The 144179-nt window shown below is 41.1% G+C and overlaps 1 protein-coding gene across 1 annotated transcript; it reads right to left on the bottom strand.

The window, feature by feature from the left end:
- Positions 1–28038: 28038 nt before the first annotated feature.
- On the bottom strand, positions 28039–132658 carry DAPK1 (death associated protein kinase 1). The gene is made up of 25 exons (XM_056847926.1): positions 132487–132658; positions 83276–83497; positions 76942–77080; positions 74852–74981; positions 70807–70855; positions 70681–70707; positions 68616–68768; positions 68308–68353; positions 66837–66926; positions 65091–65183; positions 60214–60333; positions 58911–59009; positions 58702–58800; positions 57266–57364; positions 55799–55996; positions 53322–53519; positions 52384–52482; positions 43882–43959; positions 42787–43009; positions 37558–37746; positions 34427–34624; positions 33037–33175; positions 32370–32490; positions 30908–31096; positions 28039–29625 (listed from the first exon to the last, which is right to left on the bottom strand). The coding sequence occupies exons 1-25, from the start codon at positions 132546–132548 to the stop codon at positions 28393–28395; spliced, it is 4293 nt and encodes a 1430-aa protein (XP_056703904.1). The 5' UTR covers positions 132549–132658; the 3' UTR covers positions 28039–28392.
- Positions 132659–144179: the final 11521 nt, after the last annotated feature.

Genomic DNA, 144179 nt, shown 5'->3' with positions numbered 1-144179 from the left:
CCGGTGTCGATTGGGGAGGGGGGCAGAGAAGCATCGCTGCTCCTGCTTGGCTGGAGCGGACGAAGCAAAGGTCGGCCGCAGACTCCCTCGGGCCAAAACTAACCAATGTTGTTTTTAAAACGGGGGGGGGGGCGGGCACAGAGAAAAAACTGCAGCGCTGGGATGGTGAAAAAGCGGCCGGCTTTTGTGGGAGAATGGGAGGCACGGACAACATACTGTGTCAATGAATTTAATTTGGGAAACGTTAAGGGACAGCTTTTGATCGAATTCAATTTTTTTTGAAGTAATTAAGATAACAAAGTTAAAGAGTAGATTTCAAGAGAATGATAAATGTGGTTTATTCTAATGAATCAGACATCAAATACAAAAGGGCAAGAGAGTCCAGGAGCACCTTCAAGACTAACAGAAATATTTTCTGGTAGGGTAGGAGCTTTCGTGAGCCACAGCTCACCTCTTCATATACTGTGGCTCACGAAAGCTCCTACCCTGCCAGAAAATATTTCTGTTAAGTCTTGAAAGTGCTCCTGGACTCTTGCCCTTTTCTACTACTGCAGACGGACACGGCGACCCACTGGGAATTATCAAATACAAAGAGACACATAATATCATATATCATAATATCAAACGGACAGAGGGGGGAGAGGGGAAGACAACTATATATATTTGTTTAGTGATAAGGTAGAAATTGTTTATAGTATATACTATAGGAATGGAATGATACAATAGAATGTGAACCAGTTTGAAAAATAATAATAATAATAATTAAAAAAAAACGGCCGGCTTGAGGATCAACCCAATTGCAAAACGGCAGGGAAAAGGAAAACAAAAACAAAACATCTCAGGCGAGGAACTGCCACCGGCCGGCACTGAGCCTCTCAGAAACAGAATCATCCCCCCCCCTCCACGAAAAGCAAAGCAAATAACGAACCCAGCGCCTAAACACCGACGGCAAAGCGTCGCCCCGCCTCAGGCTCTGCATGGCTCAGACCCCCACTCCCGAGTGGGGGTCTGCGCCATGCAGAGCCTGAGGCGGGACGACCCTTTGCCGTCGGTGTTTAGGCGCTGGGTTCGTTATTTGCTGTCCAGACGCTCGGCGGAGAGGCTTCTTCGACCAGAGGGGCTCAAGGAGGCCACACGACGGGCGGAGGCGCCCCCAATCCCAAGCGGGGAGGGGAAGAGAAAAAAACCCGCCCCAGCACGCCACGACCCTCCCTCCGCCCGTGCTGGCCACTGCAGAACGACCGGCGGGGCCCCGGCCCCGTCCCGGCCCCGTCCCCTCGAGCCCTTGACTCACCTTCCCGCAGCGCTCCCTCGACCTGGCTCCTGCCCTGGGGCTTTGCTATAAATCAGCCCGGGTTGCCGGGCTCGGCCCCTCCCTCCCGCGCTGGGATTGGCTGGAGGGCGCCGAGGCGGGGCGAGGGCTAATCCCGCCAAGAGGTCGTGACTGGCGGTCCCGTGATTCTGGCGATGCCCGGGGAGGGGTCGGGGTCGCGTGGCGTGGGGTGCAAAACGCCATGTTGCATACTGGGACGGGGGGTGGGGGGCAGCCGGGGACGAGGATGCTGCCCTGGCTTGCACGTCGCTTCTTCGAAACCAGATACGAGGGCAAGCTTTCAAGCACGCCCGCACCTCAGCATCCAGGAGAGTGGCAGAACGAACAAGCAAGGCCTCCTGGAAGTATTAGGGTTTCCTTACAGCTCAGTTCATCAGCCACAAATATTTCAGATCGACCGTTTATAGCCGCCTCCAGCCTCTGGGCCCCAGTCACGATGAAAGCAGCCATCCTCCCTGCTCTGAAAACAAATCACTGCTGCTATGCTTCAACATGTCTTGCTGCTTTCACGGAAACGCACATTTTCAGCGCTACTGTCGCACCCTTGGATTTCCCACAGTGAAAATGGGGAAGCGATGTAAAGGAAGTCAAAATGACAACCGTGTTTCACTTTCTGGAATTTCTCCTCTATCCTGTTGAAGTTAATCATGACTGAATTTATACTTGCTCTGCAAGGGTTTCCACTCTTGGCCAGGCAGCCCAAGGCTATGCATCTTTATTCAGATATAAATCACATTTATGCCAATGGGATTTGCTTCCAAGTAAACATGCATAGGAATGCAACCTGACATTACTCCAGATTTAGTTCCAACAGATGTTAGTTGTGACCACTCTGTCTATGAGGGAAAGAGACATATTTTCTCCCTAAATTATTCTCTTAGATAAGTTATAAGCACATCACGACATTATTCTTTCTCTTTCTTTCTTTCTTTCTTTCTGGTTTTCAAGGAGGGAAGGCAGCATGGTACAGCCCGATCTCGGAAGCTAAGCATGGTCAGCCCTGGTTAGTATTTGGATGGGAGACCACCAAGGAGTACCAGGGTTGCTGTGCAGAGGAGGGCATTGGCAAACCACCTCTGTTAGTCCCTTGCCATGAAAACCCCTTAAGGGGTTGCCATAAGTCAGCTGCGACTTGACGGCACTTTACACACACACATAGGGTTTTCAAGGCAAGAGACCTTGGGAGGTGGTTTGCCATTGCCTGCCTCCGGGTCATGTCCCTGGTATTCATCCAAATACTAGCCAGGGTTAGGGCTGAGTGTGTGTTACTGGCCCAGGGTCCCCCAGCAAGCTTCCATGGCGCGAGTGAGGATTTCAACAACCTTATATATGGCTTTATTTCATTTGAAAATATGAAACTACCTTATATGAAACCTCTGTAGAATCAGGACCATTTACAGGGTTCCAGACTATATACAGTTTATATAGCGATAGATTGCATATGCGCATCATCACTACCCTTGTTTTCTGAACATTCTGGACTTTAAAATTGCAAAGAATGTGCTCTGCCACTAAGCTACAGCCTCTCCCTTCTCTTGTGAATGGTACTGCCTTCCTTCCTGATGACTTTATGTTCCTGAGAGCAAAAGATACTTTCATTTGGTTGGTAGCTTTTGAAACATTAGCTTGTGAAACATAGCTTGTGAAACATTAAAGCAGCCAAATAATGCTTTAAAATATCCTTCATTACTAGTAACCTGCCCTTCCTCCAAGGAGCTCATAGAATTTTAGCTTCACCCTAGGTCTGTGGGGCCAGGATGTTCCCTCCTTCCGTGGTGGCCCCAAGCTGCATAGATGGTCACTGCAGAGAGATCTGAATGTGACTTTCTTCCTTAGCCACAACATGTACTTCAGTTACCATATAATTTCAAAGTTATTTGTAGCATTTAAATCTTCAGTACATAAAAGATGCTTAAAAGAATCTGCTTTGAATTCAACAGCAGTGAATTATCTGATTGATAGTCTAATGCTGCAGTCCTATGCTCACTTATTTGGGGAGCAAATCTTATTGAATCCAGAGGGACTTCATTATGAGTAAACATGTATATGATTGGGATACATGGCTATGCATACTTACTCCCTAGTCAGTATGCTAAAATGACCCCTCTTGATTCATACATTTGTTGTGAAGCAATTTCTGTGTACGACCATGAGACTTACTTCCAAATAATCTTGAGAAACAAGACACCCATCATAATCACATGCACACATAAATTCAGCACCAGTCCTTAGCATGCTTTCGTGGACTTTAGCACCACTAAAACAGCATAGTGTTATAGTGTAAGTCCCAGTAAATTCAAGGATACTTTGTCATTATGGGTAGAAGCACATAAGAATATAGCAGAGATTTTATATTAAGTATGCAGCTTTAATAGTTACTGCAAATTCAGTGATAAAAGCAATGGAATGGTTAAAAAAGTGCATTATTTTTAAAGCCAGTAGTGCTAAATTAGTGTATAAGCTTTCTGACCTACCGTTCTTCTTTGCTTACAAAATCTAAGAATACCAATTCAAAAGTTTAAAAAACACACACCAAATTCTTTGCCCTTTATTCAAACAGATCAAACAAATGATTGACTGAACAGTCTTAAATTCAGGTTCACAAAGTGTCTGGGCTAGGCAGGGATACTTTCCTACCATTTCCCAGTCACCTTAAGTTTTGTCAATCTTCAATCAGTATGCTCTTTAAAAAAACAACACATGATTCCTGAGTCATGTGAGGATTTCAGCTTTCCTTTCAAGTCATTGAATTTCAAGTCTGAAAACCAAACTGGAGGATTTAACAGCAAGGTTTACTCAACAGAAGTTAAAGAATACCATGACTGCTTGATAGTTAATCTTCATGGTAAAGGGACAGATATCATTTGAAACCTCTAAGCGTTCTTGCTTTCTTGATTTTCAGAAGCAAAAGTAATTTGATGGACATTTCCACAGTACATGCGGTAAAATGGACTGAGTTTGAATAACCTAATGTTTTCCACATGGGGACGGGCTTGCACAGTTTTCCCTATTCTAGCTACAGCTGCTGATACAGTGGCCAATGGGGCTCCCACGTGGCAGGTTTCCCTGTACTTTCCTGCTCCAGTCCCCTGCAGGGGCCATCCCCACCCCATGACTGATCATCTTCAGCTACTAAGACTGTTCTACTATGTGCACTTCTTTGGAAGGAGTCCCACTAAACCCACTGGCAATGACTTCCAAATGAGCATACATAAAATTGCGCTGCAGTTAGTATTATGGAGCAAGTCGCTTGGAGAGAAGGGGGTTAATGGGAGACATGAAAGAGGTCTATAAAATTATGCATGGTATAGAGAGAGTGGACAGGGAGAAGTTTTTCTTCCTCTCTCTTAGTACTAGAACACGGGGTCATCTGCTGAAGCTGGAGGGTGAGAGATTAAAAACTGATAAAAGGAAGTATTTCTTCACACAACGCATAGTTAAATGGTGGAACTCCCTGCCCCAGGATGTGGTGATGGCTGCTAACTTGGAAGGCTTTAAGAGAGGAGTGGACATGTTCATGGAGGAGAGGGGTATTAATGGCTACTAGTTGAAATGGATGCTAGTCATGATGCATACCTGTTATCTCCAGGATCACAGGAGTAGGCCTATTATAGGAGGTACTGTGAAACACAGGCAGGATGGTGCTGCTGCAGTTGTCTTGTTTGTGGGCTTCCTAGAGGTACCTGGTTGGCCACTGTGTGAACAGACTGCTGGACTTGATGGACCTTGGTCTGATCCAGCAGGGCTTTTCTTATGTTCTTATGTAAGTCCTACTAAACCAAATGGAACTTTATTCCAAGTTAGTGGGTTAGATCAAACAAACTTTTCTGTTGATGAAAAAGAAATGTTATCCTCTTTTATCATCTGAAAAGGCCATGTTGAGAATCAAGAGATCTATAAGTGCAAAAGTCACGTGGAATGGCTGCTGTAGCATGGAGGGGAACAAAAAAAAACACTGGCCTGATCCAACTCAATATGCAAAAGTCGTAATGTTTCTATCCTAAGCATATTTACCATGAAATAACTTCCACTGAACCTATTGGGACTTACTTAGGAAATCTACTTAGGAGTGGGTCAGGTCAAGCACTTAAAATCAATCCAGCTGTTCTGAAGAACCTTGTTTGTAATTTAGGTATTTCAGCAGTCCTGGAAAACATTGACCTTGCTGTATTTTAATATAAATGCAAAATGCACACAGCCCTTCTTGTTATAATGTCACATTTTGCTGGAGGTTTTCAGGCAGAGGCAGAGCAGATGTCTGTCAAGAATGGTCTAGTTAGGCACTTTATAGTAAGAAGATATTTTATATTTTAATAGAAATTGAAATAGACAAGTAATGAGTAATTTTAAGTGTCTAACAGAGAAACAAGATGTGATGTTGATTAGATGGTAGAAATAAAAATTGTCTATTTAGCACGAAGGAAAATGTTGTAATATGTAGTATGTTAAGTGTTGTGTGTTACATAGTGTGTATGTGGTGGAGGATGTATGTTTTATTTTGTATAATGTATGTTGTGTATGTGTAAGTGGTAATTTTAAAATATTTTTTTTTTCATACAAAGAATTGTCTAGCTTTGGATGTCCTGCACTGAGCAATGTGTTGAACTGGATGACTTATCAAGCCCCTTCCAAATCCATGATTCTAAGGAAGAGTTTGAATGGAATTCATGTGCCATGGTTACCCCAGACTGGTCCTTTGCCTGCCCATGACATGTGCATGAGAGATAGGTGGAATATGGGATCTACATATGGGGTGGGGATAGAGTTGCCGAGTCTGGCTTGGAAAATTTCTGGAGATTAAGGGGTAGCGCATGGGGAGGACAGACTTTGGGGAGAATGTGATGCCATTCTACGAATGTGATGCCTCCTTGAATCTATGGAGGGGAGGAGGGGGGATCCAAAACAGCACTGGAAAAGAGTCCATCTGCTGGCCCTGACAGGGAGGAGGGATGGTGCAGACTCTCTGCAGCTCCCGCCTGCCTGTCTTGTGTCGGGGTAGGCCACCAAGGTGGGGGCTGCCAGCTTGCACCCACAGCTCCTGCTTGTTACCTCATAGTAGCCCCTGCCCACCTTGCATGGGGCAGGGGGACAGTGGGGGGCACCCCAGCCATTGGCCCACTGGGGCTTTTCCTGGTGGCCTTATTGGCCAATGGGCCCCTAATGGTAATGGTGCAAAAGAAAGAGACCATTTCCCCCCCTGATAAGTCAGCAACCTTGTAATGAGTAATAAAATTAGAGGAGAGAGTGTAGTCCAATACTGTTGCCTCAAGAAGTATGAGATAAAGTTCTGTGGGAGCACCAGGAACTTGGAAGTCTCTCTTTGTCTTTTTTGAGCCTCATTGCGCATATGTAAACAATGGGAAGGACAATGAAGTGGATAACAGAACAACCAAGATAAGATGAATAGGTGTGCTATGCATTAAAACCAAGGATGTTATACAGATGCTAAAAATAATGTAATCAGAGAGACTGGAGGCAGATGGAGCAATAAAACAACATGCGCATCTGCCTCTCCCTTCCCTCAGGGATAGAAGCCTGGGGGGGGGGGACCTTTTGCCTTATCTCACAGCAGAGCTCATAGGAGATGCAGTTTGCTGAATGAGAGTGTCTGTCAACCTTTGCTTTATGCAGATTCTTCTGAAGTTGGCTTTAGATCTGTGAACAAGAAAAAGAGGGGGAACTGGGATGAACTTCTTGGGCTTGTATGTCTCAATATTTCAACAACTCATCTGTCACGTGGTATTGTTCATCACATGGTTTACCAAGAATGCTATGAAGAGGACACAGATTTATTACACTGAAAAAAGTTATCAGTCCTCCACATAGTGAGTCATACTGGAAAAATTATAAAATTGAGTTTTGCTGTCTCAGCAAAGGGCCAAGACTTGTTTCAGTAGTGATTCACAACAGAACATTTAATGTAGGTGGTCAAATGGTGCCAACCTGGATAGAAGCCAGTGCAAGTTTATGTAAATCAGATAAGACTAAGATCACAGTTAAATAAAACGATGATTTTAAAACATAGTTTTAGAAGTTAGCCATGTTGGTCTGCAGTAGAACTGTTAGATTTGAGTCCAGTAGCACCTTAGAGACCAACATGATTTTCAGGGTGTGAGCTTTTGAGAGTCAGAGCTCCCTTCGCTACTGGAGTCGAATCTAACAATTTTAAACACTTAAATATCAAACACTTGTCAAAGATACTCTAGGCTGATCCTACATTAAGCAGGGGGTTGGACTAGATGGCCTGTATGCCCCCTTCCACCTCTATGATTCTATAAAATGTCACTGTTAAATTTGCAATCCTGACTCAGTTTACTAGGCCGAAAAAAACACAGAACTCAGTGAAACTTCCCTCTGAACAAACATAATGATTGGGATAGAAAACAGCTACAGAATTGATGAAAGTCTACGAGACCACTCCATAGTTTACAACAAGACACTTGAAAGATTCACATGGGTGCCCTTCCGGTCTCTCCGTGTGTAGTGTCACCACACCACTGTTTGTTTAGAAATGCAATTGTTCTTAAAACCTGCCTTCTCATTTTGGAAGAGATTACCAGTCCTTAGAATGGAACCACAGGCAACAATCCAATGTGTTTGCCAAGCAAAAGAAACGCTTACCTTTTTTTGCATTTCTATAGCCTGTCTGGTCACAAGTCTGAAATCTCAGACAAACAGAACAGGAAGGTGATGTAATGAAATGCTTGGCTTGCATGCATGGGGGGGGGGGGGGCGTGGGGAGGTATTATTTCCACTGAAGCATATTTTCAACCTGAAAAAAAACCATGCCTTTCTTTCAGTATGCTTGAGCATCCTGTTCAATTTAATCCAATCTCTTATTTTAAACTGTTCTGTCCACCAATATGTGCTGATAGGAATCAAATCAGTAAATCTGATGGAAACAGGCATTCCCAAGGGTTCATAAAAGATCAATAGGGCTGACGTCTCTGTGAAGAGCTTCTTGGTAGAGTATGAATCAAGGCATAAAAACAAGCTAAGTCACTGTAGACATTATAACTCTACCAGAGCTGTGGATTCTTTCAGACTAAGAAGATTTGGGAATTCAAATACACCTCAGACTACATTGTAAAATCATATTTTAAAAAAAGAAACTACATTTACAAAAATTACATACAGACACTGCCACTTGAACATTTATTAATGCATAGTTATTAATGCATAGTCATACTCATGGAATAAGGTGGTACCTAAGCTTGTGCGGGGGCAAACACGCTGGCATGTAGGTGCTACTGCCAGTGCCACCAAGCCAGCAGGGCTTTCTGGGAAGGGTAAGCCTGCGCCAGCGTGGGGGGGCATTCCTGGGGGCAGAGTTGCCTTTAGGCAGCTTCCACAGGCCTTTTGCCCTGGGAATGCCCCCTTGAGTGGCAGTGGGGCTGCTCCACCTTTGTGGTGGTGCAGCCTTGCTGTTTTCAAATGGGCATTTTCCCCCTTTTCCCTTTATTTTATTTTTTTAAATGCCTTTTTAGGCTCCATGGCAGCTGGAAAGCCTCTGAGGAGGTGGCACGGCTCTGCTGCTCCTGGCTGCCATGGATCTACCTCCCTTCAGGATTGTGCTAATAAATAATATTATTAACAGCAACCAAAGTGGAGGAAGAGGAGATAGAAAAAATAACAGATTGCATTGTTACCAAAAACCCATAAAGTATCATGGTGTAAATGTAACAGGACAAAACGACAACATATTCAAAGATAACTATCAAAAAGTTTGGACAAGAATTAATGAAGATATACAAAGATGGGAAAAGTTAAGAATTTCGTGGTTGAGACGAATCTCTACAGTCAAAATGAATCTATTACCAAAATTGATTTTTCTATCCCAAATTTTGCCAATTTATATAGAGGAAAGGACTTTTTTAAAAATGGCAAAAATAAATAAATAACTTCATATGGAGTGGGAAGAGGCCAAAAGTAAGATTTAAAGTATTAAAAGATGAGAAGATAAGAGGAGGGCTAGCTGTACCAAATACCAAATTGTATCATCAAGCAGAAGCCCTAGTTTGGATAACAGATAGGATTATTGATCCAAAATGGAGAAATTTAAATAATTGACATTAAAGAAGGAATACATAATTATTTGCGGAGTAAGGAATCATTAAAAACAATTCAAAGACAAGATGGAAGATGGCCTGAGAGACGGGTTGCTTGGAATATGGTGGCTCCATGTGGAGGAGTGGGGAAACAAACCCATTTCTCCAGATTAGAGTCCACCTCTCTTAACCACTACACCATGCTAAAATAATGAAATAAATAAAAATAAATAAAAAGCATCATATATATATAATTTATTGGATTCATGGAAAAAATATATAACCTCTAAGCAAGAGCAAACTGTTTGGAACGTGATTACTTTCATTTCCTGTTGTGAAAAGCTGCAGACTCAGCTGTGCTAACATCAGCCTGGTTACAGAAGATCTATTTTTTTTATTGCAGCAAACATCTAGACCTGAGGAGCACCACTGCGTAGCTATTCTCTGATTTGCTTGGAATTTAAATGTCTGTTTATGGTTTAGAATTATACCAATATATTTGGCCTGCATCTACAAGATGTCTTTATGAGAGTGAGGGCATATCTGCTTGCATAAAGACAGGTTCAGCAATTTCTGCGGATTTCCCATTTGAGATGCAACCCACACTTTGAAGAATCAAAGAGAACCATCATTGACTCATGTTTTCCTTCATACGCTCTACTTCCACAGCTATCTTTCTTGTTCAGGTTTCTCAGTAAGTTTTTAATGATCTAAGTGGGCTGCTGGGCTAGTGTGTGTGTGTGTGTGTGTGTGTGTGTGTAAGAGAGAGATTATTATTGTTGCTGTAATATTATTGATTTGTTAAGAAAAGCAGAAAAGCTATATTAAAAAATGCATAACTTCGCCCCCCAAAAAGACACTTTATGCAGAAGAGTACTGAAAACCCATGCAAAGCAGCAGGTTACTTAAGAAAGTGAGCCAAATTGCAGACCAAATCCATAGCACAGAGAATTCATGTAGGCACATGTGCATGTGTGCACACACATAGAGTCTCCCCCCCTTCCCTTGACCCTCTGACAGTTTCACAGTGCAGTCCTTAACAGAGTTAAACTCTTTAGCAAAGGTAAGATAAAATTACTTCTAACCACAGTACATTTTTAAAAGCTTGCAGTATTATTTTACAGTTCAGCCCCTTCTGCATGTGGAAAGCTTTTTATCTTTCCTTGTATGCCCTCTATTGCTATTGCAGAATGTCTGCTAATAAATATTAAGAAGTTCCTGCTCGCCTGAGCTGCTTCTGGTCAACACGAAATGACAGCCTGGTTTTGCACGACTCCCATTGCCATAGATAGTGTAGCTGAGACACTATACAAGCACCATGTTTATGGCAAAAGCAGAATGGCTTAGTATGTGAATTGTTAGCCAAGAACCTCTAATTAATTGTGAACTTGCTGGATGACCTTAAGTAAGCCACTATTTCCACTAGGCTTGTCAACTGCAAGTTGGGAAATTCCTGGAAATTTGGGGGTGGAGCCTAGGGAGGGTGGAGTTTTGTGAGGGGAGAAACCTAGGGTTGCCAACCTCCAGGTACTAGCTGGAGATCTCCTGCTATTACAACTGATCTCCGGCCAATAGAGATCAGTTCACCTGGAGAAAATGGCTGCTTTGGCAATTGGACTCTATGGCATTGAAGTCCCTCGCCAAATCCCACCCTCCTCAGGCTCCAACCCAAAAACCTCCCGCCGATGGCAAAGAGAGACCTGGCAACCCTAGAGGAACCACCCTCCAAAGCAGCCATTTTCTCCAAGGGAACTGCTCTTTGTAGACTGGAGATCTGTTGTAATTCTGGGAGATCTTCAGGGCCCACCTGGAAGTTAAACAACCTGAATTTCCACCTTAGCACCACTATTCTTCCCCGCCAACAAGGGGATAATGATATTACAGGGTTGTGCTAAGGAATACTAACAATATTATGTAATGTGGACACTGTAAGAGAGCCAGCATGGTGTAGTGGTTAAAGTGTCAGACTAGGATCTAGGAAACCTGGATTCAAATCCCCCCTCTGCTATGGAAACTTGCTGGGTGTCCTTGGGGTCAGTCACATACCCTCCTCCTCAATCCTGGCAGGTATTTAGATTGGAGACCTCCAAGGAATACCAGGGCCATGACGTGGAGGCAGGCAATGGCAAACCACTTCTGAACATTTATTGCTTTGAAAACCCTATGGGGTCGCCATAAGTCAGCTGTGACTTGACAGCAAAAAAAAAAAAAAAAAAGCTCTAAAATGCTAATATCATCACAATCGTTATATTGGCCTCTCAAAGATGCCAAGTCTCTGTTATGAAAATGTTCTCTGCATCTATACTGTTGGTATTTTGCTCAGTTGTTAGCATTCTGAACATGGTGTTTCTTGAAGGCCTTGTGTTTGGGCCTTGTTTTATCCCTATGAAATTTCCCCCTCAAAAATACAATGCCCAAACTGTTTCTAGCTCAGTTTCTGCTTACTTTGAAAGAACTATTACATTCTATCGGAAGCTTGTTTAAACTTGTCTTGAGGTATATGTGGCTAGAGAATGTGATCCCCTCAATATAAACTGCTGAGCCACTGGAAACCTAATGCTCATGGATCACTGTTACCTTATCCAAGAATTTCAGCCTGGCCCCTTCTCACAGATGCCCCCCCTGAGCGTTCACACACCATACCCCCACTAAATAAAAGGAATGTTTCTTTAGATACTCTCCCCATCTCCTTCTCCCCGGATATTGCGTGGGATGGGATAGGGTAGTATTGCCAGCCTCCAGGTGTGGCCCGGAGATCTCCTGGAATTACAACTGAGCCCCAGACTATAAAGTTCCTGTGGAGAAAATGGCAACTTCAGAAGGCTAACTCTGTGGTATATCATTGATTCTGGGTGGAATCTCTCCCCAAATTCTACCCTCTATAGGCCCCCAAGTCTATAGGAATTTATCAAGCCAAGTTTTTCAACCCAGAGACAGTCTTTCTTTCTACATCTCATAAGATCTGAGTGTGCTTGTCTGTGGTCCCTGCCCTATTTAAACAGTGATTATTGCTCACGTATGCCAGGGTCCAGGGAGGCAGTCATGTAGCAAAAATAAAAACTTTTATATTCTTGTAGCACTTTAACGGCTGACAAAAAAAAGAAAAAGGTTGCCGGTGGGAGGCGGGGCCATCAAGGGGGGGAGGACTGGGTGAACGAAATTCTCGGGGTCCAAATCAGCTGGAGGGCCCCCGAAACTAGCGCTATGCTGGCTTCAGTTTCTAAAGCAGTTTTGGACTGCAGCCACTAGTGGCTCAGGGAAGGCAGAGCACAGTCAGCAGCAGTTGCTCTGCTTTCTTCTTAGGCAGCCTTTCTATACACTTTACTGCAAGGAGGCAAACAGTTGCATGTCCTGCTAAACCCATCAACCAAGCCAGCACGGGAGCAAGGCAAGACCAGCCAGTGAGCCAGCTCAGTTCATGGTCGCTGCAGTCATTGTTGGGCTGCAGCCTCCTAACAAGGCTGTTGTTTCCCTCTTCCTTTCGTTCCACCCGACTCATGGTTTGGTCTGCTTACCCAGATCTTCCTGATTAGCATGGTGTAGAAAATAAAACAACCTCTCCTCTTTTCTTAATTTCTCTTCCTCTTTCCCACACTTTTCTCCATTTTGCTTTCTTCCTTTCATGATATGCCTTCATTTCTCTCATCCCTTTTCTAATTCCACCCCCTTATTTCTCAGTCATGGTCTCAACTCCTCATTCCTAACCTAGTTTGCAATTTAGAAGTGTTTAATAGTATAGCGGCAAGTCCTTGTTAATATTATGAACAGAAGTGGGGGGAATGGGAGTTAATATTTCCCCATTATCTATGAAAGTAGTAAAAGGATACTCTTCCCGCCCCCCTGCTTACATGCGTGGTAATGACTAACAAAATTTCTGGTAGTCTTTGTTAGTCTTTAAGGTGCTACTGGACTCTTGCTCTTTTCTACTGCTATTGACAGACTAACATGGCTACCCTTTGTGATCTATGCATGGTAATGGAATGTTAATCTGACTTAGTGGTTACACATGTGGAAAAGAAATTAGAACTCCCCCCCCCATTAGATTTAATTACATTTTAAACATGTTCAGGGAGTTGGTTGTTGTATTGATATGACATCTAATTTCTTTTGTAAATGCCACTTCGCTATTGTCAACATTAAACTTTGTTATATGACAAATGGAACAATATTTTTAGAAAATATGTCAGCAAAATCAATCCCAATAAACCCAATATTTCTCAACTGGCACCATTACATAATAAATTTGTCCCTGCTTTTGTGCTGGTTAAAGATAAAGGGTAAATTTAAATAGCTTTCTTACTGATTTACTTACTAAGGATTTATTGTGATATGAAGTTTTTGTGAACTACAGTGTGCCCTATGTTGCTAAGCATATGTTAGTATGTACAAATATACAATTACAAAATTAGACATGTGGTTTGGATCAGAGTCATATGGGGGGCAGGTGGAATCTTTATGCAGGGGAAATTTGTGCTGGGTTTGCCACTCAGAAGATGCAGTTTTCTGATCCGAATTTTCAAAACTGTATGCATACAGCCTTTTTGCCCCGAAGATATTCCAGGAGTACCTTGCACTCAAGTATTCATCCCCAGTGAAATACAAAGCTTCTGAGTCCCTCCCCTCTGACAACGCAGCTTTGTAATTGGCTAGAGTGTAATCTTTGGAATACATCATCAGCCACACAGTGGGATTCTTTCGTTTGTAATTATACATTTGGGCATTTTACAGCCAAAGCAGAGACAGGTCAGGAACCCCCACCCCTGTTTCAGGCTGGTTCAATGTAGGGGTCACTCACAAACAGAAAAAAGGGTTTCATGCCTTTAAGAGAATGCATGTGTGGGGGAGGGATCTGTCCGGACGTGTTCACTCCTGATCGCCGTAACCCAATCTCCATTGCAATTCTACGCGTAATGGCCCTGATTGAAGCCTGTGGCATGCAGTCACTCTGCATAGGATCACACTCTTAAAATATCTCATGTTGCTTTCTCAATCCTTGCCTGTTCCAGTTGCTCAAAAAGTATATCATTTGGGGCAGGTGAGGGAGGAGAGATGATCTGTTCCTGCAGCCCTTCCAAAATGCAGTATCCAACGCTCCTAGCCTTGGCGTCAAGCAATAATTGCAGGGAGGGGGGGAGGGGTAGAAAGGGCAAAGCCATAGCAAAACAAGGAACCTCTCAGGGATTCTTTGTTAACTGAGCCAAGTAGCATTTTAACAAACAAAGCAGAGAATCAGACCCAGGACACAAGTCTGTTAATTTTTTTTTGTCTGAATGCTTTATATATATATATATATATATATATATATATATATATATATATATATATATATATATATATATATATATATATATATATATATATATATATATATATAGAAATTAAGACAAGAACAGCAAAGGGGAAAACCACGCGCTCCCCCCCCCCATTCAGGTATCTTGGTGGTTAATTGCTTGAATTGAAGGGGGGGGGGGAAAGGAACATTGTGTCTTTCCCTTGCTAATAAACAAACAAACAAAAAAAGGCAGAAGTGGGCATATGGGGAATGGTGGGGGGCGGGCGGGCATGGAGCACCATTTTACAGCCAAAGCAGAAAAGGAACCCCCTTCCCACCAATTTGTTTCTGGCTGTCTCAAAGCTGGCAAACTTTAAAGAACTCTGGTTGCTGAAACTGACCAGAGAGGACACCTATGAGGTGGGGGGAGGAGAGAAATGCCTAGCTCCATTCCCTGAGATCTTACAACACGCTACCAAAAATCCCTAAAATGACTTCAAGCAGGAATGGGAACGAGGAAAGAAACCTGAAGTTAACACGATTCACAGGAACTGCCTCAATTAGCTTTGCTTTGGGATCGAGGCAAAATTTAAATTTATAGTGAAACAGGTTCCTGAAAATGTGGGACAAGTGCATGGTGGCTACAAAGTGATTTTTGAAGGTAGGAAAAATCATGAATAACTCCAACGAAGCCCCGAAGCTGTCGGGGGAGAATGTGCGGCAAAGTAAATGGCCTTTGTCTGGGAGACCTGACAACCCTAGAAAAGGCCCCTGACTTAACATGAACAGTCCTAATACATGTATGTGTATGATATGTGTATGAAAGGTTGACATTCTTCTGCAGACTCATATCGCATGCTTAGCACAAATTGGTCCAACAGTTCACATTCTTTTCTCTGTGGGTCACATCTTTGTCATTCAGATAGTTGCCACATCCTTTTTTCTTGTTTGTTCCCAGGGGACTATGTCACATGATGATTACCCCACCCTCCAGCTTTTGGTCTTGATCAGTCATCCCAGTTTGCATGAGATTAAATGTGCTGTTTTCCTGCTCAGAATACAGTTTTGTAATTGCTTTTTAAAGTTAGGTTGTCTGCTTCTTATCTCCCCCACCCCACACCTTCACCTTCCTTAATTCTTAAGGCTGTCATTTTTTCCCCTGTAAGCATTTTAGAAGTGGTTTGTATAGTTTTGTAAGTGCTGCACAAAATATTAAACCACTTAGCAAACAACACATGTATGCAGTGCACTGACAAGTTTTAAAGAGTCTGAACAAATATTGGTCAAACTCCAATTTAAATTCAAGTTCTCAAAAGCAGTGGGTATTTAGCATAAGCCAATGAGAATATTTGCCCTCTATTAGAGAATACTGTGAGATTCTTTATTCTTAGGAAGCAGATTTAATATATATACACACACACATGCCTTTATTGGCATATAGAAAAACAGCAGATTTCCAGCTAGTACCTGGAGGTTGGCAACCCGAGGGTGCATGTACCTGGTATGGCTGAATTATGATCCCAGTCTTTTTGATCAGGACGACAGTGATGGATTGGTGATCATTAATATTAAATATGCGGGTTATACCTTACTTGTCTAACTGCACAGCAACAGCGCAGAGCATATATGCTCGCCAGGCTAAATGCACTACCCTCCACCTTGTTATATGAAAGATTTTTTAAAATCCCATTTATGAATAGAATTTGCCCTTGGGGGAATGGTGAAATAGAATCACTCGTTCATGTCTTTTTTAATTGTTCGTTTTATGCTTGTAGCCAATTCCAATTCATTGACCCGCTGTTTGTAAACAGGGAATGGCTTTCTGATGAAATTAGGACATCCTACCTTATGACCACACAAAATCCAAAAATAATTGAAGCAGTTGCAGGGTTTTTATAGTCAGCAAACAGTTATTGTGAATGGTACGTAACATTCCTTAATGGCTGATTTGGGAATGTTTTATTTAATTTTGACTTGGATTTAGCCTAATGTATGTTACAACTAATCTCCAGCTGATAGAGATCAGTTCACCTGGAGAAAATGGCTGCTTTGGCAATTGGAATCTATGGAATTGGAAGTCCTTCCCCTCCCCAAACCCCACCCTCCTCAGGCTCCACCCAAAAAACCTCCCACCTGGCAACCCTAATGCACCCAGAGGTTTCTTTGACATTTTCATCCCATCATTCTGCACTGACCTCTTCCACATCTGCATTGCAGGTGGAGGGGAAGTTATAGAATCATCGAGCCCATATACCTCTAACTCAGGAGAGAAGCAAAAACACCACAGAAAACCTCAGTTCTCATTTTATACTTTTCTGACCTTTAGTAGCAAGAGCAGCAGGATCTAGTCACTGGCCAGCAATCCCAGCAGCAGATTCAGCACATCCCAGCAGCTGCCACTGGATAACCACAGGGCAGACTGTTTATGCACAGGCCACTGGGTTGGTATCTGGGAGCAGAAGTATGTCTATTCTGTGCCATTGGTATACAAACATTTCCTCCGAGCCTTTTCCTTAGTGGGTGGTTAACTGAAGTCTGTTTTGGTGTTACCGGTTGTTGCATGCACTGCCCTGAGAAAATGCTGCCTAGAATGCAAGGTGGCAAGCAAACAGGAAAGAACATTCAGTCTCCACCTGACGTTCGAAAAGATGAAAACAGGGACAATTTTACATACCCAGTGAGAATTGGGTCTGTATTTTAAGGTGCGACAACTATGTTTTTGCTGCAGCTGTAGCTACTTTTCTGTATGTCCTTTCGGTTGTGCTTTTCAGAACAGTTTCTCTGAAGTTATGGCTAATGTCCTTCTCTGTGGCTATGGTATGTAAGAGGCAGAATACAAATATTCAAAATACAGAAATGGTTACACAATCCAGGTCAGAAAGTTGAGGGATTATTAAATAGGCTTGCATTTTTTGAGGTAGTTGGTACCTGTTCTGTACTAATAATTTTTTCCTGTATAAATATTATGGTCAAAAGCATGTTACCTGAGGGAAACAATTTTGTATGTGTATTAAGCATGCTGAGGGTTATGCTATGTGGCTGACTGGAGGTGTGGTTTCTACTGAATCACTAAGGAGCCTGGGTCATGCCTGTATTAATTACTAATCAAATACCTGCATTACTAATCAAATACCTGACACCCAAGGAACAGAACTAGCTTGTCAAACAATTTCATTTCATACATCTTTTTGAGATTAAAAAGTTATCCTTACCTATTGTTATAACCAAAAGTCATGGCTAATTTAAGATCACTCCTCATAGTAGCGAATACCAAGTGGCCAGCCATGTGCATTCAGCATTACATCACATGGAATATCCACATCACTACAAATGGCCATTAAAACAGTTCTCTGGTAGGAATAGAGAAAAATCCTCCTTTTTGCATGCTGAACCACCGTGCATCAGTGATTCACTATGTGAACTGCGATAATGGAGAGTGAGTTAATTATTTATGGTATTGTTATCCCACCCACCCATTTAAAAAGTCCACAGGTATCTACAACTGATGAAATGTAATAAACATCACTAATACCATACAACAGCAGCACGTAACATGGGAACAGTAGTAAGCAGCAGCAGAAAATCTCAACATAAAAACCCAGAGAAAGGTAAAGCCATCCTGACTAAGAACCATCTGTTTAGGGACAATGGAAAATTCAATCATACATAATAACAAGGGCAGCTCAATGAACCAGGCAAAACTACCAAATCTTTACAAAATCTTTCTACAAGTTCTAGCTTAACTAAACAAACCATCAAAACAACATTGATGCCAATTTTACTTTAAAAGTCAGCGAGAGAACACTTCCTCCTCAAGTATGAGTCAAGAAATGTAAGAGAATGCTACAGCCTGCTAGTAATTTGGCACCACACCTAGATAATAGAACATTCTGAGATACTATTCTTATTAAGAAGCATATCCGCACATGCTGATCTGTTGCTACGGCCATCTTGCTGACCCAAACCAGTCATAAAGGTCCATTCCAGCTTAGCCTGAGCTTGATCAGGTTTGGGAGCTAAGCAGGATGGGTCACAGGTAGTACTTGGATGGGCGACTACTAAGACAGACTGGGGTTGCTATGCAGAGGAAGGCAATGGCAAACCACATCTGCTTGTCTCTTGCCTTGAAATCCCCACAAGGGATCACGATGGGTCGGTGTGACAATGGCACGTTTGTGATGATGATGATGATTAGATAAGCTACCTATTATAAGATAGAGATATACAACAAAGCTTCAATGTCTCTTTTTTGTTGCAAATTCCCTTCAGGAAGGAAGGGTTTATATCAGAGAAGTGGTAGTGGTGCTCAGTTAAATTCTCAGCCAATCAGTTTTTCCTTGAAATGGCACCCCCAAAGTGTTTTTACCTCCACCTATGGCATTTATTTGGTGGAATAAATTTCAGTTAAAAAAGCAGCTGGTAGGGAAAGGATTAATATTTATTTTCATTAAAAATCAGCATCTTTTAAGGACACTGACGAAGGGTCCTCCAGGGGCTACAAATGCAACGTCTAGCTTCCACCTATGACAGAAGTCTTTATGAAGAACCTGTGATTAGTGTATTGAAAGAGATTTTTAGAACAACAGGAGTTCAGTGACATCTGAAAGACTAACAAAATCGATTACCGCGAGCTTTGGTGAGTCAGAGCTCCATCAGATGCACTGAAGTGTATATGATTAGGTCAATGCTTTTTAAAATTCACAACAGAAAGTGAGGATGTTACAAAGAAAGGCCAGTTTTAAACAAGATCTAATAAACAGAGTAATCAGGTCACTCAGAGTGAATGAGGACATAATAGGTACTCTGCTGGAGCAGACCAGTGGTTCATGTAGTCCAGTATCTTGTCTAGCCAGTTATCCTGGAAGGCCAACAAACAGGGCACAGAGGCCAAGGGCCTTCCCTTGCTGTTGCCTCTTAGCACTGGTATTCAGAGACTGATTGCCTTTGAATGAGGAAGTTTCCTTTAGCTCATTTGTGACTGGTAGCCACTCCTCCTTTAAAGCTGTCAATGCTTGTGGTCATCATCACTCTGTCTTCTGGCTGTGAATTTTGTAATTTAATTACTCACTAAGTGAAGTGCACCATTTGGTGTGTGTGTCCCCCCACTGCCCCGCTGCCCATTGAAGCCCATCCATGCCCACACCCAACTTCCCCCAATTGATTCTACTCTCTCCTCCCACCTTCTTCCTCCCCTCCACCTGGGGCTTCCTTTCTCTTTTATTTTATTTTTTAAACATGCAGGATTAGCGATTGAACACTGAGGAATCTTCCCTGCGATCTAATCAGTTTCATGGTTGCATGGCTTTCTGATCGGTTTTTGTTTAAATATTACTAGATTGCCGGAACATTAAAGCAATAGTCTCAGTAGGTTCTCTGAATTCCCAGCTTTTATTAAAAGAAGTCTCCATCCCTTCCCTCACAGAGATATAAGGAAAAAGGCATCTTTCCTCAGGGGAAGGGTGTAGAGACATACTTAAAAAAAATGAAACCTTCTAAGACTATTACTTCAGTGCTCCGGTGATCTAGTGATATTTTATTGCCTTTTTAAAAAACAAAAACAAAATAAATCTGTGGGGCGCTGGGGGTGGGGGGAAGACGCTGAGACTTCACTTATTATTTAAAATGGCACCAGTTCATGCTGGCTCAGGAGGCATTTTCTTTAGCATTCTGTTACCCTACTCTTCTACATGTACATTTGCCTTCTCTTCAGCTTTCTACTGCTAAAATTGTTTGTTAAAAACAACAAAACAAATGGTGTGTGTGTGTGGGGGGGGAGCAGCTTGCACCAGCTGTTCTGTAGGGAGTCTGCTTCTGTTAATTGCTACTGTTTGTTGAAAGAGTTGTGCTTCACTTATTATTTAATATGGCTCCGGTGAATGAAGGGTTGGGAACCATTTTGTTGAGCACTCTCTTCTCTGACCCTTCCAAATGTGTGCTGATTGTCCAATCAGTAAACAGAGAATCGAGAGTGAAAACAGTTTCAGTGGAGGAGGAAATGTTTCTACTACTTCTGTGTCCCTTGTATAAACTGCTAATTTAAATTAAATTTCTTATTTACTGTCTAATCACAGATGGCCTAACTTGCTAGGAAGTTGCTTTTTATGAGCCATAATTATGACATGGATTTTAAGCTAATGTAGGCTGTGACATTACTGCAGTGAACATTTGCATATCTGGCATTGTGAAAAGCTATTGCAACCCAGAAAGCTCAATAGGAGATCATGAGCAGGGTAATACACTTTGCTAGATTCAATCGATAGAGTCATAAATGTTGTGAAATCTTAGAGCAGGGTTCAGCAACCTTTTATAATTAAGAAGCCTAGCTAAGTCAAAATTCAGAGCAAGATATTAACAAAGCATTAGTAGAAGAAAGGCCATTTGCTTATCTGAAAATATATATTATTGATAATTTAATAATTAATAATTAAACGCTATTGATAATTTAACATTGTTGATAAGTAAGCCATGAAGCCTCTGTAGCCTAAATACTGGTTGTTGTGAGTCTTTTGTTAGGAAATGGCAAACACAAGGTCTCACAATAAATAATAAGGATACCCTGCAAGATTGTTTTAGTGCATTGGCATATGTTTGCACATGGATCACTGGCAACTTTTCATTTCTCTTTCTGTACAAAAGAAAAAACACTTTCCTTGCTGTTTCCTTCACATACTGGTTATTCTAGCATCCCATCTACTCCCTTCCAATATACTTTAAGATTTCTTTTTCTTTTTTGAAGAGCTGTGCTGAGCCATATTTGGCTCTAGAACCATACATTGCTGGCCTCTGCCTTAGGGTTTCTTTTGTATTATATTTGTGCTGTATACAAAGCTTGGAAAAGACTTTAGACTCAAACATCAACCAAAGTGGCTTCAGAGGATTTTGACTGTATCTTTATAACTGGGGCCACAAATGTTGCCAATTGTAGTGTTATCCATTTATCTCGATTTGCAAGTAATATCAGCTGTTAGTTCCAGTCCGACCTCCCTAAGCATTGTGATAAAATATTTCCAAGATACCTTTGATGGTCTACTGCAAATCGTGGGCACCAAAGGATCACATGAGACAGGTCCTCAATGGACCTATAGTTGCAAGAGCAGACTTGTTCATTATAATGGAGTCTCATTATAATGACCTCTTAACTTTGTCAATTGTAAGTTATCCAGATATGGCTTGGCTCGGTCAGTCCTGGGACTTTCTGTTGCAGCTCTTTGGTAGGCTTATTTCTGTTCTCTTTCACTGAAGGCCTCTCAACATCTCCTACTGGCTGAGCAACTAACTCCTTCTGCTGTCTCAGCAAGGACTACTTATACCTCATATACAGAAGGATATACAGAAGGATTATACTTATACAGAAGGATTTTCATTGATTTTCATTGATTACTTTTAACTGCACTAGAGAGCTAACAAAATTCCTATTTTTTTCCATTCTCCTGCTTGAATGGGTAATTCTATGACCCTTGATAATCCCCCACCAAATATTTAGTAGCTACCTAGTATCTATTTTACTTTACCAGCTCATATACAGGCCTTAGATGTAATTGTATCAATATATCTACAACATGGCCCCATCTGCAGATTCTTAAATTCACTGATTAGAGACATGTTGATAAAAGTTTTTCCTCCAAATGCGGGGACCCCTTCGGTTTGCAGAAAAATTACCTTACACAAAGGGCCCAGAGAAGTCAGACTTGCCACGGGTATGGATGCGCCCTCCTGGCCCACTCCTGTTTGGCCCAGTTCCAATACAGTGAGGAATGAGAGTATATTCCCAGCCACCTCCATCCAGCCTCGCCATGGCAAGTTAGGGCACATGCCTTCCCAGGCCATAGTGAGAGATGCAATGTACCCACCTAGCCTCACCTTGCCTGGCAAGAGGCAGGCTGGTACAGCCTCACCCTGTCTGGCAAGAGGCAGGCTGGTACAGCCTCACCCTGTCTGGCTGTCCAGCTTATCCATGGACTTCCTGTTTGGGCCAGGCAGGTGCTCCCGCCCTCCTTTTGTGGGGTGCACAAGACTGGGCCCAGGTGGTCTGGGGGTAAGTCCCCTTTCCAGAGCCATTTCTCCTCCTGATCAGCCCTGTACTGTCCCCGCCCCCCATCATCTTTTTTCTAAACCTAGAAAGACAAGTTGATCTGTGGGGTCCAAAGGTGCTAAGCAAACGGCAACTTCAGCAAGATCAGTCCAATCTAAATCCCTTGTTTGTGCTTGTTCTCAAGGGACTGTTGGAAAAGCATTCAGATTTCAGTCACATGCCTGACTTATGATCCTTTATGTAGTTTCTGAAAAGGTAGCTTTGGCTAATGAATCTGAGGAATGATCAGCATTATTAATAATGAGAATATTGTAATATGAAACACACATACACATAACACAAATATATCCCAGATAATATTGGACTGCTGCCATCTATGGTGAAGACATCTTGAATGAGACCTCTGAAATCTCCATTAGCACTTTCCCTTCAGCTTTTGGGTTGTTTTTCTGGAATCCTTTTTTAAATTCACCCAGCCTTCTGTGTGTAGCACATATTGATCTATATTATGGACACTGATAGCTGCTGGGTAGTGGAGGAGATGTACTGAGGAAATGACCAGGGTATCTGAAATGTGCAAATTGAAACCCATCTGCTATTTCTGACTTGAAAGATCATGTAACTGTTATGGTTCGCTTACGATAGCTAACAGATTATTAAAGATAGTGCAGGAAACGAGGAAAGAGAAGGAAGACATTAAATCAAATGACAAAACTGGCAAATGAAAGAAAGACTTTATAAGCCCCAGGGCTCTCCAGTGTTGTTGCAGACAGTTGCAGAAAATGATATCTATTATTGCTTTACAATTAAAGGTTTACAAACTTTGGGGACAGAATGAGTTTAGCAGCTGATGGCACCTGCATATCAGAGTGTGATTTAATTTGTACTGGATGGATTTGAGGATTGGAAGTTCTTCTACACATACATGAGACCTAGAGGAAGTGTGGTGTAGTAGCTAGAGTGTTGAACTAGGACCTAAGACCCAGGTTCAGATCCCCACTCTGCCACGAAAGATTGCTGGGTGAGCTTTGGCCATTCACAAACAGTCAGCCTAACCTACCTCACAGGATTGTTGTGAGGATAAAATGGAGGAGAGGAAAATTATGTAAGCCGCTTTGAGTCTGCATTGGGGAGAAAGGCAGGGTATATATCAGGGGTGGGGAACCTCAGGCCTGGGGGCCGTATGCGGCCCCCGAGAACATTTTATGTGGCCCTCCGGAGCTCCCGGGCGCTGCTGCACCCTGGGGCGCAGGGTGGCCCTCCCAGAGGGTGTTCCTGGCTTACAACGGCGCTGCGGCGCCCTTTGGACCTCCTCTCGCCGACTGTTGGCTGTTGAGCAGCGAGAGGGAGGGGGAAAGAGGCTGGCGGCTCCCGGCGGCAGAGCATGCATGCAGGAGCCGATCGGGCTTCGGGGGGGGGGTGCCTTTTGTGGACTCTGGGGAGGAGAGGGCATGGAGACTGGGGCCCGGTCGCACGGGGCCAGCGTGCGCGGGTGTGTGTGTGTGCGGGGGGGGGGGAGGCTTTTCTCTCTTTTCTTCCTCTTTTTCTGTCACTCTTTCTCCTTTCTCTCCCTCTCTTTCTCCCTCTTTTTCTGTCTTTCTTTGTCTCCCTCCATCCTTTTCTTTGTCTCCCTTCGTCCTTTTCTTTCTTTCTCCCTCTCTCTCCATTTCTTTCTCCCTTTCTCCCTCTCTCCCTTTTCCTCTTTCTCTGTTTTCCTTCCTCCCTTGCCGATCGACTGTGGGCTGCGCCCCCCTGGCACCTCGTTTGCTCGGGCCCACTGCTGGCTGCCCTTCCGCCTGGGAGGGGGGAGTGGGGGCACCCTGCAGGCCTTCTCTGTGTGGCCTCCCCTGGGGTTGCCAACCTCCAGGTGGTGGCTGGAGACCTGGCAACCCTAGCCTCTTCCCCCCCCCACCGGGAGATCTACACTTGGTATGGCCCCTGAATGATGTCATAAATGTGCAAATGGCCCTTGGCAGGAAAAAGGTTCCCCACCCCTGGTATATATGAAGAAAATAAACTTCACAAACTTTATTGATCACCATAGTGTGCATAGTTAAGTATTCACATTTTAAAGGACTTTTTGGGCATGATTTTGGATCCCTCCCGCTATTTAAGTCAAATGCTAGGATGTTTATATTTGCACTGTAGTCAGACACATATGATTAGGATAATTAGCAATGTTCACTTCTACAACAGTTAAATAGGTCCCTGCTGATCTCAACAGTATCCTTGACTTGTAACAAGGGCTTGGATTTATAATTTATGTCCAAGCAACACAACACTATCACCTCTCCTTTCCAGTGCCAGCCCCTGGGTGATAGGGGACCTCCAGGAACAGGATTTCAGTGAGCACTTTGGGTGGCTGTAGGAAGGAGGGGTGGGGTGGGGAATAGTGCTCTGTTGGCAAAAAATCCTTGTGTCCACGGAAATGCTAATCTGGTTCCCAGCTGGCAAGCAGAACTTCTATTTGTGTGTTAACAAATTTACAGTGCAATCCCAAGCAGAGTTACACCTGATAAGTCTATTGACTTCAACGGGCTGAGAAAAGTACAACTCTGTTTAGGATTGCACTGTTAGTCCACTTAAGTTTGTAAGAGGCCAGAAGGTATAACTATACCTGCTGCAGTTTGCCTTTACTGGTTACTCTTAGGCAGCAAATCCTATACTTAATGCGCATGCAATGGCATCAAATATATCATAGGTTTAAATCCTTCCTGATCACATGCTCAAGGTACAGCAAGTCTCATCCCCTAAAAATGTTTTAAGAGAGGCATCCATTATAGTTAATGATTGATCACATGCTTTGCAGGAAGATGTACCTAAATTCAATTCCAGCCAAAAAATCTGTAGTTGTAGGAATGGGAAAGATGGACATGTAAATTTCCCTCAAAAAGCAAATACGGACCCCACCTGGAGCCACTTTCAATTCAGAAAAATGGACCATGGGGGAAGGCCCCCTTCTCTCTGTGTGCTGCATTCCTAAACTGAACTGAACCCCCGTGCACCAAGTTTCGAATGCCACTGGGATCTCTGAGCATGGAAAGCCCAATGCACATCTGGGAAGACTTGGAAACAAACCAAACATGTAATTAGGCTGTTAGCCCAAACAAGAGCATTCTGGCAGAGGGAGATTCATCTCCAGCTTCTCAAGGTATGCATAAATGCGAACAACAGATAATTAAATTAAACCAGGATAACTCATTAAAAAGCATCTTAGCAGCCATGTTCAATTATGGACTCATATGATACAAACGAGCAAGTATTACAATAGAGAGTTAAGTTTTGAAAAAGAAGCCACTTAAATTAAACCAACTGAAAATAGAAACCAAGACATTTCATTAAAAAGTCATCTTATCAATAAAAATATACTACTAAATAAAGTAGGAAACAACACAAACTCAGAGGTGCTTATGTCACAGTGACTCTGCCTACTATTGTCTGGTGACTGTGATTAATTTGCATGCTTTCCTGCCTTTTACCATCACTGACACAGAAGTAAGCTGCAAGCAAGCCGCACCCAATGCTACTATCACTGCTATTCCCAAATTCTGCAGAATCATCATTCTCAATGGTGCCCTTAACAGGATATGAACACAGACATTCTCCAGCGTTACTGTTTACTCAGAAAACCATTTCCTTTCCACAGAAGAACAGATTATTCAGCAAATCCAAATGCTGAAAAACATGTTTGCATATATTTTCACCTTTGCATCTCTCTGAGCCCTCCCTCCAATTTTCTACCGTGCACAAGTTCTACCCACACCCACTAAAAAATGTGTTCCTCTTGCTCTGTTTCTTCCAATATCCACATAATTATCAAAAGCGTATTACAGCCTTACAATGCAGTCCTGAGTGGGGAGGATGGTTGGGTTGGGCCTGGAGGCGTCACTGCCGCACCGCCTCCTGAGCGGCTTCCCAGCCTGAAATAACAAGAGAAAAAGGTAAATTTTACAAAACCCTATGAAATTTCTCCATAGGGTTTCACAGGGCTACGCCTGCCTTTTTGCTGGTTCAAGTTTGCACTGGCTAAAGGGAGCTTTTCCGGGGCGAAAGGGCTCTGGGAACTGACTAAAGCCAGCTTTGATGCTGGCGCAAGCCCTTGTACCAGGGTAATACTGCTGTGGTGGCAGCAATGGCGCCCAAACAAGGAAGCAATGCTGCGCTGCTTCCTGTGCTGGCGTAAGTGGCCCTGCGCCAGTTTCTGTGCCAGTTTAGCCAGTGCAAATGGCACTTATGCCAGTGCAGGGGTCATGTTGGCACCTGAGCCGGTTCGACCCCCCACTCAGGATTGCTATGCCCATCCTAATTGTCCCAGTGCCAGTTTGCACATTTCAGTGCCACTGGCTGCCTGGTTGGTATACTGTTTTGCTAAAAGACATGCCATACATAGCCATTCTTGGGTGGAAAACTGCACCATGTAAAATGGGCATTAGAGTGAGAGTTCTTAGCTGCTACTGGAGTCAAGCTGTTCTGATCAGCATCAAGTTTCAGTTCAAAGAATCTTTGTGGGTTAACAATTCAAAAGCAGATGTAAATGAGAAGTGATAAAAAAGAGGCAACAAGCAACCGTTTATTTGTAAAAAAAATCCTTTAAAATTTTACTACGACAAAGATTAAAGAAAAACAGTATTAATATATATACATACAATATATATGTATATACACAATATATCTTGTACCATTAAAATTACATGCTTTTCAGACAGAAAAAATGATCTTGTTCCCTCATACCAATTTTAAAATCCTCTCACTGCAAGAATTTCTTGCTTTCCTTAAAAAAAGGCAAACCTTCAAGTATAAGAAATAAGCACACCAGTATTTGAAAGTGAAAAACCATTTGCTTCATTCCAAATGGATCATTGTTAAATTCAGAATAAAGTCTGTCCAACTAACACTTGTTTGTGTGCGTGTGTGCCGTGGTGAATTCTACGACTGTGTAAAATCTTTTCCTGAGATATGTGGAAATAATGGAAGGTGCAAACTCGTGGGTTTTAAAGTTTTCATTCCACTTCAACTGAAATAAAAACTGATAATGCAATACATGTTTGTACCTTCTCAGTATCCAACATGAGAGCTTTTCGGTAGAACAAATTTCATGTTACCAAATACCTTAAAACAGCAAGAAAACACAAAGGCAAGCACCACTTGTAACAACCAGCATGCAGACAGTGAAACAGAGGTAGCATTGTCTGAAGAGCTTCAGCAGGATCACTTGATTTAACCACATCATCTTCTGCAAAGGCACTCGCTTTTTCATTTCTAAGTATGGTGTTAAAATCCAAATGGACTATCATTGTTTTTTGTTTTTTAAATTAAACAAGCATAATGAAAAAAGTAAGGCTGTAAGAAATGAGCATTAAGCCAAGGTGTAATCTTCTTCTGTTAGGAAAAAATGATTAAAAAAACACAGCTGGCTACTGAAAAGTTGGAGTCCTCCCAGTTAAAAAGACAGTATTTAAGCAGCACAACATAGAATCAGGAGCAGATTGCAAAATACCAGAAACACACCAGCTTTTTTTAAATAAGTAAAATAAGAGAAACAGGTCACAGTTAAAAAAATAGGAAGACTGTCTGCTTACAAAGTGATGCTAGGGAAAGGTGGTGACCTATTCATACAGGAACTTATAAATACATACAAAAGTCTGCCATACTGAATCCTCTTTCACTGTCTGCAGTTAGATCAGAGTGTGCTTTCCGGCATTTGCTTTTACCGGGAGACTACTGAGCTGATTGAATTATAAGATGTTCCACTGTTACAGCTTGAGGCATAGGCCTCGTGGCCATTAGCATCGAAACTGACCCTGAACACAGAGGATGCTTTCAGTAAAAAGTCTGCTGCATCTCTGCGGCCCAACTCCCTCAGCTTAGACATTAAGACCCCCACAGTACTCTCAGGGGCATTTCCCCACTCTTGCAGAAGGGCATGGGATGGGCTTGCGATAAAGTCACTTTGACTACCACTGTTTGTATTATATTTTGCAACAAGATCAGGAAGGCCCAAGTTCATTGCAAGAAGGCACCAATCCTTGCCCATAGGATCTGGCGGATCTAGAAGTCTACTCAATTTCCTCCTTGTAAGCAGATTCAGATCTGATACATGGATATCCATCCCCAAGCTTCCCTGTGAGTAGATATCAAGACATCCAAAGCATAAAATACTGCTAAAACTTTCTTTATAGCCACCCATGGTATTAGTCAATGAAGTCTCTTTTTGACTTTGTGCACGGAAAAAATCTCTTGGCTGATAGATCATTACTGGCTCATGGTGTTCCCTTAGCTGCTGAGGGCTGAGATAATGTTTGACTGTTAATAGTCCCGGCAACGTTGTGGCTATCAAGTTATCAATGGTACTACATACAGAATCCAGCAATAAGCAGCATTTGATCTTCTCCGTTTCCAGTCCTCTAACTTGAACTTCAATACCCTGACCGTTGTTGACAAGAAGCACAAGGAGCTCAGCTCCACGGTTCATGATCTTTGATCCGTTTACCCACAGACGTATATCAGCATCTCCATCTGTGCTCTGCTGATGTATCCACCTGCACAGGTTCACCTGAACTTTATGGAAGATTCCACAAGGAAACGGGGCCAGGTGTTCCACAGGAACAATTCTAACACCACCATAAATCATAATTTCATCCTCCTCGTCAGCCCAAGACCTATGCAGGCTGTCGGTCTTGATCAAGGCAGGAATATCTATCATTGTTCCACTGCTGAGATCTCTAGCACAGATATCCATGGCGTCCAAGATTTGTATAAGTTCTTCTATATCACTGTCTGGTATCAGGCGCTGAACGTCCTCTATGGTGTATCGGCCTCTGTAATGATGGAGGGCTTTGGGGTTCTCCACAGACAGAAGTTTTCCAAGGACATTTGAACATAACCAGCGAGGATCCAAAAGAACAACATCTTGTACTGTCTCACTCTGCATGATATTGATCTGTTCGATAAAAGAAAGTCACAGGTCAAATTCAGATACAAGAAGAAAAACAACACATGAGCTTTCTTCATGACTTGTCATCCTGCTAATCATATTCAAATTCTCAACTGAAAGAGTACTACTAATAACAAATTCTGTGTTTGTGTGGAACGGTGGCATATGCACACTGCCCTGCCTCTTTGAGTCTTCTCAGTGCATTAGAGGGACCAGCATTTTAATGGAAAGAACACATGCTTCTAAGGATTCAAAGAAGATACTCTAGTCTAGAATACAGAAATGATGATTGCTCCTAATAACTGTTAAAAATGAAAGCATTTAGAAAGGCTTTCTTGATTTTAAGAAAAGGATGGGGGCTAATTTTACCATAGTGGACAAAGGTGGGTTTGAATGTAAAGGTAAAGGTCCCCTGTGCAAGCACCGGGTCATTCCTGACCCATGGGGTGACATCACATCCCAACGTTTCCAAGGCAGACTTTGTTTGCGGGGTGGTTTGCCAGTGCCTTCCCCAGTCATCTTCCCTTTACCCCCAGCAAGCTGGGTACTCATTTTACCGACCTCGGAAGGATGGAAGGCTGAGTCAACCTTGAGCCGGCTACCTGAAACCGACTTCCGTCGGGATCGAACTCAGGTCGTGAGCAGAGCTTTTGACTGCAGTACTGCAGCTTAACACTCTGCGCCACGAGGCTCCTGGGTTTGAATGTAGAAGACTGAAATTCTTGCTCTTCTATAGAAGTTCCCTAGATGATCTTGGGCAAGTTAATCTCTGCACTTATACTACCTAATAGCGATCTTTGGAAGACTAACAGCCCATTCCTGAGCTTTCGGCGTGCAGGGACAGAGGGGAGGAGGCGCTGCTGCGGTGCCTCCTAAGAAGTTCCCCGCATGCTGAAAGCACGAAATAAGCCTTTAACTGGCTTTTTTCGTGTAAAATGGGGCAAAAAGCCCCATAGAGAATACTGAGGCTGCCCCTGCAAAAAAGCAGGCACAGCAACGCCATTCTAGGAGCGTCTGGGGCTGAAAAGGGACAGGAGGCTGCCTAATGGCAGCTCCTCCCCCCGGAACACCCCAGGAACGCCTCAATGCCCTGGAATGCTGGCGTATGCCTTTATGTCTTCTGTGGAATGTGCAGAGGATACGGAGAGGTGAGGAGTTAATGGCAGCCACAAGTTCTACTGGCTAGTAAGCAAAGCCAAAAAAACTGTAACTCTGAATATGAATAAACGCCCATAAAGTATGTAGAAGTGACTATCTAGTGAACATTACAAGACTGTAGATTGCTTACTTCTCCTATGCTGTGTAGCTGTTGGGCAATATGTCGCAAATCATCTTCACTCGCCAATGGATTAAGCTGATCCTGCACATCGTATACAAACTGCTGCAATGACATGAGCTGGTTGGGTCCATTCATTTTTCTCCATGATGGTAAGGTGGAGATGATTTTTTCACACAAGTGAGTCATTGGTGGACACGTCTATGAGAAATACCATAGTGGACTCAGAATTTTTACTCAGAAAAATCTAATTAGCCACAAAATTGCATATATATTATTTCCACAGCAGTTGTACCAGAACTGGAAGGTTCTACTGGTCCTGTATGTTCGTTTTGCATGAGGTAAAGGTTTACTGTCTTTTTAAAATGAGTATTCTAGAAAGACATACAGACAGTGAAGATAGTTAACAAAAAGTATGTATAGTATTGTCGAAGGCTTTCATGGTCAGAGTTCATTGGTTCTTGTAGGTTATCAGGGCTGTGTAACCGTGGTCTTGGTATTTTTTAGAATGTCAGGAAAGAAAATACCAAGACCACGGTTACACAGCCCAGATAACCACCAAGAACCAGTATGTATAGTATTCTATTATTTATGCCTCAGGCACTGCATAAATTGTAACAGCCCAACAATAAGGTTTGTTTTTTTAATGAGTGAAATGTCAGTCACAGTGTGGGGGTCTTCCTGACAGATTTAGGAAGGTGTGTCTATTCAAGCAAAAGCCCCATCAGTGCCACCCTGAATTGCTCGGACCAATGGTAGAAAACAACTGTGGTAAAGTGGAAGAGATGACCCACCTACACATGTACTGAATGCTCAGAGGAGGCATACTGCCCCCCCGCCTCCACACACTTGCCTGGATGTCTGCAGGGTGTGGCAGCATGGAGAAAGTGGCCATGCGCATGCCCCCTTCCCATGACCAGCAGCACAGCCACTCCCTCTATGAGTTCACATACTGCAGCCATTCAGGTGACTGTGTAGAGCAGGGAGCTCTCTCATACCCACTCTCCCTCCCCATGTGTTCAGTTAATACATGGTGGCGGCAGGGTCATCTGTACCAGGCTAATGTTACTGATAAATACAGAATGCTCTGGGAACAAGTTGCATAAGAGGGATGCAGCTATCTTTATACTGCAGAGGAATGTTAAAAAACTGTTTTATTGCAATAAACATCACAAAATATTTATGAAGCTCTGATTTTGTAAAATCAGAAAAATACATTTGAAGTCTAATTTTACTCCTGCCCTTCCTACAATAAAGCATTTTCCTATTCCTTTTCATCCAAAAGAGTTTATGATAAATTTTAAACTGCTGTGTAACCACCAGAGGGCAGTAAAGACTGAAATAACTGAATCTGCACAGACGCAGCTTCATCAAATCATATTTCTATTTCTTCCGCACATATGTACACTGTAAGGCAACTTGCATTCAAAATTGGAAAATTCTAAAAAGACTTATCAAGGAGACTTTAACTTACAGAGATAATTTGGCTGCGTAATTCCTGAAGGTGGTTTCGGAGAATCTTCATATCTTTTGAGCCAGATGCGCCAGCATCCAAAATAAATAATCTGTCCAAAATGTGGAGGTCATTGCCAAACCTAAGAGACAAACATGCATTATTTTATAGCATAAGAGCTAACTTTTTCTCTTCCTGTTTTTACACATTTTTAAAAACTGAACATCTGTAGCACAGGACCAGATACACTGCAATACTCTTGCATCCCTATTCCATGCTGGTTTAATAAGAGGTAAGTTTCAAGGGGCTATACTCCAAGATAAACGAGCACACAGATGCAGTCTTAAAACACACAGTAAATGTAACAGTACCCAGCTTGCTGGGGGTAAAGGGAAGATGACGGGGGAAGGCACTGGCAAACCACCCCGTAAACAAAGTCTGCCTTGGAAACGTCGGGATGTGACGTCACCCCATGGGTCAGGAATGACTCGGTGCTTGCACAGGGGACCTTTACCTTAAATGTAACAGCACTATTTCAAGTCACTAGAATTTCTTTATTTATACTTAAGAAAGCAGTCTTTTGTAAAATAAGTAAATTCAGTTCAATTTATTGTCACATACATCAAAATATCCTAATACTTTAATTCATTACATAGTGTTGTATTTTGTACTACATTTCTCATCTCACCTGTTCCTAATTTCTTTTAGAAGTGATGTGTCTTTGTCATACTGAAACTCTCCTCCAGCAGAACGTGGAAGATTGACAATGTCGGCATGGGTAGCAACCAACACCACGTGCAGTGAGGCTTTCAGCCTTCCTCCAAAGGCTTCAAGAAGAAAAAGAATGAACACTTTGGGTGGGGGGAATCTTACTGTGATTGAGTCAGGGATTTATGATGTATTTCTTACAAACATTCTCAGCCTTAAAAGACAAGTTTTCGTTAATTTGGGCACAATCCATAACACAAAGATGGATCTTTATCACAAATAGTCAAAATGTTCCATTTCACAAACAAGGAAAGAGCAATCAGGAACTCATAGTCCATCTATTTTCACTACAAACAGAAGATATATTTGGGAAAGGAGCCATGTAGTTTTTTTTAGGATGGGGGGACAGCCACTTTTTTAAAATCCAAAAAACCAAAACGACTGTAATACCTTTTATGAAGACCAACCAAAATTACATAGAAGTGTGGAAGTATTGTGTCATTTTGGTTGTTTTTCATAAAGGGTACTGCATGGATTTTGTTTTGTTTGGACAAAAGTGGATACTCTGAACTTTTATCCACATTTAAAAATATCCCTCATTTGCTTTGCTGGTCTACAGTACGACAGAGTGACAACTGATATTACATGCAGGAAAAGATGTTCTAAAAATCAATCATATGGTGGTATCAGTGCAACTTTAAGGTGCTTACACAAAGATTTCTCACTTAAGTGAGAGTTAAGTAGGAAAGCCTGGGAAATACCATGAAAAAGAATGAAAGAAACAAAGAGATACAAGTGGCACATGAATGAAGTAACAGAACTGAACAGAAATGTGTACAGCCTGCTTTCTTGTACTTGAAACTATTACCGTACTTTGACAAATCTTATATTTTTGGAAGCAGTGGAAAACCCGATAGTCTCACGGTAATAAGAACCCTTAATGGACGTCTTGGTTGCACACGCACATCACCAACAACAACAACTTAGGCAGAATTTCTGGCTGTTGGAGACAAGCCACACAACTTGACTTTGTTCTTCCAACAGTCATGGTAGATGGAAGAGTGCATCATTGTGATAAAGATAAATGAATGGTGTTGATGACTTTAATCCTTTACAAAATAATTGTTTATTGGTATGTTTTATAAGTACCTCATAGTCATGTGGCCAATTAAAATGTTAGGCCATTGACCACATAAAAGAAATACTGTTAATGGCAAGAAATCCCATTATACATGAAGTTAAATTTGTATCAATAAAATATTAGAAAGCAACAAACAGAACCCACCAAACCATGGAGAAACAAATTGCCCTTTCTTTTCCCATGATGAAGAGCTAGCAGAGACAAAAGTATATATATATATATAGCATACCTACAGGTTCTTCAATGGGAACAAGCGATTTTAGGAAACTAAGCCAAAAGGTCACTTGGTTCAACTGTATTTCATAGGGTTCTTCAAGACTAAAAAGCACAATGTGAACTGAGGTGGGGTCATTGGCAGCAAAATAATCATAGCAGCAGAAATACACAGGATTCCCAGAGAATTCCCATACACTGAAATCACCAATTCCTGCAAAAAGCAAATAAATGTCATCAAGCCAATAAGATGAACAGAATTTCTACATACACCAGGGGACCCCAACCTTTTTTGAGCCTAAACACACCTTTGGCTATTTGAAAGGAGGTAATGAGCACTACTCTAAAATGGCCGCCACAGGAGGTGAAGCCAACCTAAAAATGGCTGCCACAGGAGGTGGAGCCAAACCCAATACCTCCCTCCTCATTTTACAAAAAGAATTGCATTGTAAGCATGCTAACCACATGAAGCTGTCTAATTCAGAGTCCAGCCATTGGTATGCCAAGGTTAGTATTACATGTGAGTTGGCTGGAAGCAGGGTCCAGCCAGATGGAGGACAGCAACCTTGGAGAAGGAGGTGGAGGACTTCTACTCCTTAATACTCATCTTCCCTCATGCAGCACAGTTCCCTGGACTATAAGCATGTTATCATCCCCCTGCCCCCATCTCATTTTATCAGTCTAGGAACATATGAAGCAGATTTATACTAACCCTGTTCACAGGTTACAGTGAATGCATGTAAAATCTCTGTATAGTGTAAACTTGATTGTTCTTTAAACAGTCAATGCATGTACAACTGAATGTATTATACAAACCCCACATTCATCCAGGTCACTGGTTTCATTTGTGAAGAGAATTTACGATGGGCACATTCAGGAGAGATGCACATATATTCACTGTAACATGAACATGGCTAGTGAACAAGACCAGTGGTCTATGAAGGTCAGAATTGTTTCTACTCTGAACAAGAATGCCAAACATTCTTGGTGACATTCTAATTTAGTGACATTCATGTTATTTAAATTTCTCTCAGACTTCTCATATTTACATGGCTTTGGGTGGATGTTTTAAAAAACCTTTTCTTGTAAAACATTTTTTAAAATAAAACTAGTTTTTCAAAGAAGAGAAGAGAAATAAAAAGAAACAAAGGAATACCTTGGGGGGAGGCAGGGAAAGAGAATAAAAACAAATGAAGGAAAGCCTGAAGGAGCGAGAAAGAAAGAAAACAGGTAATAAAATGAAGGAAAGCCCAGGCAATTACCAGTCTCCTGATCCTTCAGTGGCAGTGGCTACTATTGCAGCCCTTGAAAGCCTGTTAATTTGAACAAGAGCAGCCAGTAACAAGTCCTGCTTTACAGTGGCCCCATCTACTTTTTAAAAAGCTCAGCAGAAACAAGGAAAAGTATAGGCAGCTTCCATGGTGGCCATGGGCACCATTTTGGGGACCACTGACCAAGCATTAATTAAAAAAACAACAACCAAAAAACAGAGACAGAACCCATAGGCTATATATTTTTGTTTAGGACACACTGATTTGAAGAGACTTAAACATGTGCAACTAGTTGCAAGACTGCAGTCAAAATGAGATAGGCTCAATCACAACATAATGTCTTTTACATTAGTAGGAAAGGGTTTTGTTTTGGTAGAGCCTTCCTGTAGAAACATGTGACAATAAGCCAAATTGATAAAATTCTCGATCTTGTAGAAATGCAGTATACAAACGTTTATAAAACATACTCTTGTATTCACATGGGCATTATATTTTTTAATTTTGTCTTGCTTGACAGACTCGTAAACATAACACATGAATGTCTTTTTACTGTGCTGTATCATGTCCTCCCCCAAAAATAATGCGAAGGCTTAAAAAATGCACAACTTGTGTTTCTCGTGAGTAATGCTTAAACTGCAAAATCAGAGTGGGATTACAATAGTCACAGCTGGTTACTAATTTTCGTTTTATGGGCACTGATAGTGCTTTTTATCCTGACCAGCTGTGTTTTGCTGGAGATGAAAGAGTGTTTCCTTTTCTCCAGAGAATAATGGGCATTTGTTTATTTTTGTTTAGTAAATTGTAATTAATGTGATTTATAAATCAATATTTCTTGGAGAAAACCAGATAAACCTCTGACATTTGACAATGGAATGGCCACCTCCAGCCACAAAGCTGGAGAAAAACTTGGTCTAGGACATTAGCTACTGTATGTTTTAGCTAGTGGCAGGGATCCAAGTTTTTCTTGCCAATTACCCCTTCTTGCTGCAAACCTGACTCCCTCCCTCATGCTGTACCGACACCAGCAATTCAGGGATCATTTTAGGCAGCAGTGGGAAGGAGAAACAAAGATATCCCATTCTGCTGACAGAAGAGCCTATAGTGAAGATTTACCATGGATCTATAAGGAACATGATTTACTTATTAGCAACAATGACATTTTTAATTCCTAGGCTCGATATATCAGGTTTCACAGTTTGTAATATTTTCTTCCAGATCAAAATGAACATTATGTTCTCTAGCTTGGATTGTAATCAAAGCTGGAGAAAAAAAAATCTTCATCCTTCTCCTTCCATCTGAGTGATGCTGTGGCATGAAAGTAGGAAGGGACTGGGAATATCCTGTCTGGCTGCTTCTCTAGCCTTGAACACTACTCTGGAAGCATTCAAGACATTAGGAGACCTGTATAATATAGCTCCCAGGGCAAGGTAAGAGGAAAAGGAGAGGAGAGAAAAGACGAACGTTTCAGACATTAATACAAAACCATGAAACCAGGATTTTGCTCACAGATGATCATTCAAACTCATTATTTGTCATAGAATTTCATTAATCTAGCTTCAATTAATCCTTTACAGACAATTTTTTTAAATATTTACATCACATCTATTCAGATTATCATGTAGAATATCATGGGAATTATCGTCTCTTTCACTGGTGATTCATTTCCCACATCCAAACCCAGAAGTAAAGCTGATGCCACTATCTCATTTTAAGCATTTGTTATGGTGGTGTAACTAGTTTAAAAAATCCAATCCCACTGAGCTACTGCAAATGGTCAATGTAACACTTGTGGAGATTTCAATGGGGAATATTTTTGCACTGAGGACATGCCAGTTGCATTACAAGTAAATAATCATGCTATGAATTCATATTTTACCGTTCAGATAAGCATTCTGCACATCAATGGCCTTTGTAGACTGATCATCTGTTGAACAGTGGGAATGGTGAGCAGGTGAAACAAATACTTCCAACATCCCTTTGGTCAGGCCTGGCTCAAACATCATGCTCCGGCTTCTCACACTAACGTTCTCACAGCCAGGGTAGAGATTCGTAATACTTACAGAAACTGGATCATAGGGGAAGGGGGGAAAATTACAAACCTTGAAAAATTTACAACCACATTATTTCAAAATCATATAGAATTAAGCCAAGAGAGAACAGATTAAAAAATAAGAAGAAAACAAGCTCCTAGTCCTAGTCCTATCAGCGGCTGCCAGGAATATTCTCTTAGGATTTACAAGTGCGTGTTAATCAATCACAACAAAAGCACTCCATGGTCCTTGGAGATGATTCAGATGTTTGGAATAGCCCTTTGGAGACAAGGGAGGTCTTTTCTAACATACCTAATTAGGCACAAATGGGGGGAAAAAACCAAGAGAGGCTGGGTTCTCAGTAGGGTGGTTTTATTATGCTTAGGTTGTATTTATTTTTAATAGCCTACTTGTAAGGCTGTGGTTTAAAAGCACTTTATTTCCCCCATGTTATTATAGCATGGATTAAAATTAACAGATCTACACAGTGATTTGAACCAGAATGTTATTCTCTAGCATTAAGGAGACTAACCACAGTATTTAGTTGAAAACAAGACAATTTTTTAAAAGTTTTTTTTTTAAATGGGGGGTTGTCTTCAACTAGCATGCATATTTACTGATATATAAAGTTGCCCCCATTCCATTACTGGTGAGCACTGCTGGGGTAGGGGTACCACTCCCACAGCCTGCAGAGATAGGCAAGAGGGTATGCCTTCCATTAGCTGGGTCCTGCAGTTTAGAAGTGCTGCCAAGTGTGGTTGTTCCCTCTGTGCTTTGTGGCCAGGTAAGAAGGCATTTAGGAAGAGAGGCCAGCTACTCCATCAGCTGGGGAGGACAGAAGCAGCCAACATGACCCAGTTCCCCTGAATACAGAGAAGCCTTCTATGGACTGGGTGGCCAGGAAGGAAGGGAAGAAAGGCTGTGTGGAGAAGAGCAGAGGCGAGGGAAAGGCCCACATGGGCTACGAGCACAGATGGAGTAGGTGAAAGGAACAGCAAAGCGGCTCCACTTCATACCCACTAAGGTAGCGCTATGAGTGTCAGCAGCCCCAGGAAGCTCTTAGCTCCACAAAGGCTACCACAGTGTCCACCAAGTTGAGAAAGCGCATTCAGCTAATTATTTGGTGGAGGCATTGACGCAGCTGACAAGGGTCACTGTTCTCAGGGCTGCATGGTGAATTGCAAGTGGTGAGATGAGGAGGCGGCAGTGGGTGGCGGGGCTCGAGGGTGGGGAGGGAGCTGGAAGATGAAGGCGAGAAGCTGGTGGGAGGAGGACACCTTATGCCAGCTGGCTGATGGGCTCATCTCCTTTGGGGAGAGATCATCTAAAAAGCAGGGAAACCTGCTTTTGTGTATAGGTATCTCTTTTTTTTTAAGGGGTTGTCTTACATACATCTTCCTTTCAAGTACATATGGTACTGTGAATTTAGATACATTACTGCAGGAGGAAAGTGGAGCAAAACCAGGGAGCAAGAAGGGAGAAGTAGAGAATGACAGAAGGATTGCTTGAGAAGGGAGTATTTATTCAGGAATTTTTACTTCAAAGAAATGCCTGAAGTGGTATATGTGTAAAAAAAATCCAAAATCAGTTTAACACAACTGGAATACATAGTTCGACAAAACAAAAATTAAAAGCCAACATACACAGAAGAAAAGTAGTTAAAATCAAATAAAAGCCAAACAAAGTGACTAGCACAAATTTTCATCTGAGAATTTAAAATAGAGTCTCAGTCAGGATAGAAGCACTTCACAGGCTTGTTTGGAAAGAGTGTTCAGAAGAGATGGCACCACTAAACTAGACTTTCTGCTCAACACTTGGCCCTTAAGTGTACTGCCAAACATATGGCCCCCCAAAGTACAGCAGCCTCTGAATGAACATGAGAAATTATATCTTGAAAACAAGATAGAAGTGAAAAAATCCTATTAAATACATGGTGGTTTGCCATGGGAACTTACAACTATACTGTAGCTGCTAGTTGCTGGTGGCAACTCATGCGTAAATGTACACCAAGGCCCGATACTGATTGGGACTGCTGTGCTGGAGAAGGAGGAATTCCTACCTTCTCTCCTGTGCTGTTTTTAGCAACTGAAACAGCTCAGGGGCTTTTGGTGGTGGGGGGAGTTATTTGCTCTTTTGGGAGCCAGTACATACACTGGTTGGCCACGGAGCAACTAACACTCTATGCCTCCCAGGCTGTTTCAGCTGCCAAAAACAACACGGAAAAAGGCAGGACTGTCCCCTTCTCCTGCACAGTAGTCCTGATCAGAATCAGGCCCTACTGCACATTTACTCACAAGTTGCCACTGGGAACTCACCCCCACTGTGAACTTGTGCCGTTTGTAATGCCTAGTTAGGCTCAAAGTACATATAGAAGTGTACCCTGAAATATAATGCATATAGCTACGAAAACTGTTATAGATGATAGATAAATCTGATGTTCTAAAATTATATGGCACAGCCATTTCTTTTCCAGATGGAAAAATAAGCAACAGATTGAATTATCTCATAACATTTAAGAGTTTAAAACAAGAAAACAAATATTTTATTGTTTTAGATTTGGAGTGGGCCAATACAACTGTTTTTCTAATTTAAGAGATTCAGAGAAACTCAACAAGTACTAGGTCATAGAACAATCTCTGCATTCAACTAGCCTCCTCTAGTGGTTAGAAGAAGTAATTCTTCTGTACTGATATTTCTGAAAGCAGAGATAAATGCAGATTTTAATAATTATTATTACATGTAATTAAAACTATAAACATTCTCATGAATTCAAGTTGATGGGCTCAACTTTTTTATGTGAATGAACTATGCAAGAAGCAAGGATTGTAGTATTTATCAAGGAATACCTTTTGTCCTTCCTTGGTTATGTACACAGTCTTATCTAACAGAATATGCTTCCTTCTTTGGAATGAAGGCAGAGGAACATCTTTATACTCAGGATGCAAAGGATTCCCTAGTTTGTTCACATAATTTGGAAACAGGAACAATATGTAACAACAGGAATGTCTGAGATGTCCCTTGTATCTGGACATTTTTTTGCCGTCAAGTCACAGCTGATGTACGGTCTCCCATCCACATACTATCCAGAGTCAGGGCTGAGATTGTGTGACTGCCCCAAGGTCATCCAGCACGCGTGAGTGGGGATTTGAGCCTGGCTTTCCCAGGTCCTAGTCTGACACCATTACCACTACACCATGCTGACTCTCATCCTGGACATTAGGGAGTTTATTATTTATTTATTTAGAAAAAATAATTTATGCCAACTTTGCAGGGAATCTGTCCAATATGACTTACTAAGTAAAACATAATGAAAACATAAAACATTAAAAGCTAGTAATTAAAATCCAGCATTAAAAAAACAAGCACGGAAACAGACCACTAAATAGCTAGAAATATCAGTTTCAGACTGAAAGCACACTAAAATGGTGTTAAGCAATCAACCCCTTCATTAAAAGCTTGGGTCAACAGAAATGTTTATTCCTGGCTTCTAAAAGAGAGCAATGTAGGTGGCCAGGTGAGCCTTAAGGGGAGGGAGGTGCCACTGCTGAAAAAACCTCTCTGGTTGCCACCCACCTCACCTCTGAAGGCATGGAGAACAGGGCTTGTGAGGCAGATTTCAACAAGCTCAGCTAGACAATACGGAAGGAGGCAATCCTTCAGGTACCTGGGCCCCAAGCCATTTAGGGTTCTAAACCATCTCTTTGAATTGGGCCTGGAAACAAATGGGCAGCCAGCACAGACCTTTCAGTGCTACGGTGATATGATTGATCCCTGTATCCAGCCCCTGAAAGTAGCCTGGCTGCTGCCTTTCGGATGAATTGAGGTTTCTAGACTGTTTTCAAAGGACACTTTTCAAGGAATGGCCATAACTGGCATATCAGCAGAAGCTGAAAAAAGGTAATATGTGCCACAGAGAAGACCATGGCCTGCAACTGTAGGTGAAACCAGGTAACTATTTAGTTTGCAGGTTTGCTTGCCCTGACCTGGACGGTCCAGGCTAGCCAGATCTCATCAGATCTCAGAAGCTAAGCAGGGTCAGCCCTGGTTCTATTTGGATGGGAGACTAACAAGAAAGTCTAGGATTGTTATGCAGAGGCAGGCAATGGTAAACCACCTCTGAAAGTATCTTGCCTTGAAAACCCTATGGGGTTGCCATAAGTCTACTGCAATTTAACGAAACGTTGAGCCCACCGCCAGATTTGCTGAGACAGAACAGCTCCAGTCTCGGTCTCCCCCATGAGGTATTTTTGAACAGAAATATTTTTGTTCCAGAGATACAGAGATGTACCGTATATACTCACGTATAAGCCAAGTTTTTCAGCCCAAAAAAAGGGCTGAAAAAGCCGGCCTCGGCTTATACGCGGGTCAATATGGTAGAGGGGGGAGGGAGGAGGGAGGGGGGAACTTACCGCCACCATCTTTTCTCTGCCGGGAGAGGCCTCCAGAGCCCCCTGCGGCCGCGGGGAGGGCGCTCTGCCGCCCCCGCCGCCATTTCTCGGCCGGGAGCGGCCTCCAGAGGCCCCCTGCGGCAGCAGGGAGGCTGCTCCGCCGCCCCCGCCGGGCCGCACCACTTCCCGCTGCCAGGAGCGGCCTGGGGGGGGGCCTCCTGCAGCTGCAGGAAGGCCACCCCCGCCGGATCGGCCGCTTCCCGCCGCCAGGAGCCCAGAAGGTAAGTCTGCGGGGGGGGGGGGAGGGAGGGGTTATAAGCCGACCCTCGGCTTATACGTGGGTGCCTAATTTTTCCCCATTTTTGGGGAGAAATTAGGCACCTAGGCTTATACACGGGTCGGCTTATACACGGGTATTTACAGTATAACCACAGACTGGATATTTGTTGCAGGGATACTGCTTTTTCCTCAGTGTTCAAAAAGCAATATTTATGTTCTAGAAAAATGCACCCCACACAGATTTCCCTCTAGTAGACAACTATTAGGGCATGATATGGAATAATAACATGCACCCTGCATCACTATTGTTGTAACTAATGCCCAATACTTTAAAATTAAAGTTAATATCAACAGTAAACACAATAATTCTTATTAAAAGGTACAAAATAACAATCTTTAAAGTAGTACCTGATGGCTTATTAGATAAAGGTGAAGGAGGAAACCTGACTGAGTTTGTAGAGGAAATCCTTGGTCTCCGTCTTCTGAAAAAGCTTCTCAGGAGACCACACTTTAAAGACTCCACAAGAGTAGTTTTCCCAGATGCTGAGTGGCCAAAGAGCTTAAGTTTTATTCTTGGCTGTAGATTGTGTGTAGGTCTAAGATGCTGGATGAACAGTGTTCTGTGAGTATCCTAAAAGCACAAATATACATATAATTATGAAGTCAGTCTGACTCGCATTGCAACCCTATGCAGAGTTACTTCAGCTTAAGCCCACTGAGGTCATAATTCTGCACTGGACTGCACAGTAAATGAGCTATATTTCTTGGTACATTCCAAAAAAGGCTACGAAGCAATTAACTTTCTGCTTAAAATCCAAGATGGAGATATGGACTTGTATTTTACAAAGCGCCAATGTAACGCTGACATTTCCCATATTCCTCACTCTCCCTGTATCCCACCAACAGAAGATTCCTGCAATAGAAGATGCTTTAAAATGTCCTTAGGATCTAAAAAGCAGTAGAGAATCAGGTGCACCTGTTCAGAAGAGATCAGCACACATCCTACACTTTCTTCTTTTACCCTATCAAGTCTGCAAGTCTGTTGCATACATAACTATCCAATACCTTCATTTACCATTTCTTCCCCACCACTTAACACCAAAAATCATTTAGCCCACATTCTATCCTAGCCTAAGGTTCTCAACTCACATTGAGCCAGCTGTGGAATCAATATTTTGTGATAGCAGAATGTCCTTTGAGTTTCTGGCCAGGTAACCCTGAAAGACTAAAAATCTGCTTAAACTTAATTTCGAAGCAGACTGTGGTTGAAACCATCCACAGAACCAAAGCTGGAAACTGATTCATCTTCAAGCTTTAAACCTGTACGAAAATGGCAAAGTTCTTATCTAGTACATTAATTAAAATAAAGAATTTATGTTTTATGGAGCTCATTAAATTAAGGGAAAAATCAAACTGGATGTAGTTTTTATCAATTTTTCAAAATATCTTTTGATGTAAGTATTAGCTTGAAGGTAAACTGATTTTTTTCATTCATTTCCTTACCTTTTTTAGCCTTGTAAGCAGCCCAGCTACAAGTTCATGCTGCTCTGTTCTAGCCAGATCTTCTGCTGTTTTTCCATCCTGTTAAAAGATAAGTTATTAATAACTTCTTGTTCCATTAAAGAATAAAACAAAGACACCTAGCTGGAACATATACTCTGTTTAGCATTAAAGAAAAAGGGTTTATGTTTCAAAACAAAGAACTGGTCTCTTGATATTACAGTCACAGGAAGCTTAAAAGTTCATAAGCTGAGGGTGGTATTAGCGCTCCTTCAGACACAGTTTCTGCAAATAAATGCAAAAGTACTTTCTGAAGCTATGAAGCAATTTCTGTTATATGCATAAACCTTTGAAGAGTCATAAGGCTAGAATGCTGACATGTACTTGACAGGAAGCAAGAAGTAGTAAATGGTATTTAGATAAGAGAGGGAAAGAGGAAAAAATGATAAACTTGATTCCAGCACCTACCATACTTAGAAAAAAAATGACACAGCACAGCTTAAATAGTCTAAGCAAATTTCAGAAAAGCAGGAAATCTGTCTCATGCATTCTGTTCTTGACTTTTAATTACCCTCATTTCATAGGTCAGCAGTTTAACATGAAAGGAGCTGTAAGAAAAATCACATGAGGTTTTTAATCTCGCTGGACTGTATTTGTGCACTTTTTAAAAAGCGATATATCTTGCTGACATCAGTTTTTCATTCATTAGTTTCTAATGGTAGAAACGCTATTAGTTTCTAATAGTAGAAAGACAACAGCTGTTTTGTGTTTACATTTATCTCTGTAATAGGGCTATTCTGGATTTAGAAATAAGGACCAGTGTGATCAGCTGATAGTGTATGAGAGAGTTTAGAATGAAGAGGAAGAGAAAGAAATACGACTCAAATCAGAGGGATGCTCCCTTCCTAGCCAGTTTTTAGTTCATACTACCATAATCTTACTTGCACACCACTTACATTACATATTTATATTAACACACTTAATTCCCACATTTTACTCTAAGGTACTTATGTTTTTGTCACCTTGTCAATACTAGTTTTTAATGGTTACTGAGTGGCTACTGTAATTTGTTTTATTGTAGAGTAGTAAGGAACAAAGGGATATTTATTGCAGATTATGAAACCCAAATAAAAATTTATAACCTTGGTATGTACACTCATTACAATTTCATTATAATAGATGAAAACCCCCCCAATAAAACCCACACAGCCTTTCCTCAATAATCATGTATTATTGCTAACCAAGAAATCCTTACCGAAATATACTTGTCCCAAGATGCGTCCCCGCGCTTTGGTACTAAAGCCCCCAGACCCCTGGCAGTGAACCCACGATAAAGGGGGGGGCCTCAGCAGGCTGACAGTCCAGCGCTGCCGCACGCTCCCACCCCAGTCTTACCCAGAGAAGGAGAAGACTGGAACACAAGCGGAGAAAGCAGCCTGAGCCATCGCCAACCAGCTGGAACCCCCAGGCAACAGCCCAGCCGCAGACGTGCTCCTGACTTGCCCCTCCTCTGAAAAGATGGGAGCTGGGAAAACACGTGTAAGGTCCTGGGCTGTTCACCCACTCAGGTGGCCTTAATAGGCTCGGCAGGGGGCGGGAAGGAAAAAGGGGAAGGAAAAAGGGAGAGCCTATGGGTATAAAAAGGGTTGCAGCCGAGGTGGACACGCTTCAGAGTCCTGATAAGGCTGATCAGACTCTGAGAGCAGGAGGGAAATACTGGTCTCAACATGCTGAAGGACCAATCCCTCCCTGAGGCCAAGGAAGCAATAGCCCTTGGTGGGGGAAGAATACACCAGCTGGATCAGGAGTCACCGTGGGCAGTTGTCACAGAGTCGCCACGAGGGAGTGCTGCAAATGGTCGCTACAATATTATAGCAACTGAATTAGCTTTCCACTTTTTTTTCTTGATACCATGCTTATGGGATATCTCCATTGCCTTGTTTTCTGGAGAGAGAAGACTGAGCTGCTAACAGCAGATTTGCTGCCTACTGTCAAAGCTGCTCTGTAGACAATACAATAGACACAAAGCCTGGTCAGCCAAAATTCCTAGCTCATCTTTAACTTTTAGAGCAAGAACTACTAAAAGCCAGATGTGTGCATATAAAGTGCCGTCAAGTCGCAGCCAACTTATGGCGACCCCTTATGAGGTTTTCAAGGCAAGAGACTAACAGAGGTGGTTTGCCAGTGCCTTTCTCTGCAGAGCAACCCTGGGCTGATCCTGCTTAGCTTGCGAGATCTTACGAGACCAGGCTATACCATGCTGCTTTCCCTCCCAAAAGCCAGATAGTACATTTTTAAAGTTACTTGTAAATAAAAATTAAACTTTAATTTACTATAACTACAAAAGATGTTTTCTATAACATGGGTACTGCTTAACTTGTTTTTGTCATTCTTCCCACAATGCCCTAGAACCAGTGCCTGCGTCAGCCATTGGCGGGGTGGGGCAGATGCCGAGGCCCACCACTGAGGTGAAATAATTGTGGGGTTTTTTTCCTCACATTGCAAACTTCACACACCAGTGAAGAGGAAACTGGCAACTTTATTACTTCATGGTGATGGACGCTAAGCTCTCATCAAGGTGCCAAGGGGCAGTTTGCCCACTCTAATATCTCCCCCTCCCCCTCTCTTTGTTAACAGCAAATCAGTGGACATCAAGGAGAATTTTTTGGAATTTCTGCATGTCACAAATACCAGAGAGAAAGTCTTGCAAGCATTGTGGTGGTGGTGGTGTGTGTGGGGGGGGGGGAGGTGACAGAAAAGTATTGATTGTTGTTGTCTAATATTTGCAGCCAATATTGGGATAATGGTGCCAGAGGAGATCAAGCCATTGTTCTAGGAAGAAATCTCCAGGCATTATTTGTACCTTGTTATCAACACACCTGAAGTCTTGTGTTGGTGCATGCTGCAGACAGCTCTAGTCAGGCAAAGGATATTTTTTGGTATCATTACATCACATTTATTCTTTTTTTCCTGGGGCAACAAAATGCTGGAAAATGGCAAAGCATTTGCCCAAACTAAAAGCTCTATCTCAGACATAACGATCAGCATTGTCTACACCAGCTGGCAGCAGCTCTCCATGATCTCAGGTAGAGAGCTCTCAAATCACCTAAGACCTGAACCTTTTAATTGGAGATACTGGTGATTGAACCTTCTGCAAGTAAAGCAGATGCTCTGCTATTGAGCCACAGCGTCTCACCTCCTGATTTACTTATCTGTTCAGAGTTATTAATGTTGTTGAGGCAGCACTCAGGCATGCAACCCTCCTGACACCATCAGAATTACTGAGGATGAACAAGGAGGTTTCTGATCTGTATGCTGATGACTTTCACAATAAACCACTAGATTTTCAGAATTAATGTAAGAGAGGCAATATTATCCACTCCAAATTCCAGAATTACTCTCTTTGCTTTCCGATAGCCCTTTGGTTGTGTTTTGCGTAGCCTCCTGGCTATTAAATGCTTCCAAGTCAGGTGTGAGTCTTTACTGATCGACATATTGTCTCCGACCTGCATGCATCTCCAGGCTGCCTCTTTACCTGTGTTTTGCTGATCCCTGCTGCATGATCTTGTTTTAGATCATACCTCTAGCATGACTTCAGTGTTTGGCAGTCATCTTAAAAGGCCTGGAAGAGGGGGGACCTCTGCATAATTATGGATGTGCTCTTAGAATGCTATTTGACAATTTAAATGAAGCTCATTTTGCCCAGCCAGATTTGGAGCTGGGAATACAGAGGGGGCAGAGGCAGGCCATGAAGGAACCTTGTGTGAAAAGCCCATTTGTAAATGGATTAACAGGGGAGCTTCATAGCCTGCTTGTTAAATAAGATGCAATTTTAGGCAAACCAGTGGACTTTGTTGTGCACAGAATGTGGAAGCAGAAACAAGCATCTGCTTAATGGTATCTGCTGCTAATGATGAGTCCCCGAGTGACTCTCACAACATCAGCATCCTTTTGAGAACAACTTGCCACAGTGGTGACTGATCAGTTAGAAAAGGCAGTTGGGACAGCAGCAGCTCCCCAAGGGAGCTCCAGGCCAAATGACATCTGATGACAACATGGAGGAAAAGGTCACTGGAAGCAGAATGGAAAGGAAAGATGCTCCAGGGAAACTAAAGGTTGCTGGTGCAGAAGGGCGACCATCTGCAACTATAAGAACAACCCTGGAGAAGAGCAGGCCAGGCCTCTGCTACGAATGAATGGGAATACAGGGGCTGGGAAATATCAGGGCTGTTTTAGGTTCTGAAATAAGCCTCATCCATACTGAGCATCCAGCTTTGAATGGAAAGAAGATGGATGCAGCTGGGGTTAACAGGTGACAAGTGATGGCATGCTGCTACGCATGGGAGCAGCAGGTGGGCTCTCAGTTACTTTGGGGTCCCTAAGCACTACATGGACTCCACATCAAATCCCTTTCATATATCAGGCCACTGTCAAAAAAAAAGTTAACTCACATGCTGAAAGAAGGCTTAGTGGAATATTCTTCATCACCCTGAGCTTCCTTAATAGTCATTTTAAAGAATTCCAATGAAGGTTTGAGGGTTGATGTCAACTACAGAAGTCTAAACAAACTTTTCAGGGTAGCTATGCACTTTCAAACATGGCAGATACGTTAGATAAAATGTCTGGAGCAAAATACCTTTCAAAGCATTGTTCATGATCTTACTAGAGTGTTGAAAACATCTTCATCTACATAAATGACTTCATTTCTTTCCATAAAACATGAGTAATTTTTGATGGAACAGAAAAGGATTCTGAAACCATTCAAAAAATCTGGATATAAACTGGCAGTCATCCCTGGTTACAAACTGTATAGAAATGACAGGGAAGGGCATATTGGAGGGGGTGTTGCTATGTGTATCAAGGTAAGCATAGTGTCTAATAAGCTAGAGACCATAAAAAGGGCAGACTCAGTTACAGAATCCTTATGGGTGACAATTCCAGGCCCCAAAGGAGATTTAGTACTGGGGACATTCTATCGGCCCCTGACCAAATGGCTCAGGGTGATCTTGAGATGGAGAATGAAATTAGGGAAGCATGTAAAGGTAATGAAGTAGTAATAATGGGATACTTCAACTTCCCTCATATTGATTGGATAAATGTATGCTCCAGTCAAGCCAAAGAGATAAAATGTTTAGACATCCTAAATGACTGTGCCCTCGAACAGTTGGTCATAGACCCAACCAGAGGGGAGGTGATCCTGGATTTAATACTCTGTGGTGCTGCCAGTGACTTAGTGCGGGATGTGGATGTAGTTGAGCTAGGTGGCAATAGTGATCACAATGGCATCAAATTTAATTTATATGTAAGTTGGAAAGTGACTAGGAAATCTCACACAATTACCTTTGACTTTAAAAGAGGGAACTTCTCTAAAATGAGAAAACTGGTAAAGAGGAAGTTGAAAGGAACAGTTAGGAGGGTTAAATCTCTTGAAAAGGCTTGGGGGTTACTCAAGTCACATTACTAGACGCTCAGCTAGCTTGTATACCGCAGGTCAGGAATGGTAGTAATAAGTCCAAGAGGTCACAACCATGCCTAACGGGTAAGGTAAAGGAAGCAATTAGAGAAAAAAAGTCTTCCTTCAGAGACTGGAAGGTTTGCCCAAACGAGGCGAACAGAAGCAAACATAAACTTGCACAAAGGAAATGCAAGCAGATAATTAGAGATGCAAAAAAAGATTTTGAGGGGCATATTGCTAAACACATCAAAACAAACAATAAGAAATTCTTTAAGTATATTAGGAGTAGGAAACCAGCTAGGGAAGCGGTTGGACCATTGGATGACAATGGGAGTAAAGGAACTCTTAAGGGAGGATAAAGCGATTGCTGAAAAACTAAATGAATTCTTCTCATCTGTCTTCACTGTTGAAGATATAGGGCGGATTCCTTCTCCTGAACAGAGATTTTGGAGAGGGAAAAATGAGGAACTGAGGCAAATAGTGGTAACAAGGCAGGAAGTCCTAGAACGTCTAAACAAACTGCAAACTAACAAGTCACAGGGACCAGACGGTATTCATCCTAGAGTTCTTCAAGAACTCAAATGGGAAATTGCTGAATTTCTAACAAAGATATGTAATATGTCCCTTCGATCAGCCTCTGTACCAGAGGACTAAAGAATGGCCAATGTAACACCCATTTATAAAAAAAAGTTCCAGGGGGGACCCAGGAAATTACAGGCCAATTGTCAAGCATATAGAAGGGCAAGGTCTGCTGGGCAAAACCCAACATGGCTTCTGTAAGGGTAGGTCCTGTCTCACTAACCTATTAGAGTTTTTTGGAAGTGTCAATAAGCATGTGGACAGGAATGAGCCTGTGGATATTGTGTATTTGGATTTCCAAAAAGCTTTTGACAAAGTCCCCCACCAAAGACTGCTAAGCAAACTTCATAGTCATGGGATAAGAGGACAAGTCCTCTTATGGATTGAGAGCTGGCTGAAAAATAGGAAGCAGAGAGTAGGAATCAATGGTCAGTTCTCACAATGGTGGGATGTGAGCAGTGGGGTGCCTCAGGGATCTGTGTTGGGACCGGTGCTTTTCAACCTGTTCATCAATGACCTGGAGTTGGGGTTAAACAGTGAAGTAGCCAAGTTTGCAGATGACACCAAATTATTTTGGGTGATTAAAACAAAATCGGACTGTGAAGAGCTCCAGAAGGATCTCTGCATACTGGAAGAATGGGCATTAAAATGGCAAATGAGATTCAATGTGAGTACGTGTAAAGTGATGCATATTGGGACAAAATATCCCAACTTTACATATACACTGATGGGATCTGTGCTGGCAGCCACAGACCAAGAAAGGGATCTTGGGGTGGTAGTGGATAGCTCAATGAAGATATCAACCCAGTGTGCGGCTGCTGTAAAAAAGGCAAATTCCATGCTGGCTATAATTAGACGAGGAATAGAGAATAAAACTGCTGATATCATACTGCCCTTGTACAAATCTATGGTGAGACCACACTTGGAATACTGTGTACAGTTCTGGTCACCACACCTAAAAAAGGATATTACAGAGCTTGAGAAGGTGCAGAAAAGAGCAACCAAAATGATTAGGAGACTAGAGCAACTGTCCTATGGGGAGCGGTTAAGACGCTTAGGGCTGTTTAGCTTGGAAAGAAGGCGGCTAAGGGGAGACATGATAGAGGTCTATAAAATTATGCATGGCTTGCAAGACTTTCTCTCTGGTCTTTGTGACATGCAGAAATTCCAAAAAATTCTCCTTGATGTCCACTGATTTGCTGTTAACAAAGAGAGGGGGAGGGGGAGATATTAGAGTGGGCAAACTGCCCCTTGGCACCTTAGCGTCCATCACCATGAAGTAATAAAGTTGCCAGTTTCCTCTTCACTGTGGTGTGAAGTTTGCAATGTGAGAAAAAAACCCCCCACAATTATTTCACCTCAGTGGTGGGCCTCGGCATCTGCCCCACCCCGCCAATGGCTGACGCAGGCACTGGTTCTAGGGCATTGTGGGAAGAATGACAAAAACAAGTTAAGCAGTACCCATGTTATAGAAAACATCTTTTGTAGTTATAGTAAATTAAAGTTTAATTTTTATTTACAAGTAACTTTAAAAATGTACTATCTGGCTTTTGGGAGGGAAAGCAGCATGGTATAGCCTGGTCTCGTAAGATCTCGCAAGCTAAGCAGGATCAGCCCAGGGTTGCTCTGCAGAGAAAGGCACTGGCAAACCACCTCTGTTAGTCTCTTGCCTTGAAAACCTCATAAGGGGTCGCCATAAGTTGGCTGCGACTTGACGGCACTTTATATGCACACATCTGGCTTTTAGTAGTTCTTGCTCTAAAAGTTAAAGATGAGCTAGGAATTTTGGCTGACCAGGCTTTGCGTCTATTGTGTGTGTGTGTGTGTGTGTGTGTGTGTGTGTGTGAAACCTCATATGTGTTACTTAGTTAATGATGTGTGTGATAGCTAGTTGTTTTTCATCTGTTCTCAGAATGCCTATCTTAGGAACATTACTCAACCCTGGCGAGACAGAAAAGACAGCAGGTGGTGCTGACTGGACGCAGTGGTGCAGATCGGCTTGACAGGTAGTAATTGCTTTACAAGCTCACCTGCACGTTTGCTTATTCATTCACCCGCCTACACATACATGCACACTGGAATATTACTTTCATTTTAGTATTAAAGCCTTCCAGAAGCGCGACTTTTTAAAAAAACATCTAAATAGCATTTATAAGTTTTCATGACATATTGGAAAAATGGCTAACAAGTGAGTTACTGAAACAAAAAACAAAAAAACCATTTCTCAGAAAGGGCATTGTTAATAAAGACCGTGTTGCAATGCAAATTAATTATATTATATGTGTTTGCCATTAAAAAGGACCATATATTGTTTTCAAGGCTACTAAGAATAATTTTAAAGTCAAACTAAAGTCCCCAAAACTCGGGTTTTTTTTCCATTGGAAAACTCCTGTGCAACATCCCCAATTTTTCTCATTTCCTTTTTCTACTAATAAAATAAGATAACAAACACAACACAAGGTCATACTTACAGAAGTTAAGGTTTCCACATTAGCTCCACTGAGACAGAGGTACCGGACAACATCAAGAATTCCATTGTTTGCTGCCAGATGTAAAGGTGTACGCCCATACTATAAAAAGGGAAATAAACTTTTGCTGAGTAACACCCCAACTGAAATATTAATATTCTAGAGCTGTCTGGCAGAAAGACACAAATGTTCAGGCTGTTTTTAAAATAGCTAAAAGGTTCTCAGCATGCCAGTTTCATTTTCACTTTAATTTCCAGACTCCTACAACTTACTTAGATGATTCCCAGGACACCCCAACATGAAGCACTGATAATTTCAATGAATGAGAGCATTGCAAGAGAACAACAACCTATTGGGATGTTTTGTGAACTACGTGCACCCCTACGTCTTAATTTTCAGCTCTTTACAGCAACACTATTTAAAGAGAGAATTTAAAAAATAGTATCTATTGCACACTTCAACTTTTGTGAACAAGTCTATTTGCTTTGTATTCTGAAAACTGTCCTTCACAGCTATTATCTCCATTCTAACCAAAGCTATTTCTTTTAGCTGATGCCTTAATAACTTTGCAGAAAAGTCTAGAAGGTACACGTAAGTTTTACTAAACCAAGTAGTCAACGTCCCAATGCATTTCTAAATACATACACGCATAACTAAAATTATATCAGAATGAAAGAGGGCTTGTTTTTCCCCATCACACAAACTAGTGAACAGTTGCAGATAACCCCAGTCCATGCAGCATTCATCCATGCAATGGAATAGTGAGATTGTATGGATAATTCTTCCCCCTCTCCCTCCCCCTCACTATTTTGAGTATGGGGAAATGTAATTTTCTTGGAACACCACTGCTTCCCTTGAGGGAGAATGTCTACATCCCCTCAACTGAGATTCAACTGTATATTCAGTTCTCAAAAATAATTCATCTGGATTTTTTTTTTTACCTTATTAGTGATATCAATGTTACAATTCGCTTCACAGAGTGCCATCACAATAGGAACATTTCCATCTTTACAGGCTACATGAAGAGGGGTATTCCCATGTCTGTCTTGAAAATCTATACAACACCCCTGACGGATGAGCGTTTTAACCACTTCCATCTGACATCTTCGGACAGCAAGGTGAAGGGCTATATGTCCATCCTAAATGCGCACACAAACACAGGAAATATTTGTTATACTATTTCTAACAGAAATATTTTATGGCCAGGATCCTAAAAACTGAGCAGTTAGTTCTGCATTCAGAGGGAATTTTTGTCTTCTGTTTCTCAAACTGCACCATCCGCCCCCACGCCATGCAACTTGTTAAAGTAACAGCAGTTTCAAAAGCAGATTGTGATATGGCAGGGAGATCCTTTGTTAAAAGGGGGAAAATCAGAACTTTCTCTCAGTAAGCTCGAGCTCTTGAATATGTTTAAAATAGTTCTTTAAATACCAGCTTATTCCTGCATTCATGAAAATCAAGAATAATATAAAGTAGCAACAGCGAGCAGAACAATCTTGGGGGGGGCGGGGGGGGGAAGACCCTGGCGTGACCCCTGCGCTGGTGTTAGTGCTACTTGCGCTGGCTAAATTGGCACTAATGCCGGTGCTGTGGAGCTGTGCAACAGTGCCATACATGGGCACCGGTGCAGCATTTCCCCAGCACAAGGGTTCACGCCGGCGCCAGAGTGAGCGTTCCTGTGGCAGGGCTGACTTTAGTCAACTCCTTCAGCCCTTTCGCCCCAGGAACGCTCCCCTTTTCCGGCACAAACTTGCACCTGCAAAAAGGGAGGCATAGCCCCGTGAAACTCAATGGTGCAGTTTCACAGGATTTTCACAAAATTACATTTCAGCTTAGGATTGCTCTGTTAACCTACAAACCAGTTGCAACGTTCCTTTTATTGAGCGAAGCTTTATACGATTCTCAATCTTTCTAAATATTACAGAGCTCTTTTTCAGGCAGCAATTTTTAGGAGTGGATGAGCAAAAGAAGAAAAACTCAACAAATAAGAAAATAGCAAGGAAGAATGCTTAAAATGTTTTTTGTGTTCATTTTTTAAAAGAGTATTGTTTTTTCCCTTCCTCAGAGCATCTTTTAGATGGTTCTCAGAATTACGGAGAATAAAACTGACCTCCTGCTGCCTCATAAAATGAAGAGCTCTCCCCAAGAGGAAGAATATATTAATCAAGATAGCAGATCAATCCCTCACAGTGTGAATAGTAAATCTGGAGTCTGGCTTCATAAGTCCTCTCTTGGCTTTGCAGGCAAGGAAGCTCCTGGTGATCTGTTTGCATGCTGAAGACCATACAGTTACAACTGAGGATCCTCAACAAAGTGTTAGGGGCTGTCTTTTGGTTGCCAGATGATGGCTTCAAAAAGTGAGAGGAGTGCAAGCTTTGCTGTCATCCTCAGGCAAGTCAAAAAGCAATAACTATCCCCCCTTTCCATCCATTTTAGGGCTCTGACAGCATATGCCACCCAGGACAGTCTCAGCAGGTGAGCTCTTATAGCTTCAAGGACTGCTGGAAAAGAGGGGGGAGATTCCTATGTTTCCAGTCATTCATTAGGCTGCTGTCTACATCACTGACGAGGAGCCCATACCTGTTGGAGCAGCCCTAGAAGTGTGCCCTCTCTGAGAGTGTTAAAGATGGATGGAAAGGAAAAGCCTGCTCTACCCCTTTTCCAGCCAATCCTGGGGTTCTAACAGCTTGCCTGCTGGGACTGCATGCACACTCCTTCTCAGTGGGAGGACTTGTGGGGAGGGGAAATCTCACTTCTTATCATGCCTCTCTACTCTTCACTAGAGGCAGTTGATGGGCTCTGGCAGGTTTACCATTTCCCATCGTTGCCACCATGCCCACCCTGCCCCTTTATAATAGAGGTTCTTACTATCATTGTCACCATCTACTGCTCCTTCCCTCTGTCTGCTTTGGCACCTCCTCTTCTCTTCCTGCTGTTCCTTCCTCCTCCCTTCAGCTGCTTCTTAATTTTTCTGTGTGCATGTGTGTTTGTAGTGACCAGTTTGGCTGGCACCAGCGCACGCACTGCTTCTCTGATTTTTGTGGTTTCCCCAGGCTTCCTCAATCACACTGCTGCCTGCCTGCCCCACTAGCTTGCTAGCCTGGCTATGGTGGTGCCTCTCTTGGCTTCCCTGCCAATGCGCTGCTCGCTGACTGCCTCCTGCCTAAAATGTGAATGCCGGATGCATAATGAGTAGTTAAAATGGATTTAACAGATGTAGCTATTGCTTATTTCACACAAAAAGGTGCTTATTCCATTTGTTCATAGTGTACCATATTCCATTCTTTAGAGAATCTTCGTTAAATGATGGGAGATATGAGCAAGCCAGGAACAAAATTTCATAGAGACCTTTACTATTTAAGACTATATGTTAACAGGAATCTCCTTGATAAATGTGACTCATTCAGCCATAACTAACCTTGTCAGTTGCATCAAGGTCAGCTCCATGCTCTGCTAAACATTCCACGATATCATGGTAACCTCTCGCTGAGGCCGTCAAGAGTGGCGTTTCCCCTTCTTTATTTTTAGCGTTTACATTACAACCTGCCTTACAAAGTGCTTTGGTAACAAGGTAGTAGCCGTGCCACGCAGCACAATGCAAAGGGGTTTCTTCTTCCTGGAAAATAATACTGCCATTAATAAAGTTTATGTATAATTTTTAAAACAACACTATCTATTTTGCACATCACCAAACTAAAAGCCTTATTCACATGGTGGAATTTGCTTTGGAAATCTAACTATATTCCCAAGTTCAGGTTGTACAGTTGGCTTTTATTAATATAATATTTACAGATCACAAGAAACATCCAAATCAGAGATATTTGAATTGTGAATCTTACCCCTATATGCCCCAGCCTTACCAATAAACATTACAGAATGTATGGTGTTTTTTCTTTGTATATTCCTGATTATTTCTTCCACAAAAATAACCATAATTAAATAACTGGTGTCACTGTGATATTATGCAGTGAACTTATCACTTCTCTGCCATGACAAAAATAGGATATCTGAAAGCAGACTAAGAGAATTTCTTTAAATTATGTTTAATTTTTTAAAAAACCCATCCAATAGTTATGGATGGAATGGGGGGCAGTTTTTTCCAGCTATTGTGTTTTATTTACATATAATTGCATATTTCTCAGTCAGAACCACCTCACTGAATAATCTGTGTACACGTAAGAAATTTCAATCATCCTGTGGACAGAGGAAAACATAGCTGGAATCAGCCAATCACAGCAGACAGCAAGTCATAGGAGAAGTGCAACAGGAAATGATGATTGGCTGTGGCTACGTTTGCAACTGGCTGGCTGGCTGGCTCATAATGTATAACTGAGTACCAGCTCAAGTCAGGAGTGTGTCTGCTATATATGGTTGGGGTCAGCCTTCAGCTCCAAACCCCTCCAATCACCAACTAATGATAGCATCTGGGGTTACCCCCCAAATGGTGGCAGTGATCTTGCAATGCAGTATCACGTGATCGTGGCATTTCTTTTTTGTGTCAAGTTGCAATACGTGCCTGTGCCAGCATCACTTCTACAGTTCTGGGAGCTTTAAATCCCCAAGCAATTATAGTTTTTGTGTGCATTTTAAATTTTTCTGCAAGGCTGCAGAAACATCTACCCAATTCCCAAGTGATTCTATTGTGTGGACTTTTTAATTCATACTCTGGGACTGATTTGGAAATTAGATATATATTAGATATATATTTTGCAATATTACATGCACATGCATGCATGCTGCATACAAATAAATACTGTGAACAAGTCATTTGTAGATGTTTAGACAATTTTAAGTCTTTAATGTTGGTGAATTGGTTTGAATTTACAAAATGGCAGGACATGTCCTTGCTTAACAGAGGAACAAAGGCTTACCCTTCATGACTCACCTTATCTTGAAAATTTGGGTTTGCTCCAATACTACACAGATACTGTACTACATCAACATGACCATAACGAGATGCCACATGGAGTGCAGTTTCCCCTGACTGTAATTAGAAGACAGCCACATGCTGTTGTTACTTCTCTTGACACAATGTTTATGACTCCCAAATTATGAGTTACAGAGACTTTCCATGAACACTGGATGATAAGTATATAGAGGGCAGCACACAGACAGGGTGTTGTTGATTTTGCCCCTGCAATGTACTCCATTTGCACAGCCAAAATATTTTTTTGTTCAAACAGGCTTTTAACTGAAGTTTATTTCCTTGCCTTGTTCTCTCTCCATTTCGATACATTTTTGTTTTGTTTTTATGACTGCTTTTGGGTTACCAGAAATGCCTTGGCAAATGCTAGGAGATTATGAGAGCAGTGCATGAGGAGGGTGTGGCTTGGAGAGGATATGATGCCACTTTCAGTTGATGCTCTAGAAGTTTTCCCTAATCTCTACACAAGCCATTCCTGGAGTGTCACTATGGAGACCCTTTTCCAGCCATTCTTTTCTCCCACTCCTCAGTTTCTCTAGAGAGATTTGGGCTAGGGATGCCCCATTGAGGATGGGCAAATTGCAAGTCTAATCTACTTGTGTGTTGGTGTCACTGGCTGCTGTTTTGAAATACTGAAGATCATTGCAATGGTTTAGTTTATTTACTTTACGGAGTTATTTTAATTGGTACATGTTAGAACATAAAAACATAAGAAAGGCCCTGCTGGATCAGACCAAGGCCCATCAAGTCCAGCAGTCTGTTGACACAGTGGCCAACCAGGTGCCTCTAGGAAGCCACAAACAAGCCGACTGCAGCAGCACCATCCTGCCTGTGTTCCACAGCACCTAATATAATAGGCATGCTCCTCTGATACTAGAGAGAATAGGTATGCAGCATGACTAGTATCCATTCTAACTAATAGCCATGAATACCCCTTTCCTCCATGAATATGTCCACTCCCCTCTTAAAGCCCTCCAAGCTGGCAGCCATCACCACATACTGAGGCAGGGAGTTCCACAATTTAACTATGCATTGTGTGAAAAAATACTTTCTTTTATCTGTTTTGAATCTCTCACCCTCCAGCTTCAGCAGATGACCCCGCGTTCTAGTATTATGGGAGAGGGAGAAAATGTTTCAAATTGTATTTTTATTGTTTCATCTTACGCTGTTAGCTGCCTTCTAAATTTTCTAAATAAATAAGTATGTAATTTCCTTCCCTTGGGGATTTCCCAATGACAATTTAAACTTCCTTATTACCTGGGATTTCAAGGTAGTACAATTTTAGCATATGGGTTTGACTAATTTTGTGGTCTAGGGTGAGCAACTAGGTGGGCTTGACACCTATTGTAAAATGCTTTTTAAGAAGTATTTTAAAAAGATAAAAGTTTTTATCTTACCTTGTCTCTAACATCCAAAGGGCATTTATTTACATGGAGGAATTTCAGAGTTTCTACATGACCATGTCGAGATGCCCAGTATATGGCATTAGATCCTGCCTGTTGAATATGTTTCATAATAGTAGTCAACAAAACTGTACAAAACTGCTAAAACCCATTTCAAATAAAAAGCTCATTTAAAAAACTAGCAATGGCCACAGTCTGCTGACCTTATCCTGGACATCAATGCGGGCACTTCGGTTTAGGAATAACTGAAGCATTTGAATATTTCCACATCCAGCAGCAATCAGAAATGGAGGTGTCCCATGCTGTGAACATAAGCTTTTATCAGTGATTACAACCTTTTATCAGTGATTACAAGAGAAATGGATGTATGGAAAGCTTATGTGCTTCAGCAAATTTAACATATCAGACATATAACTCTGTGCTTCTGGAAAGTTGGGTAACGTTCCCATGAAAGACTGTTCAGATACACTTGGCAATAAAATAACAGTACAAAAAGTTGTACCAATACAGAGAATCCAAAACAGAAATATAAGATACGGGATAACGGGATGTTTCTGAGAAGGGTTGGGGGGGGGATCTGCACGTGATGTATAACAGGAATGGCTTAGTGAAGTTGTGACAAAAAATCCAAAACACATCAATAAGCAGTGGCTTTTAAAAAAAATTCCTATATAATTTCCACAATTTAGTAAGTAACGGTATAGTAACAGTATTGCCCCATTCAGCTACGAGAGGCTTTATCTAGTGCAGTGACCTAGCCACTCTATTCAAAGAACTATGGTAACAAATTAGGAAATATGAGTTTGGATTATGTGGTAAATCTCTGTTAATGGAAAACATTTTCATCATCAGGATTTTGTTGCTTCTCTTGTCCTGTTACTGTCTAAGATGCTCCCCAAAATGAGGCTGCTGTGGAGCAAGGGGTCCTGGGGAACATCATGAAGGGAGAATTGGTCTGCAGTGAGAGGGAGGAAATCAGAAACTCCCCACCAATTAGCAGAAATTTACCACAGAATCCAAGCCACATACTCACTACAGAGATGTTGGAAAATGAAGAATCTAAAATTCAGATCATGGTTTAAGGAACAGAGTGCCTTGAATGGGCAGAGGGATTACTCTGAGTTCCAAAAATATTGTGGTTATCACAAGGAAAAACAACTGCACGCAAGGTTCAACAAAGACACAGAAGCAAATGGTTTAAGATGAATTTAAACAAAACATCATGAAAAAAAATCCACATTTTAAGAATAACAGCAATTAAATGTGGCCTAAACAGACGGGATATTTTCTATGAAAGAAACACATATTTTAAGTATAAGTTTAGGAAGAAGATGCAATATCCCCTTCCCCCAATACACAAACTAAAATCCAAACTCAAACTCCTAAAGCCTAAATCACTTGCTGGTTCACAATTCTTGGGATGATAATTTTCATTTGCTTGTGATATGGCTTTATTTTATTGCTGAATCTGTTTACCAAGCAAATTATCAGACAGCTACAACATACCTTGTTAGGTTGATTGACATCATAATTGGTCAAAGACCCCAGCAGATGTTGGAGACCAGGAACATTATCATCATTAATGGCATGAATGATGGCTTTCATGACAAACGAATCTTCTTCATCCTTGTCAATTAACCAGAAAGAAATATAAAATGAGGATGGGAGGGAAAAGACATGAGAAGATAAAATAGTTATCTTGAGAGAGGAAACCCCACTATTCTTTGTGAGGGTACCAAAAAGGAAATAAAACTGACAGTTTACACTGCAATGCTATGGAGTGTTTAGAGTATCAGAGTACAACTTGGGAGACCCTGGTTCAAATCTAGGTAGTAAGCTATGACATTTACAGACTGAATTTGGGCTACTTGCACTCTTTCAGCCTAACCTACACCACAGGGTTGTTGTGAGGATAAAGTGGAGCAGGGAAGAACCACATATACCACCCTGAGATCTTTTGAAGGACAGTGGAAAAGAAATGTGGTAATTTTGCATTCCCAATGATAGTCTAACTGCTGAAGTTTTCATATTTGTTCTGAAAAAAACTTTACTTCTTCTAACGAGAGGTCTCTCTTTGCTGTATCACAACATACTGTTTATACATCACCTGGGAAATAAGTTCTGTCTCCAATGTGTTTCCTGTTAGCACAGTTTAGGATTATTATTTTTTTTTACAAAAAAACCCTACCAACATAAAAAAGCATAAGCATCATTTGTTCCCCAAGAATAAACAATCAACATCACACTGAACAGTGCTGCCTTTACTCGAGTTTATTTGTGTTTTAAACCACAGTGGCACAATGCTGCAATCTCTCTGGCTTCTGAAGAGTTAGTTTAGCAAATTAGTACAACTGATTCAGCATTAAAGGTATAGTACATCAATAAGTGGAGATTTTATCTACAAAAAAAGTGCAAGTTTGTGGAGACAAAAATAAGGAAGATTAAAAAATCACTTCACAGACTTTTTGATGTATATGCCTTTTAGTTTTCAGGAAAAACTATTTGCTTAGTTCTTTAGCTACTATTTAAGCTCTGCTGGTCACAGGAATGGATATCACAGATTGTACAGTAAATTAAAAAGAAATCTTCTGGATTTATAGACCTTCAAGTATAATTTTCAAGGGAGAGAGGGGGAGAGAGAGAAAGGGAGGGAGACAGTTGTGGTGGGGGAGAGAATGCTTTGGAGAAATGGCAAATATTCTTCCAGACTTTGTACTTCGAAACAAGTGTGTGTGTATATATATATTTCTCCAAAACATTCTCTTTAAGCGAGGGCAGTAAAAATAGAGAACATGCAGTACAGCACAGAAGCTGGCTCTCTATACATAAAGAAGAATTATTATTTTACTATATGAAAATCCTGCTGAGAGTGTTGGTGGTTACTGTTCTCTGAGAGGACTGCGATTTCTGAACCTTAAAAATTCCACATAATTAATTTGAGAAAATATATAAAATAATAAAAACTCTCAATATTAATTGTTTGGTTTTCATAAGAACAACTTCTGTTCTAAATAGGCATGCTTACAAAATGTAAATAAAGAGCTCATATAGTGCATCATGTTTGACAATGACAGAAACCATTATATACAGCACATATACTGAATGTTCAAGCACAAAGATTGTACAGCCAGTGGTGTAATGTATCTATAACATGCACAGCCCCCACATATCTGTGTGTTCAATGCTGGTGCTGTGTTGTGTGAGCAGACTACAGGCAACATGATAATTTTAGTTAATATATAGTGTTAGATTATGCAGGAATGACAGCATGGCCACCAGTCCCTTCAGCTCTAGTAGCTCTTATTCAACTCCATCACTATGCTGTCATGGCAAATCTGAATGAGTTACAATCATGACAACCTGAAGAGTTTTGGAACAGGGAGGTGCAGTGTGCACATGAAAAACATTCCACACACATCCCACCCGATGCCAACTGCTGGAGTTACTAGTGCCACACACTCTCAGCCTAACCTACCTCACAGAGTTGTTGTGAGGATAAATGGAGGAGAGGATACAATGTAAGCTGCTTTAGGTCCCTATTGTGGAAAAAGGCAGGGTATAAACAAAGTAAATAAAATAGTCACCGTTACTGATGCTCAAACATTGAATAAGACAAAGTTGTGACAAGCTAATTTTAGCTGGAAGTATTTAGAAAAGAAGTGACTGAGAAATTCTATCATCTACTTAAAATTACATTAATGCACCACTTGAATGTTGTCTCTGGTATGGGTTTATCAGTTATCTCCTTGGTGTGAGGGTTCCCAACCTCCCTGTGCGAACTCCATAAAATTACTTGCTCAGACGGTCATGCAGAAACAAGGAACTTTATTGGAAGCTTCAGGTTAGTATAGGCCCTACAATGGCAAAGTTGCAAGTGCTAGCAATTTCACAAAGACAGAATTATAACCCCTACAGGGAAGCAGATGTCAAATACATGTTATGGGAATCTACGAGATAATTGTGCATGGTACAGGAACATCAAAGATCTCAGGAAGCTCGTTACTGCTATCTACACACCAAGGCCATAGCTGGTGGGAGGGAGTCGGAGAGAGCAAGGGAGGTGGATGGTGGGAAGAGACATTCCAACCTGGGGCCTGCTGGACGCAGCGCCTGAACCAAAGAAAGGCAAAAGGCCTGGACTGCTTTTATGAGCCCAGGGGGGGAGCACACAAAGCAAAAGCTTACAGACCCTTACATTCTGCCCCCCTTAAGGCCCCCCTCCCCCGAGTCCGGGTGGACGAGGCTTGTCAGGATAGGCAGAGTGAAACTCTCGAACCAGGCGGGGAGCCACCACATGGGGAGCGGCCACCCATTCGTCATGGGCGGGCCCCAGGTGCTTCCAGCGGATCAGATAGAACAATTTTCCCTTTTTCAGCTTAGAGTCCAACACTTTAGAAACTTCAAGATGTGATTTCCCCCCCACAACCGTAGGAATTTCGGACTTAGGGAGGGGGTGAAAGTGAGGGGCAGCGACGTACGGTTTAAGTAGGCTGATGTGGAACACCGGATGTACCCCTCGAAGAGACTTGGGGAGTTCCAACTCCACCGTGACGTCGTTGATCACTCGGGTGATGGGAAAAGGACCTACATACTTGTCATTAAGCTTTTTGCAAGGCCGAAGTGAACGTAGGTTCTTTGTGGAAAGGTAAACCTGCCCTCCCACCTTGAGTTCCCACCCCGGGGACCGATGTTTATCGGCCTGGTCTTTGTACTTGCGCTTGGCCCTTTCCAGGTTTTTCTGCAGCCAGGGCCAAGTGGTCTGCACCACCTGTACCCAATCCTGGACCTCCTGCACCCCTTCAAGTTTAGGAGTGATGGTAGGAAAACCAAAGGGCCCAAAGTCTTTTTTATAAACCACATGAAACGGACTGAAACCTGTGGAGGAATGGGGGGCCTACTTAAACCGTACGTCGCTGCCCCTCACTTCCACCCCCTCCCTAAGTCCGAAATTCCCACGGTTGTGGGGGGGGGGGGGGAAAACGCATCTTGAAGTTTCTAAAGTGTTGGACTCTAAGCTGAAAAAGGGAAAATTGTTCTATCTGGTCCGCTGGAAGCACCTGGGGCCCGCCCATGACGAATGGGTGGCCGCTCCCCATGTGGCGGCTCCCCGCCTGGTTCGAGAGTTTCACTCTGCCTATCCTGACAAGCCTCGTCCACCCGGACTCGGGGGAGGGGGGCCTTAAGGGGGGCAGAATGTAAGGGTCTGTAAGCTTTTGCTTTGTGTGCTCCCCCCCCTGGGCTCATAAAAGCAGTCCAGGCCTTTTGCCTTTCTTTGGTTCAGGCGCTGCGTCCAGCAGGCCCCAGGTTGGAATGTCTCTTCCCACTATCCACCTCCCTTGCTCTCTCCAACTCCCTCCCACCAGCTATGGCCTTGGTGTGTAGATAGCAGTAACGAGCTTCCTGAGATCTTTGATGTTCCTGTACCATGCACAATTATCTCGTAGATTCCCATAACATGTATTTGACATCTGCTTCCCTGTAGGGGTTATAATTCTGTGAAATTGCTAGCACTTGCAACTTTGCCGTTGTAGGGCCTATACTAACCTGAAGCTTCCAATAAAGTTCCTTGTTTCTGCATGACCGTCTTAGCAAGTGATTTTATGGAGTTCGCACAGGGAGGTTGGGAACCCTCACATTAAGTTGCGACTTGGGCTTTGTACCCAGGCCTGATCCCGAGTCAGCTCCACTGGGCGTCTTCCCAGTCGACTTCTCTTCCGAAGGGGCCGGATCGGGCTGCTTGGGTATGGTGCTGTCCTTCTTGTCGTTCTCATCCCCGTTGCCTGCCATAGCTGTCCAAGAACGGTACAGGAGCAGGACAATGAGGCAGATGACTTGCAACTTAATGTAAGGGTTCCCAACCTCCCTGTGCAAACTCCATAAAATTACTTGCTCAGACAGTCATGCAGAAACAAAAAACTTTATTGAAAGCTTCAGGTTAGTATAGGCCCTACAATGGCAAAGTTGCAAGTGCTAGCAATTTCACAAAAACAGAATTATAACCCCTACAGGGAAGCAGATGTCAAATACATGTTATAGAAATCTACAAAATAATTGTGCATGGTACAGGAACATCAAAGATCTCAAAAAGCTCGTTACTGCTATCTACACACCAAGGCCATAGCTGGTGGGAGGGAGTCGGAAAAAGCAAAGGAGGTGAATGGTGAAAAAAGACATTCCAACCTGGGGCCTGCTGGATGCAGCGCCTAAACCAAAAAAAGGCAAAAGGCCTGGACTGCTTTTATGAGCCCAGGGGGGAAGCACACAAAGCAAAAGCTTACAGACCCTTACACTTGGTATCAATACAAATTTCCTACAGGTCACAGTAAGCACGCATTACAATTCAGAAGATATTAAGACAATCATTACTCCCATAGTTTACTTACCAGAGTATCATCACTCCTAGCCACACTCATGTTACTTCTGGATAAAAAAGATCTTGATAATCTTTGGCATAATGATATTAATCGCACAGATTGCTTTTATAAGAGAAGAAAGAAATATTTTTGTGAAAATAATGATTTGTAATAGGACAGATCTCTTGTAACTAAGTTCAGCAGACAACATTACAGAAGTGTAATTATACTGGTTAAGCTAAATCTCTGGGCCAAAACAAATTTAGAAGTTATATAGTAAATTTACCACAAGGTGATAATGATCCCCACTTCCCTGAGTGATGGGAAGTCTGTGGAAAGCACTACATCCCTTATGATTACAAAGCACAGGAGACCTGCGGCATCTTTGTTATATATGTCCCATTTAAAAATAGTGGTAGCAGAATTCTGATGTAGGCAGAAAAAACTGCAAATCCTGAATTGGATTTCTAGAGAGCAAGGACGTCGATTCAGACAGCCTCCAAACTGTCATTTTTGCCTGGGTCTATATCCTAACTGAAATTGCCAATGTCTCCTTTTCTTATTCCCCACCCCTCTGATTATGAACCTCACATCAGCAAGTAAACTGTCAGTTCAAGCCAAAACCTAACAAACACCCTAGCATGAGCTCCAATCCTTTCTTAATATTTATCAAATAATATAGTGGTTAAGTGCGGTGGACTCGAATCTGAAGAACCGGATTCAACTCCCCACCCTTCCATATGAAGCCTGCTCAGTATCCTTGGGCCAATCACATCTCTTTCAAACCACCTCGGAAGGTCTCTTGCCTTGAAAACCCTACGGGGTTGCCATAAGTCAGCTATGACTTGATGGCGCACACAATTTTAACCAAGGAGGGGTGCCCAGCATCCATAACAATATCAATACAATTTCACTGTGCACTCATTGGACATAGCAGTTATGATGTTAGTGACAACCTGTAGTTTCCACTAGATCCTGTCACATGGTAAATACATAGATGTTAAAAATTTGCCACATAAAAGTAATGTGGTGTCTTATCCCATCAAAACATGATTGGGAGAATCAGACCTAAGCACTAGAGCAAATCAGTTCTTGTAGGTTATCTGGGCTGTGTGACCATGTCTTGGTATTTTCTTTCCTGACGTTTCGCCAGCAGCTGTGGCAGGCATCTTCAGAGGAGTAACAGTGTCCTTCAGTGTAACTCATCTGAAGATGCCTGCCACAGCTGCTGGCGAAATGTCAGGAAAGAAAATACCAAGACCACTGTCACAAAGCCCGGATAACCTACAAGCACTGATGAACTCTGACCGTGAAAGCCTTCGACAATATACTGGAGCAAATGTTTATGAAGTGCTGAATTCATCAGCATATACTCACACATTCTCTTTTTATTTGTGATCTCTTGTTTAAGGAAAGATTTCACTACTCTAACTTTGGACCTCATTGTTGGTCCCCCCACCCTTTTTCCATTACTCCAACTTCCATGGAAATTATGTAGTCTGCGCTACATCACTTCCATTCAGGGTTTCACGCACATTCTCAACTCTCATAATTTGCAGGAACCTTATTCTTCTGATCCTATTTGTTTCCTCACTGGGATGGAAATTCTACACAATGCTTAGCTATAATGTATAATGACTTTTGTACAACAATTTTAAATTTGAAAAGAAACATTCAGGAGTTTCCGAACTGAATTCTTAGATTAATTCTTTAAAGCAAACCACGATTGTTATAGCTTTTTATTTCTAAAACACAAGATCATAAAGAATTGCTTACTTTCCATTTCCTTCGTGCTGCAAACTTTTTGAATTTCTCCATATTTACAGCAGATGCTTTTCTACTTAGTACTTGTTGGGTATCCTTAGGCTGTGAGGAAACAGAGAGAAGTATTTCAAATGAAATGGCGAACATTATGGTCTGTTAACTAGATGCATTTCACATCTATTAGCAAAAGTGAAGGTTTAGAATTACTTTGATTCTAAGCACAGACAAAATATATTTTTCCAATTTCTCTTTCATTTATTTAATGCCATGTTTAAAAACCCAGACATTTGTAAGTGTCCTTTTTTCAATTAGGTTTAATATTTTGTCTTCTTTTCAAAATCATTCCCTCGTGGCATATGTTCAGCTAGTGGTATATATCTCATCATAGTTGCTCTTGGCAGCTGCATTCCGACACCATGTCAAGCCTGAACGTGCACAACCATGACTTTCTAATGGACTCATTACCGAGCCCCCCACTCAGAGCATAATGTGGGGCTGATGTACAAATGCAAGCATGCAGCTTAGCTGGAGTTAAGTTACCCAAGAAACCAGAATCCTATGCCAAGATTTAACCCAGGTTTAGGGCCAAAATTAATGAGTTGTTTTTTAAAGAGTTGGATCTGGGTTCTCTGGACCCAACTCTGTTTCTTCTCAGCCACACAGCAGCTGCAGGGAATGTCTGTGAAAAAATAAAGGAGCATCCTTTGGGCTTGGAGTGCTGTTGCAGTGGGTGGTTTTCCCACACTGAAATGGTGCTGGGTGGGAGTGTCCCCCCGATTTTTGCCACTCCACATGGACAGCAGCAAAATCAGGGAAATAACTCCCCCTGGGGAACCTGGACCCAGCCCTTTAAAAAAACAACATGACTTGATATGACATCTGAATACAGCCAGTCACTTGAATCACCTACTAGGTCCTTCTCTCCTTTGACACTGTGGCATATCTGGTGTCTGACCTACATTAGTTTACTCCAAACTGTTAAACGAACAATTGAAACATTTGGCCATTTGCAAAGGAAGGAAGACTGGTGTACATCTCTCAAATCTTTCCAGTTACCAGCAAGTGCAACGTTTCCTTGGCCATTGGGGGGGGGGGGATGGGCAGGGATGCAAGAAGCAGCTCATGAGGAGAGAGGAGGTAGCCAGCACAGAGGTTTTGCTTACACAGAGGATCCTATCAGAAGGTAGGTGGGAACAAAGAGGCTGCATTTAGAGCACAGGCTTCTTTTATGCAATAGTTCCTCGAATATCAGTCCCTTCCTGGGCTAAACATGATCATGTGTATCATTGGAATGTATATTATCAAAATACTCTTTAACAAAGACTTTGACTGTGATGAGGCGACTTTCGGCTTAGACAGCAAAAGCTCTGCTCAGTAGGGGAGCTTTAATTTTCTTAACTTTTCAGGTAGGGATCTGAAAATCCAGAAATACAGTTTAAAACAACATATGGAGAAGATAGCCATCTGTGTATTATCTACTAACCTTGATCCAGGGGTGCTGCAAGCTGTCTTGAATTGTCATCCTTTTCCTTTTAAAATAGAAACAAATGTTTTCTTCAAACTGGCATTATTCTGTAACTATATAGTACCCCAAACATGCTACATAATAAGTCTTTATGAGCCAGGGAACATTCAGACACTAAAAACAAACTACATGGGGCAAATGATGCTAGGTATAATAAAATGGCAGGAGACCTTTCCCTCCCCAAATGGTCTAAGAGAAGCTGCTCTCAGCAATTCTCCTTAGTCTGCGCTCATTGTTACAAAAACACTGGAGGAAAAGAAACTCACTTTGGGTCCTTAACCAGAAGTCTTCTTATAAAATCTTTAGCTAGGGCACTGGTATTACTGAAGAATTCTTCCTCAAAGTCATAGTTCACAGCAGACACATTGGCTAACGTTTCTTGTTTTGACTCTCCAAGAAATGGCGATGCACCACTCAGACTGTTAAAATGAAGTTTGGTTAAATAACTACGACTATTATGTTTTTAAAATCTTAAAGTGATACGGAAACAACAGATTGCTATTTTCAGAATTCTGAATTGCCTGGAAAGCAAAGGAATAAGGAATAAGGAACAATTTCAAAATAAGCCATAACATTTAAAGAAGAGATTACGCTTTTTAATACTAAAATATGTTCTACAAATGATCAATGATGTACAGCAATTTAAAAATAGTTCCAGAGATCATCTCTTTGGAGATAGCTGGGCAGCTCTACCTATGGGTGCTTTCACACATGCCGAAAAAGGCACTTTCAATCAACTTTCAATGCACTTTGTAGCTGGATTTTACTGTGTAAAATGGCAAAATCCACTTGCAAAAGATCGTTAATGTGCATTGAAAGTGGATTGAAAGTGCATAATTCAGCATGTGTGAAAGCATCTATGAGTTTGTGTGGTCAAATTAATTCCCTGAGAATAAGAATTATTCTGTGTCTTTTCAGGTTTATTTGTTTGTATTCCTCAATTTTATTTTAAAAATTGATAGGATGTTTCAAAACTCATTTTGAGGACCTGGAGGAATGCTGAGAATTCAAAGATTTACAGCTGCTGGCTGATCTTGAGGATTTCAATCTTTCTAATTGGCATCAGCACCATAATTCTCCCCCCCCCCTTGACTGGAATGTGATACTTCCACTCCCCTCTTGACTGGAATGTGATACTGCATGCAGAGATTGTTATACCCAAGTGGGATAACGCTGAAATGAGATATTTAATAACCTTGCAGGCTAGATAGCATTTGGGCTCTTCATCTTGAGTTTTATACATCACCTTATTTAATAATATTACTGTCAGGAGCAATTTTTCCAAATTTCTTTTGCACATTTGGAACTGACTCTCTAGGAAGAAGCTGGAGAGAGAATAAAAGGGTTGGAGAAATAAAGGAGCCTATCATATTTTAATGGACAAAATGGTAATTTTAAGAGTTTTCTTCAGGAGGAGTATGGTTTGGTTCCTGTGGCAATATGTTCGATTACAGCATTGCCTAGTCTCAACATTTGGCTTGGAGAAAGATGTTTTGTTTTAAAACCAATTTCTTGTTTATAGTAAGTCTTAAGAGAAAAACCTTCTCTAGCTGTTGAACAATATAAGCTTAATCAAGATACAGTGAACTGATTCGATATCGTGTATTGGACTCTGATTATAAGTACAACTTCACAAGCTGCTGTGGGAGGGCGGCATCATTAGGCCTCCTCTCCTCAGCGTTTGCCTGATTCAACAGAAATTTCTGTGCAGGTGCCACTGGACCTCTTGCTTGCTTTCGCAAATGCAAACTGGACTAGGAAGCCAGAAGCTGGAGACAAGCACCCCCAAGAGTAGACTTTGTTGGTGTTGCCCTTGGTTATGGATTTTAGATGTTGTATTCATCGTTTAATTATTTGTTCTTGGGTTATATTTCACACTTGTAGACTCTTCACAAATATGGTACTTTATTAATTTGATGAGTTCCATTTGTGGAAAAGAGACTGATACTTCAGCACCGGAAGCCTTGTTGCTTTTTAATATTGAGAAAAGGATGGATAAAATGTTGGAATATGCAAATATAAGATCTTATAGCAGAGACATGCTCCTGAAACGTACATGTACATTTGGCTGAAGTTTCATTAAATCCAGCACTGAAGCTTGTCTACTTTTATTTGTTCTAGGTCAGCCTACCTCTTGCTCTTTTTATGTTTTATTCCTGTGAAACTCTTTTATTTCTCTCTTCTTTTTTCTTTCTTTCTTATTAATTTCTCCCCTTTCTTGGGAAAGGGTGAATGAGATGAACTGCTGTGTGCCTATTTATATTGTATACACTTGTAAGTAGCAATAAATATTTGCAAACAAACAGTAAGATTAATAGCGTTAGTACTTACAGAATGTAAGTTATTACACCAATGCTCCTGCAAAGCAAAGGAGGGGGAGAAAAATGCTTGTCATCATTCAGAAATGAATAGCAAAATCACAAATAAATTTAAGTGCTATACATTTTCAGAACTTACCACATATCTGCCTCAAGACCCAATGGTTCATAGTTTACTATTTCAGGAGCTAAGACATAAAGATTAGCTTTAGTACACAGGTGGAACAGCAGCACAGTTTGACTTGGCAATATTTTATTCTGTACAGCATTAGCCACTCAGATGAAATTGAACAAAATTCTGCTTACTGTTTATGAACAATATATTCCACAAGGAAAAAGTCTAGAAAGAGCAAGCAAAACAATGCATCTGGAATAATCTATGCCAACTAATCATTGATTAGTTAAGGCAAGTATGAACCTGAGGGAAATACATTCAGCTTGTGTATGTTGTATCTACCCTTTTTGCATCCTTAGATCGCTTTACTTTTTAATCACTGATTATACTAGAACACACTGTTCTTTAATATGCATATTTGTTACCTTGTGATAGATAGTTCTGTTTTCAAAAATAATTTAAATTGAGGCAAAGGTTTGAACCTACTTTCATAGACACAACACACAACATGAACTGTGAAACTGGCAAATACTATCTGACACCTGTGAAAAAGTACCAACCAGTTCGAAGGTTTTGCAAAAATATTGGATGTGACTTTTCCATTCATTACATCATATTATATAATGATTGCTATTATCAAATGCTGAGCCACACTGATGCACGGATCAGTATACCTACAGCATAATTGACCTTATTGGCACGCTGAAGGACTCTGCGTTCAACACAAAGACATACTTTATGCTTCAGCAACATTTCCCAAGTGTCACTTCGCTGTTTCTTACAGTCTGGATTCAAGTGAGAATACTCTTCCACAAGAAAAAATGGAAGAATGGGAGGCGTGGAGGGTTTACTGTGAAAATGAATTTCAAATGGGGACGCTTAAAGGTTATTCATTGATCAAATCCATTTTTTACCATGATAAATAATACCTAATAATTAATAGTTATAATTACTATAGTATGGTTAATTTGAAATAATGGAACCTATGTTATGAAATCGTACCTAATTACAATTTAATTGATAGTAAACAAGAAACTATATTTAATTATATAAAATACTATTGGATTAGAATTTTTATACAAAAGAGTACACAAATTTATAATAAGATGGATAGGGTTTTTTTTTTTACTTAAAGACAAAATATTTTTACTTAAAGACAAAATATACTTTCAACAATATTATATTTTCTTTTTTTTCTCTTTGTTGATGATTTTTATTAATTGTTGAAATGTTTGAATATGATATTATGGAAAATAATAAAAATTGTTTAAAAAAAAAGAAACGGAAGAAATCTTTGGATCCAATGAAATATTTTTATATGGTTAATGTTTGGGTATTCACAGCGCATTCCTGACTTCTGAAGACGAAAGTCCTCAGGAGGCCAGGCAGGGGCTGTGCCAGCGTTGGGACCCCCACGCTGGTGTCTGGTCTACTTATGCCGCCGTAAGTGGCCCCAACGATGGCGGGGAGGCCTGGACGCCAGTCTCCCAGTACTGCTGTGGGAGCACCACCCCGGGATGCCAACGGGGTATCCCGGCATTCCAGGGGGGGGGCAGGGCTGCCTGTAGGCAGCCTCCTGTCCCCTCTCGCAGCCTTGCTATCCTCAATGGGGTGAAAAGCCCGATTTTAAAAGAAAAAAGGTTTTTTTTTAGTTTTCGGCGGCCCTGGTACGGCTTAGGAGGCACCACAGCAGCACCGCCTCCCCACCGTTCCCAGCTGCCGAAAGCTCAGGAATGGGTTATCAGTCTATTTGCCTTTGTTATTTCTCTTTATGTACTAAATCTGATATTTTCCCCACAATGTTTTGTGTATGCTACTAAGTTTATTAAGGTACACACTTATGTCCCTCTCTTCTTCACCTATAGAGTTCTGCTATCAGCAGGAAAATGCACTTTTACTCCCTTAGTAGTTTGCACATTTCTATATTGCAGTTTGCCTTGATGGGCTGTGTGACCCTACTGTTTCAATTTTTTCGTTAGTATATTTTATTAAATATTGTACCATTTTCATAGTATGTACTACGGTATTATTTCAAAAGACAAACATTATGGCTCCTACCCATAGGTCGATCTGTGTGTGAATATTTTACAATATTTTACAATGCTCACAAAGATCAACCTTTGGGTAGGAGCCATAACATTTGTCTTTTGAAGTTAGACCACACTACATACTATTAATTTGCTTCTGAATTTCTGGCTTCCAAATTAATCAGTGCAAAGTCGTTCATGACCGAGGAAGAGTCATACATCAAAACAGGAATTTAGCTGGAATCCTGTCTAGTGTGCCCTTCTCCAGCTTGTAAAATTGCCATCCTGAAGTTGTATATGATATCTGTATTGGAAATTGTCTTTTGCTGTATTTGGCTTGTAATTTTTATTCTAATGGTATTCCTATTTGTTGCCATTTTTAAATTGTGGATCTATCATGCTACAATCTTATACTTTTGTAATTGCAATAACAATCCTTTGTATTTTCCATTAGGTTGCATAATTTTTGAATTATATATACACCTTTTGGTATTTTTGATGCTTCCATAATTATTTTTTAGACCTCTGGTATTCTCTACCTCTTGTTATCCACATTCCAATATAGACCATAAAATCACATGACATCAATATTAATGGAGTCCACCACTATCACCATGACACAGAAACTTGTAGAAAAACTGTTGGTCCTCACAATTTTTATCTAGAATATTCCAAAATACAGCGTGAAATGAAAAGTCCATATAACAATCAAAAGGATCCATGAGGATCCAAGTATTTAATGCAGTGTTTGCACCATGGCCGTGCCACTAAACCAGAAAGGGATGTGTGTTTTTTGTGATTCATTCTGTGGGCGTGGATGTGATATGTGATTTCATAATGAGTTTTGGGTGTAAAATTACTGAGGATCCATGAGGATCTGGTACTTTGGATCTATGTTTTTGAGCCATGGTGGTGCCATGAAGAGGTGGACCCACACAATTGGATATTGAGTTTGGGGCCATCCAATGGAAAAATTCCTGGGGATCTCTGAGGATCCGTGCTTTGCAACCATGTTTTTGCATTATGGTAGTACTGTGGATCTGTGATTTTTTTTCTGGGGTAATCTGTGGCTATGGACATAATATGTGATTTGATGGTGAGGCTGGGGTGACTCAAAGCAAAAATCACAGGATCCATGAGAATCTGTGGTTTGGAGCTATGTTTTTGCACTGAAGTGCCACAAAGTAGTAGATCTGTGATTTTTGTGGTGTACAGCTATGGACACGATACATGATTTGATGGTAAATTTGGGCTGACTCAATACAAAAACATGAGGATCCATGCTTTGGAACTATATATTTGCACCTTGGCAGTGCCAAGCAGTGGTGGACATGTGGTTTTTGTGGTGCAAACTGTGGTCATGGACATGATATGTGATTGGTTAATGAATTTGGTGTGACCAAAAGTACAAATCCCGAAATCCATAAGGATCTGTGCTTTGGAACTATGTTTTTGCGTATCGTTGCACCACAAAACGGTGGAGGCATGATTTTTGTGGCACTACCTATTGACTAAGACATGATTTACACTATGAAAACAGTTTTATTTTATTTCAATGTAAACATCATATAAATTCATGAGGATCCAAGCCTCAGATCCATGTTATGCACCATTACTGTGCTGCAAATTATTGGATTCGAGTTTTTTTCTATTCAGTCTGTAGTCCTGGCTTTGACATGTGTTTTGATACTGGATTTGGGGGAGTTCTGTAAAAAACACTAGAGGATCCATTAGGATCTGTACAGATCCAGCTTTTATTTTTCCTCCCTGCTATATCCTCCGGGGGTCAAAGGACTGTGCAGATACCAGAGTTTAGCCTTTCATCATCTCTGTATTTACCACACCTTTTACGCTGGAGAGAAAACATAGTATTCCTATAGTTGTACATGAATCCTGTTCTTTTATTTGAAAAGGTTTTTTAGGCTAATACAACCTTAGAGCAGAAGTCATTTCTGCACTGGTTATAGAAGACCGATTTTAATGCTGCCCTGCTAATGTGACATAACCGGGGAGGGGGGAGGAGAAGAGACAAGAGTACTTACCAACAAATTCTGGTGTTCCAAAGATGTTCTTGAACTCATTACTAAAATCTATTTTGTGCGCCAAGCCAAAGTCAATGATCTTGATACGAGGTTTTGGTACATTTCTATCCAGCAGCATTATGTTCTCAGGCTTTGAAGAAAAGTAATAACTGTGCATGAAAGTTGCAGAGTAAGAACATAAGAAAGGCCCTGCTGGATCAGACCAAGGCCCATCAAGTCCAGCAGTCTGTTCACACAGTGGCCTCTAGGAAGCCACAAACAAGACAACTGCAACAGCACCATCCTGCCTGTGTTCCACCGCACCCAATATAATAGGCATGCTCCTCTGATACTAGAAAGTACTACCAGTGTAGGAAACAATTGTTTTTCAAATGAGTACTCAAGAAAATTGTGTCCAAGCCCCCTCCCCAAATATCTGAGCCTCTATTTCAAAATAAGATGGAACTCTATGGACTCTCACAGAAATATATTTTCAAGTACAATACAAAAATGTATTAGGAAACCCAATACTAAGACAGTATATAAATGCAAGATGTAATATTAGCTCTACACATTGTCGCAGAAAACTCTGAATCCTGACTGAACCAGGGGTCCAAGATTGATGTATGTGATGAATAATGTCGATGCAATTGCTGCAAGGTATTGCCTACAGCAGTAGTAAAGCATAGAGTTGCCATTTGTTCTCTTACAAATAATATTTTACTTCAGTGTGTAATACCCCCCGGGGGGGGGTCTAATGTGTAGGAATGAGCTTACCTATCCAGGTAGACAGTACACAGGAGACTCTGGCAGTTTCAACAATAAATTTCTTTACTGCATCCAATGGGGAAGATCCTTACACACACTTGCAACCACAACTCATACACTGAACTAGAACTAAGTGAGGTCCCTCCCATACAGGCCTCAAGGGTGGAAACAAACTGTTTTGTGAGGGCTCACTTAAAGGCATACGCACATATGTACATCATATCCCCTTTCTTCAAGCTAACACTGTCATCTTATCAACTGATTGTCAACGTATGAAAGCCACATCAGAACGGGGAGTCAGGTCACTTGTTCTCAAGTCACTACTGCAGAACAGTCTTCACCACTATCTCATGACACAGTCCTTGAATTTCCCAGACAGACTCACCTCATGCCCACTCTGTGTTTGCCTAATTATATCACTTGTTTCTGCCACTGCAGGGACAGCATCCATCTCCTGCTCTGATTGGGAGTGGTGCCTGAGCAAGGGGCTCTTCACCTACTGACTCCTGAGTTTCTATGACCAGCTGCCTGTCAGGGGAGACCAGTCTCTCCAAAGGTGCCTTCTGTTCCTTTGGTAGCTATGGCCTTGAAGAGTCGTGACCACATATGAGCGAGACTCACTTCTTTTTTCAGTTGCTGATGCTGTTATCCACCATGTGGCGGTCTGTATCTTTACACTGTCCCCTTCTTGAAAAGAAGGCATAGGCGCTGTGTTTCTGTCATACTGGCCTTCTGACATTTTTGCTGCTCGTACAATCTGAAATGCGCTCTGGGCCTCAGGATAGGAATAGTTGCTGGTAAGGTGTGTACCCCAACAACCTTCCCATTAGCAACTGGGCTGGAGCAACATCCAATACAGTTATGGAAGTATTCCTCAGATTTAGCAGCACAAGATGAGGGTCTGTACCATCCTGTAGCACTTTCCAGATCATGTACTTGGTGGTTTAAACAGTGTATGCTGCCTGCCCATTTGACTGGGGGTATCCTGGACTCAAATGTGTCAAGGCAATGCCCTGGTTTGTGGGTCTTATAAGTGGGTCATGAGGCCAGAAAGGGGGAGAGGAAGTAGTCTGCCTCTGCACAATGTGAATGGCCATGAAATACAGCTTGTTACTCAGTAATGCTTTTAATTTATAAGCACTGAACAAGAAAAATAAATATAAATTTGCTCTGTGTTATTTGGGAAGGTAATGCAGAATTACCATGCAAGTCATTCCTGAAAAGTAACGCACAATAAGTTTAGAAGTGGGCCCCACTTCTAAACGTTTGAGAATCACTACTTTACTTAAAGACTAAGGCTTGTTTTTGATATCTAAAGTTTAAAGGATGCAAAAGTAACGTACCTTGAGATCAAAGTGTGCAATTTGCAGGCTGTGCAGATAATTAACACCATTAAGGATTTGCTTGAGAAATTCTGTGGCCTCCTCTTCAGTCAAAGATTCCTTTTCAGCTAAAAAATCAAAAAGCTCCCCTCCTGCAACACTGTGAGAATAAGAGCAGTAGTTAATGATACAACACTTTAATTCTTTTTCATTCAAGGATTTTGTTATATTAAGTTATATTAAGTTATATTAAGACAGCATATATTCTGAAAACAATCTTCACGGAGTATTAAAACCAATTTTTACATTTTATTTAAGTTACATAGTATTTTAGCCTGAATGAGAAGCACTGTAATCCTGTAAACATTCTAGAACCTTAAAATGTTATGTTGGCCACTAAAAACAGTGCTGGCACCTATTAATGTGAACTATTTTTTCAGGTTAAAGCAATTTAAGTAATCAAACATACAACTGAATTTAGGGAAATTTGCTTCAAAAACAATGTTCAGACCAGAAGAAGCTTAGCTTTAGCAAAACTATTTTGGCAGCAATGAAATAGTAATGTTTGTATTGGCTTTTTAAGTAGAGCATTAAAAGGTTATGCATTACTATCCCATAACTCCATTTAGTCTTATCCTTGACATCTATTTAATGTGTTCACAGCCCTTTCCATACTTACTGTATAACAAAGTGTCTTACAACACTGTACCAAATGTCAGTGAGGTTTAAATACTTAGTATCTGCTTGAAATAATATATTACGAAAAATCTCAAATATTACAGGTTTAGATTCTGACTGTAAACTCTTATGAATTTGTCACATCTCTATCCATCAAATAACTTCAAGATGTATTATATGATCATATAGTATATAATCATAAAATAGATATCAAACCAAGAAAACCCCAAACCCACAAAAACTCCCAATAGCAAAGCTCATCAATGATGGCAGACATTTGTAACCTGTCCATAAAGAATGAAAATGCCCAAGCCCTATCTCTAGAAGAACAAGAGAAAACTCTCTAAATTAATTTATTTGGACAGAACTCAAAAGCTAAGGTGCCACCACAGAAAAAGCCCTGCTTCTTGAAACCTTCAGCCTACCCTCAGAAAGATAAGGTAATGACTTGAGTACTGTCGTGTAATTTCATACACAGATTTATACTGGTGAAGGCATTCTCTCACGGAGACTGGCATCAGAAAACCCTCACAGAATACATACTTCCCAGTTTATTTTACAGAGTATAATCTCATTTTAAAATTGTCTGTTAACTGGGGAATACATCACACTATCTGCCTTCAGCAGCAAAGTAATCATGCTTTACTATCCAAGGTATACTGGATCTAATTGTGATCTTACAAGTGGGGAACCTGCAAGCACATGTGGTGGTCATTTCATTTCCCCCCTCTCCCATTATTTCCTTTTCCTGAGAGCCCCCACAGCTTCTCTCCCCTTTTCCTCCTTCATTCTGTCCTTCCCACTCACCAACCAACCTACCTTTATCTGCCACTACTGTCCTAAGCTTCCCCTCTTTCTCTTCCCAGTGGTAGCATCTCCCTGGGAAAACTTGGGCCAAACTGCATGGTGCTGCGGTTTGGAACCTGCAAGAACTCATGGAGGCACCACACTTTTCCATGCATCACATTTCCCACATTATTTCTCCCCCCCTTCTGGCGACCCCCATAGTCTCACCTTCCCCTGCTTCTTCTTCTCTTTCCCACTCACCAAACAACCAGCCTTTTATCTGCCCCCCATCTTCAGTTATATGTATTATTTATTTACTTCATTTATACCTCCCCTTTCTCCACATTTGGGACTCAAAGCAGCTTACATCATTCTCCTCTTTTTCATTTTATCTTTACAACTACCCTGCGAGGTAAGTTAGGCTGAGAGTGAGTGGCTGGCCCAAGGTCACTCGGTGAGCTTCCACAGCAGAGTGAAAATTCCAATCTTGGTCTACCAGATCGTTATCTGAAACTCAAACCATCACACTACACTGGCTTCCATAGGGTGGCTGCTATTGAACAGCAGCCAGGCCTGGGTGGGTCATACAAGTCATGTGATACCAAGTTGCTTAGTGATTGCTGCTGGGCCTGGCTCCAATGAGTCCTCGGTCAATTTCCAAATCAGCCCCTGCTACCCCCCCCCCCACACCTTTTACTAACAGAAACCAAGCTCTGAGGTTATCAATACTGTTGTGGTTGCCTAGAAATGTGCACAGAGAGGGCATTTATTTCTTAAAGATACAAGTGTTGCTTCTATTATTTTGTGTGGTTTTAACCCCCAATGTATTTTTTTTTTTAAGATTTCACATTTTTCAGCAACCTTGGGGGATTTTTCAGGTTTGTAGAAAGGTCTACCTTGTTTGTTCATGGCTCCAATCTCTGGATTTATGTATACACAGATTCAGCCATGTTGAGAATTAGCATATATTGACACTAGCCATATATACTTGTGAAAAATATAAATACTATATTTATTTTATTAATTTATATCCTGCCCTTCTCCCCAGTAGGGACCCCAAAGTGGCTTACATCATTCTCCCCTCCTCCATTTTATCCTCACAACAACCCTGTGAGGGAGGTTAGGCTGAGAGTGTGTGAATGGCTCAAGGTCACCCAATAAGCTTTCATGGCCAAGCAGGGATTTGAACCTGGGTCTTCCAGATACTAGTCCAACACCTTTAACCACTAAACCACACTGGCTCAAAACATACCCACCCACTCACACATTATATTAAAGAAATTCAAAACAGAAAGGGAGTGTCATAATAGTAAGAGAAAGCATGTAACATTGTTTTCCCGTTATAAAATGTAAGAAAACAATTGTAAACAGGCTGTGATTTCATCAAATAGCAAAGAAGATTGTGGTTACTACTGCAAGATAATTGATAATTCATCCTACATTTCTCTACATTAATTGTTTTGTGATTCATTATAATGTTGCAGTATGTGACTTGTTAAATTGGAGTAGTTTATTCACTTCAGAGAAACTGAAACAACAAAAACACTGCCTGATTCACCAATATGAAAGAGAAGGAATATTGAGATTTGACTTTTTAAAGTTTACTATCATGATGTTGGTTATAAATATTTGTGAAGGGAATAAGGCACACCGATAACAAATCAATTAGTCTTAGACTTCAAAGAAAGGCTTATGCAAATGTATCCAATACGGTATTAACAGAGAAACAAATAACTTTTTTCAGTTTTATATATTTTTTCATATATGGTTTTTAATATATTGATTATAGGTATTGATATATTACAGCTTTAAATGCATTTAATTCTCAGTCTTCTATTTAATTCTCAGTCTATTGTTTTGAGTGTCTGTGGGAAACAAAACTAATATTCTAAGGGTGTGAACCTTAGAATATTATGTGAACCTTTAAAGATGTTTTCTGAAAGATAGTTTATGAAAATTTCCTGATGTCATCCATCAATTTATGACATCAAGGTTAAGGTAGATGCTTGAGAACAGACCTTTAATCTGATTTCACATTTTACAAGTCCCTTTGAAGTAGAGAACATTACCAATATTATCATAACAAATCTTATTAGTTCTCGAGCCAAGAACCTCCAAAATTGTATAAAAGGGATTGAAAATTTGAAAGAAATTGGGCAATTCTCCACCAGTCATATCTGCTGACAGTCTGTAAGAGAATTCTCCCTGGCATGGTCATTGATGGGTTGGTTACTGGGTATGTAACTGATTTGTAACTGTGTTTTATTAGATCTATATTCTTTTGTTGAAACTTGTATATATTGTGCATATATCTTTTCATTTTACTATTTTCTGAAGTATTTACAATAAAAAGGAATTGTTTTACAATTCAAAAGACGTTGTATCATCACTTACCATTACTGGTTTACTAAGGTAACATGGTTTTTAGCAAATCACAAAATCTAAAAATCCAGTCACAAAAGTACAGTGATTGACTACTTCAGTATCAGGGAGATATTATTCCTAATATCTTTATGATAGTTGATGTGCATTCCTAATTAATTTTCTCTACTGATTCTCTAATAAGATTATTGAACAAATTCTGCATAGCTCCTTAAAGAACTGTATGTTCTTGAACTGATTAGCAGAACACCAGAATGATTGCCACCCACAGACACTAAACACTTCAAATGACAAAGCATATAATTACATTAAATTCAGACCACGTACTAATCCAGAACTTTCTTATACACCATCAGAAAACTGAATTCTGTCAAACACTTCCATACATTCATACCTGAAAGCTTTTATGATTTTCTTCCCAAATATAATAGTACGCAGAGCACATTAAGAGAAAACAGAGGTCATTACCACTAGGACATCTTTAATAGATTGACAGGAACTGAGAACCAGTGTAGTGTAATGGTTAGTGATGGACTGGAAATGATGAGGACTGGGTTCAAATCCCCCCTCTTGAAGTTATTGGGTGATCTCTCTCAGCCTAACCTCAAAGGCAGATTTAAAGATCAAATGGATGCAGGTTGAACCATGCATGATGCCCTGAACATCTTGGAGGAAGGTAGAGAAAACTGCAATAAATAAGTGCTAAGTCCATCTTCTTCTCCCCTTATCAGCTAATTCCCTTTGCAGCCTGTTGGACTTCCAAAAGGCTTTGACAAAGTATCTCACCAAAGACTCCTGAGTAAATTTAATCACATAAAAGGACAGGTTCTCTTATGGATTAAAAATTGGCTAAATGACAGGAAACAAAGAATAGGAATAAGTGGATGGTTCTCACAATGAAGGAGGGTCCCACAAGGACTGGCATTGGGGTTGATACCATTTAATTTCATAGAATCACAGAGTTGGAAGGGGTCATACAGACCATCTAGTCCAACCCCTTGCTCAATGCAGGCTCAGCCTAAAACATCCCTGACAAGTGTTTGTCCAGCCGTTGCTTAAAGATTGCCTGTGGGGGGGAGCTCACTACCTCCCTGTGCCCCTCCAAACCACCAAACTAAGAACATAAGAAAAGCCATGCTGGATCAGACAAAGGCTCATCAAGTCCAGCAGTCTGTTCACAGACTGGTGGCCAACCAGGTGCCTCTAGGAAGCCCACAAACAAGATGACTACAGCAGCATCCTGCCTGTGTTTCAAAGTACCTAATATAATGGGCATGCTCTTCTGATATTGTAGAGAATAGGTATGCATCATGACTAGTATTCATTTTGACTAATAGCCATGGATAGTCCTATCCTCCATGAACATGTCCACTCCCTTAAGGCCTTCCAAATTCACAGCCATCACAACATCCTGGGCTAGGGAGTTCCGCAATTTAACTATGCATTGTGTGAAGAAATACTTCCTTTTATCTGTTTTGAATCTCTCACCCTCACAAATTACCCCTGGCTGGCTGGCAGCTGCTGCAGGGCCAGGGTGGTCACAGGGGCCTTGCTCGTGCCATGTTGGCCCAGGAAGCACCACCAAAGGCTTCCTGGGCTGATGCAATGAGGAAGGGGCAGGGCCCTGATTAGAATCAGTGAAGTGATTCAGGCTGGGGGCCTGAGCACTTCTTGGAAACTGAGGCCAACCTATGAGTATGCCAGGTAAATGGATCTGAGCTAGGAGCCAATGGTGCGAAGACCACTGAGGGTGTACAGGCTTGTTTTTCGCCTTCTGCAAGGCATTGTGGCTGGGCCTCAGGGGCCATAAGAGCCTTCTCCCAGAGGGCCACTTTTAAACAGGAGGCCCTTTCATGCCAGGCTTTGGGAGCAAACTGCTTGCAGGCCCTACAAGTGGTAACATTGCGAGACTTGCCCAAGCATAAAAGGCACAACAAACACTTGTCAAATTGTGGCATTTTTTGGTATCACATTAGGTACATTTTTTGAAGAGTGCCATCAAATCAGCTCACCAAACAATAACACAACAAATAAAACTCAAATAAAAATTCATTAGAAGAATCAAAAACAAATCACCTCCACAGTGACGAAGGAAGGACTGAGGGAAGGACTGGTCTTGTCTCTTGGTGACGTGTTGGTTTAGGCGCGAAGAACTGACGCAAGTCAAGGGGAGGGGAGTGCTCCTAACATTATTGAAAGTTTCACCTCCGCAGCTGGCCTGCACACATGCAATTCCCAGTGGGACTGTACAGAAGCCACAAAGATGAAGAGTGTGCACGTTACATGCAGAAGATTCTCAGATTTCTACCAAGTCTCTGGAGAGCTACAACCAGTCAGAGCAGGCAGTTCTGAGCTAGATGGGCCTATGTGTAAAACAGCTTCAGACCTACTGGCCATATGATACAACTTTGTCCAACACTGAAAGAAAATTGCATTTTGAAAAGAAAAAAAAAACAACCTGTGTGATTTTCAGCATTATTACTTCCCTAATTATTTCAAAACTACTTACAGTTCCAGAATAAGAATAACATCCATTTTACTCTCATACACATCATACAATGTGATCACATTGGGGTGCTGGATTTCTTTCAATATGTTTACTTCTCGTTCAATGTCCTCTCTACTCACTCCCCGACGGCTGGATTTTGTTCTCCGTTTCTTGATGAATTTTGCAGCGTATTGTGTTCCAGTACTCTTCTCACGACACTTCCTTACAACTGCAAACTGCCCACTAAAAGACATAAGACAGTAGAAAGAGTGTTGCCACATTACACAATTTTGCCTTCTGTTTCTATAGGTAGTTGGAGCACTAGAAATGTTATACATAACATGTTCACGCTTTTTTTAAAAAGAAGTAATTTTCTTAACTGCCATGGGGGGGGGGAGAATTATCATTCAGTTCCCGAGGTAACAGGAAAGGAAGTAATCTTGATTTATCTTTAGAAAACAAAGCTGCAATGAAATATGCACAGTTCTTAATATTCTAATTCTTAACATCATAGGTACGATTCAGGTGTAATGACAAATCATGGTTTGCTGTTACATGAGCCTGTGGAAATGCATGTGCACAGTTAAACCTTGAGCTACCAGTGTATATCTACCTTAGGTTACCAAAGTAGGACTGGCTTAATAAAGGGAGCAACTTCTTCTGCGTCTTCTGAACAGGCCTTTTCAGTCATTGCCTGAGATCTGTAAAATGCTCTCAACTGAGGTCTATGAACTGTTTTACAAAACAGTATCCTTTCCATTTTGGTTTGAAAATGAGAAAACAAATTAAACAGCTTGAGAGGACAAGATGGGCCGAGGTTAAAAGGAAAAACACTGAAATCCCACTGGGCATCTGTAAGCCATTGGGCTCATTTAAAAAATTATTTGGATCCCAGCATTTTTTTAATTAAGGGAAGACTTTATTTGGGCTTCCTTCAAATCATGATGAGCCCAACAGATAAAAGATGTTACCCTTTGAAGTTAATATTTTACGCTGAGCCTTTGAGAGAAGGCCTGGTGTCAAGGTTGTAGATTTGGTCTGAACCATAGTTTGCCCTCTGTCTACTCAAAGCAAGAATGTGGTCCCAACAGCTCGCAGGAAAGGGTACCCAGTTAGAATGGCATGCTCATGGAGCCTAATACATCTCATTAGATTCCAGAACTCTCTGAACTGTGTTGAGGCTATGATTTGAGCTTGGAATGCGCAAATCTTTGATGCTATTGTCAACCTCTTCCATTCTAGGATTGGAACTTGTGGCGGAAACAGAATGGTTTCCAATGGCAAAGGTGTCAGACAAGGATGTATTTTATCTCCCTCTCTCTTCAATCTATATGCAGAACATATCATAAGGAAAGCTGGATTAGATTTAAATGAAGATGGAGTGAAAACTGGGGAGAAGAACAGTAACAATTTGAGATATGGCAATGATACCACATTACTGGCAGAACATAGTGAAGACTTGAAACAACTATTGCTGAAATTTAAAGAAGAAAGTGACAAAGCAGGATTACAGCTGAACATCAAGAAGACAAAAGTAATGAGTACTGGGGAATTACTCAACTTCCAGGTTGACAATGAAGAAATTGATATTGTTCAAGACTTTCTATTCCTTGGCCCCATCATCAAGCGAAAGGGAGACTGCAACCATGAAATCAGAAGGAGACTGAGACTAGGAAAGGCAGTCATGAACAGGGTTCCCAAGTCCCCCCTTGCCACTGCTAGGGGTAGGGGTGGGGGGAATCTTACCAGGCTTAAATAAAATAAGGCCTAGTCCTTGATGTTGCCTGTGTGATGACATCTCTTCCAAAAATTACATCACCACATTGCCAAAGATGAGGGAGATGCTCTGGTATTTCAGCAAACTATGGTAGAAGCTGTTTTACTGTAGAGTTTTGCCCAAATACCTGAGTGTCTCCCCTGTCGTCGCCTGTGTGGTGATGCCACTTCCAGAAGTGACGTCATCATGCCACCGCCATCAAGGTTTAGGCCTCATTTTAAGCTTGGTACAACCTCCACTGGCCAGCTGAACAGTTCCGAGGGAGAGGGCCCCGAAGTGGGGGATCTCCCTTCCCTGGTGGGGGTCTGGCAACCCTGGCCATGACAGAGCTAGAAAAGATTCTTTTTTTTTTAAAATTATTTTTATTATTTTCTACAATTCAACTAAAATAAACATATCTCAACAATATATTCAGTTGTAACTGCTTGTAACAAAAAAAGTTCATTGCTATTACTGAGAATATGTTATCTATAATATTCTATGCTATCTACTATATGTGACTTCCCCGCATCTTCTTCAGTCACTAATTCTACTGGTTAACACTTTTGCATTTCAAATTAATTTCTAATCCTTATTTTCTCTCATACAGACTTGCTTTAAGCTATCTATACTACTTCTATAAGCAATTTCAAGTCCTACCTAGTTATAATATTATCATCATTGTCTCTATATAACATTCTATTATTCTAAATTAAAGGGATTAGATCAATACATAAACAAATTTTCCCATTAAAAATTCATCAAAGTAAATCCACCGTGGCTCCCTTACACCCCAAAAATAAGCATCATTTTAGCCATTATCTTGTTTTGGGAGGGGATCTGCCAGTCCTTCTTTATTTCCCAATCCCCACCCCCCGTTTTTCAATATAGTAGCTGCAATTCTGGCCTCTGAAGATGTAAAAGAAGATCCCGGTGATTGTATCCATTGGCTTCTTGTTAAAATTTCCAGCATCTTCTTGGTAAAATCCTTCATCATGTCTCCCTCCATCGCTGGCTGCCAGGAAATGTTTTCTTGGGATAATAATGCTCCTCCTGTCAGCAGTGACTCAGACAAGTAAATTGTAGAGGTATTGAGTTCTTTCATGTTGCTCTCTCTCCTTGCCAGCTGGTCACTTGCAGCTACCTCTTTAAAATCTTGGGTCTTCATATTGTGGATCTCCTCAATAATTGTGTCCAGTTTTCCATTAATTGATTTAAATAGGATATTCATCACCTCAGCTAGTTGAAATGCTTGATGTGAGAGCGCTTGTTGTTTTTCGAAGACTAAATCTTGTTGCACTGCAAACATGTCCATTTGTTTGAGTAACATCTCTTCCAACCTCTTGTTTGACATATCTGCTTGTATTCTTATATAGAAGCAGGCTTTGTAATTTTCAAGATATCCTCAATTATGCTTCAAAGCAGCACAGATAAAGAAAAGAAAGTAGACAGGAAACTGCAGTATCATAGACCCTGCGTCGTCTCCTCTCGGTGGTTAAGTAGTAGGAACGATTTGATGGTTACACCGGGGAGATTCACTTCAAGTCTTCCAATCTGCCCTGTCTTTTCGATGGTAACAAAGCCCTTCTTGTTATCTTCCGGTCTTAAGAGGCGACGTGGCTGGACATTGAATCAAAGAAGCCGGAAGTGGGGGGGGAAGGTTCTCGTCTCCCTCCCTCCCCTCAAAGCATTTAATTGGTAGTTGTAAAGTCATTCAGAAGTCCCTTTTATTGCGTCTACTCACTGATCAAGTTGATAAGGTCTTAGTCAGTTCATTTAATGGCATTTGTTTATTTTAAAAGTCTCGTTACGCTGGGCAGGGAGTCGCCGGTTTTCGTAGGTGTTTTTATCGTCATTCAGGTCTTCTCAATCAAGATAAAGGCAAAAAGTGTCTTTTTACTCACTCTGACTTCCAAAGGTGAGGCTTCTTGTTCTTTTCATAGATTATTTGATGTTAATGTATAGAGGAGGTCAAAGCCTATAATCCAAAGAGTCGTCCGTGGCAATGGTAGCCCCTATGCCGGCGGGGACAACTTCCAACTCAACGGGAGGCTTAAAAAAGCTCTCTCGGAGAATATGGGAGTCCAAACCGCTCTTGAAGGCTGCAGGGGAATTTCCTGCTTCCCGATCCACTATTTAGGACCGAGTTGGAGTGCTTTTTGCACTCCAAATCTAAACGACTCTTGGTGTTTCCTGGGAGCCCCCAGGAAACAATGGCGCTCGGACCAAACGCTCTACAGGAAGTCAGAGCTAGAAAAGATTCTTAAGTGTAAGGATGTGTTGTTGCTGACCAAGATCAAGTTAATTCGCGTCATAGTATTCCTTATTACTATGTATGGATGTCATTGGACAATGACGTAAGATGACAGGAAGTAGGTTCCTTTGAAATGTGGTGTTGGAGAGTTTTATAGATACTATGGACCGCCAAAGAAGACAAATAAGTGGGTTACAGAAACCATGCCTGAATTGTCCCTCGAAGCTAAAATAACTAAACTGAGGCTATCGTACTTTAGGCACATTATGAGCAGGCAAGACTCACTGGAAAATACAATAATGCTAGGAAAAGTTGAAGGCAGCAGGAAAAGAGGAAGACCCATCATGTGATGAATTGACTCTATAAAGGAAGCTGTGGCCTTCACTTTGCAAGACCTGAGTAAGGCTATTAACAATAGGATTTTTGGAGGACACTGATTCATAGGGTTGCCATGAATCAGAAGCGACTTGATGAAACTTAACACACACACACACACACACAATCTGCCTTGAGTCTCCGTAGACTATCTCTGTAGATAGCTGGATCGGGGCAGGTGGGTGCTGCTGTTGTTGTTGGATCTCTCAGCAGTGTTCGACATGATTGACCACAACTTCTGACCCACCGCCTCACCGACGTTGATTTGCGTGTGACATTCTTTCAATGGCTGATCTCATTTCTCCATGGTCAGGCACAGAAGGTGGCACTAGGGAACAGCATCTCAGCATGACACCCTTTGATGTGTAGAGTCCCACAGGGGGCAGATGACACCCAGCTGTATCTGCTGATGGATGGCTGGCAGAACACCATGCCGGAAGATCAGGCCAAATGTTTGGAAGCTGTGGTGGGATGATTGAAACAGAGCTGCCTGAAACTGAACCCATCGAAAGTCCTGTGGTTGGGTCGGAGAGGTCCAGAACATAAGAAAGTCCCTGCTGGATCAGACCAAGGCCTATCAAGTCCAGCAGTCTATTCACACAGTGGCCAACCAGGTGCCTCTAGGAAGCCACAAACAAGCCGACTGCAGCAGCACCATCCTGCCTGTGTTCCACTGCACCCAAAATAATAGGCATGCGCCTCTGATACTAGAGAGAATAGGTATGCAGCATGACTACTATCCATTCTAACGAATAGCCATGAATACCCCTTTCCTCCATGAATATGTCCTCTCCCCTCTTAAAGCCCTCCAAGCTGGCAGCCATCACCACATCCTGGGGCAGGGAGTTCCACAATTTAACTATGCGTTGTGTGAAAAAATACTTCCTTTTATCTGTGTTCTAGTATTATGGGAGAGGGAGAAAAACTTCAGATCAGAGGTTTCAGCTTTTCACTCTTGATGGAGTGCAGCTATCACTGGCTTCCTCTGTCAAGAGTTTGGGTGTGATTTTGGATGCCTCCCTTTCGTTGGAGGCCCAGATCACAAATATGGCTAAGGCAGCATTTTTTCATCTCTGCCAAACCCAGCAGTTGGCCCCTTATCTATCCCGCAATGACCTTGCCACAGTGATCCATGCAACAGTCACCTCAGGACTAGATTACTGTAACTCGCTCTACCCTGGGCTACCCTTGAGACTGCTCCAGAAACTGCAACTGGTCCAGAATGTGGTGGTGTGGGTGCCTATGGAGACCCCATAGAAAGCGCACATATAACCTGTGCTCTACCAGCTGCACTGGCTCCAGATTGTCTACCAGATCAAATTCAAGGTTTTGGTACTTATCTTTAAAGCCCTACACAGTCTGGAACTATCATATTTATGGGGTTGCTTCTCCTGGTACACGCTCCAAAGAGCGTTATGCTCTGCAGGAAATAACGTCTTGGTGGTCCCTGGCTCCAAATTCATCCAGCTGTCCTCGACCAGCTCTGGCCCCATGTCCAGCAGACATAACCCAGTTCCGCAGGGCTCGTAAAACAGAGATATTCCGCCAAGCATATGGCTGAAGACAGCGATGGTGAAATAGATCAGCTGGCTTCCCCCTCCTTTCCCTTCCCCTCTTCCTTCCTCCTTTTTCCTTCCCTCCTTTGTTCCTTTCTCCCCTTTCGCTCGGTTCTTTTAATCCATCTGTCTCTACCCTCTGGGGGACCTTAGAGTTTTCGGGTCACCAGTGGTCTCCAGGTCCATCTTTGACCACCCTCACCACCAAGGATTCTTCTATTTTATTATACGTAGATAGGATGTCGTCTTATTAGGTTAAACTGGAAATAATGATTTTACATTTAACGTTTTAACTTAATATTTATACTGAAATTGTATTGTAAATTATTGTTGGAAGCCACCCTGTGCTCGTCCTGGTCGGGGGAGGGCAGGATATAAGTGGAATAAAATAAAAATAAATAAATAAAAAAGACAGACTATAGTAATGTAAATAAACAATCATTTTTCTCCTTTATCTGTTTTGTCTTTATAACTCTGTGAAGTATCTTCTTCAATTACCTATCACAGCTGGTTCAATCAAACGGAAAACTACAATAGATAATTAAATTTGTTTCATTTTCAGACTGAATAATCTCTGAATCTTCTGTTTTAGATATATTAGATCCTCCTCTCCTCTACCAAGATGAACTACATAGTCAATAGTTTCATGTACATAGTGATCCATGTCACATATTGTGAGATGATGTACAATGTATTAGGATTTATATTTTTCAGTTTTGATATCATTTATACAAATTTTGTAAATATAAATGCTATATCTGCTGAACTAGCTTGTTAATGCACTCCAATTGGAGTCACTAGTTCTAGACATAGACACTTTTACAGGTTTATCTAAAGTGTGTATGATAAAACCCATTTACTGATTACTGCCTTGTTCAGAACTCCTGTCTACTTTAAAATATTGCAATTATTAGATAAAGTCCGAAATCATATGTGTTATGTTAAAGTACATGGCTGCTTTGAAACTCTCTACCAACATGATTAAAAGTGTATATAATTTTTTTATAAGCTAGAGGCCATTTGTTAACATGATCCAAAGATTAGCTTTAACTACTATTCTAATTTGGGTCTATGTAAAACCACATTGTACATGTACTTTACTTGATGTTTATATGATTCTTAATTCATAATACTAAAGTAGTATGTCACCTAACATATTCTTTATCTTAAATGCATTTTTAAAAATAATATTTGGTTTTATTTTCCCAATATTTGGTATGAAAGAACAAAATATCATTATTGGCCCATACCATTAAGGCTTTGTTTTTAAATACCCCACATGTAGATCACCTTTAAATTTAACCCAGAAATCTTTTCACGGCAGTGATTTCCAAATTTTCCAACCTTGAAGTCATTTTGCTAAACATTAACCACTACATTAACGGCACTTTAACTGTTGTACACATGTCATTACTATGTTCTGTCATAGCTGCCTTAACTGCAAACATAGGAGACACCAAATACCGTATTTTTCGCTCCACAGGACGCACCTTTCCATAAGACGCACCTAGTTTTTAGAGGAGGAAAACAAGAAAAAATCTTGCTTTCCTCCTCTAAAAACTTGTCTTATGGAGTGAATGCTGGCAGAGCACACAGAGCCGGCTGGGCGCGTGCGCATCCGGACGGCACGAGCCGGCGTTCCCCACCCCGATGGCCAGCTGGGAGGCAGGCGGGGCGCACAGAGCCGGCTAAGCGCGTGCGCCGGCTCGCTCTGTGCGGCCCCGCCTGCCTCCTAGCTGGCTGTCGGGGCGGGGAACGCCGGCTTGTGCCGTCCCGACACGCACGCGCCCAGCCGGCATTCGCTCCATAAGACGCATGGACATTTCCCCTCACTTTTGAGGAGGAAAAAAGTGCGTCTTATGGAGTGAAAAATACGGTAGTTAGTATAATTTCCCCCTCAACAGGCATAGGCTTACTGGTAAATTGGAAGACAATTTAAAAATGCCCAGAATTTTATTTAAAATAACATTAAATTAAATAATAATAAATAATAGTAATAACTTGTAAAGTATCCAATTACTGTCACTGATAGGCTTTCCTGTAAGAGATAGCAAATAAAAATCCCTGACTAGTCAGAAACTATCTGTTATGATTCTGGAAAAACTGTTATAGGAGTTAAGACAAGTTGTCATTAATTTGTGTGATGCTTTTGTTTATATCATACTCATATAAGAGAAAAATAAAAATGATGGGATGCAGGGCAGGTTTAAGTAAACAGTTTTCCCACATTTGTTCCTTCACATTCTTTGAAGCAGCACCTTAGCACTCCCTGTGCTGGAAACAGAAATTCACTTGACAAATAACATAACAGGTCAAAAAGATGGCTGAAAATTCATTGAACACAAAACAATCTGGATTGATACTAATTGCCTTGAATACAGTTGCTACAGAGTAGCAATTAACCACTGGTTTAAGAGAATTACAGGATCACCAATGAGTTGCTGTGGAAAGAAGGTTCTTATTCTTATCATTGTGGATGTTTTAGTCTTAAACTGAACTTGCTCAACATGGGAGTTTATATGTGATAGTTAATGTTATTTTAAATAAAATTCACTTCTGTCCTCCTTCGCCAACATAAACCACTATGTAATGTTTTCTCTGTTTCGCAGCTAACACAATTAGGTTTCTTGCAGAGCAACTGAAACAGAGTTACACCTTTCTTAGCCCACTGACTCTGATGAATTTAGGAAGGTGAAACTCTGTTTAGGATTGCAATGCATATCAGCTTCAGTCTTGATTAAAACTCTGGATAAAATTTCCTGTTTGTGTTGTGGTGATGCTAACCATGGTTAGCACTGATAAAGGATGGAGGTGTGAACCTGCAGACCACTTTCTTAACCAGTATTACATCTGCACTGAACTCGTGTATCATCCATTTTATTCCTGGGATAATATAATGGCGGGTGACATTTCATACCTTCACTAAGCAATCTGGTTTGTCTAATTTTACTAGAAACTGAATTAATAAGTATGCACAATGAAATGGTTGTATATGATAATTGATGGAGACTGCTCAGTTTGGGCAGGCTTTAGAGAAGGAGCAGTAAAAGGTATCAAGGGATGTTCCTTGCATTAGAATGGTAATGCTTTCAAATCCCCAAAGCTGCAAATTACAATATGCTTGAAAGCTAGTAGGTAAACATACAGAACATTATCTTCTAAAAAGCAGGGTACAGCCATTATGCTAAATGCTCTAAAATCACAATATTTAAATACCACGCTGCATTTTCACATGTACAACACAAACTGGAATTATCTGGTCTATTTACATTGCAATCGCCCTTACCAGCAGTCTGGATAGTAAATCCATTTAACATTACAGATTAGACATGCACACTTTAATAATGGATTGCTCATCATCATTTAACGAGAACAAACTGGTTACAAACTTTGATAACCTAAAAAACAACTAACATTTTAGGAAAACAAGGAGGAACAATTCAAATGTTGCATTTGGAAGGGGAGCAGTTCTTCAAACAATTCCTGCAGCTAACTATGAAAGTAAGTACACATATGTGTTATAAAGGCACTTGACTCCCAGCTAATCATAATTTCCTTCTGTTACTGTGTCAGCAGAACACTGTCCAGAACTTCAGCACACAGAGAAGGCACTCCAAATTAGTTAACTAGACAGAAGTCATTTTCAGATGTCAGTGACTTTTCAAAGTATTTTTCTGATTAAAAAAAACAAACTGATGTTCTGTCCTGCTTAAGCTAACTGGGCCTTGACGATCAAATTTTGTAGAAATTTTAATTTTTGTTTCCTACTTGTTGCTTTTTCTCATAACCACATATGAAGTAGAAGAGTTAAAACAAACAGTTCTCTAAATCAGTGATCCTGAAACTTTTCGAAGTGGGACAGACTACTAAACTTTCAGCTCATTCCTGAGAGCTGCAGCGGCGGGGGATGGCATGGACATGCTACAGTAGCTCCAAAGAGGTTTGGCTGCTGCAGCAGGGGGAGGAAAGGGTGTTTTAAAAAAGAAAAATTAGGAAAGGGGGAAAAAGCCCCACTGAAAACAGTGATGCTGCGCCAACGAACAGCTGGCTCAGCACTGCTGTTGCTAAAGGGGGCATTCCCAGGCTGAAAGGGGTTAGGAAGCTGCCTACAGGCAACTCCGCCCCCGGAACGCCCTGCAACACCTCCCGGGACGCTGGTGCGAGAACTTGCGCTGGCAGAATGCCGGTGGGAGACTGAGCCAACGTCCAAGGGCCTCTCTGCCATGGCAGTCCGGGGGGGGGAATGCAAGTGGCACTATGCCAGCATCCATGCCAGTTTGCACAGCGGAAGTGGCATGGACACTGGCGTAGGGGTCACAGCGCCTCCTAAGCAAATTCAGCCCCCAAGCTCAGGAATGAGCAGTTACTTTACTTTTTGGGATCCTACTGCAAAGTGATTCCATAGTACTTTCCCCTCTCCCCAACACAAATCACAAGACTCTCATATCACACATCAGTTTATATTTTACTCCTACCACCTTGGTATAGTCACACTAGAATCTGGGTGACAGAGATTCAATTCCTTGCTCTGCCAGGGAAGCTTGCTGGGTGACCAGGGGCCAGTCAAATACCGTCAGCCTAACCTACCTCGCAGTATTATTGCGGAAACAAAAATGGAGGACAGGAGAATGATGTAAAACTCTTTGGGTCCCCACCGGAAAGAAAGGCGGGGTATAAATGAAGTAAAATTAATAAGTAAGTATACAGCATTATTGGGCAACCGGCTGTGTTTTATAGCCATTTCAGTATGCAGAAGCAAACCCAAATGACCATCAAGCATTCCAGGAGCTCCTCTTCCCTCCTGGCCTCGTGACCCACTTATGAGTCAAAATCCACATTTGGGTCCCAACTAGGGTTGCCAACTCCAGACTGAGAAATTCCTGGAGATTTTGGGTAGTAGATCCTGAGGAGGGTTGGGCTTGGGGAGGGACCTCAGCAGGTACAGTGCCATAGAGTCCACCCTCCAAAGCAGCCATTTTCTCTAGGGGAACTGATCTCTAGAGATTAATTATAATTCCAGTAGATATCCAGGCACTGCCTAGAAGTTGGCAACTCTAGTCACAACCCACTGTTTGCAAACCACTGCACTAAATTAATACAAACGTCTGTTTGGTGTATAAGAAAATGTAATCTAGAGAGACACTAGCCTTAGCAGACTGCTACTAAAAAGTGATTGCTGCCAAGTTTTGTTATTTGGAAGCTGTATATATAATAGATTCAAACATTATCAGGTTGCATAAACTGACAAAGGAACAATGAACTCTGCAACATCAATCAAACACCAATATTTGGAGGGCTGACAGTCCCAGGAGATTTGTAATCAGATACAGAAAACCAGCATGTCTGTTCAGAGTACAGCATCAAAAAAATAAAGCTGTTGATGTTATTTTGAATGTAAAGACAAGAAGCAAACCTAATTTACTGTGTGATACTACAAGAGTAGTAAGGATGTTTGCCAGCTAACATTTAAATAATCTTCTTGTTCATTCTTCCCAAAAATTTTATCTTCTTATCAGAACAGGAAATCTAATTTTACTCATTTTGAACAATGTAATGAACCTAGGAGCCCCGTGGCGCAGAGTGTTAAGCTGCAGTACTGCAGTCAAAAGCTCTACTCACGACCTGAGTTCAATCCCGACGGAAGTCGGTTTCAGGTAGCCGGCTCAAGGTTGACTCAGCCTTCCATCCTTCCGAGGTCGGTAAAATGAGTACTCAGCTTGCTGGGGGTAAAGGGAAGATGACTGGGGAAGGCACTGGCAAACCACCCCGCAAACAAAGTTTGCCTAGGAAATGTCGGGAAGTGACGTTACCCCATGGGTCAGGAATGACCCAGTGCTTGCACAGGGGACCTTTACCTTTACCTTTTAATGAACCTAGCAAATGCATAGTATCAACCGAGTAAAAAATTGTGCATTTGTGGTTCTGTGCATATGTCATTCAGATAGACTTTAAAGCAAGCCTATTTGCACCTTTCTAGGAGATATTTCCAAAAATCAGCTGTTGGAGGTCACCTTTTTGAGAACATGTAGTGCCCCACAAATCCTTGCTTCTCCCTGGATTCAGAAGGGCAATATGGTACTGTGTGTAGCCTTTCTCACCTGTCGCAGCAATCCATCCATCCATCCTGCATGGCCTCCTGTGTCCCTGAAACTCTTTCACTAAGTGTGAATTGCTGGATGACTGCTCCCAAACAGGCTTTTTGCTTTGGTTTCACTGCCAAAGTGCAGCATTTTTGGTACCTTTCTTACACAAATTGTCTAATCTATTTTCTTTGTGTTTTTTCCCATCATGGTTCTCCAAACCACCTCTGATGTGACGTTGACTGACTGCCCAGATTATTCCCTTATAAGTCACTGCCTCTGCTAACCAGAGCCCTCTTTTTGCAGACTGGCAGCCCATTCCTGAGCTTTGGGGCCAAACGGGCTCAGGAGGCATGCAAGTTGACACGCCAGTGCCCAGGCCACTTGCACCGCCAAGTGAGGCAGGGATGCCAGTGCTGGGGTGCTCAGGCTGGCCTCCCTGAGCTGGCATGGCAGTGCAGCCCTGGGACAGCGGCTCAGCTTCCCGCTGTCATTCCACCTGTGCAAATCCCCAAGCTGTCATCCCTGAGGGGTGTTCCCAGGGCGTTTCGGGGGCTGGAGCTGCCAGAAGGCAGCTTTCTCACCTCTTTCAGGCTGGGAAAAACCCCTCTGACAACAGTGTTGCTGTGCCAGGTTTTTCCTGGCACAACCTTGCTGTTTTCAATGGGGAAAATGCCCCATTTTCAGGAGGAAATTTTTTTAAATGCTTTTTAAACCCTTTTGGGGGCAGGGGAATGATTTTGGAGGTACTTTGGCAGCACCTTGGCTACGCTGTCCCCGGCTGCTGACAGGCTCAGGAATGAGCTGCTAGTCTCCTAGCAAGAAACTAGCTGTGTGAAGGGGCTGCTTTGCCTTAACAGGCTACGCTGGAGCTTTTGCTTTGCATTCATTTTAAGGGCATTTTTTCCTCCTCCTCTTAAAACAATGTCTGAAATCTCCTACTTCAGGGTAAGGTAGCAGTGTGGAAGTGCCCAAATCCTTCAATGGCATAGCTCTGGTACTTAGTGAGGCACATAATTTGAACAAATGCACAGGACAAACCTGCTGCTTTAGAGAGACCTATATACAGACAAAGAGCAACGTGAAGTAACTAACATTTAATAATAATAATACAAAATAATAATAATACAAAATTAGAGAGGCGTAATTGAGCAAGGGTAGAGTATCAAGAAAAAGAAGGAACAACAAAAATGGGAGTCCTCATCTATGGTGGTGAAGAGAATATGCTACTGGCCACAGAGAGACTGCATCCAAATGTCAAACTTTTTTTAACATCCCACAATTTGTTGCACAATCCCTGATTAGTCTACCAGAAGCAAAATAAATATTCTGTAGCCTTCCAATTCCTTTCCCTTGCACTTTATTAGCCACCTTCCTTCTATGTCTATCTACTTCAACCCATCCCCCAAAACTGTACTCTGAAACAAAGGAAATCTTTTGCCATCCTTCCCCCTTGTTTCAAGTTTTACAGCCCTATGAATTGCTCCTCTGGAGAGATTGAAATCCTGCTTAGTGAGTCTTCACTAACAAAGAAGAGGACACAGAGAGACAGCAGATTGCACCAGTGACAAATGAATACAGCTGGGCAGCAAGGTTAGCATCCAACAACGTAACAGTTTGTTGTCTGAATTCTGACATCACATCAAACCATGGTTACCATAACATTTGAATGCAGCCAGAGGAAAAAAAGAGAACCTACTGGCAAACAATTTAACAAAGGAAATAATAGCACCTACCCAACCATGCACTTTCTCCAACATAACAGCATTTCTGTTTGTGGAAAAGGTGGCAACAATTTCTGCCAGCTGCCTCTTCCCATTGCTATTCAGACCCATTGCTATTCATGCTGTTCCTGAGAGTCCACTGATCCCCAAGAACAAAATTTCAGGAGGCTCTATGGGCTGTGGGTGGTGGGGAGTGGGCAAGCCCTGTACCTGGAGTGGTTGGATATACATGAGAATGTTAAAATTGTAAAGCAATTTGCCACAGTTAGCTTAGTGATGCAGTCTTCTACAGTTAGTTTTAAGATATAAAAGTGGCTCAACACATGGAATCGAGTAACTCAAATCTTCTTTACATCACAGTTTTTACACCAAATAATCTAATACTCTGGTCTAGCAGAGTTCACATCTCATGATTTGCAGAGTCACATACTACAAACATGGATTTTAAATTTGTTGTGCTTATACACACACACAATGGTTGCCAGACCTACTAATTATCACAGAGGGAGAAATGGAGGGGAGGAATGCATCCAAACCCAAAAGTAGTTTTAGTTTTTGTGAAGTGCTCTAGGAATTCCCCCCAAATCTCCATGAGGTTTGAGGGGATTCCTAGAGACTCATCGCCTCCAGGTTCTTATGCAATTCTTCCACCCACTTACTCCCTCAACAACAATCAGCATCAGAGTGCAAATTAGTGGACTGGTGGGCAGACTCCCACTGGGGCCAGGCACACTCACGCGCACGCACACACACGCAAAACCCCACATTAAATAGCTAGGATTCATAACTCCCATTCTATAGGATATACCTTCTTTCATATGTTCTGGTCGACATTCTGTCTTGATTCAGTCCAAGAGCATGATCCACCTGAAAACAAGTTTCTCACCTTGAAGACTGACTGAACGGAAGTATTATGTACAATCGTTAGCACCCAATCCAGTGCAAATTAAGCCATTTGAATTACTAGGTATTTCAGTAGATGACTTGAGCACATGCTTCACTTTCAAGGTGGCGAACCTGGTATGGATTATTCCCAGCTATTAAACAATATATATATAAATACTTGAGAAGATATATCATGCCATCTTGTACATATTTACTCAAAACCATGTAATTTGGATACCAATAAACCAACTCTTTTGGACTACTTGTCTCTTGATGTGGCTATTGGACTTTCAGTGGAAACAAGTGCTTACAGATATTACGTAATTTGAATATTAAGATATTACGATATAACTATATTTGGATATTACGATAACACTATATTTTGGCATCTCTTTTATATGCTTTTATGTATATTTGTATTAATCTTTAAAAAAGCAAATCCCACAAAGTTCCATCTGACTTACTTCCAAGTCAGTGAATTTAGGATTGAAAGCTTTGGTAGTGAAAACCCTTTATCTTTCATACCCTTTATTTTTTATACCCTTTATTTTTCATATACTGATTTAATAAAAACTGTTTTATACAGCACTGTGGAAATTGCAGCTGCCTTTCACCTATGGGGGTTGCAATATATTTTGATAGAAAACTATTACTTCATTCTGTGACAGGATGTGTTACTAGAAACATGTACAATAAATTACACTGTATCAATCTGGTGATATACCTCATTTAATTACATAAAGGAATAGGTGCAACCAAGTAAGTCTGTCTCATTAAATATTCTCCAGTTCAACACATTCTATTCCTTCCTTCTCTGCTATACATCCTGTGCCTCCAAGATACAGAAGGAAAAGAGATTCCAAGACACATGTTAAAAATGGGAACATATCTGAAATAGTCTATGCCCTTTTAGCAACTTTTTATCTTTTCCTAATACTTGTTTTTACTCCTACTTGATTTTATCCACTGAATGTTTTTTTTTTAAACCAACCAACCAACCAACCAACTGTGTTTTAATGAAGCCCTTAAAATGCCATTGCTGCACTGGTCTCCAAAATAACAGAATTTCATATTGGTGGTGCCTTTTATGTAATTGGCTAAATTTGAGAAGTCTGTACTTTCATAGTGCTTTCCATTTAAAAAAAATCACTGTGAGTATGATAATAACCACAATGAAATGAATAATATGTAGGGTTGCCAGTTCCCCCCTCACCTTCAATGGGAGGTTTCCGCGCCAATGCGGCACTTTCAGTTGTAAACCGGAAGTGCCGCGTCGGCACGCATGTGCATGATTGCCCGCCGACCCTCAGCTGGTCGACGAGCAGAGGGGCAAATTACCTTGGGTTTGCCCGCCATCAGCAGGCACCTAGCAACCCTAATAATATGGCAAAGTCAAACACTGAGTTACTATACTATATACAAAGCTTTTCTTAACAGTTCCATCCCAAGGATTTAAAGTAGTACTAGTGCATATTAAGTTAACTGAACATTGCCACTATCTTAGTTACCTTGTGACAGAGGATTACCCTCAAATAATTTAGCTTCTCATTAAAAAAACAAAACAACAACATAGCTTTGAACACAATCCAGTGAAAGTAAGCTGCCTGAACTGCTTAGAGATCAAGCAGGGGAAATATAAATTAGCAAAATAAATTTTAAAATTTATACCGTTATATATATTCAATCCTCACTGACATTAACAGGACTTTTAGGTACACCTGTATTTCTTTGGATTTTCTTCTTATATTTAATCCCACGGATCCCAGGCACAGATACTATATTGCACCATAATGAAGGATTACCCACATGACTCCTTTGCTAAAAGCTACCGCAAAGCTAGCATCTGAACAAAGTATCTTTGTTCTCTTTTTGTGTCTCCTTCCAGCTTCCTATGTTCTGTGAAATAAATTTTAGCATAACTGTGTCTGTATCAAGACATTTCCAGGCAATCAGCATCAAAGAGCCTGTATAGATCCAATTTTATAGTATGTTGTGGGTACACTTAAAATACTTTGCAAACATGTTGATTAACATAGCATCACATGTATGTCTATCCAATTCCAAACTGAGGTATTTAGCCTCCTGTTGTAAAGTTGTTACATCTAGCATGGATCTGTTTTGTATTTCTTTTAATTTACAAAATGTATATCCTGCCTTCCTGCTCTCACAAGGGCCACCAAGGTGGCTAAGAATTTAAAACATTTTTAAATTCTGGAGTTGGGGTGAACAGCGAGGTGGTCAAGTTTGCAGATGACAGCAAATTATTTAGGGTGGTTAAAACAAAAATGGACTGTGAAAAGCTCCAAAAGGATCTCTACAAACTGGAAGAATGGGCATTAAAATGGCAAATGTGATTCAATGTGAGCAAGTGTAAAGTGATGCATACTGGGGCAAAAAATCCCTACTTCACATATATACTGATGGGATCTGTGCTGGAAGAGACAGACCAAGAAATGGATCTTGGGGTGGTAGTGGATTGCTTGATGAAGATGTCAGCCCAGCGTGCGACTGCTGTGGAAAAGGCAAATTCTATGCTGGCCATAATGAGACGAGGAATAGAGAATAAAACTGCTGCTATCATACTGCCCTTGTACAAATCTATGGTGAGACCACACTTTGAATACTGTATACAGTTCTGGTCACCACACCTAAAAAGAGATATTGCAGAGCGTGAGAACGTGCAGAAAACAGCAACTAAAATGATCAGGGGACTAGAGCAACTGCCCAATGAGGAGCAGTTAAAACGCTTAGGGCTGTTTAGCTTGGAAAGAAGGTGGTTAAGGAGAGACATGATAGTGGTCTATAAAATTCTGCATGGTATGGAGAGACTGGACAGGGAGAAGCTTTTCTCCCTCTTTCATAATACTAGAACGCGGGGTCATCTGCTGAAGCTGGAGGGTGAGAGATTCAAAACAGATAAAAGGAAGTATTTCTTCACACAATGCAGTTAAATTGTGGAATTCCCTGCCCCAGGATGTGGTGATGGCTGCCAACTTAGAAGGCTTTAAGAAGGAGTGAACATGTTCATGGAGGAGAGGGGTATTCATGGCTATTAGTAAAAATGGATACTAGTCATGATACACTATTCTCTCCAGGATCAGAAGATCATGCCTATTATATTAGGTGCTTTGAAACACAGGCAGGATAATGCTGTGTCAGTTGCCTTGTTCAGTTGCCTATAGGCACCTGGTTGGCCACTGTGTGAACAGACTGCTGGACTTGATGGACCTTGGACTTATCCAGCGTGGCCTTTATGTTCTTATACATGATAATGATTAGTACATAAATCATTTAGGGAACAAGAACATTTAGGTTGGCCAAGTCTGCAGTATCTTTCATGTTCTTTTATCCTTGTTTGTATGCTGCGTTTTGTGGTCCCGATGTAAACTTCTCCACAGCTCCAAGGTATACGATATACTCCTGCAGAGGTGAGGGGGTCTCTTTTGTCTTTTGCTGATCGTAGCATTTGTTGTATTTTCTTGGTGGGTTTAAACACTGTTTGTAGGTTATGTTTTTTCAAAAGTTTCTCCATCCTATCAGTGACTCCTTTAATAAATGGCAAGAATACCTTTCCTATGGGAGACATGAAAGATACTGCAGACTTGGCCAACCTGAGAAATCAGCAGTGGCTGAACATGGACTGACACAAACAGGACACAGGATCTTATTCCAAGACACTGAAAGACTGGACAATTCTACCAACTATTTTGTCAGATTGCACAGAGAAGCCATTGAAATTCATAAACATCTGCACAACTTTAACAGGAAAGAGGAGAGTTTAAGAATGAATAAGGCTTGGCTTCCTGTTCTGAAAACCTCCAGACTAACAAAGACAACATTCAACAATAGCCATGCAGATTAGTTTTGGATTACACATTAACAGATCACTTCAGGATACAATGGTTCCATATTAACATACCATACCCTCATTAGCACATTATCTTGATACTTACAGAACAATGATTAGCACATTACTTTTGCAGGACAATACTCAGCTCAAACCCAACCCCTTTCTGACTATATATTACTCTTCCTACACCCTTGACACTGAGAGACACTGTCCTTCAGTGTTACTACTCTGAAGATGCCTGCCACAGTTGCTGGAGAAACGTCAGAAAAGAAAATTCCAAGACCACGGTTACACAGCCCGGATAACCTACAAGAACTAATATTGTTTTTAATAATCATCTCCACAAATACTTCTTATTGCAAAAAGGAATCTATCAATCCAATTCCCCAACATCTTCAAAAAAAGAAAAGAAAAAAGCTTACAACAGTAGCTTAATTTCTAACTAAGGCTTTTCCATGGCTATCATATGAAAGAGCACTTGCCACAGGGTATTGACTATAGATGACAAAAACCTTTTTCTCCTGAAAAATTAACAAGTCTTCACCACGTGGGGAAGAGCTACTCTCTCCTTCTCCCCTCCCACCAAGTTGCCAAAACTACATTAACCATTTTCAGCTACAAGAATTTCAGCTCTATTTTAGGATTCATGGATGACAAGAATACACTGGCCACCAAGTCTGAAATTTAAATTGGCATATTCATGGAATTTAAGAATATAAAAACCTTGTCTTTCTACAGGTTGAGTATCTCTTATCCAGACATCAATATCTGGACTGACCCAAAAACCAGACTTTTTGAGCCAGCATGCACACATTATTCACTGTCCTTCAGCAGCACACCAATTTGCTTTCTCATGATTCAATTACACAAAATTAAAAATATTGTTTAAAATTACATTCAAGCTATGCGTATAAAGTGTATATAAAACATAAATGAATTTTGTGTTTAGGCTTGGGTCCCATCCCCAAGATATCTCATTGTGTGTGTTAAGTGCCGTCAAGTCGCTTCCGACTCATGGCGACCCTATGAATGAAAGTCCTCAAAAATGTCCTATCTTTGACAGCCTTGCTCAGATCTTGCAAACTGAAGGCTGTGGCTTCCTTTATTGAGTCAATCCATCTCTTGTTGGGTCTTCCTCTTTTCCTGCTGCCCTCTACTTTTCCTAACATGACGGTCTTTTCCAGTGACTCTTGTCGTCTCATGACGTGACCAAAATACGACAGCCTCAGTTTAGTCATTTTAGCTTCTAGGGTCAGTTCAGGCTTGATTTGATCTATAACCCACTGATTTGTTTTTTTGGCAGTCCACGGAATCCGTAACACTCTCCTCCAACACCACATTTCAAAGGAATCTATTTTCTTCCTATCAGCTTTCTTCACTGTCCAGCTTTCACACCCATACATAGTAATAGGGAATATGATGGCATGAATTAATCTAGTCTTGGTGGCCAGAGTCACATCCTTACACTTCAAAATATTTTCTAGCTCCTTCATGGCTGCCCTTCCCAGTCTCAATCTCCTTCTAATTTCTTGGCTGCAGTCTCCCTTTTGGTTGATGGTGGAGCCAAGGAATAGAAAGTCTTGAACAATTTCAATTTCCTCATTGTCAACCTTAAAGTTGTGTAATTCTCCTGTAGTCATTACTTTTGTTTTCTTGATGTTCAGCTGTAGTCCTGCTTTGACACTTTCTCTTTTAACTTTCAGCAATAGTTGTTTCAAATCTTCACTATTTTCTGCCAATAATGTAGTGTCATCAGCATATCTCAAATTATTAATGTTCCTCCCTCCAATTTTCACTCCACCTTCATCTAAATCTAATCCAGCTTTCCTAATTATATGTTCTGCATATAGATTGAAGAGATAGGGAGATAAAATACATCCTTGTCTGACACCTTTGCCAAATGGAAACCATTCCGTTTCTCCATATTCTGTTCTAACTGAGGCCTCTTGTCCAGAGTACAGGTTGCGCATCAAAACGATCAGATGTTGTGGCACACCCATTTCCTTTAAAACCAGCCATAGCTTTTCATGATCCACACAGTCAAAAGCTTTGCTGTAATCTATGAAACACAAGCTGATTTTCTTCTGAAATCTCATTATGTATATGCAAATATTCCAAAATACGGAAAAATCCAAAATACGGACCATTTCTGGTCCCAAGCAGTCTAGATAAGGGATACACAACCTTTAGAAGCAAAATTGTAAATATACCTAATACTAAAGCAAAAGTTTCAAACTGCAAAACTCTCACTTTTTCTCTTTCCAGATTTTTTGTTGTTGAGAAATCCCCCCTGATCTGTACATAGACCCAATTTAAATACTTTGATCCTCACTCTGGGGGACATTGTTCAGAATTAGATATATTGATAAAAAAGGAATATATTCTGCAGCAGCACTTCTCCCAATCATGAGCTCCAAAATAATTCAGTACTATCATTAACACAGTCTGTAATGAGGTTATAAAACAAAATTATATTGAACAGTTTAATAAAGGTCATCATGAGAAGTATTAGATTCAATTAAACAGCCAAGTTATTAGTTCAAAATCACTGTGCTATATCTGAGAAATTCTATTATTTTCCAATTCCAATGAGTGTTGGAGAATTTTCTTCTTCTGCCCTGTAGGCCTCATATGCCCGCTTCACTTCAGCCCTTTATATCTATTTCAAGTTTATAAGTACCTTGCAACTTTCTTATAAGCCAGTTTAACAGACCAACTTTATAAATAAACCAACCGCCCCCAATGATATAGAAATAAAATTGTACATCACAGTAATGGAATACATTACCATATTGTAGTTTAGGAACCAGGTCAAAATATTTCTTTTCATACAGGCTGTTAATTAAGGGGTTTTATCTTTTTATCGATCTGTTTCTGGTCAGAGGTCTGTTTTATGGATATTTTGGGATGCTGTGTGGTTGTTTTATGCCATTTTATGCCAATGGATTGTTTTGTTTTTGTAGTGGTAATGTATGGAATTTTTATGGTATTATGTTTACTTCTAAGCCACCTTGAACAGAACTGTAGACCAGTCTTCAGCAGACCATAAGAACAGCTTAAAAAGATGGAACTCTTCAATTAAAAGCCTGGCTAAAGATAAATGTTTTGGACTGGCATCTCACGAAAAGTAAAGCAGGAACCAGGTGAGCCTCAAGGCTAAATACAAATATAGTATTGTATTTGTATAACATACATTCAATTATCAGAATCAACTAAAGCCAGTATTATGTCACATCACTCTTTCAGTAAATTGAAGTTTAACACCACCTCTTCAATTCAGGCAAGGTGAAGAGTCTCGAGTTAATAAGTGTTCCCTTCACCAGAGACAGCCTAACGTGGCACTTCCCACAGCCTTCCACAGCCTCTCCCAAACTTCAGGAGCAGCTTTTGGAAAGTGGCTTTAACAGGGAGGAGGTGAAGGAAAGCCTTGTTCCTTAAGCAAAACACCATTTATTGTTCTTAGGCTCTTATGCTAGTGTATAACTCTAGTATAAGAGGCTGGCAGAAACAGATTTTTCCATGTTTCCCCATAACTGCCTGGAGGCCTTAGAAAGGCAATGCAGAAGGTTGGGGCAGGAGGACCCATCTGTCTGAAAAGCCATGCAACACAAGTGACCACACTTAAGACAGAGTGTGAGATCTTTCCTCCTGCGTGTTCTGCATGGTCTCCAATGTTTTTCTTCAAGAGCAGCTGCCACATACCCCACCAGGGACCTTTGTCTCCACCCCTGGGGTCACGTGTGGCATACCCCCTCCCTCTCCCCTGCCCTGGGCACTCCTTTCCCCAGCTCGGTGTCTGACAGAGGATCATATAATTGACTTCATGACTAAAAATCTGAGTAACATATACTTTTCCTTCTAAAGACTAATGGCATGCACCAATATCAAAACGATTTTGGTTTTCAGGCAGGTAAGTAGCGGATAAAATAAACCGTAAAGGCATGTCCTGTACATCAAGGTCACATCCCTATTAATAAGCCTATGGCAAAGAGGGCCAATTTAACAGAAATGGAAATCAGTCAATTTTTTTCTTATTTCATGTTAAGGAAGAGTACAAACAGAAAAAGATGCCACTAATGAACCAGCCACACATTCAAGAGAAATATAGGACAGACTGTTTGGTGAAAATTAGCTCCACAAAAATTGTCATTGGTCAGGACGTTCTTATGAAGACTGAAGAAAACAAACCAATATAGCAAGAGTGACCACATCGATAGCAACTGAGAATGGCAACATTGCTACAATTGCAGAAATGGCTGCCAGATGGTACGGCTGTTGTGAACAAACTAGTTCATTTCTTACATTCTCCATAAAACAACAGGCATGCATATGACCACAGACATTTGGATACCCTGCATGGAACCAATTTTCACAGTATGAACTTGCTACAATGAGCACCGGATGATCAGTAATATTCACAAAACAAGGGGCAATACTTGCTGGTTCATGTTTTTATATTCAACAATAAACTTCAACCATATTTAAACATATGCAACAAACCATGCATGTTTAAATCTAGAATATATACATATATATATTCTTATGCTGTTGTTTTTACAAGAAAAATAATGGGAACATTTTAAAAGCTTCATTTTGTAATTTATTCTTTAGAATTTCTTTAGAATATCTGGTGGCCATTAGTAGCTGTTGAATAGCCTGTCCTCAGTTGTCTGTGTCACTATAGAACCCAACCACTATGAAAGTCTTCAGACATTTTCATGCTATACATTTTGAGTGTGAGAACAAGAAACATTTCATTCAGTCTAAACCAGCAAATATTTCGTACACATTTTTTCAGTACTCTGCAAAATTTCCCAATTTTTCTTCTAGAAGCCCTGGAAAAAAATCATTGAAAAAACCTGTTTTCCCCTCAAACGTTTCTGGATTCCCCCCCCACACACACACACAGTCATGTTTCTAGAAAACACTCTTATCATGAATAGATTTAATTCCGTCAGTTCTGTATCACTAGCCATATTCCCCAGGCCAGAGGTACAAGTGACCATACAGAGGGCCTTTTGACTTTCTACATAGCATGAGTTGAGTATAATTTGCACCAGGACCTAGCTGCCTTGTGCATAACCTGCTTTTACAGTGACTGTCAAACTTTAAAACAGAATATAAAGACAAAGGCCTCACACAGCCTCATGTTGTCTCTCTTTGCCTTAGTATAATGCTATCAACAGGCAGCCCACTCTCTAAGAAATGGTTTGCATGTTCAGGTGTCACCTGGCATATCTCATTTATTAAGCATCGCCTATAATTTGTGCTGTATTTATTGAAATTATTAAGGCTTGCCTGTTCTGTGAAAACATACTGATCCTGCCTCTCTGCTTATGGCACTCAAAACAGAATATGGATTATGCAGATAAGAGAGGGAGAGATCTGGAGAATCTTACTTGGGACGAGTGCTTACTCATCTTCCAACCCTATGATTTAATATAGCTTGCAAAATGTTATTGCTCACACTTAAATTTTCCAGCCACTAATGAGTCACAGTTGATTAAGAATAAAGTTCAGAGAGGAAGAGATGATTTGTGCAGTACATGAAAGGCTTATCTGCATTTCAAGATGATTCTGCTCCTTCTCTTCTACTGAGATTTCAAGCAGTGCTCCCTCTCTGATCAGATTTCAATTTAAAATTAAAGGAATACTAATAATCCAATTATGTTGCATTTCATATTTTGAACTTTGCTATGACAGCATGCTAAGAATGAATGTATAAACAATAAACCTTGAAGACAAGTATTATGAATACTGGAATTTTATCGTGGATATGGTCTAAAATTATCATCTCCACCCCTTCCGTAGCATTTAGAAAATTACAAATTCAGTTTTGAAAGACCTTTTAGTTTTCTTCCTCAGTTAAAAACAACAATTTGCTAAGCAGCTACTCAAAGTGGTAAATTAAACTCTGAAAGATGACACGGCATAGCACATCATAATTTAATCCTGACATGGAAGACAAAAATAATTCTTTTATCAAAATTAAGCATACATGCTGATGCTTATGGAATAGGTTTTCAGAACAGAGTACTTTAATTTGACCTTTCAATTCACTATTTGAAAGAAAAAATGGAGCAAAGTGACTATATTTGGTATGTCAGTGAAAATATCCTTAATGTTTTATACTTCGAAATAAAGGTATCAAATACAACAAAAGGTGGACCAACAAAAATGTACAGATGCTTCTCAGCTTCTCTGATGCTTCTGAATACACAATCCCAATCCTTTAACCCACATTTTGGAGGATCAAGAATATGCTATGGGATCGACTTCCGCTAGGGACGCTGAGCTGAGCACCACGTCTCTTGGGGGCTCCCAAGGGAACCAAGATTTGTCTCGAATCTGGGGTGTAATCTTGCACCCCTACCCGATCCTAAATAGTGGATTGGGAAACAGGATCTCTCCTGCTGCCCACGAAGTGTGGTTTGACCCCAGTTTTGCTGAGAGAGCCATTGGGCGACTCTTGGAATCCTGGATGAGGTCCCGTCTGGCCTGAGGGGAAACCATTGCCGTGAACGTCTCTTTGGAATTAGGCTCAGCTCTCCCCTACCTATTACCATCTAAGCAACGATACATAAGCAAGAATACCTACTCTTCTAAAATCTGAGTAAGTAACAAGAACTCTTTCGTTTTCCCTGGAATTGGAAGTTCCGAAGGAGTGGAAAAAAATATCTGTAGAATCCGTATCTCCCCATCTGAGGTTTGGATGATTCTTTGACATTTAAAAACATTGGATAAGCAGGCAGGATCTTAATCAAATTGATTTGTGGATAGACATAACAATTGGGACTTTTTGAATGATGTTATAGCCACCAATCAGAAATCCAGAAGTGTAAAGGGGAGGGACGAGTAGATTCCCCCCCCCACTTCCGGGAGGAGGCTTTTCTGAGTAAACAAATTACTAAGCCACATCTTATGCAGAAGTATCAGCTATCGTCTGCCAACGCGAGAATACTACGGGATTTGAGACCGGATGTGTGGCATCACTGTGTAATTGGCAAATACTTCCCAACTTCCTAGGCAAAAGGAAGGAACAGCAGATGTGTGACCTCTTATGCCCCCCGTAACACCATTTTACAACTGACAACGTATACCTGCCCGGATTTTACAAATTAAACTTCAACAAACTACCAGAAGTAGCAACCATGGAAAGTGAGATTAAATTCACGGATCGACTAGTCTCTCTGACAAACAATATCTACGAACTTGCTAATTGGAAATTGGATGTAATTTTGGGAGATCTCAAGGATATAAAAGACAGAATTATGACAATGAGATCTGAGATGAGAGAAGGAAGCTCCCCAAATGATAAACCATTAAAAGAAGAATTAAACTCTGCAAAGGAGATGGAGAGCTACGAAGGACTACCGAAGGATATACATCTGCAAGAAGAAATTGAACCAACCCAATTGACAACCATGGATATGAATGTAAGAGACTTTGAAAAATTCATTAGGTAAATCATACAGCCAAAAATCAAAGTCAACTGGGAGAATTTAAAAGGGCAAAAAGTTGGAAATACTGGGATTTTTCTTCTCACCTTAGGGATGGAAGAAAACACGTTGCAGATTCACTATCTCCCATCAATTTTCACAGAGGGAATTGCACTAACAACTTCCATGGATGCCCTTCGACGTTTAAAGCTACTGGGAAAAAGAGGAAGATGCTGGAAATTTAAGATAAAGAGACTGGGTCAAAGGGTTTAGTTTTTCTCGGGATTTAATCAAAAAGGACTGATCAAATGGCTTGGCTTTGATAAAAATAGAATAATTAATGGCATTAACATAACTGGTACTTATTAGATATGTGGGAGAAATGGAGGAATTAGAATATTCATTTTTAAAGGAAGTTAAAAATGACACTTATTATCTAATTCATTTTATATTATAAAAATAATGCTTTTTATATCTGTTCTTTCTTTTTTATTTTTATTTTATTTTTCTTTACTTTAATATAGGTAAATGAAATAGCAAACGTTATAAACAATATTAGGATTAGAATCTTAAACAAAGGAGATTACAAATAAATGACAAGATTAAGGAAGGTATAGGGGAAGTCTTTATATTTTATTTTTTATCTATATATGTATGTATTTTCAACAATTATTAATTAGAATTTATACTCTGATGTTCACTTATATTGATTGTTGAATACTTTGTCTAATCAGTATAGAAAAATAATTTAAAAAATTATATATATAAAAAGAATATGCTATGGGATCCTTCATAAGTGGTCCCCCTAATTTCTCCCCTCTGTTTCCCTGGCACTGCGTTCTCTTCCCCTCCCTCAATCTGTACTTTCTCTTTTCCCCGGGTTGCAATATTCTCTTCCCTCTTCCTTCAACCTAGACATTTAGGCTACAATCCTAAAGGCACTTTCCTGGCACTGAATAACATGAGACTATTTTTTTAAATACAACTGCTTAGGATTGTTCCCTTACAGTATAATCCTAACAGAATTATACCCTTCTAAACCCACGGAGTTCAGTGGACTCAGAAGTATAACTCTGTTTAGAATAGCATGATCCATCTTCCACTAGCTGGTTACCTAATGGTGCTAATGTTTAATGTGGCTTGAGATGACAGGAGAACAATGCACACTGCAAGGTCTTAAAGGGTTGTACCAGAACAGAAGGCATTTTTTGGTGGTAGAAAGCCTCAATAGTCCTGGAGGTATAGCAAAGACAGAGGAGAAAATCAAAAACTTCCAAATATATTTATGTACATTATCAATCAGCACAAGCTAGGATATGTTAAAGACCTTTCCTGGAAAGATAATTACCCATTAAAAGATTTTGAAAATATTGAAAAATCATACATATGTATTAAAGATACATATTAAAAAGATGACATCTGTATGACACCTATGTAGTTTGCAAGTATAACTAGGAGAAAAAAATGCATTTGCTTGCATTAGCATAAAGTTCAAAACTATATGTCAATTCAATCTGAAGAGAAAAACCTGATTAGATTTATATTTTATTCTTATAATATGCAACAACATTATTAAATCTCTAAAATTAAAGCACCATCTAGCTACTCCTTTATGAGAAAACAGCACTGAGCCAAGAAAAAACAAATGTCCCACTTTGCCACAAAGCTTGCTGGGTGATCTTGGGGCTGTTATGCTTTCCAAGCCTAACCTACCTTGCAGGGCCATCATGAAGTTAAGATGGAGAAGAGAACCGTGGAGGAAGTGAGATAAAACACAAGATAAATTGTTTGTAGTGTCAGTTTGTAAATTGTAAATGCTTTAGACTTTACACCCTGAGAAACTGACTCAGTGACTGAAGAGGTGGTGAGATATCTGAATTAAACTTTTATTTTTGATCAACTGCCAAGCCAGAATAAAAAACCATAGCCTTCTTATCTGAGCATAAATAAATTCCAAGATCATGCACCTCCCGTGTATTTTTATGATAGTATCTGTTCAAGTGGTATAGTGGTTGCACTGATGGACTATAATGCTCCAAAATAAACAAACAGTGGAGTCATCTTCTCTGCCACAAAGACACATTTGAAGTGTCAGTCATTTCCACCATGTCTAAAAGGATATCCTAAACATCCAGAAGGAGGGAAGCCAAGCACAAAACACAGGTGTCTTCAACCTGTGGTTGAGCAACAAATGTGCATGAGGGACTGACGTCACAATTCCAAAATGAGATTGTCTTCAACTGGATCTCCAAGGAGATGGTGAAAAGAGTCTATGCAAGTGCCAAGACAATCTCCTCAAGAAAAAAGGAAAAACTATCTACAACAGCCAGACAAAATCATGTGCTTCTATGAGTTACTGTGGTTAAATGGCTAAGTATGAAAGAGCTCAAACTGAATCCTGTCAAGATGGAGGTAATGCTGGTTGAGAAGGCTGCTCTGAAGAACGCTGTACTTCCCAGATTTCATGCGGTTTAGCTGACCTTTGCTGAAGAGCCTAAGTGGTATTCTGGACTCAGTACTACTGCTGATAAAGGAAGCTGATTCAGCAGCAAAAATTGCTTTCTACCATCACCACGTAGCCTGGAAGATGGATCCCTGCATTGACACAGATGATCTGGCCATGTGGATCCATGCTGTGGTGACCTCAAGACTAGACTACTGTAATGTATTCTACACAGGTCTGCCCTTAAAGTCAATTCAGAAACTCCAGTAGGTACAGAATGCTGCAGCTCAACTACTACTGGAAGCTAGGGAGCGTATGAATATGATACCCATTCTGCAGTTATTCCATTAACCACTGATCTATCCATTAACCACTGATCTACACATTACAAAGTCCTCGTGCTTGTTGGAGAACAACATGAGTATTTTGTATCACATGTGCAATTGAAGTTCTGTACTTCCCAAAGGTATACTGGCTCTTTTCTGTTTGCAACCACAGTACACAAGGAGAAGAAGCTGTAGCCTTTATCCACTTTCACATCCTCAAATTGCCCCATGAAGCCGCTATTGTCTCCATCGTTAAAATCATGTTACATATGTGGCTACATGTAAGTTTCACAATTGGACATGATGGAGGTACATAAAATTATGCATGGGGATAAAAATGGGATAAAAATAGTTTTTTCTCCCTCTCTCATAATATTAGAACTCAGGGGCACACAATGACGTTGATGGGCAACAAATGAGTAATTACATTGTAGGATTTACATGGACATAGTGATGATGTCTTTAAAGGTGGGGGTGAACAGATTCATGGAGAATAGGTGCATCTATGACCATGGAGAGTTAAGGAAATCTTCATATACAAAAGCAGCAAACCTCTGTTCCTAAGGCTGAAGGATGTGAGTTGCCTTAGGCAAACTCTGGAAAGTATGGGATAGAAATATTTTGATTAACAAATAAGCAAGCAAGCAGAGTTTCTCTATAGAGCATATAAAAGGAGGCCAGAATCAATCTCAAACTTTTGTACATTGGTTTCTATAAAACAACAACATTTTGGGTCACAATTTTTGCAGCAAGATCCTATACACATTTATACAGAGGTAAGCTCTTATTGGGGAAGTGGGGTTCTGCTGTTTTGTTGATGCTTTTAATGTTGTTGATACATAAAACAAAGAACTGTGATAATAAGAATGACACGTTATTTTGGTCTCTACCTTACAGCCCACGTTTACACTTGGTTGAAAATGTGTAAAAAACACTGGCACATATTACAAACCATTCCTGGGTGCCAGAATCCACCACGTTGTGGGATGCGTAGGAAAAAGTCTACAATAAAATACGAATACTAAGTTCTTAATAATAAAAAACTTTTAAAAAAATACTGTGTTTTAAAAAATACGGAGTAAAAAAGATGCTTAAAAATCTGTATACATATAAGGGACATTGCCCCTTTAAGACAACACGGATACAACTAGCAGCAGCTGTCCCGTGTGTAAGTAAGGAAAGCCCAATGTATTATTTCACAATATAGCATTTTCTTCCTCGGAAACGTTCTGACCTTTATTCAAGGCGACTGCGAAATATTTCTGAGACATGCAAGGTCTGTTTTTAATTTTTGCTATTATAGGAGTTTTAACATTGATTGTATTAAATAATCGTATAAATTGTTGAATTAATTGTAAGAAATATTATACACATGCAATTTATTATTATTTCAGGCTGATGAAGCCTCAGTTGGTGAAACGCAATTTAATACCTGGGATTTGCGTCCCTATATGCGGTCCTGAACAAACTTTTCCTGTGAGTCCCACTGGATCCTTTTAATGGATCCATGTTGACTTTGATACGAGTGAATTGAAGATATTACCATAATTCTGAAGGTTTGTAAAGTCTGCACACGGCTTATTATCATTTGTACCTACCACTGTCATTAGTGTGTTGTGGGACAATTTAGTGAAATTTGTCCACTGTATATAGTTGTATATATTTTGTTCAGTACCTTCGGGGGTCTGCCCACATATTAGATAGTTAGGTAGTTCCTTAGCTATTGTTATTGTTGTAAATACACTTGTGTTTGCTTAAGATACCGTGTGTGCTGTTGATTTGGTTGAACCTCCAGATACTAGCTGGAAATCTCCTGCTATTACAATTGATCTCCAGCCGATAGAGATCAGTTCACCTGGAGAAGATGTCAACTTTGGAAACTGGACTCTATGGCATTGAAGTTCTTCCCCTACTAGGGTTGCCAGTCCCTCTTTGCTACCGGTGGGAGGTTTTGGGGGTGGAGCCTGAGGAAGGTGGGGTTTGGGGAGGGGAGGGACTTCAATGCCATAGAATCCAATTGCCAAAGCGGCCATTTTCTCCAGGTGAACTGATCTCTATCGGCTGGAGATTAGTTGTAATAGCAGGAGATCTCCTGCTAGCATCTGGAGTCTGGCAACTTTGTCCCCTACCCAAACCCCACCCTCAGGCTCTACCCCAAAAACCTCTCGCCGGTTGCAAAGAGGGACCTGGCAACCCTACATATTATAGTTGTTTCAATTTTATATTATGTTCACCTTGGATGCTATTTTAATAGCAGAAAAAGATAAATCTTCTGAATAAATATCTGCTATTGCCTAGTAATGAATAAAATAGTGGTCTGGGAAAGAAAAGGAGGTTGAAGAGGAAGCAATACTGGGGAACAAATGATGCTTTAGACCAGGGGTGGGGAATGTCAGGCCTGGGGGCTGTTTGATGCCCGCGAAATCATTTGGTCTGGCCCTTTTTGGGTCCTGGCAGATCTCTAGCTCAGAAGGATCTAAGACTGACGATCCGCCCCCTCCCGTGGACAGGAATAGCCTCTATTCAAGGCAGATGTGAGTTTGTTTTACAGGAAAAAGGAACCCTTTTCCCCCCCTTGCGGAAGAGCTATGGAACTGCTAGGACCACGCCGGGGGGGGGGGTCATCTGGGGCAGCTGCCTGCTTGGGGCTTGGCCGGCTAATTTTTAAGTTGATAATTTTGTATGGCCCGCGAATGATGTTATAAATATCCAAATGGCCCTTGGCGGAAAAAAGGTTCCCCACCCCTGCTTTAGACTTTAGTCCAGTGTTTGCTTGACAGTTGTAGGGAACAGTGAAGGAGGGAAGGGATGTGCTACAAGGCTGAAGTTATCCATAGAACGGAGATGCAAGTTCACAGTGAGCCACCTCACAGTAACTAGTCAATGAAGATCTGGCAGCATACATTGTATTATTTTGCCAACAGCTGGGTAAGACAGAACAGTTTGGAATAGCGTCAAGAAAGCTGGATAAGAAGTGGGTAAGTTAAGGGCAAGAAGACTTGCAAGGCAAGATATATGATAATTTGTCTATTTGCTGAGAAACTTAAATGATGTCTTAATCTGGCCTGTTGCTGAGATGTGTCTGTGGATTAAAACTGGCATCACTCATCAGCAATGCTCCCATCTATTCGCAAAACCTCTCTTCTGGAGTAAGTTTAATTCTTCTTTTACTGAATGCCATTCATGCAAAACTTATCTGTACATCATGACTGACACTAATATTTCAAAAGATAAATTAAAACAGAAAGCCATCCTCCGCCAAGTTCATCTTTCTAGCTATCCCTGTTTTGCAAACCACTTACGGGACTTTCTCATCTGACCAATCTCAAATAAACAATTCAATTCATCTGCTTGGAAGCCTCTCCAGGAAACCTTTAGTCTGTTCACAACAGTAAAAAGACATCATTCAGTCACTGAACTAAAGGAAAAGTGTATGCAGTCCAAAAACATGACAGTGACAATTATAGGAAACACGAAAGAAAGCTGTGGGCAATCTTACAGTTGCTGGCAGCTGCAACTTAGATCTTCCACTGATATAGTTACTCCACTCACTAGGAAAAAAATGACTAAAAAAAGAGGCCTAGCTGATTAGATACAGGGAATACAATGATCACACACAGCTAAGCAATTAGGTCAAGCCTTGCTCTTTAAATTACTCTGAGGTAGATGAAGGTCAAAGAATGTATGAATGGTGAAGAAGGTTTATTCTGATCCTCAAAACTTTTAGATTATTTCCATTAATAGTGGTAAGCAGTTTTTATGAACTTTATTCAAGGAAGCACCTCAATTTTGCCTCAATTACTATAAAATGAAATGTATTTACTATTTCAATTGTCCTATTCTTTTTTCTCCAGTAAAGGAAGTCTTTACCTGGAGTAAAGACTTTCAGTACCTGGAGATTGGCAACCCTATTACTATTGCACAGGATATAATTGAACTGGGCTGGGGCAAAGAAAGAGAAACAGTAGGGAGAGTCCCTAGAGCACTGGTTCCCAACCCGGGGTCCGTGGACCCCCAGGGGTCTACGAGAACTAAATTAAGGTCCGCGAAACAAAGTTATAAACCCATAAATTAATATTTTCAATTAAAAGTTCTCTATTATAAAAATATATATTCAAATATTATTCTAAGTTTAATGTTTAACTAACAGTTATGATTAAAGTTTATTTTCAAATTCTCAGAATTTTTATTTTGAACCTTGGGGTCCCTCCACCGAACAAAAAAGTCCTAGTGGTCCCTGGTCAAAAAAAGGTTGGGAACCACTGCTCTAGAGGGATACACCAGTGATATTGCAAGTCAGAAAATAAGATCCAAACAGCAAAAATAAAGGGAACTTTATTTTTAAAATAAAGTGTGTCAATCCAACAGAACCTAGATGACTTAACACAAAGTATCAAAAGCTTTCAGAGATCTGGGATAAATGGGTGAATTTTTTATACATCAGTAACTTGATTAAAAAAACAAACAAACAAAGTAGCAAGTATACATGGCTAGTTTCATTACAGCAGAAGTAAATGAGGAAATTGTTTCAAATGTCCAGTGGCACCTTAGAGACCAAACAAGATTTTGAGGATATAAGCTTTCAAAAGTCAAAGCTTCTTTTACCAGGAAAGCTTATACCTCGAAAATCTTGTGGATTTCCGTGGTGCTAATGGACCCGACCTAGCTCTTCAACTGCAAACCAACATGGCTACCCTCTGAAACTATCCAATACTCAAAAAGCTGTTTTGTGTATAACATTTTTGGCAGAGGGTTATCTTACATTCAGGGTTGTCTTTCTTCTGAGTAAATATGATACCTGGGGGTATCATTTCTGCATAGGGCTGACACATTATTCCTTTTATCTCTTAGCTTAATGGCCATAGCCTAGGGCTGGGCAGAAGATCAGTTAGCAGAGAGAGGAAGCCTGGCTTGGCAATCAGAAGAAGTCACCCTTCCATTTCCTGTTTGTTTCTATTTTATTTCTGTATCGTAAACTGCTTTGAGTCCTCAGTGCGGAGAGAAGTGGGAAATAATTAAATACAAGTGGGAACCCGCAAGGACTTGTGGGAGGCATCTCATTTCCTCCCCCCCCGCTATTTCTTCTTTTACTTTCCTGAAAGCCCCCATGGCATCTCCCCTTTTCCGATTTCCTTCTTTCCTTAGAGTTGCCAACCCCTGGTTGGAATCAGTTCTCCAGGGGAAGTGATCTCTGTCATCCGGAGATCAGTTGTAATTCCAGGTGATCTCCAGCCCCCACCTGGTGGTTGGCAACACTAGTTCCCATGGAAGAAATGGCTGCTTTGGAGGGTGGCGTCTATGGCATAATACCCTTCTGAAGTCCCTCCCCTCCTCAAACCCCACCCTCCCCAGGTATTTCCTAACCTGGACATGGTAACCGTATCTCCGTCCCACCCAACAGTCAATCTATATCTGTCCCTGTCTCCACCTTTCCGTCTCTCTCCCCACCCCACATGGCACCCTCTGTCTAGGAAAACTGTGGCTCAATTGTTTGGTGTCAGCCACTTGGCCAGGCCCACTTGCATAGAAGGGAACCCTCAAGAACTTGTGGGGTGGTATCTCACTTTCCCCTCCCCACACTAGTTTCTCTTTCTTTCCCCCGACTAACCCCATATCGTCTCTCCTTTCCCTGCCTCACTCTCTCTTTCTCAGTCATTCACCAACCTACCTTTTATCTATCTCCCATCTTCTGCTATATTTATTATTTATTTAGTTGATTTATACCCCACCTTTCTCTACAGTGGGGACCAAAGCAGATTATATTATTCTCCTTTCCTTTTTATCCCCACAACAACCCTGTGAGTAGGGTTGCCAACCTCCAGGTAATCTGAGAGAAAGTATAGTAAGGGCTCTATAAATGACATACAAACTCTTATTCTATAAGCCAGTGAATTTAGTGACAAAAGTGAAAAAATTACATACAATCTAATAAAGGAAACTTATGAAAATAACTATGAGTACATGTGAGGCAATACAATACAATACAAAAATACAAAAATATATTTTTTTGGCTTATCTCATTCAATGACTTATTAGTCTCTTAGAATTTTGTACTGTTCATATGCTTATTGTTCCCTCAGGAACCGGGAGAAAGATGATGGACGATAGGTGGAGAGGAACGCCGTCCGGATGCTTTGCGTTTTCACTACCCCGTGGGCAGCTTCATCAGCTCTCCTTTCAATTGGAGTCAAAGCTCCTTTAAGATGGAAACAAAATAATAACAAATTTCTAAGCTTACACGGTTCCTCATTGAGTGATTATGCTAAAGCCATGATTATCCCAAGAGGGCTCCGTATCCAGAAAGCTCCTGCTCTTTTTGCTGATAACCCGTCTTTCAAGGATAAATGGGCTGCAATACTTAATAAGTGTTCTATGGACTTGATGCTTTTAATTATTGATCAGGCATCTAATGATATATCTGCTGTTGCCCAAGAGATTGATAATGTGGTTACTGAAATAAGAAAAGACATATCTGAAAGTGACTTTAAGAATCAAATTGAAAAAATGGAAGCAGATTTAAAATCATATTCCGCTAATATTAAATCCTTTAAAATCAAAAAATTCAATAGAGACAAGGACGACTATGACAAAAAACGTGTTTACCATTGGGAATATGTAGATGCCACCACTCCCAATTACAGACGCAGGTGGAAACCCATAAATAATAATGATGACTCTAGGTCTGACCAAGATAGTTTCAGCTCTTATGACTCTAACAAATCTAATTTCTCGGATAGAGGATACCAACTTCGGTCCAAAGGACAGGCAAAAAACTTTTTTCAAACAGAACGTCCTCGAGGATTCCAGAGGAACAAACGATAGTAGTCAACCTATCTTCCAGAATCCTGTCTGAAGCGGAACTTGAGGTACTTAACCTGGGTCTGGGTTTCGTACCCACTCCTCCTTACTCTTCTCTACAAACTAAAATTGATATATTTAAACTTATAAGGAACATAAAATTGCATGATTTCTTTAAAGGGAATGCTTCCGTTTCCAGGACTGATCCCTTCAGAAATAAATCTACTTTTATACCAAACACTTCTAATCATTTGATAAGTACGTTTCAGAGTTTGGTTAATAAAGATATTGAAAAACTGGAAAAACAACATTGGAAAATGCCACCCAATATTACAACAGCTCAAAAAGCAATTATTGATGACCTTTCCAGTGATAGGTCCATTATTATCCGACAGGCTGATAAAGGAGGAGCAATAGCAGTCCTGGACTCCAATGCTTATGATCTCGAAAACCGCAGGCAGTTATCTGATCCCCAATTCTATAAAAGACTAATTAGCAACCCCACATCCAGAATCTCCAAAATGATTCTAACAGTAATAGCAGAAGGTTTATCCTTGGGATATATAAATGACAATATAGCTAAATTCCTTACAGTGAAGTTTCCAAAAATACCTATCTTTTACACACTCCCTAAATTACATAAAAATGCTGTTAACCCTCCCGGTCGGCCAATCATTTCCTCTAGAGGCAGTATTACTGAACCCTTATCACAAATGCTTGATTATTATTTGCAACCTTTTGTTAAAAACACTTCATCTTTTTTACAGGATTCTAGGGATCTTATAAAACAACTAGAAGGCTTCTATGTACCTCCCAACGCCGTGCTTGCCACACTAGATGTCACTGCCTTGTATACTAACGTTCCTTTAACTGATGCTAGGAACATTATAGCTGATTGTCTTGATCAACGTCAGGATCTAATCCCTCCAACTCACTTTCTTCTTGATATAGCCGATATAGTTCTTGAGAATAACGTTTTTAGGTACAACTCTGATTTCTTTGTTCAGATCAAAGGCGTAGCGATGGGCGCTTCCTGCGCCCCGGCAGTGGCAAACCTGTATATGATCTCCTTTGAAAAGCAATATATATTTAATAACAATCCTTTTTATAAGGAAATGCTTTTGTTTAAAAGGTTTGTGGATGATCTTCTGTTTTGCTTTTCCAGTATTGAGTCTTTTCAAGAATTTACTCAATGGCTCAACACTTGTGACCAACATTTGTCTTTTACTGGATCTCATAGCACTGATAAAATACAATACTTAGATCTTGAATTATTTGTCAGAACTGACAGAACCCTGGCCTTTAAACCTTATAAGAAATCAATGGCAAAGAATGCAGGCTTAAGATATGAGTCTTACCACCCGGTCCACCTTAAGAACAACCTCCCCTTCAGCCAATTCATTCGACTGAAGAGAAACTCCACCTTAAATCGGGACTATGAACAAGCGGCTAGAAACTTGCATTCAGATCTAGCTGAACGGGGATACCTAGATAATATTATACGTGCAGCAAAGATGAAAGCTGACCTTAGATCCCGTGACTCAATGTTTCAACCTAGAGTAAGCATCAAGGAGAACAGAATATTCTGTTCCCTTACCTACAGTCGGCATTCTCAATCTATTCAACGCATAGTGAACAGGCACTGGCATATTTTGTCAGGAGTAGAGGGTTGTACAAATCCTCCCGTTTTTGGCCTGAGAAGAAATGCTTCCTTAAGAGACAAGCTTATACATTCTGATATGTTCATAAGACGTCCCTTGTCTTTACCTGTTGGACACTATGCCTGTGGTACTTGTTCCTTTTGCCCTTTAAGTCTTCCATTGAAGGAATTTAGTTCCCTCACTTCAGGTTTCAGGTTCCAGCTTAAACATTTTTCAAACTGCCTTACTTGTAACTCTGTTTACGGGATCACATGCAAATGTGGAAAATTGTACGTGGGAAGCTCTACACGCCCACTAAAACTACGCATTGGTGAGCATATTTCCAGAATTAGAACGAAAGTATTGGAAGCCCCCCTAACATCTCATTTCATTGAGAACCAGCACAATGAAAAAGACTTGCGTTTTTTCACCATTTGGGTTTATAGAGGTAACCCTTTTAATGCAGAAAATATACAAAACATACTGCTTAAACAAGAAATGCGCTTCATTTATCTTTTAAAGTCTTATTTTCCTTTTGGGTTAAACAATGAAATAGACCTTTCATGTTTCTTATAAGACCACAGCTGTTTCAGTTTAGGTAGAGTCTTCAGATAAATTACACACACCTGTAACCAGCATTCTAAGCATCTAAGCAGCTAAGAGCAGAGCAGCCCAGTGGGCGCGTGAAACTTCTAACCTCAGAGAGATTATATGAATATGGTAACTTATTGAAGGTATGTATTTACCACTGTATCCAACATGATGTTGTATTCTTTATTGAGTACTATAGACCGTGTCTAGTTCAAAGAGTAATAAGCTTAGAAATTTGTTATTATTTTGTTTCCATCTTAAAGGAGCTTTGACTCCAATTGAAAGGAGAGCTGATGAAGCTGCCCACGGGGTAGTGAAAACGCAAAGCATCCGGACGGCGTTCCTCTCCACCTATCGTCCATCATCTTTCTCCCGGTTCCTGAGGGAACAATAAGCATATGAACAGTACAAAATTCTAAGAGACTAATAAGTCATTGAATGAGATAAGCCAAAAAAATATATTTTTGTATTTTTGTATTGTATTGTATTGCCTCACATGTACTCATAGTTATTTTCATAAGTTTCCTTTATTAGATTGTATGTAATTTTTTCACTTTTGTCACTAAATTCACTGGCTTATAGAATAAGAGTTTGTATGTCATTTATAGAGCCCTTACTATACTTTCTCTCAGCTTGACTTTTATAGTAAACGTGCCTTTTTTGCTCCAACCTCCAGGTAATAGCAGAAAATCTCCTGCTATTGCAATCTCCTGCTATCTCCAGCTGATAGAGGTCAGTTCACCTGGAGAAAATGGCCGCTTTGGCAATTGGACTCTATGGCATTTAAGTCCCTCCCCTCCCAAACCCAGCCCTCCTCAAGCTCCGCCCCAAAAATCTCCCACTGATAGCGAAGAGGGACCTGGCAACCCTACCTGTGAGGTAGGTTAGGCTGAAAGTATTTGACTGGCCCAAAATCACCCAGTAAATTCCCACAAGATGGGTATTAGAACCTGGTTTCTCCCAGACCTTATTCTGAAGCTCTAACTACTATACCACATTGGCTTTCATACAGTGGCTATTGCTGAACAGAAGCAAGCAGCCAAGTGATATCAAGTGACTTAGAGGTTGCTGCCAGGCCAAGTTTGCCAACCTCCAGGTGGGACCTGGTGATCTCCCAGAATTACAACTGAACTCCAGATGACAGCGATCTCTCCCAATGGAGAAAATGGCTGCTTTAGAGGGTGGACTCTATGGCATTATATTCGGTTGAGACCTCTCCTCACCTGAAACCCTGCCCTCCTCAGACTTAGACACAAAATCTCCAGGAACTTTTCAACTTGGAACTGGCGACCCTAGGACTGGCCCCAGTTAGTCCTCTCTCAAAGGCCAAAATAGGTCTGGAAAGGGCCCTCCCTTTTACTCACTGAAACTGAAGCCTGGAATGCTGTGGTTGCCTAGCAACAGCCACTGAGAGATTCCATTGCTTAAAGTACAGGCGCTCCTTTTAGCATTTTGGGTTCTTTTTTAACCACCCACACATACACCATACACATATTTATATATGGTTTCACGTTTTTCTGCAAACCTGGGGCCCTTTTCAGGTTTGTAGAAAGATCTGTCTTGCCTGTTCAGATCCTGTCACCGGATTTAAGCAGAAAAAAATTTGGCCGACTTTGCTATTAGAAGAGAAGATATAGAAAATACATAGCCTCTATTAATTGGGAAATTCAAGAGACTCTTAAATCTGGATGATAAAATTATACACAAATTCAGTATAGGGAGAAACCATGAATATTACCTACTGGTGCAGAGTCCTCTAGAGATGGTGCAACATCTGTATCCATGGTATGTCAATTTAAGTAACTTGCCAAACCACTTATGCTTCCTTTAGCATTGCTTGGTGAGAGGTCTGAATTCCACTCATGTCAAGGCAGCACAAACAGCACAGCTCCACCCATACATTTGTACACTCTTGAGTCCTCGTATCTAAAGTACCGTATATACTCGGGTATAAGCCGACCAGAGTATAAGCTGAGGTGCCTAATTTCACCCCAAAAATGGGGAAAAATTAGGTACCCACATATAAGCCAAGGAGGAAATGCACCCCCTCTCCCCCGCAGGCTTACCTGACCGGGCTCCAGGCGTGCAGGCAGGTGGTGGCGGCGGCCTCCTCCCTGCGCACAGGAGGCCCTGCAGGGTCAGCTGGCAAGCGGGAGGACAGGCCCGGGTGAGGTGGGGGTGGTGGGGGAAGAAACCGCCGCTGCCCAGCAGAAGGCGGGGTGGGGTGGGGGTGAAGAAACCGCCGCCACACAGAAGGCACGATCACAATCACGCAAAAGGTGCGATCGGGTGGGGGGGGGGAAGAAACCGCCGCCGTGCAGAAGGCGCGATCGGGTGGGGTGGGGGGGAGAAGGCGGGACAGCCTGCCCATCAGTTGGCCGGCGGGAGCGCGCTGGGAGAGGGCCCAGCAGGCGAATTACCGTACTGACCCGAGTAGAAGTCGAGGTGAGTTTTTAAAGCCAAAAATCATGGCTAAAAAACTCGGCTTATACTCGAGTATATATGGTAGATGTAATAAGGCATAACAGGAAGTAGGTTGTTGCACAGACTAGTTGCCTGGTCAGTACATTACTTTTGCAGATATTCCCAAACCTCTAGCAAACTCTCCAGCCATTCAGTTTAAAATGAGTACTACTTCAATCATAGTCTTATTTCATAATTCTCTAACTCACCAGTTACTGTGTTACAACACAGAGAGCTAACAGCTGACAAAAATGTTCTCTGTTACAATTGTTTATTCCAATGAAATTGAACAATTCGATAGACACTTACTGTGCACAATATACCAAAGGAACTGATTTACCTTTTGCATAAATGCTGTGTTGAAAGCAAACGTGGAATTTCAGACCCCACCTCTCCCTTATATTTAGTTAACAGCTTTAGGCAAGTTACCATTCTCCAATAATAAACCAATATAAATTAGGGAGACTGGCCAAGATTGTATGCTCTGTGCCGAAGATACAAGCTTCGGAAGCTTGTGATGGTTACTTTCAGGAGGAATGTGAGCATTACAATTCTTCAATTCTAGGATTGCATATCCAAGCCAGAAGACAATCTCCCCACTACTCTCTTCATGGCCCTGCACTGCAACAGCTGGCTGTGAATCAGCCAGTGAACTACTCCGACAAGAAGAAAGTATCTCCCCAGTATACCCTGGGAAACACAGACCTGCACTTCCCATGATCAAGAAAGGCACAGCACTGTGACAACCTGGGAAAAGGTCAGAGACATAAGGAGGGGGAGAAAGAGATATTTTCTGCCCATTTACCAGGCGGCTGCCTAAGCATTTGCCTGGCCACTGTCAGCCTAGTGTTTCCCAGAACTGCCACGGTAAGTATGGTGGGGTTTCAGATTGCTTTTATGAGGTATTCCGCGCTTGAAGTAGGGCTTGGAGTATTTTTTTGTCAGAAAAAACAGCTAGGTTTCCCTGAACTGAATTCCAAGCAACCATGGTGGAGGGGAGGCGGTGGTCACCACCTTTCTAATACAAATCAACATTCATTTACTTTTACGGGATCATTTTTGTCCTCAGGATGATGGCTGCTACAAAGTTATGTATCTCAAGTACAATATTCATGCCAATTAGATAATGTAGGAATGTGCTCCTGAAGGAAAAAATTAGGTTACTAGACAAAACAGGTCCACCAACTCGCCATGATGACTTAACGGGAAACTTCACATCCACAGAAATAAAGCCTTTGAATATCAAGGAAAGGCCTAGGCCTCTCTGCTCTGTTTGTTGACCTTTCTGGGCAGCTGGTTGGCTCCTTTGTGAAACAGATGCTAGACTGTATAGAACACTGGTCTGACCCAACTGGGAACCTTTTATGTTCTTATAAGAACAAATCAAGCCTGAACTTACCCAAGAAGCTAAAATGACTAAACTGAGGCTATCGTATTTTGGTCACATTATGAGAAGGCAAGAGGCACTAGAAAAGACAGTCATGCTAGGAAAAGTTGAGGGCAGCAGGAAAACAGGAAGACCCAACAAGAGATGGATTGACTCAATAAAGGAAGCCACAGCACTCAGTTTGCAAGACCTGAGCAAGGCTGTCAAAGATAGGACATTTTGGAGGACATTGATTCATAGGGTCGCCATGAGTCGGAAGTGACTTGACGGCACTTAACACTCACAGGTAAGAACATAACATAAGTTGATCTACTTATTGCAGAACTATCTGTACTCTTGTCTTTAAAACATTTGAAGGAAAACAGCACACCATAGCCACATCTTCCAGCAAATACTAAGCTACTGCTGGTCAAGTGTGAACCCCTCCAGCAGCAGTCCAAACTAAAATCCATGTAAAAGTTTCAAGACAATTTTCAGTTGCTTTAAAATACAATATTAGTACCACATGTACTAATCCTCACATGTATCCTCTCCTCAGGGACAATCACCTGTTCCCCCCTCTCCTAGCCAAGAAAAGTTAATAGAAGATTCTTGCAAAAGCAATAAAAAATTACATGTTTACCCTCGATCTATGTAATATAGCTATAGCATTCTATCAGTATATTGCAATCCACAATTGAGTCATGGGTTTACCAAAGACAGGAAGGAAGAAGAAAGCAAATTCATAACTGGATAGCTGGATCTAGGTAGGCATACATACAGGTTAAAACTAATATACAAGACAAAGAATGAACCTGTTTTTTGCAGATTTGGGGTTAAGCATTGAAGACCATTGAAACATAGGACTTCTCTGAAATTAAGCAGTGTTACCTCTGATAGCCTTATCAAAAAATACATGCCATCATCATGAGGATTGTTTTGATCAACAGTAACAAAAACTCCAGAAGACTACAACAAGAATATATAAAGTCCTTGAAGCAACAAAGAATAATAATGGAACTTCAGAATGGTCTATTAAAAGCTGTGTGACTATGCATTTTAAACCACAGGAGGACTAAACGGGGAGGGGGGGATGGACATGTTTCTCTTTCGTAATAATTTCAACCCCAAACGGAACTGAAATCTGCTTCGGCATGAAATCATATGGTTAACTGACTGCTTATAACATCTGCTTAAGTGATAAACAAAGGGGAACTAAGTTTACTTTAAGTATGATATTTTAACGTAGATAATGTGGCTCATGAATGGTTTACATATTAATCTCAAACAATTTACCTGGAAGTCTCATTGGTTTCAATGGAACTACCGGTAACACTCAGGCTGAAATTTTAAAGCCTGATTTGCAGCTAGAAGCATGGCCCTTGTGTACACATGAAATGATTTGTTTTTATTTATTTACATTATTTATAATCTGCTTTTTTCACTTGGACTCAAGGTGTATTACAAAGAGTGAGTCAATACAATAGACAAATGGGACATTCATTCAATAAACAATGCAATAGGATTAGGATTGTAGAACCAACCAGAAGCCTAAAAACAGAACTGCATAAGCTTTAACAGGACACATTAAATGATGCAAGATTCCACAGTAGGATCCTACTTTCAAGCAATACACAGTAGTATAGACCACAGTTCTTAATAATTTGTCCAAGAAACTTTGTGAATCGTTTAGTACAATGTAAGCCTATTGCCTGAGTAGAAAAGCCCTCTTGAATAATTCAGTTTTACATAGTTTGCAGAAGTCATTTGTGTGAAGTGGCTCCCAAGTACAGGTTGGGCAATTACTCTGGACACCCTGGTGATTCACTTATTTAATCCTAGCAATCATGCTTGGTCTTTGCCCATAGTTATAGGTTCAAATTCTTCAGTCATTCTAGGTCAATGATAAAACACATGCATGTAGAAGAAGAGTTGGTTTTATATGCCGACTTTCTCTACCACTTAACGGAGAATCAAACCGGCTTACCTTCCCCTCCCCACAACAGACACCCTGTGAAGTAGGTGGGGCTGAGAGAGCTCTAAGAGAGCTGTGACTAGCCCAAGGTCACCCAGCCTGCTTCATGTGGAGAGTGGGGAAACCAACCCGGTTCACCAGATTAGCATCCACCGCTCATGTGAAGGAGTGAGGAATCAAACCCGGTTCTCCAGATTAAAGTCCACTGCTCCAAACCACTGTTCTTAACCACTATTGTTTATATCATCAAGCATATTTTATCTTTCCTTCCCTTCCTTTTCCCTGTTTTGTACCCTAAAAATCTAATAAAAATTTTCAAAAACAAAACAAAACCATTTTTGTTAGCTTGTACTAATTACTGGTATGGCTCCTTCTAGTTGGACTATCCATCTTGGGCTCTTTGGAGGCTTCTTGTCTGGTGCCCCTCTCTATGAGGTACGCATTAGGTGGATCCTATTCTTCCTGCAATTGCTAGAGTGGATCCTATTCTTCCTGCAATTTCTGCAGCTAGAGAACAATGGTACATAATGTTGTGACAATATTGATTTGATCCATTTTTACATGTTAAATTAATATTATGGGCCAAGCCAGACCTAAATATTGGGAAGAAATCTTTTTAAGGAAGACTTGGACCGCTCGGGGGATTTTTACATTGGACCAACTGATAAGACTACAATGATGAGTTTTTGTCATTTTTTCAGGTGAGGGCTAGATGTGGCTTTTCAATATCTGTTTAATGGCAAAATTTACAATTGCAACAACTGTATCTACATATGGCACAGTATAATTAAGTGTCTCAGAGTCCCCTTTGCTCCTGGAAACTCTAATTGAATCAAGGCAGAAAATGAAACCTACACTATTTGTCTATAAATATTTGATGTTATTAATAAATATGATATAAAGAGTCTCAGGACTAAATGGAATAAGGAGCTAGACTGACCTATTTTGCCAAAGCAATGGACATGGGCTTAAAGCAAGTGTTGTGTAGTGGTCAAGGGCGTTGGACTGGTATCTGGGAAACCCAGGTTCGAATCCTCACTCATGCCATGGAAGCTCACTGGGTAACCTTGGGCCAGTCATACTCTCTCAGCCTAACCTACCTCACAGGGTTGTTGTGAGGATAAAATGGAGGAGAATGATGTAAGTTGCTTTGGATCCCCACAGCAGAGAAAGGAGGGGTATAAATGAATTAAATAAATAAAATAAAGTTTATACCTGCTCTCTCCATGAATCTTGAGATTTACTCAGCAAAAGGTTATGTTTAGGATATACTGGACACCAAAGCAAATCTTCACCAAAAGACTGAGTAAAGTGTTTAACTGCTGGCACTGTAATTCACAGCACACATCCTTAAACATATGCTTTGGGCATGTCCAGCCATTTAGTTTTTCTGAAAAGAAGTTACTACTCATTTGAGAATGCTTACATACTTTTTAAACTACTAGCCCATCTCTTGAAGGCTAACCAATGGTCAATGAAAATGGACCCTTTATGACCTGCTAAAACTAAAAGACTAATATTATGACATTGCAAAGATAAATGCCCACCTTGGCGAATCAATGGATTCAGGACCTTAGAACTATTAATAGTTGAACACATATGGACAACAATGGTGTATGAACTTATTTTTAGATATTTGGAAACCCTTTACAGAAACTTATGGGTAGATCTGCCACCACTGTTGTACTTTTTGTCTCACTCTTTATGTATACCTTTTTTCTTTCCCCTAATTTATTATGCCTTGGTGGGGGAAGGCGGGGTAGTTACAATAAATAAATAGTTGTTGGATTTTGTTCTTTTTCCCTGTTCTTTTCCCCCTGTTCTTTTAGAAAGAAAGAAAATTTTAAAAATGCATGTATTGTAGAAGATCCCAAGTTTAATCCTTGGCACTTTCAGTTAAAGCATCTCAAGACAGAAGTATAAGGTAGTTTCACTGGTCCAAAATTAAGTCCACATTCAGAAAGCTTTCTTAACATACCAATTTCACTTGACCTAGTAAGTCCTGCACATCTTATACCCTCTTAGTTATGCTGCATGTATATACTACATTTGGCTATAAGGTCCTGAATATGATTATTTAACTACTTTTGCAGTATTAGCATATCCAGAGCATACTACTACTTAAAAAAACCAGAATTTACTGACGATGAAAAACTAGTAAATTTGCAGTGAACATTAACAGGAGTTTGTAAATAAAAGAAAGCAATACTAGTCGTTTTCAACACTTCACAAGCTGAAGAATTTGAAACTCTACTTTAAAACATTCTGGGCTCCTTTCTTATCTGTAACTATGTTTATCACAATTTTCCACACACACATCCTACATTTTCCAACCAGTGCGGTCTAGAATCTAATGGAGTGTTTACTTTTACATTCCTGGTAAAATACTTTAAAATTCTTAAGATAGAGCTTAGGTGTTAGTACAAAGAAGAAACTACGCATGGCTCACAGTAGTTAACAGAGTTGAAATAAACTATATTTTAGGACAAAGATCACCTTTTTGAAAATTTAATTCCTATGTATGACTTCCATCAGAAATAAAATAAAAACTAAATGAATTCAGGCCTATAAATCAGTTGCTGTCACTGTGTTCATTTTAGAAGGATGGGGATTTCTTTAGAACATATCAGAGCACAAAATCTGCTGTTATATTTACAAAGCTGTGCATGTTCAACTTGCACAAACTTCAGGGATACAGTAGTTTTGCTTTTCAAAATGACCAATCCCCTTCAAAGGAAAAGCCATAGTACTGAAATTATATTTTGCAAAGCAGTTTGGCACAATATAGCCTCAACAATAGTAAATTCAAAAGGAACTTCATTTAAATGAATACCAAAAAACTTACACAACATTTATCTTATTTATAAAAATTATCAGAAAGGAAAACATCTCCACTGCAACAATTCCATGTCAAAGATGAGACTAAACATACAATTTGGCCATTGGACACTGAACAAAATTTTTGTTCTGTATGCATCACAACACTTCAGATGCATTTCTGCCACCAGCTGTTGGCAGAAATGCATCTGTTAATGACAGAAGACAAGAAAAATATTTAGACCTCACATTCTTAAAGTGCCATAAATGCACAAAACATATCATGTCTTTTCCCAAAAACAATTTTATAAATTATTTTGTAACTGGATTGGAACAGCAACTTGGAGGACATTCAAATAATATATTAAGCTTCAACACTTGGATATACAGCCTGATCCTATAGTTGTTTACTTATACTTCAATCCTAAATAAAATTCAGTAAAGGTTAAATCCTTTTCTTGTGAGATTTAGGACTGGGTGTAAATCTCTATAGAACATATCAACTGGATGTTTTAACATGAACGAAACAACATTAAAAGCAGAACAGTAAGGCTGTGCCTGGCAACCGGCAGGAGGTTTGAGGGCAGGGACATGTGGGATGGGGGGGGAACTGTTAGAGCATGTGCATCACTATGCTGCTTTCAGGTAAAACCTGAACATGATGTAGGGTAGTTCTAGGAATTGCTGGAAACTCTATAATTTCACCGTATGGTTTCCAGCAATTCCTGGAGACACTCTATATCACTTCTGAGTTTTCCCTGGAAATGATGTAGTGGCATATATAACACCAACGTTTTTTCCTTTATTGTTCTCCCTCAGGGATGGCTATTGGTGGGAGGCATCCCACAATGATGGGAGGCTTGATAGCCCTATTTAAAAGTACACATATATCCTAATGACTTCTATACCGTCAGCTTCTAGTTTGAAATCTAAACAGTACAATCTCTGAAAGTTGTTGTGGGACTATGTATTGCAATGGGACCTTAAACTATGATGTGTAGACACATAATCAAGGATTTTCATGAGGAAATTTTGTGGTCTGGAGTGAAAATTTTATAGAATTGTGTTTGGGGCATGGAGAAACCAGGTTCACATTTCTATTCATTTATGATGATCTTTGAAAGGGCCACTGGCTGAAATCAGATGACACATCAGGAGCCCACTTACTGTTGTGTGTAATCTCACCTCTCCCTGCCTCCCTCCTTTCCAGTTTATGCAAATATAGCTTAGTGTGATGTCCACACTGACATACTATGATTTATGCTTATCAAAAAATCACAGTACGCAAATGACAGTTAACCATGGTTTGATGTTAGCTCCTATCATAGTTTTTTTTACTGATTTAGATATTTGTATCTTGTTTTCTCACAAATATGCTTCCAAGGCAGATAACCATACACTATAAATCAACACAATGAAAGCATAAACAACCAACAAAAAAATTGAAAATAAAATACAAAACAAAACAAATCAACTAAAACCATTAAAGACAAGTAAAAAGACATTACAAAGCAGCAGCAGCTAAAACACCCATCAGCTACAAACATAGTGAAACTAAAAAGCAGAGTATTAAGGGTGGGAAAAAACCCATACACCAATCAATTAAAAAAAATAAGTCTTGGGGAAAAAAATAAGTACTGGGGAAAAAAATAAGTCTTGGTTGAGACCCAAAATATGTTCAAAGGTGCTAGATTCAGGAAGAGGGGGAAGGCTAATAGCTTGCCAATTCGGGCACTGTAGCAAGCTAAGGTTAGTGATAATCAAGAAGTAGAGAATGTAAGGACGGCAAAGAGTGCATGCAAATATTCATGAGGGCTCCTGATCTCTAAACTATGGTTTTGAATTATATTTGAATTGTGCTTGTCTTTGAACAAAACCTCCCTGTCAGGGCTGCTGTAAAGATAAAATAAAAATAATAAAACCCTTACCACACTGGAAAATTCTATAGAAAACACAAGCCTACATTTCATCTAGTAGCTTTTAAAAAAATTAATAATAACTTGAACTAAAATGTAAGCACACAAGCACTCTCTCAAAATATATGCTTCATTTAGCAATTAAGATGGGAGATTTAAAATCAAAAGCAAACTATAACTGCTAGTCAATGGTCTGGGTTTTCCATCATAAAGCTGTGGCACAGACACAGCAGTCTGTGCTATTCAACTAACAGGCTTTATGAAAGCTGTGTTAAACCTACACTGCTTAATGACTATAAATCTCCTGATCTGACATTTGGCTGGAACAGAATAATTGAACTCTGATACCTTGAAAGCGATTGATCTTCATTAGACTGAGGACAAATACTAGAAATTATCTGGATCCAGACACTCTTATGTTAAAATCAAGACGGGGCTGTATAGATTATTAATAGCATGTGTCAGTTTTAATTTCTCCAAGAAAACTAACAATTTGCTATGGTTATTATTAGAGCTTAACAACAATCAACTATACATTCTAACATGTCTTATGTTAGATTGCCCAGAATCCAAAACAGCAGTACAACTGCCAATCTAAATCCACTAGCGTTGTATTTAATGCAACAAAATGCATTAACTTGGAATCACCTTTCTATGTTGATGTCATCTGAATACATATTTAAGTGAGGTGAGGCCTCTTTATCGCAGTAATAATCATGCCAGTAATTAGTTGCTAGCCTTACCTTGCATGGGTTCTAGGTACTGACACCTTCAAGTTAGCAAAATACATTCCTTCATCTATAGCATACAAGGAGTCATTTGAGAGCATCCATACTAAATACAAATACATTGTGCACCCTGTTGCCCCTTCATTCCAGTACCATATGGATTTCATCCACCTCCCATTCCGTATAGTTTTTATGGTGCCCAACGATTCTTGATCTTAAAGACACCAAATGCTTTCCCTCCAACAAGTACCTTCCAAGTTCTTCTCCGATCTCATAGTAATCATCCAGATTCTCTTGCCTGAAGACAGTCATGATAGCTGCCACTCCTCAGAAAGACAACCTGACATTGACTGCACCACCTTTTGCCTTTCAGCTCATCACCGCAGCCTCCACGGTAGGATCCACCAACATTTTATGCATGGCTGCAAGCTCTGAAAAAGGGAGGGAGAAAGAAAAACAGGGGGTTAATTAAAACGCCTGTATTTGCAAGAAGGGTGTGGTTATAGGGCACACTACAACACAGACCCTCCACAGCGACTGCAGAATGTCATAATAAGCCACGGTTTCAGAATCACGGTCGAGATAAAGCACTAATCGCGCACGGCCACGGAAAGGTTAACTTTGCTCTCCAAGAAGCCCCGGGTCGGCCTTGGCAATTTGACTCACATGCACGGGAGGTTTTGCCTTGGATTTGCTGCTCTCTAGATGCACATTTTCCCTATCCCAACCCTCAACGCTCAAAAATAAGCCCCCATGCAGAGTTTTGAGAATTCAGACGGGGGAAAGGTGCATCTACAGAGCAGCAAATCCAAGGCAAAACCTCCCAGGAATAAATGGCCACAGCAAATGGAAGACGCGGGGTTTTTTTCGCGCCCCCCCCCCCCTGCCTCACGTACATAAAGATCTCCTCGCCTCCTTTCGCCCCCTCGCAAGAGCTGCAAAATGGAAACGCACCAACCGGAGAGCCCGAATGCTCCGCCTTGAAATAAAGCCTCTGGCGAAAAGGGGAGGGAGGGGAAATGGACCTTCGCAACTCCAAGCGTCGCCTCTTCGCGCACGCCTCACCTTTCCGCCGCCGCGGGGGCTCCCCGAGCCCCCCTTTCACCTCGAGCCGCCCGGACGCCGCCGCATTCCTCCGCGCCTCCCCCTCCGTTACCCGGCCAACCGGGACGGGCTACCAGGGGGAGCGGACGACAACCTGCCCGCTCGCCCGGAGCCGCATTCACTCCGCCAGGCGACGAGCTGGGGGCATCCCCGCCCGCCTCGCCACGGCCGCCCCTCGTCGCCTCCCTTCCCAGGCCTTTTGCTCACCCCTCCCTCTCTCTCGCAGCGTCGCCGGCGAAGGAGGCGAGCAGCCCAGCCAAACAAGCCGAGGGAGAGCCTGGGAAGGAAGCAAAAAACACCCACAGCCACCCCCTCCGCCTCTCCCCTCCCGCCGCTGCTGCAGAGGGAGGGAGGGAGGGGGGCGGGACCCCAGGGGTTCTCCACCAAGCCAAGCTCCTCTGGTTGGGGAAACCGGGGAGAGGAAGGAAGCAAGGAAGCAAGGAAGGAAACCCGACCCTCCGCCCCCTCCTCTCTGCAGACGGCCGGCGCCTTCTGACCCGACCCGCCGCCCTCTGGCTCGCTGCGGCGACTCACCGGCCACACTGGGCGCTGCGAGGCGGCGGCCGTCGTCTCCCCCTCGCAGGCGCCCTCGCGCTCCGGAGGCGCGCAAGGGAGAGGGACTCCGGCCGCCGGCCAATGGGAAAGCAGCCGCCGCCTCCTCTCGCGACCTGCCCACGAAAACGGTAAGGCGGGGGGGGGGGAGGAGAAGAGGGCCAGGCGCGCGCGCGCTCGGACCGCACAGGTGTGAAGCTGCGCCGCGCCAAGTCCGGAGCGAGGGCTTCCTCGCTCTGCAGAAGTAACGTAATGCCTGAAATCATTATAGGCTATGGGAAATGTATTGGAAACCTATTCTTTGTCCTCAATAAAGTACATCTGCACTTATAAACGTGCCAAACTCAGCATATAAGTCCTAATAGTGTTGGAATGTAGTTGACTGATCCATAGGTAGGTGGCCAGGTGTCTAGTTTTGAACTTGACAGCCCTTGCCCTTTCTGCCCAGCAAATAAACTGAGAAAATGCTGGACATAGAAATGTCTGATATTTTCTAAGTAAGCCAGCATCTGTTCTAAAGTCACACCAAGCACCTATAGATGTTAGCGGCCACGTTTTACCCTCTAGTTAGAAGTTAATTAGAGAAGCTGGAGACGATCTTAGGTTGCTCTCATAAGCCGGTTTTCCATAGATAAAAACCAGCTACAAACCCTCGTAGTTAGCCTTGGCAGCTGCCAAGATAAGAAGAACTGCAGTAATTTAGGATCAAACAGAGCAGCACCTGACACTGGAGGGTCTTCTTGCTCATTAGTGAGAATGAGATCATCACTTTCTCTGTAACCGCCTTCAATTCTGTAATAGGTTATGCTAACTTGGGGGTCCCGAGTATTGGGCATTTGGGTCCTTACGTGTGTATTACGCCTCTGTAACCACCCGTTATCAAAGTCTATATTCGTGCTTGCAATCCTTTGATGTGTGTGTGAATTGTCCTGCGCATTTGGGCAGTTTTCACCCGGTGTGTATATTGGGCCTAATAAACTGCTTTGAACTATCAACCTCCTGTGTTCATTGTCATTAGGAATTGATACAATAATACAGGCATATCAGTAGTAGTAACAATAATAATAAAAAAAATACGCTCAGCGTCCTGGGCTCCTTCTCCAGATCAGCTGGTTTTGACTATAGCAAGGGTTGGACCAGCAAACGCTGCCAACGGTAGAAGTGCTGGACCTTCTTATGGTAGATCAATGGAGGGAAGAAGAGGTGCATTGCGTCAATATAGAAGTCTGAGCCTTGCCAACCAAAACCAGTGCTGATTCTGAGCCCTGAAAAGCCCTCTTCCTGCCATGCCAGTGTCTTGTCCTGCGTTCTGTTTTGGCTGCAACTAATTGGATTTGCAAGAGATGAGCCACCTCATGGTTAGATGATATGTTTATGTACCGCCATTCTGCTATTGTACTCAAGGCAGTTTGCATTGTAAAATAACACCTACAATATAGTACCCCCCAAGCAAAAGGAAAGGGGGACAAAAAAAGTAAAAGTAAAACAAGCTCATTTACATATTAGCTCTTAGACTATATAACTTTTTCATAATAACCAGATGGAATGATTGCTAAGGGAGACAGCATGGATGTGTAGGGGTGAGAGGGATCTCAAAGATATGTTGGATCTGGGTCTTAAATGTTTAGAGGGCAAAACCTGCAGCTTGAACTTTTCCTGGTAGCACAATCTGGAACAATACGTTCCCAGTGACTGATCAGCATTAGGAGATGGACTGCCATGTTCAGCACCAGTGAGGAAATTCTGTATCTTCATCCTCAGGATTCTAAAAATAAGGACCATCAATTTGCTTTGAGACATTTCTTGAATTATCATGGGACTTTTGAGGTAAATACTTCACTTATTTATTTAAATTAACTATTTTTAATTTGAGGAAAACAAATCCAGCATGCAGATCTTGTTTCATATTGACAGCTCTAAGGCTGAAATTGCCAAAACAAGACCAAGAGAACTGCCTAGAATTAGATGTAGCTTGCTGCACCAGCTGGTTTATATAATATGCTGAGTCTCTCTCGCTCTCTCTGACTCAGGATTAAGGGAGAGAGACCAAACTGAAGCATTGTGAAAATCAAAATGCTTTCCTAGTTATACAGAAATGTTAGCATATTTGTTATATTTCATTATGGTTATATTTAAGTTACCAAGATGAAAAACTCAACTGTGACTTTTTATCTATCCAACAATTGAGATCCATGTACAGGATATAGTTTTGATCCTGCATTCCTTCTAAATACTTTCCTTCCCCTAAACTCAGCTCTAATTTGGTTATTAACTTTTGCTTTTAAGATGGCTTTTATAACCCCAAAGGAACACATGAACCTAAGCAGATGAGCTGCTTTTAACTTCTCCTTGAGCTCTGTTGTCTCATCAAATGAATGGACTGTCAAAGGAGAAGTCAACAATCATGGAAGTTTGTGCCTGCAAAGACCCCCTATTACCTGATTACCCATATTGACAGGCATATTATATGCACATAATGCTCTGTTTATCTGACCTGTAATTTGAGCATGGGAGGTATGGCAGTTGGAAAAGATGAGCAAGAAGCCCTGTAAGAGCTCTGCCCTCTATTAGCCTTTGTCCCCATCCTTAGGAATTAGGAGTCCATGCTTCCTAGTTCCTCCACAACCTTGATGATGGTTAATGCCAGCTTGCTGAATAATAAGACATCACTTCTCCATGGACTGATAGTGGAGGAGAGGGCTGATTTAGAGACCTTGCTGCATGAAGCGAGTAGTTAAGTCTTTGGCTGGACACACCATTGATGAAAGGTGTTTAACCTTTGATTAACCTTGATGAAAGGAAGTTATACCAAGGGATAGGGAAAGGAGAATTACCATTAGTATTACTCCTCATGCAAATATCCAATGTAGACCATTCCTGGCTATGATTGTGGAGGGACATTTGTGGGGTAGAGACGTAGCTCTGTGGAACAGCATTTGCTTTGCATGCAGAAGGTCCCTAGGTCAATAGATGATCTTTTCTGTTAAAGGGTCTCAGATATCAAGACTGAAAGACCTTTAATTCTCTGGAGAGCCACTGCCAGTCAGAACCCATATAGTATAAAGTAACTTCACAGATTCATACATTCATGAATCACTCTTGGATCCAGATATAAGCCTGGGATTCTGTTGCTTTACTGTTTGCCTAGCAGCTCTGCAAACTCCCTGGTTAGGTTGGCAGAGTCTTTTCACGTCTGGTTTTGCAAACAGCTTAAGGTCTGTCCTTCAGTGTTATTCCTCTGAAGATGCCTGCCACAGCTGCTGGCGAAACGTCAGGAAAGAAAATAAATACCAAGACCATGGTCACATAGCCAGGATAGCCTACAAGAACCGATGAACTCTGACCATGAAAGCCTTCGACAATATTTAGCACAGGGTTTCTTCAACATACATGACAAGACCACCTTTTTGGGTCTGGTTAGGGTGCCACTGCTGGAAGACATACCAAATCTGCAGGCCATGGTGATTGCATCTCACTGAGTACTTCTGAGAGGTGTGGGTACTTTTATGTCTGGTTTGATCCCCTGGTAAGTGAACCGTCTCTGATTCATGGGAAAGTTTTCATAGTTTGATGCTGGCAAACTCATTTTTTAACAAACTTCAATATTGCATTTCATTTAGAGTCCATTGCTAAAACATCGGAAAAAGATGCTTATTTTATTTGCTTAAATGGGTTTTAGGGTAAAGGTCCTCTGTGCAAGCACCGGGTCATTCCTGACCCATGTGGTGACGTCACATCTCGACGTTTACTAGGCAGACTTTGTTTGCGGGGTGGTTTTCCAGTGCCTTCCCCAATCATCTTCCCTTTACCCCCAGCAAGCTAGGTACCTGGACTTATTTGAGGGCTTCGATAGAGTACTTGGAATTGCTGCAATTTTATTTGAAATCTGTGAGCTGCTTTGGGTACTTGTTCATAGCTGCTGGATCTTGTCCCAGAGCAAGGAGTGAATTTAATACTGGGATCTTTGTAGCTGACCCAATTAGGTGCACCTTTAAAATGGAGCTAAAAGGCTATGGGGGTGGTTGTAGAATATGTTTATTTTAAAGAAACTATATATTCACTAAATATTCTTAAATTATTGTGCATTTTAAGGTAAAAGCTTATTAAAGGGGCCAGTCAGTGTGTCAAAAGCACACAGGTTTTTACCACAGAAGTGGTGTATTATCGGGATAGAAGACAATTTCAGAATGGCAAGTTAGTTCCTTTGTCAGAAGAGCAGGTTACACATCCAACAAACGAATGACCCTTCAATAACCATATAATTTACCAGCTAGAACGTAAGTTAACAAACCTATTTTTATGTATTGCTTTAGTTTGTAGGAATCATCTTGTTTGCCTGAAATGTTTCTGTTTGCTGGAAAAGACTGACAAGAAATCAGAACTGCGGGGCAATATCTGTTTTCCCAATAAAAAACGTGCTATTGTTGTGTCACCATTTATCAGAATTTGTCTAACTTTCACTATATTGAGGTCTAGAAAAATGTAATACATTTTCCAGCAATCAATAGTTGATGCAAATAGCTATATATCTGCAAACATTAATCTCTTCCATATGAAGGATTGTCCCATAGGAGACCATAACCAGCTGGAACAGAAATATTAGAAGAGAGTTTCTTAACCTTTTTGAGCCTGTGGGCACATTTGGAATTCTGACATGGCATGGTGGGCACGGCAACAAAATGGGTGCCACAAAACGGTTGCTGCTGGAGGTGGAGTCAGCCACAAAAAGATTGTTACAGCTTAACTTCAGTAACACAATACAGATCCTTGTGCTGTGGAAGCAGCTGCTGCCAAAGCAATTGTTTAGAAAATCAGCACAAGCAATCAGATCTCCAATAGTAAATCAGAGGTCTTGCTGGGCAAAAGCCCTAAGTGGCCTGCCCACTTCCTAAAACCACTTGTGTCAGAAAAGGCAGTGGTGGGCATAGGGTTGCCAACTTCCAGTTACTAGCTGGAGATCTCCTACTATTACAAGTGATCTTCAGCCGACAGAGATCCGTTCACCTGGAGAAAATAGCCGCTTTGGCCATTGGACTCTATGGCATTGAAGTCCCTCCCCTCCCCTCCCCAAACTCTGCCCTCCTCAGGCTTCACCCCAAAAACCTCCCACTGATGGTGAAGAGACAAGATGGTTTTGTATGGCCTTTCCTGTGCAAGATACATAACTTTTCTCCTTTGGCTAGGCCATAGTGGTTCTAACAGATTAAACCACAGTTGGGGACCTGCTTACTGTAATATATTTATTACACTTTTCTCTCATCCTTCTTCCAAGGAGCTTGAGTTAGGGTTGCCAGGTCCTTCTTCACCACCGGCAGGAGGTTTTTGGGGAAGAGCCTGAGGAGGGTGGAGTTTGGGGAAGGGAGGGACTTCAATGCCATAGAGTCCAATTGCCAAACTGGCCATTTTACCCTGGTGAACTGATCTCTATTGGCTGGAGATCAGTTGTAATAGCAGGAGATCTCCTGCTAGTACCTGGAGGTTTGCAACCCTAGCTTGAGTACATGGTCCAAGCTGCAGTACATGGCTCCCTTATTTATTTTATCTTCACAACAATCCTGATAGGCAGATAGAATTCAGAGATAGTGATTGGTTCAAGGTAGGGTTGCCAACCTCCAGGTACTAGCTGGAGATCTCTCGTTATTACAACTGATCTCCAGCCAATAGAGATCAGTTCACCTGGAGAAAATGGCAGCTTTGGCAATTGGACCCTATGGCATTGAAGTCCCTCCCCTCCCCAAACCCCGCCCTCCTCAGGCTCCACCCCAAAAACCTCCCACTGGTGGTGAAGAGGGACCTGGCAACCCTAGTTCCAGGGTAAATGGGAATTTAAACCCAGGCTTCCCCAGTCCTGATTCTTTTAGACCACTTCTTGTTGTAAGGATAACCGTGTTAAAAATCATACAGAACTGTTTACATGTATTTACTATGTAGCATTTTATGTTGCCTAAGTCTCAAGTCCTGCCCTGTCAACAGTTAAGTGTCTTCATATTAGTGAGGCTACACATGCACAAAATAGGTTTGTATTGGAAAGTGTTTTTGGTTCTTATGAGAAGAAAGCCATTACGCTTTGAAAGTTGCTAGGGCAGCTGTGCATAGAAAGGATCATTTCAGCAGGTGCTGCTTCTCCCACCATTGCAACACTATGTTGTCTTCTGTTCCTGACCATACTAAAATTGTGTTTGGTTCATTACAATGACTTTTATTAATTGCAGGGAATTCAATCTGGCTGAAAGCCTTTATGTTTCCTGGCGTGATCTACAGAAATAAAGATCCCATTATCTCAACTAGGCAAATGATTTACAGCGCTCTTCAGTATCACTTATGCACAATTTACACAGCCATCTTTACATACAAGTAGTAGGCCAACAGACTCATAAATTTTGGCTTTCTATTCCAATTGCTTTCATGATTTTGTTGTTAGCCAACAAAACAACAGTTTTATTCTTCTTTGGCATATACTATTTTAGTACTAAATCTTCTTCATTATTGACCAGTGAGAAAATATTAGTCCCTTAAACTTTTGTCAAGAATGTGAGAATATTTACCGGTGGCTCTTGGATGAGGGTGGAACTACATATTTTAAAGAACGTGGAACTACTTCCACAATCGGTAAGCCCGTGTTGTGTGACTCAGGCTGAATTCTCATTGCCACTTAAAGCTCTTTTCAGTGCTTCTCTGTTGGTGTGCATGTGTGAAAGACAGAAAAGTAATTCTTAAAATGCATCAGCACATGTGTGAGAAATGGGCAGCTTTAAATGGTGTTTGCCTGTATGGTGTTTCTGAACTGAATGTTGTTTTGCAGTCACATTTAAACCTTCCTGTGCTTTGCACTGCATGTGGCATTTAGATCTTGCTCTAGCTATTCCCAGATCTTCTGAACTTACGCAATGAACGAGCATAGGGAGACCGTCACACAGAGATGTGTACACTCTGTCTATAAGTCAGGAGCAAAACTTGCCACTATTATCCTGTTCCCTCCCTCCTCCCACACAAATGCATTGTATGTGTTTAAGAAGTTTGGAAACTGCTTCAGTATTCTGATGGTGTTGTAATGTTGTGTTCCCATTCCCTGTACTTTAATAGCTGTCGCTGATAGGAGATGGACAATGTTTATCAAAATGATTTCAGGACACAGGGTAAATTGAACTAAATATTACTGAGAGTGATTGATTGATTTAGTTTAATACGGCCCAAGACCAACAATAAAAAAATTTTAAACTGAGAGTGAAGGAAGAACTCAACACAGGCTGCTATGTTTTCGTAATGTGTAAATCTGCCTTCTGTGAACTGTACTGGTAAGATAATGTTTAAGTATTTTCCGTTGATTAATCAAGATTAAGATTACCGTAGTTTTCTTGTGGTTTACAATGCTTCTTTTATTTCTCTTTATAGCATGCTCTCTTTCTGTTAAATACCGCTAATATTCCTTCTCAACCTGTCATTAACTATTATTAAGTTGTAAAGAAATTAATCTTTTATTTGCATCATTTTCTCCTCTTAGAACCTCCATCTGGTCCCAGTTTATCAGAAGCACCTCTTCTTTTCTGGTAGCTTTTTCTGAAAATATTTGCTGCAGATTGGCTTGGCCAAAACATGTGAACTCTTTCTTCTTGTTTCCAATATGGGTGCTTTTCCCCAGTAAGCCACTGGGGAAATAACAGGGATGCCTCTTGTGAATGTGCAGTGGTGTGTTCACTTGTTGTTTTATTGATTGTGTACCACTTGCCTTGCAAAACACCGCTCTTCCGGACATTCCCTTCCCCCACCAGGACCTGAATCCCTGTCTGGAAGAGGCCATGGCCTCTCCCCAGGGGTTTCCTCTGCCAGGTGAGCCATGGAGGTGTTGACTGTTGAGCAGTGGAGGCTGTGCTTCCTTGCCTTTGTGTTGGCCCGTCAAAAAGGTATGTGTTTAGTATGTATTTGCAGGGGACTTTGTGGATCTCTCAGGGAGTGTAGAAGTCAGAGGGCATGCCCAAGTTCTCCATATAGCAGCAGGAGCTGTGTTTCTTTTTCTCCTTCCCTTATCATGGAGGTACGCTACATTGGCATGTGCTGGCTGGCTGCTGCCATATATGGCTGGTAAGGAGGCAAAAATGCTAGATTGCACCTACCTTTTAGAAGAGGCATCCTTCCTTCTCTCTTGTTTCACCAGGTGAAAATGCCTCTCCTAAGGTGGCATCTACTAAAATAGATGCACACATCATCAAAAAAATAAAGAGTGCATTTCTCTACAAAATGGTTCATATGCAAATGTAAGCAATCAATTGATTAAAACTCTTACCCTTAATCAACTAACATTTCTTTAATAGAGAGGCAGCTTTATTGCATATTCTGTGTTGTAGGAAGGCTCTGAAAATTTCCACAAGCGTAAACAGAAGTTTTGTAGCAATAATGACAGGGATTGTACCCTTAAGAGCATCCTCAAGATGGAAGGAATGTTTTGAGAGCATTCACCCCATTGTTCTAGGTATCTAATCACAGTCCAAATTCAGTTGGCTTACGCCACCCTCATGTTCCTTTTGAAGAGTCCAAAAGTGGGTTCCTTTAGAAAATTAACTCTCTTATTGCCGATATCAGATAAAGGAAAAAGAAAGCTACCCACGATCAAGGGAAGACAAGTGCCCCTAGGAGACACACGAGAACTGTTAACTATACTTCATCTTGCAAAAGTGGTGGAAGGTTAACTTGATTTACAAGAGACTGTAGTATCAACTATATTAGCAAGGGTCAACATACAAGCAGGTTATATGCACACGCCAACCCCCCCCCCTAAAAAAACCCAGCGCTTCTTTCAGTGGCACCTGGACATAGGCATAGGCCATTTATGCAGGAATATTTAGCTTGCAATCCCTGCTGGGCTGCTTCGAGGCTTCCTTTGCATGATTCATGATTTTTCCAACCTTTAGAAGTCACTTCGTTCCTACCTCATTCTTTCCCCGCAATTCTAGGATGCTGTTTTACAATGAATTTCAATTCTGTTTCGAGGCAAGAGCGAGGCAAAACCCTGCCATTTTCATGCATAGTCCTAACTTCGGGGTTCTCTCCCTATGCCCATTCTGGCTTCTCCTTCCCACATGTCTGTCCCTCCCATCTAACCCTTTCCCTCAAAGCGAAGCACAAAAGAGGGAGTGAAACCTTCGTGAAATGTGCAGGAAGATACTAACAAGAGAGGCTGGAAGGCAGCTCCTGGCAGGGAACTGTTGAAGAAAGGGGGGGAGGAATACCCAGCTTTACAAAAGCACATGCACAGACAGGGTCCCTTTAAGAGCTGACCCACCCCCTCCAAGTAAACTGCAACAAGGCTGTGTTTTCAGGAGGAGAGACTCAAAAGCTCCATGATTCATTAGGGATGCATAATTAATCATAAGGTACTCCTGGAATTTCTTGGGGGGGGGGAGGGAAGCCCTCAAGCATATGATTGAGAATTCAGATCAGAAAACGGTGCAGCAAACCAAACACAAACTTCCTCTGCATAAATGACCATAGCCAGGAATGGAGAAGCCAGTTAAGGCAGAGAAGAAACATTATGAGAATTCATATATAATGTGAGTGGAACCTTTATAACTAATGGGGACATATGTGACCCTTAAAGAGACACAGAGCATAGATCCTGGATAGGGTGTCCCACGAACCATATAAAATGCCCATTCATTTTGAATGCAAGGCTCTCAAATTTACCATTATTATTTGTTTGTGATGTTCCCAAACCAAATGATAAAGCATATTCCACTTGAAAGCATTCTCAATTGCCATTACTGGTCAGGCCTATCACAACTGAAGTACATTGTCTACCTTCTCCATATATAGAATTATGGGACCCAGACCGTTTTCAAGCAAGACGTACATCACTATATCTTTCTATGCTGTAAGCACTGTCCAAAGTCAGCTTCTTAATACCATTTAATTTGTTTTTGTCTACAGTTCCTCATCAGAGAGATCCTGATTCAGCCAGTTACATAAGGGTGTGCATCACTATAAAGTCAAGAGGATGTGATTAAAGCAAGCACAAGAAGTTGCTGAAAATTAATGTATCAATTACATCTAGCAATGGGCAGGAAGAACCCTGCAGGTTTTCTGAAGATAACCTGGCTCCCTTATGCAAAAGCCACACAAACTGTACAGTCAAACTATCACATGCTCACAGCTCTTATTTTATAAACAGCTTATATGTTTCCAACAAAAGACTTTTGAACAGCTCAGCTGACTTGAACCTACAAAATATAATTTAAAAGCCCATGTCATAAATACACTCTAGTGCTGTTTAATTCAAAGTTTCTTATGAATCTC

This window comes from Euleptes europaea, chromosome 4 (assembly GCF_029931775.1).
Source record: "Euleptes europaea isolate rEulEur1 chromosome 4, rEulEur1.hap1, whole genome shotgun sequence".
In the NCBI taxonomy this organism is placed as follows: Eukaryota; Metazoa; Chordata; class Lepidosauria; order Squamata; family Sphaerodactylidae; genus Euleptes; species Euleptes europaea.
Note: the sequence above shows the minus strand (reverse complement) of the source record. Positions and strands in the feature narration are given on the sequence as shown.

What these genes read in the sequence shown, in the direction of transcription:
- DAPK1 (XM_056847926.1), bottom strand. Translation starts at nt 132,548, where the DNA reads ATGACTGTCTTCAGGCAAGAGAATCTGGATGATTACTATGAGATCGGA. An exon ending in CTAGGAGTGATGATACTCTG is followed by an intron (nt 60,334 to 65,090) that starts GTAAGTAAACTA and finishes TTAATTGACAAG; the next exon opens with GATGAAGAAGATTCGTTTGT. An exon ending in TGCTTACAAGGCTAAAAAAG is followed by an intron (nt 43,010 to 43,881) that starts GTAAGGAAATGA and finishes TTGTGCTTTTAG; the next exon opens with GATACTCACAGAACACTGTT.